Here is a 144,179-nt window from a genome sequence, read left to right on the forward strand (position 1 = left end):
CCCAGGGAGTAGGGTAAGACCCTCTCATGGGAGAGTCTTAAGACCCGCAATTGATGGCAGGGCATGTTGGCTCACTCCTGTAATCCCAGCACTTTCGGAGGCCGAGGTGGGCGGATCACAAGGTCAGGAGATCGAGACCATCCTGGCCAACATGGTGAAACCCCATATTTACTAAAAATACAAAAATTAGCCGGGCGTGGTGGCACATGCTTATAGTCCCAGCTACTTGGGAGACTGAGGCAGGAGAATTGCTTGAACCCGCGAGGCGGAGAGGTTACAGTGAGCCAAGGTCACACCACTGCACTCCAGCCTGGGCAACAGAGTGAGACTCCATCTAAAAATTAAAAAAAAAGACCCACAATCAGAAAGCCAGGAGAAGGTCAGGGGCCTACCCCTGAGGCCCAACACAACATTATAACAAAGGACTATAACAAAGGACAAGGGCTATGGGAGTCATGTGCCAGTAACTGTGGATGAAAATCAATGGATATCCTAACACCACAATTGTTCAGGAAAGAACCTTTGAATAAATCTTGACTCTCTCTCTTATACCCTACAGTGACATCATCACATCCTGATCGCTCTTTTTAAAAACTTTTTCTTGGCCAGGCGCAGGAGAGGCCGAGGTGGGGGTGAGTCACCTGAGGTCAGGAGTTCATGACCAGCCTGACTAACATGGTGAAACCCCATCTTTACTAAATACAAAAGGAAAACAGCCGGGCGTGGTGGTGCATGCCTGTAATCTGAGCTACTTGGGAGGCTGAGACAGGAGAATCGCTTGTACCTGGGAGGCAGAGGTTGCAGTGAGCAGAGATAGTGCCATTGCACTCAAGCCTGGGCAACAAGAGTGAAACTCTGTCTCACAAAAAAAGAAACAACAACAACAAAAAAAACTGTTTCTTTTGAATTAATGTTATCTTTACATAAAACTTGGAAACGTAGAAAAGAGAGGTTCCATATACTTCTCACTCAGGTCCTGTAAATATCAGCATCTTACATAGCCATGTTTTTTTTTTTTTTTTTTTAAGTAAAAACAAATACTTTTAAATAAAGTATACTTTATTAAGTATAACGTAGACAAGAAAAGTGCACATATCATAAGTGTACAGTTTGATAAATTTTCACACCGATGTAACCAGCAAAAGAACATTACCAGTGCCCCTGAAACCCTTCTTCCCTCCCATTCCAACACTACTGCCCCAAAGGGATTATCTTTTTTTTTTTTTTTTTTTGAGAGGGAGTCTCGCGCTGTCGCCCAGGCTGGAGTGCAGTGGCTATCTTTTCATTTTAATGGAATATTTAGATATATTTCTTTCAATGTCTAGAACTAATCATTATCTATATTAATCTTCAAAACTGGACAAAGGGCAGAATGCTTTTAATTCTCTATCTCTTCTTCATCTCCCATAAAATACTATCGGAGAATTCAATTCTCTATTGTTACTACTTTTAAGAACAGCTTATTTAGATTAACCACTTTCCTGGCTCATCTGCTTCCTATATCTCCTGTCTTTTTGTAGGGGTCTATAGCCATGTTTGATATTCTTTTCAGTTGTCCTCTTTCTCATCCCCCTTTCTATAGTTTGGAAATTTTCTACCTCATAATCTAAACCTTGCTTACCACGAGAGGATTTGGAAGTAGCAGAGATTTGTTTTCCCTGGCTGCCTTGAGCTGGCAGCTGCTTCTGGTCTCCAGAGGCAACAGGGGTGGTTGTTCTAGTGGGAGTAGCCACTCAATATGTTTCTGAAATATTTCCATGGTTATGTGTTCAGAACCTGCATCTATAGTCCATTTTACTGCTGTAGAAAATTTCCATTGTATAAATGTTACTGGGGGGTTCCTGCTCACAGAGCTCCCAGGATGGTGGCGGCCCCTTCCAAGATGGTGGCAAGCCTCGTGTTCTCTGACCTAGGATTCTTGGCCTCACGGATTCCAACGAATGGAATCTTGGGCCATGGGTGAGTGTTATAGCTCTATTAGAAGCCGTGGGTCATGGAAGAGAACAGTGGAACCCAGTGACTAGTGTTGAGCTCGATTAGGATGAACCCAGGCACTTAGCCATGCAGGAACAATGGCAAGCCTTTAGCCCAATCGGGAGCGGCAATGGGCGCCTTGCTGGATCAGGAGCACAGCGGACACCCTGCTGGATCCGGAAGGATGGAAGTCAGCCGCAGGTCTGGCGGCAAACAGCAGTGGTGGACCCTGAGGGAAAGCTCAGCTCCAGCGGTAACAAACACGGACCAGAGGAGTGCAGTTGCAAGATTCAATAGAGTGAAAACAGAGCTCCCATACAAAGGGAGGGGACCCAAAGGGGGTTGCCCAGCCATGTTTTTTTATAATGGTGTAGTTATCGAAACCAGGAATTTAACATCAGTACATTACTATTAACTAAAGACTTTATTCAGGTTTTACCAGTTTTCCCACTAATGTCCCTCCCCTTTTCTTGTCAGTGCCGGAACCTTCCAGCATCCCATCACGGCCATTCCAACCCACTTACTCCCACCTTTAGTCCGTGTAATAGTCTCCTGGGCCTCCTCTTGCTTCTACTTTTGCCTCTCAACTTTCCATTTAAGCATTGCTGTTTTTAATTACCGACTCCTCTTGTAATAATCCAGCTTTCGTCTTCAGTTTCTTTCCTCAGGTCCGCAGCTTTCCTTTCATCCCACGCTGTTGTTTTGTCTGTTCTGGAGCTCCTGTTCACGAACTATATTATATTCTTAAGATATTGTAGGCCGGGTACGGTGGCTTACGCCTATAATCCCAGCACTTTAGGAGGCTGAGGCTGGAGGATCGCTTGAGCCCAAGAGTCTGAGGCTACAGTGAGCTATGATTGTGCCACTACCCTCCAGCCTGGGCGACAGAACAAGACCCTGTCTCAAAAAAAGGAAAAAAAAAAAAAAAAAGAATGCTCTGTCTTTGTTGATTGTGGTATCTGATCTTAACTAGATAGGCTGAAGGCACATGGTTCCCTCCAGAAAGCACTATTGGTACCACTGCAAAAACAAGCCAGCAAAAAGACAGTGTAGAGAGGTTGGCTTGCTTCCCTCTCTTCCTAACTGCATGTTGAAAAATAAGCCTTTATTGATCTTAAACATCTGTCAGATGAGTCATACATTGGGTTATTTTTTATATACATGTATACACAAAATATTTCAAATTTAAAGCAGCATCTTAATGGATTCAAAACTATTACAAGCTGTTGTCTAAGACAGATGCGAAAATTTATAACTATAAAAGCAAATGCACATGTTGATATTTAAAATGCATAATTAAGAAAAAAAAGAATACTCTGTCTCTTATTTTATTTTAAGCCTTACAGTAATAAATGCCTTTTCCTCAGGTGGTTTAAAGCAGGTTTCCAAGGAGGCCCGTCTTGCTCCTTGCCTGCTGCTGTCCTGGGGGAACTGCACAGTTCTAACTGCCTGTAAAACTCAGCCTCCTTCCCGAATGTGAGAACCAGCACTGTTCACTTTTGAGATGTGGGGCATTGTTCTAAACCCTTCAGAAGGTCTTAGAGGCCGGAGAGAAGTGGGAGCTGTGTGGCTGGGGCCAGACACATCAGATAATGAAGACAGAGAAGGCAATGGCAGGTTAAGATGCCTGCAGGAAACTCAGCTGGAAAAACAGGCAGGAAGGGACCAGAGCTAGTGGGAAAAGTGGCCCATGGAGCAGATACAGCTGACATGTAAAAGGAAGCAGTAGAATTTAGCTACAAACTAAACGGTGAAGTAAGAGGCAAAGAGAAATGAACATTAGAAATGCCTCCCGCCGGGCACGGTGGCTCACACCTGTAATCCCAGTACTTTGGGAGGTCAAGGTAGGTGCATCACCTGAGGTCGGGATTTCGAGACCAGCCTGACCAACGTGGAGAAACCCCGTCTCTACTAAAAATACAAAACTAGTTGGGCATGGTGGTGTATGCCTGTAATCCCAGCTACTGGGGAAGCAGGAGAATCGCTTGAACCTGGGACGTGGAGGTTGTGGTGAGCCGGGATTGTGCCACTGCACTCTAGCCTGGGCAACAAGAGTGAAACTCCATTGCAAGAAAAAAAAAAGAAAGAAAGAAAGAAATGCCTCCCAAGGGCTGGGCACAGTGGCACATGCCTGTAATTCCAGCACTTTGGGAGCCTGAGGTGGGCAAATCACTTGAAGCCAGGAGTTTGAGTCCAGCCTGTGTAACGTGGCAAAACCCTGTTTCTACGAAAAATACAAAAATTAGCTGGGCATGGTGGTGACCACCTGTAGTCCCAACTACTTGGGAGGCTGAGGAGGGAGGATCACTTGAGCATGGGAAGTCCAGGCTTCAGTGAGCTGAGATTGCACCACTGCACTCCCAGCCTGGGCAACAGGAGTGCTGTGCCTTACCAGGTTAGAGCCTTGCTGCCTCCCCAATGTTTCTCCTCTAGTCTCTCTATCTGCTGTGATAAAATGAGCTTCATCTTCCTGAAAACCTGCTTTAATCACTCCTCCTTTCTCCAAGGCCTTTGGTGACTCCACACTAACTAGACAGAGAAATCCAGATTCACAAACCCTCATCCAGCCTCCTTCACAGAAATCCCAGACCCTGTTTCCAACTTCTCCCATCACATCCCATGAGCCCTGCCTCCAGGAAAACCAGTACTTGCTGACTCTGGGGAGTGCCCCTGGCACTCTTGCCTTGTGTTTTAAGCACACCATGCCTCCTTTCCATCAACTTGAATCTGTCCATTCATCAGGTTGTGCTCAAATCTGTCTTTTTCTGAGAAGACCTCCAAAGCAACTGCAGTCCTCCACCCCATCCATTGAATAAGGAGTCCTGTTCTGCCTTGGACCATTCATTCTGGTGTCCTGGTCTGTTAAGTCCTATGACACTAAGGTTCTACTGGTAGGTCCTACTTGTTTGAGTCCCAACAAGATTGTAAACTGCCACAGTCAGGAATGATGAGTTTTTTATCTTTACATCCCCAACAACACCTAGTATTATAGAAAGCCTGATAAACAGTAAGGGTTCCTTATTTTATTGAACTCTAGTGTTGATTTTATGTTTCTGGCAATGGTTTCAATTAGTGGGGGTATAGCTTTTTTTTTTTTTTTTTTTTTTTTTTTTTTTTTTTTTTTGAGATAAAGTTTCGCTCTTGTTGCCCAAGCTGGAGTGCAATGGCGTGATCTCGGCTCACCGCAACCTCCACCTCCAGGGTTCAAGCGATTTTCCTGCCTCAGCCTCCCAAGTAGCTGGGATTACAGGCACGTGCCACCACGCCTGGCTAATTTTGTATTTTTAGTAGAGACAGGGTTTCTCTATGTTGGTCAGGCTGGTCTTGAACTCCTGACTTCAGGTGATCCACCTACCTCGGCCTCCCAAAGTGCTGGGATTACAGGCGTGAGCCACCGCGCCCAGCCCACATAGCTTTTACTCTATGATATAGACATCTTAATTTTTCTTAAATAACCCATCATGAAATTGCCATCAGTGAATTCCAATGTGATGCTGGAAGTTGAGAAATGCCAGCAGCCCTCAGACGGCTGTGTTTTGACAAGTGGCCACAAGATCCTGCATTTGTTTTACAGTGTTGTTAGTTCACATTGATCTCCCACAGTTCAATCAAAATAACAACAATCAGGTGACTTAACAGAGAACATTAGCCTTTAGAGGAAAGATTTGCCACATTCAAGTTCTTGTAACTTCCTTAGGAGTCATTGCTAAGTGCTCATTTCAGAACATTTCGAAAATATATTCATTTGTGGATATTGTTGCTTCATTAGCCTTTAAAAAGCTTTGATAACTCAGATATACCCAGTTTAACTCAGTCTGAGTATATCTGATTCTTCTTTTTCTGAAACAGAGTCTCACTCTGTTTCCCAGGCTGGAGTGCAGTGGCGCAATCTCGGCTCACTGCAACCTTTGCCTCCCGGGTTCAAGTGATTCTTCTGCCTCAGCCTCCTGAGTAGCTGGGACTACAGGCACGTGCCACCATGCCTGTCTAATTTTTGTATTTTCAGAAGAGATGGTGTTTTGTCATGTTGGCCAGGCCGGTCTCAAACTCTTGACCTCAGGTGATCCACCCGCCTTGGCCTCCCAAAGTGCTGGGATTACAGGCGTGAGCCACCGTGCCCAGTTGAGCATATCTGATTCTTTCAGTAAATTCCATGTTCTTTTCTTCATAATAAGTTTTATTTGAACATTTTTAGATGCATAGAGTAGGTGTCAACATAGTATAGAAAGCTCCATGTACCCCCCTTGCCCACTCTCCCTTAATGCTAAAATCCTACGTAACAATGGTACAATGACCAGAACCAGGGATTTAACCACTAATGACACAACCTATCAGCTAAGCTCCAGACATTGGCTGGATTTCACCAGTGTTCCTGGATCCCATGTGGCATTTACTCACTGTGTCTCCTTAGTTTCCTCTGGCCTGTGACAGTTTCAACTTTTCCTGTTTTTCATGACCTTCACAACTAGGCATTTCATAGGATGTCCCTTACTTTGGGTTTGTCTGATGTTTTCTCATGATTAGACTGGTGTTGGGGGCTTTTAGGAAGAACACACAGAAGTGAAGTGCCCTTGTCATCCCATCACATAAGGGGTGCCTGACATCCACATAGCATGTTAATCTTGATCACTTGGTTCACGTGTTGTCTGCCAGGCTTCCTCACTGCAGTTTCAAATTTTTGTCTTCATATTCTGTTTTGTTTGTGTTAGACAGGGTCTCCTCTATCACCCAGGCTGGAGTGCAGTGGCGCAATCTTGGCTCGCTGAAGCCTCGACTTCGCGAGCTCAGGTGATCCTCCCACCTTAGTCTCCCAAGTAGCTGAGATTACAGGGGGTCAGCACCATGCCTGGCTAACATTTCTATTTTTTGTAGAGATGGGGTTTTGCCGTGTTACCCAGGCTGGACTCAAACTCCTGGCCTCTTTATCTGTCTATTCTCTATCATCTATGTATCTGCCATCTACCATCTATCTACCAACCTACCTATCTACCAATTAAATTAAACTTGAGTTCATGCTGATGTCTCCAAAATAAGTCCAGTGCTCTAGGCTTCATGCTAGCATTCCCCCCTTACTTCTTTATAACGCTTTCAGATTTTTTTTTCTTTTTTTGAGACAGAGCCTCACTCTATCACCCAGGCTGGAGTGCAGTTGCACAGTCCTGGCTCACTGCAGCCTCAACCTCCCCAGGCTCAAGTGATCCTTCCACCTTAGCCTCCCAAGTAGCTGGGACCACATGCATTTGCCACCACACCCAGCTAATTTTCATATTTTTTGTAGAGATGGGATTCCACATGTTGCCCAAGCTGGTCTCAAACTCCTGGGGTCAATCGATCCACCCACCTCAGCCTCCCAAAGTGCTGGGATTACAGGCGTGAGCCACTGTGCCCAGTCTACTTTCAGAATTTTTAACCCATAGCCTGTGAGAAACAAATTTATAAACTAGAGTACAGTGCTTAATATAGTTCTTTAGCCTTACAGTTTCTGGTTAAAATACAAGCTTTCAAAATTACTTAGGTCAGCTCCTTTTCCCTCAGCCCCTTCAGTGAGGTTATACCATACATTTAGAACAAGGTTAGATTCATTTATCACAGTCTGTTTTCCATATTAGGACTTTAATATGCTGTTTGATTATTTTTTAATCTGCATGCAATAAAGTTCATGCAGTATGAAAACATAAAGTATGAAATTGACAATTGTGTAGACCACCATATATCCACTATCCTGGTACCATAGGTAAAGTTTCATTACTGTGAAAGTCACTGGTATGGTTTGGCTCTATGTCCCCATCCAAATCTCACCTTGAATTGTATTACCATAATTCCCATGTGTTGTGGGAGGGACCAGGTGGGAGATAATTTGAATCACAGGGGTGGTTTCCCCTATACTGTTCTCGTGGTAGTGAATAAGTCTCATGAGATCTGATGATTTTATCAGGGGTTTGTGCTTTTGCATCTTCCTCATTTTTTCTTGCTGCCGCCATGTAAGAAGTACATTGCACCTCCTGCCATGATTCTCAGGCCTCCGCAGCCATGTGGATCTGTAAGTCCAATTAAACCTCTTTTTCTTCCCAATCTGGGGTATGTCTTTATCAGCAGTGTGAAAATGGACTAATACAGTCGCCCTATGTGTCCCTGTGCAATTAATTGCTCCCCTCCCCCAAGTCCCTGGCAACCACTGATGTGTCTTCTGTCCTTGTAGTTTTCCCTTTTCTAAAATGTCATATGAATGGAATTACACATGTAGACTTCAGAGTGACTTCTTTTTCTTTCTTTTTTTTTTTTTTGAGAAGGAGTCACGCTCTGTTGCGAGGCTGGAGTGCAGTGGTGCAGTCTTGGCTCACTGCAACCTCTGCCTCTTGGTTCAAGTGATTCTCCTGCCTCAGCCTCCCGAGTAGCTGGGACTACAGGTGCGTGCTGCCATGCCTAACTAATTTTTGTACTTTTAGTAGAGGTGGGGTTTCACTATGTTGGCCAGGATGGTCTGGATCTCCCGACCTCGTGATCCGCCTGCCTCGGCCTCCCAAAATGCTGGGATTACAGGCGTGAGCAACCGTGCCCAGCCTGGCGTTTGGCTTCTTTCACTTAGCAAAATGAGTCTAAGATTCATCCATGTTGTCATGCGTATCAGTAGTAGCTCATTCCTTTTGGTAATTATGAATAGAACTTCTAGGCTGGGCATGGTGGCTCACACCTATAATCCCAGCACTTTGGGAGGCTGAGATGGGAGGATTGCTTGAGCCAAGGTGTTTGAGACCAGCCTGGGCAACACAGCAAGACCTTATCTCTACAATAAAAGTTTAAAAATTAGCCAGGCATGGTGTCATGTACTTGAGGTGCCAGCTACTCTACTCAAGAGGTTGAAGCAGGAGGATGGCTTGAGCCCGGGAGGTCGAGGCTGCAGTGAGCTGTGATCGTACCATTGCACTCCAGCCTGGGCAACAGAGTGAGACCTTGTCACTAAAAAAAAAAAAAAAAAAAAAAAAAAAGAGAGAGAAAAAAAATGAATAGAGTTCCTAGAAACATTTCCATACAGGTTTTTGTTTGTTTGAACATAAGTTTTCTATTCACTTTGGTAAATACCTATGATTGGGTCACTGGCATCTCTGGGTTATAGGGAAAGTATCTGTGTAACCAGAGAAGACAGTGCCAAATGGTTTTCCAAAGTGGCTACACCATTTTGCATTCCCCACCAGCAACCAGTGAATTTCTGTCCTCTGCATCCTTGTCAGCATTTGATGGTGTCACTTTATTTAATGATTTATTTTACAGTAGAGTCTATTTTCTTTTTGAGGGCAGTCTTGTTTTGGTGAAAATATTAGGTATTAAAATTCAGCTAGCTAACAGAAGTTAGCTGAGGGTTTTTACTGTAAGCCAAAGTAGAGGTCATCCTTACCATCTTCAGTCAAAATGCTGTTGACAGAAGAAAGTTCATTTTGAAAATTACTCTAATCTAAGGGTCTTTCATTTCTAGAGAAAATGGTAGAAGAGTTAATTGAGAAAGGGAAATATGATGTTCTTGCTACGGGATTTATTTCCTTCTACACTGGAATTTTCTGACTCAGAATAAAATTCCCCTTTAAAAGCAGGTATGGGGCTGGGCACAGTGGCTTGCACCTGTAATCCCAGCACTTTGGGAGGCCAAGGCAGGTGAATCACTTGAGGTCAGGAGTTTGAGACTAGCCTGGGCAACATGGTGAAACTCTGTCTCTTCTAAAAATACAAAAATTAGCCGGGTGTGGTGGCACACGCCTGTAGTCCCAGCTACTCGGGAAGCTGAGGCATGAGAATTGCTAGAACCTAGGAGGTGGAGGTTGCAGCGAGCCAAGATGGTGCCACTGCACTCCAGCTTGGGTGATAGAGCGAGACTCTGTCTCAAAAAAAAAAAAAAAAAGAGGTATGATTGCTTGTGGTCAAGGCTCTTTAGGGCCCAGAACCCTCATTTGGTTCTGGCATCTGAAGAGGGTTTATATTGCCCCCCAGTGGGTGAAAGACCCGCCCCCAAGGGCCTGCTATACAGAACACCCAGAGGTCCAGGGCCTCTGTGCTGTTGTCTTGGCCAGGAATTGTGGGAGCCTGAATCCCATTCACACACGGGAGCTTTAACAGCACAGGGGACCCCACTGAAAGGTCCCATGATACGGCTACATCCTTTGAGCCTGTGAGCTCCAAGAGAGCAGGTCTGGGCCCCTTTGTTTCCCTGCGGTAGACTCAGAGCCTAGGACACCCTACAACACTCAATACTGCTCAAATGTTTGACTGAATGGTACCAGGGCCTGCAAAGACATCACAACCATTACTTCTTGTTTGAGTCTATTTGGGCTGCCAGGACAAAATATACAGCCTGGGTGGCTTAAATAACAGAAATATATTTCTCACAGTGCTGGAGGCTGGGAGTTCAAGATCGAGGTGTGGGCACTCAAAATCAAGGTTTCTCTGACCCTCTCCCCTTGGCTTGCGGACAGCTGACTTCTCACCCTTTCCCCACTTGGTCTTTCTCTGTGCACGCCCATTCCTGGCATCCCTTCCTCTTCCTATAAGGACACCATTCCTATCGGATTGGGGCTCCACCCTTAGGCCCTCGTTTATCCTTATTTACCTTCTTAAAGACCCCATGTCCAGATACAGTGACATTAGGGGTTGGGGCTTCAGCGCATGAGTTTTGTAGGGACACAGTTCAGTCCACTGTACCTATCCTGACCCACCCTCCCTCCCTCCCGTTGCCTTGCAGACCCACTTATCTGTCTCCACAGACTCCCTTTCTCTGTGACCATGGCTTTACCTCACTTGCCCTTTCAAGGGTTCACGCAACAGAAGAGGAATGGGCTGAGTGCACAGACCAGGAGCCCCACGGTATTGCCTGCAGACCTGATTGGCTTGGCCTGGTGCCCAGGCATCCTTTGGGTCATCCCCTCGTGGGTCTGCCACAGCCCACACCACTTCTGTGTGCTCCTCCAGCCTATGTGGCTCACCTACAGGCTGCCCTGGCCCCTCTGGACATTCGTGAATGGCACTCCCAAAGCAGAGCCTGTGAGTCCCGAATTCCCAGAAGAACCTGCCCTGCACAGTTGGGCTCAGTTGGAGGCGGCCGCCCACTCACTGGAGAAGTTCAGTCCGAGAAGAGACCAAGGATAGGTTCTCTAAGAAGGAGGCTGGGGCTTTAGAAGAATTGACTGCAGGAGAAACAACAGGCACCCCTGGCCGGCATCACACAGGAAATTCTAGGTCTCTCTCTGTCTCTCTTCATCTCTCTCTGCTTCTCTGTCTCTGCCTCTGTCTGCCTCTCTGCCACTGTCTCTGTCTTTCCCTGTCTCTCTCTCTCTGCCTATGTCTCTGTCTCCACCTCTGTCTCTGTCTCCCTGTCTGTCTCTGCCTCTGTCTCTCTGCTGCTCTGTCTCTCTCACCCAGGCATGTTTTAATTCAATAAAGCAAGCATCTGTCCTTCACATAGTTCTTATTCAGTAACCACGACACACACACACATACACACACACACCCCTAACACAACACGCTACACATACCACTCTCACACACACAGTGTACACAAACACAACTATATAACTCACATTCACCACATCACTGCTTACACCCACTAGGCACACACACACAACCCTTCTAGACACACTCAATGTGACATGCACACCCCCTACACACAATCCCACTATACAGACACCCCACTCAGCACACTTACCCACCACTCACACACTCCCCACTTCTTACAAATGCGTGTGATTAAAAAATACTACTATACACCCCTACACATATACAACCCACTACTACATACTCCACCACTCACACATAGTTCCACTAAATGCCTGCCACTACATACACAACTCTCACAGCACTCATGAATCACACACACCCCACTAATAAGCACCCACTGTACACACTTCACACATATACTGCATCACTCAACACAGACCACTCACACACACACACAGTCCCACACAACCACAGTCCCCCATATGTTCATACAACTCTACTACACACGGCTGTGCTATACAAACACGGCATGATATACACACACCCACTCAATGCTGCTAAACACCCCACCACATACACACGCCCCACTACCCACATACACACATGCACACACCTGCACTCCCCACACACACACCCACACTCTAAACTTGCCACCCACTCACACCCCACACATAGGGCCTCCCGATGTACATATATATGCACCACTTCTACATACACGCACACAACCATGTCACACACACACCTCTCCACACTTCTACATACACACACACAACCATCTCACACACCTTCCCACACACCTACACAACCATCTCACACACACACTTCACGCACCTACATACACACAACCATCTCACACACCTCTCCACGCACCTACATACACGCACACAGCCATTTCACACACACCGCTCCACACACCTACACGCACACCTCTCCATCTCACACACACCTCTCCACACACCTACATTCACGCACACAACCATCTCACACACACTTCACACACCTACATACACACATGATCATCTCACACACCTCTCCACACACACACACAATCTCACACACATCTCTCCATGCACCTACATACATGCACACAGCCATCTCACACACCTCTCCACACACCTACATACACACACACAACCATCTCACACACACACCTCTCCACGCACCTACATACACGCACACAACCATCTCACACACACAGCTCTCCACACACCTATGTACACACACAATCTCATACCTCTCCACACACCTACATACATGCACACAACTATCTCACACACACCTCTCCACATACCCTCCTTTGCCTTCACTATTCACACACCTCCACACTGCACATCCCGTTCCACACAGACTCACAGACACAGGCACACAGGTTTCCCCACCTTCCTAAAATGCAGAGGACAGTGCTCTCTGACTCCAGGCCTACGTCCACAGCCCACTTTTGACGGTCCATCCTACCTGTCCAAATTTCACTTCTCATCCCCCTACTCAGATCCCTCTCTGTGGAGATCGTAAACTCTTGGTTGCTTGGTACTCAGCGCCTGGCACTGAGGAGCAGCTCTCTATGCTTGTGTCGAACTGAATGAATTCTCTCCCTTCTTTGCCCCAATTAAATGTTTCACTTCCCTCAATCCTCAGCTTAGATTCACATCCCCAGTCAAGCCACTGCATAGTAGCTCCCTTATGAGACTTTCTTTCAGGAGGTGTTCATCTATATTGGACTGTATTCCTTCTTGCTTATGTACCAGGGTATCAAAATTGTAACTTTTTCTCCTCCGAAACAACGGGTTGACTGAGGAATGGCAAGGAATTGCAATTCAGGACACATGTGCTCTGGTGGATCACAGGCACGGCCTCAGAATGCAAACTTTGACTTAAGCCAGTAGACATCAGGCACCAAAGTTAGTGTGACACTTGCTGGAGGAGTTTTCAAATTAATCAGTCAAGAACTTGTTTCCTGACTTTTGAAGTCCCTTACCCATTTCAAGAATATTGCAGTGGAGAAAGTGCAGATGGAAGAGAAAGGGAATTTACAGGATTTTTTTGGAGAGCGAGCTACTGCAGCCTGCGGCTGCTGTTCCCTCAGGGGGTGACAGAGGATCTTCTTCCTTCACCCAAACCCAGAAAATGGGACGACCCAGTGGAATGGGATGACCCAGTGGTGAAATCCAGAGAGAGGTTGGCATGCCTTTCCTGCAGAAAGCATGAAAGTTCCGGGGACAAAGGGGAGTCCACTGGTGAGAACCAGTGGGGGAGGGTCCTGCCTGAGACCTAGGGCCAGAAGACAGCCCAAGGAGAAGAGGCACAAGCTAAGCTGCAGCTGGAGGGGGTCTGCCAGAGGTCTTTAAAGAGCCCCTGAAGCCAAGCCTAATGGCTCATGCACAGACTTCCAGCTCCTTGGGAGGCCAATACAGGAGGATCACTTGAGGCCAGGAGCTCAAGACCAGCTTGGGCAACATAGTGAGACCCTATTTCCAAAGGAAAAAAAAAAAAAAAAAAAAAAAGGAAATCAAGGTTTCAGCTGGACAAAGAAAAAAACAGAAGAGCCCCTGAAAGTGCCCACTGGGTAGGCAGGTTGGGCCTGGAGGATATGGAGCCAACTCAGGACAAAACCAGGCTTTGGTAAGGAAGTCCCAAGCGAGAACTTACTTTCCTGCCCAGCCTCCCACCTCACCCCCAACTTGCAAAGAGGAGATGAGTGGGGAAGAAAGACTCCAACCATCCCACACCCCACAGGGTGGCTGCGTCAGGCAGGCCTTGAGGGAGCAGACAGGTGCAGCCAGTTCTCCTTGGAGCAAAGCCTGAAGTGTGGCCGCCTCCACTGGGCTGAACCCTTCATGGGTCTACAACAGGATTGTGCTTGTGATGTCAAGTCATCACAGGACGATTTCCTAGGACTGAGCAGAAAAGGCTGGCGTCCACATCTCCCTTCAGTCCACTGCCAGGAGAAAACTTCCCACTCTGAGTAGATGTGAAAGGGACAGCAGGTGACCGAAAAGTTCACTTCCACTAAATTCCAGTGGCTTATTTATTTAGAGACAGAGCCTTGCTCTGTCGCCCAGGCTGGACTGCAGTGGCAAGTTCTCAGCTCACTACAACCTCCGCCTCCCGGGTTCAAGTGATTCTCCTGCCCCAGCCTCTCGTGTAGCTAGGATTATAGGCATGTGCCACCACACCCATAATTTTGTATTTTTAGTAGAGATGAGGTTTCACCATGTTGGCCAAGCTGGTCTCAAACTCCTGACGTCAGGTGATGCGCCTGCCAAAGTGCCTCCCAAAGTGCTGGGATTACAGGCGTGAGCCACTGCACCTCATGGCATCCTTGTTCAGCACACTGGTTACACTCGTGTTTCTAGTACATTGTTCTCTAGTTTTTGTATCTGGTGTTCCAAATGTGACCCTCAAAATTTAAATACCTACCACACTATCTAATGCTGCCTAGGGAGTTCCCATGGGCAGGAGCAAGCATAGCATTTGGCAGACCAGGAGGGAGCAGGGCCGGCAGCGCTGATCCACCATGGCAGGAACGTGTGCCAGTTGTTTCACCAGTCTGGGCTTCACTTTCCTCATTGCAGTGAAGGTTTTAGAAAACTGTTAAAAACACTGTGGACACTAACACTTTTAGTCAAAAACACTCAGCCAGGGGAAGTGGCTCGCGCCTGTAATCCCAGCACTTTGGGAGGCTGAGGTGGGCAGATCACTTGAGGTCAGGAGTTCGAGACCAGCCTGGCAAACATAGTGAAACCCCGTCTCTACTAAAAATACAAAATTACCTGGGCGTGGTGGCAGGCACTTATAATCCCAGCTACTCTACTCAGGAGGCTGAGGCAGGAGGATCGCTGGAACCCAGGAGGCGGAGGTTGCAGTGAGCAGAGATCACACCATTGCACTCCAGCCTAGGTGACAGAGCAACACTCTGTCTCAAAAAAATAAATAAACAAAAAACCTACACACATTAAAAAAACCCTGGACGGATGCTGGCCTCAGTATGCACTGAGCATCTGAGCTGGGTTCATCCTTCCCAGAGGGAGGGGCTTGCCCAGGAATTCCCAGAAACAAAAGAGCTGTTTCTGGAGGAGCAGCATCAGTATCTTATTTTAGTGGCATCTGTTGCACACTCAGTGAAGCACTGTCTGTGTGGTTTTCAAAGTGTATTTTATTATTTAATTTATTACATTTTTAAGCACATATTTCAAGCTTGGGAGATGTACAAAAAAATGACAGAGACATCCCTAATTATTAAGAACTTGGCAGGTATAACAAGGTGGTAGACACTAAGGAATAAACTAGGGTTGTATTTCATAGAGGTGTCTATGGATGGACTTGTGTGGGGTTAAGGGGGATTCGGTGGACCCCTAAAATAATATGTAAATGTTTAATGTTATCTGAATAATTTTGGGGAGAAGAAGGTCCATAACTTTTCCTAGATTTCTTGATTTAGCAGCGACTGAAAAAAAAAAAATCACGAGTATAAAACGAAGCAATGAGGGCTGGGCATGGTGGCTCACTCCTGTAATCCCAGCACTTTGGGAGGCTGAGGTGGGCAGATCATGAGGTCAAGAGATTGAGACCCATCCTGGCCAATATGATGAAAGCCTATCTCTACTAAAAATACAAAAATTTGCTGGGCGTGGTGGCTGGGTGCCTGTAGTCCCAGCTACTCGGGAGGCTGAGGCAGGAGAATCGCTTGAACCTGGGAGGCAGAGGTTGCAGTGAATCAAGATCGCGCCATTGCACTCCAGCCTGGCAACAGAGTGAAACTCCGTCTCAAAAAAAAAAATAAATAAATAAAAATAAAAGAAGTAATGAGGCCAGGTTCAGTGGCTCACACTCTCACCTATAATCCCAGAACTTTGGGAGGGAGGCAGGAGGATCGTTTGAAGCCCAGGAGTTTGAGATCAGCCTGGGCAACATGGCAAAGCCCTGTCTCTACAAAAAATGCAAAAATCAGTGAGAAGCAGTGGTGCACACCTGTAGTGCCAGCTTCTTGGGGGGTTGAGGTAGGAGGACACTTGAGCTAGGGAGGTCTAGGCTGCCTGGACCCATGTTCATACCACTGCACTCCACCCTGGGTTACAGGGTGAGATTCCATCTCAAAAAAAAAAAAGTAACTGAACTGTAGAGCTAGTGGTTGAGTACATCAAATGTAGCAGCTGTTCTTTTAGACAAGAAAATGAGCTCAGTGGTTTATTTCGTTATCATAAATATCAGTGGAAACATAAATAAATAATAAAGGGATAGCTCAGGATGTGCCAGAATGCCTCTTGCTTGTTCACTTTGAGGGAACATTTCCCTTCTTATCTTCACCTTACCTCCTGTCTCTCTTGGGACTGTTCCCTGCCCAGTTATGTAACCAAAACAGTACTTACCTCATTCACAAGTGTAATAGTTTGAGTAGCTCTTGCTAAGATATTAGAAAGCATGATGCAAACTGAGGCTTCAAAGTATTTATACGCTGGGGGTTGCCCACTTGGAATGCTCCTTATTGGAGGCCAGCCACCATGTAGAGGCCAGTCCCATGGAGAGGCTCTGGGACCACATGGAGAGTGGTCCAGTTGTTATAGCCATCCTGTGCAAGCATCCACATTGACCCATGTCAACAGCCGCAATGAACTGCCAGCCATGTGAGTGAGGCCATTTTGGATAGTTCAGACAAGCCAGTACTCCAGGTGATGCCACAATAAGTGATTTTTTGTTTTAATCCACTAAATTTTGGGGTGTATTTTTTTCAGCAATAGATTACTGAAACAATAAGTAATGGATTTTTTCTTTCTTTTCTTTTCCTTCCTTTCCTTCCTTCCTTCCCTCCCTCCCTCTCTCTCTTTTTAAAGAGATGGGGGTCTCACTATGTTGACCAGGTTGGTCTCGAACTCCTATACTCAAGTGATCCTCCCATCTCAGCCTCCCAAAGTGCTGGGATTACAGGCATGAGCCACTGTGCCCGACCCAATAAGTAATTGATTTTCTATTGCTGTCTTCTAGCCCCTCTTCTACTGACTCCAGCTACTTTTGTCATTTTTTCTGTTGTGTGATAGAAGCTTTCAGCACTGTATTCAGTAAATAGCCTGTAGCATCCTTTTTTAAAAAAGCCCTTCCAAGTAAAGGCATATTTCAAACTGTATTAAGAATATTTTCTGGCTGGGCATGGTGGCTCATGCCTGTAATCCCAGAACCTTTGGGAGGCCAAGGTGGGCAGATCCCTTGAGCTCAGGAGTTTGAGACCAGCCTGGTCAACATGGCAAAACCTCGTCTCTACAAAAAATACAAAAATTAGCCAGGCGTAGTGGCGCTCACCTGTAGTCCCAGCTACTCGGAAAGCTGCAGTGGAAGGATCGCTTGAGCCTGGGAGGCGAGGCTGCAGTGAGCCATGTTCATACCACTGCACCCCAGGGTGACAAAGTGAGACCTTGTCTCAAAAACAAAAACAAACAAACAAAAACAGGAACAGAACATGAATATTATGAATATTTTCCATCATAATGACAGTTGCTGCTGGAGTATACGTACTTCAGAAAGATTTTCTTCATTAAATACATATGTCAAATAAATGGAGATTTGTGACCATTCCGACAACTGTCATTTCCGTATCAGCTCAACAGTGTGGTACAGGTTATTAGCTGCTGCTTGGAAAAAGGCACATTACAGGAAGTGAACTAGCATCATCACTGCAGTCCTCAACACAGAATTCCCATTCTGCTTTATCATGGTGCAAAGGACAATTCTGCATGTGAAAGGAAGGAAAAGTAAAATTTGAACAAAAACGAGTTGATGAGTTATCCTTTGTTGCTAAAATGTGTTTAATTTCAATTAATTTTCACAGAAATAGCCAATAACTGCTTCATTTAACAGATATTCACTGAGTGCTTACCATGGGTCAGGAATATTCCTAAGTGCAAGATAAAGCCATATCCTGAAAAAAAAGTGGCATTGCCATTACTGAGATGTGGAAGACAGCAGGAAGAGCAGATTTGTGAGAGAAATCCAGGAGTTTGATTGGAGGGGAGTTATTTTGGTAATGTCCATTAGACATCTACGCAGAGATGCCAAGTGGGTTGAGGACACATATCTGAGAATCCAAATTGGCTGATCTGCTTAACCTCTAAGCTTCAATAAAATAGTCAATATAACTCCTTTAAGAATTAAAAAAATGTAATTTTAAAAAGGAACTATTTGAGTATTATTTCTTTAGTTGTCTGGTGGTTAAAACCACTTTATCTTCTGTGACTTTTTAAAAAATTTTACTTTTTATTAATTTTGTTTAAAAAATAGAGACGTGGTCAAGACCAGGTTGGTCTTCAACTCCTGGGTTTCAGTGATCCTCCTGTCTTGGCCTCCCAAAGTGCTGAGATTACAGGTGTGAGCCACCATGCCTGGTTATCTTCCATGACTTCTAAAATTTGAGTATTGGCCAGGCGCAGTGGCTCACACCTGTAATCCCAGCATTTTGGGAGGCCAAGGCAGACGGATCACTTGAGGTCAGGAATTCAAGACCAGCCTGGCCAACATGGGGAAACCCTGTCTTTACTAAAAATAGAAAAATTAGCCAGGCGTGGTAGCAGGCACCTGTAATCCCAGCTACTTTGGAGACTGAGGTAGGAGACTTGCTTGAACCAGAGAGGCAGAGGTTGCAGTGAGCCAAGACTGCACCACTGTACTCCCACTTGGGTGACAGAGCATGACTCTGTCTGGAAAAAAAAAAAAAAAATTGAGTATTGGAAATTTTTTTTTTTTTTTTTTAAAAGACAGAATCTTGCTCTGTCACCCAGGCAGACAGTGACAAAAACACAGTATACAGTAGTGGAAACACAGCTCACTGCAGCCTCGACCTCCTGGGCTCAAGCAATCTTCCTGCCTCAAGCTCCTGTATAGCTGGGACCACAGGCACATGTCACCATGTCTGGCTAATTTTTTTAAATTTTGTGTAGACACATTATCTCTCCTTGTTGCCTAGGCTGGTCTTGAACTCCTGGGCTCAAGCAATACTCCCACCATGGCGTCCCAAAGTGCTGAGATTATAGGCATGAGCCACCGCACCCAGCCTGAAGATCTTATCTGAAGGTCAGGTTGATCACAATGACATCTTCTAAGAAATCCATTGGAAATAACTGTATTATCATACATGAATGAAGACTGGTTTAAAAAATTTATGGTTTTATCTGGCTAAATTTTAGTCCTATTGCTAGGAGTAAGTTAATTTTTTAAAAGTCTAAATCTAAGAAAAAAACAAAGTACAAATCTAATGTATCCCAGTAAAAATGATTTTAATTTTAAAGAAATCTAAGAGAGTGTAACTGTTTTAGAAGTGATTTGGGAATAGGGTTGCTGATGTTGGCCAAAGACCCAGTCAGACTGTGCAAGCATGTCAATAAACATCTATGTCTAAGCAATGGCAAAAGTTCACAAACACAGGACAACAAGGAGACTCCCATCACGATAAGAGTTGTGTCAAAGAGTGTCACATACAAGGACATAGAGAAAAAGGAAACTAGGTAATTCAAAACAATAAATTAAAAGAAGAAAAAAGCTGCAGGCATGCTGTAAATCTCCACCTCAAATGAGCATTTCTGGCCTGTGAGTAGTGACTATCGGGCATGGGGTCAGTTTCATGGGTCTTGACCAACATTGAACACAAAGTGGAAAAAGAACTTCCACGTCAAGATGGTGGATGGGAATACACATCTGATAGCTTGTACCCCAAACTCAGTTAAAACTACAGTAAAGGAATTCACACACACAAGCACACACACACAAACCCACAAGGACCAGGAAGACAGGCATCAACCACAACACAACTTTGGAAGCTGCAAAGCATATGGACAAGTGGCAAAGGATCTGGTAGACTAAAGAAAGCGAGTCCTGACCAGCAATGGGGAAGGTTGAGAAATAATGAGGTACGCAGCAGACTCCTCCAAAGACGTGGGCACTGACATCCCCAGATGCTGCGGTCCTGAAGGAGAGGAAAGGAGCAGCTGAATTAAGGAGGCTGGGGTAAAAAGGTGCTCAGGGTACAAACGAACCCCTAGATCCCTGTCCTCACTCCAACTTGTTCTCTCTCAGCAGACATTGGGATGCTTCTCTGTGGAGGGTAAGACAGAGGGGTCTCTAACCTGGGGAATACCAAGCACAGCTGGACTCAGGTGCAACCAGAAACAGAGAGCAGCTGACTATATGCACACACACCCTTCCCACTCAGCTCCTAATACTGACATCAGACCTCTAATCTCCAGTCTGAAGATTCATCTCTAGGAAAGCAGACCAACCAAGTGAAAAGACTTTAACACTCTGACCTCAGGGATCCCTCAACTAACAGCCCATCCAGATACCCCACAATAAAAGAACCTCTGATTTGAGAAGGCCCATGCATTTGTGTGGAACTTCCAATCAGCATTTCCATCTCTCTTCTCTTTATCATAAATAACCAAGGGTGAATGGGCACTTGAGGAAAGCCTCTAGTATGAATAAACAAACCCAAATAAACAGATTAGGGAAACTTAGAATGGTATATATGCTGTGGATTCTTTTAAAACTTAATTTTTTTTTCAGAGATGATACTCCACTCAAAAACAAAACAAAAAACAAACAAACAAAAAAATTCCAGAATGTTTAGAAAATTTTTTAAAAAAGCTCTTGGGGCCAGGAATGGTGGCTCACGCCTGTAATCCCAGCACTTTGGGAGGCTGAGGCAGGTGGATCATGAGGTCAAGAGATCGAGATCATCCTGGCCAACATGGTGAAACCCCGTCTCTATTAAAAACACAAAAATTAGCTGGGCGTGGTGGTGCGCGCCTGTAGTCCCAGCTACTCGGGAGGCTGAGGCAGGAGAATCGTTTGAACCTGGGAGGTGGAGGCTGCAGTGAGCCAAGATGGCGCCACTGCACTCCACCCCGGTGACAGAGCAAGACTCCATCTCAAAAAAAAAAAAAAAAAAAAAAAAAAAAAAAAAAAGAAGATCTCAGGAGGCCCTTGCGCCTCACAACACACATATGGTTAAGGCCCTGCCACCTACTTCATGGCAGCTAATTATTATATACTATATATATATATTTTTCTTGTTTTTTTCCTTAAAATAAAACTAAAGCCTTTTTTTTTTTTTTTTAAGACTGAGTCTCACTATGTTGCCTAGACTGGAGTGCAGTGGCGTGATCTCAGCCCACTGCAACCTCTGCCTCCTGTCTTCAGTGATTCTCCTGCCTCAGCCTCCCAAGTAGCTGGGACTTAAGGTGTGTGCCACCATGCTCAGCTAATTTTTGTATTTTCAGTAGATGGGGTTTCACCATGTTGGCCAGGCTGGTCAGGAACACCTGAACTCAAGTGATTAAAAAATGCACTGGGGCTGGGCATGGTGGCTCATGCCTGTAATTTTAGCACTTTTGGGAGGCCCAGGTGAGTGAATTGCTTGAGGCCAGGAATTTGAGACCAGCCTGGGGAACATGGTGAAACCCTTTCTCTACAAAAAATACAAAAAAATTAGTTGGGTATCATAGCATGTGCCTGTAGTCTCAGCTACTCTGGAGGCTGAGGTCAGAGAATCGCTTGAGCCCAGGAATTAAAGGCTGCAGTGAGCCATGACTGTGCTACCACACTCCTCACTGGGTGACCAAGTAAGGACCCTGTCTAAAAAAAGAAAAAAAAGAAAATCAAGCTCTTGGAAATCTTTAAAAGGTATGATAATAGAGGAAAAAAATAATAGAAGGATTGGAAGGTAAAGTTGAAGAAGCAGAGTAACAGAGATGGAAAAACGGGAGTGAAAAGATAAAACAAAGTGGAAGGTCGGTAAAGGAGTTCTAACATCTGAATAACAGTAAGAGAAACCAAAAAAAAAAAAAAAAAAAAAAAAAAAAAAAAAAGGGAGGCAATTATCAATGAAGTCATTAAATTCCCCAGGACTAAGAAAATATGATTTTGATTGAAAGGGTTCAGCATGCCAAGCACAGAGGATGGAAACACCCTCTTCAAGGCATGTCATCATGGACCACTGGAAGAAAATAAGGTTCTAAGAGTTACAAGAGAGAAAGAAAGTGGTCACATACAAATGGCTGTTAGACCACAGACCAATGCCTTCAAAATTTCAAGTAAAAATGTTATCTAAATACAGGCTGTTAAAACTATCAATGACGGGAGAAGAGAATAAAGACATTTTCAGACATTTCAGATCTCAAAAGTTTTACCTCCTACACATGTTACTGGGAATCTATTCAAGGATGCATGCCACCAAAAAGAGGGAATAAGTCAAAATAGGAATACACAGGACACAGAAAATAGGAAATTTAACATAAGAGGCAAAGGGAATCACCAGGGTGGTGGTATGCGAAAGTCAATGGAACTACAGAGATCTTGCTCATGGCTGAGACCATGAAGGTATTATGTTTCTAACACAAATGGCTTAAACACAAGCTGCATGACTCTTAGATTATCTGAGCAAGAGCACTGTTTCCCAAATTGAAATACAGAAATTAAAAATCTGCCTGAATTCAAATGATTCTATATAGTCTTATATACTTCTATATGCAAGTCTACATGAAGTTGGTAACAGCAGTGGCCTTGGCTGGGTGACATGGCTCACACCTATAATCCTAGCATTTTTGGAGGCCAAGGCAGGTGGACTGCTTGAGCTCAGGAGTTTGAGACCAGCCTGGCCAACATAGTGAGACCCTGTCTCTATTTTTAAAAATAAAACAAAAACTAAACAGTAGTGGCCTTTAGGGCAAGTGGGTTGTGGGCCCCTAGCAAAGAGATGAGGAGAATGACTTTTCACCATTCACCCTTTTATTTTTTTTGACTTGTGTCAAAAAAACAAGTAGTACTTGTTCAACAATGAATATATTTCCTAATTCAAAAAAGAATGGAATGAAAAATATCTGATCACCATACTTAACAAGAATGTTTTATGAAAATTAAACATATAAAACTAGATTCCATATAAATATTGTGCTATACTATAAATATAAATGTATTATATTTAAATATTTTTATATAAATGTTATATTTATATTTATTTATATATATTTATAATGTTATCTAACACTATAAATGTGTTAAAGAGGTTATGATAGAAACTGTTTCTTACTGAAGGTTGCAAAGAACTTTGAAAACAATAAACCAAGTACTCTGGTAGAGACCTGCTTTCCTACAATACTGAGCATCCACTAGGTCCTGGGCAATCCCAGATCTGAGATGTTTGTGCCCTTGTATGTGGAGGTGCACATGGAACCAAACATCCCCACCTGGTGCTGGAATTCCAGGTGCAGTGTCCATTCATGTCTGTTCTAGGCCCACCTCTGTAAACAGTGTTAGGGAGGGCCTCTGGCTATGTGTGAGAAGGTCACTACAGGGAAACTTTGAAAAAAAATAAAGATGACAAAACATCACTGTTACAATTTTAAGGAATATTATTCTAAAACAAAAAATATTATTAATAAAATCATAGGTTTATTCCAATATTTTAAAATATTTTCTGTAACATTCCACTCAGAAGGTAGATAACCACAAAGCTCTTCCCTAAGGAAGGGTGCAAATGGAATGTAAGATATTACTGTACTCTGTAGAATACAAACTGTGAAGACAAGGAAATTCAATTATTCAATTTTTTCTTCCTACACCATTTCTGCTGGAGAACTGCTCACTCAACATCCCAGAAGCTATCTTGTTGAGATTTGCTACCACGATATAGGAGTGATGAACCTTCACTCTCAGCACAATGAATGTGACACTGCCTACATCCATCCTGTGTGAGAGTTAAAAGGACAACCCCCCTGCAGCACACGCCAACCAATCTATCAGAGCAATCATGCACATGACTTCTGCCAAAATCCTCCAACTTAATTTTTAAATAGCTAAAATATGATCAAGGTCATATGGGTACTGCACTTGAAACTACAAACATCCTCTGTTCACAAATGTTCACTGTTATAGCAACAGCACTTTGGGACAATCAAGGGCACAATCACATTTTAAAAAATCAAGAGCAAAAAGTAAACACAAAAGGGCATTTGCATGAGGCAGAGAATCCTGTTTCTTGGCAGTAGACAGAAAACTGGCTAAACAAATAGGCTCACAGATACGTACAATCTACAATTTGATTCTGAGTATTAGTCTTGAAGACATAGCTATACACATCCCAACATACAGCCTACTATTTTACATTAGTAGTTTCTTATATAACAGTTGGAAGAAAAACGTATCAAAAACCAACCTAAATCATATTAACCACTTTAATAAACCCCTTTATACTTTCTTTTTTTCAACCACTTTACTCCAGGTTTGGTTAGTATAATTACAAGACTGTCTAGCCTAATAGTCTAGAGAAAATTCTCCGGTTCCAAGATGATGCCTTGCTATGTAGCCATTAATTATTAAGCTCCTAGTAAACCCTGAATTAGATATAGAAATTTGCAAAACAATATTTCCAAGAATGTGAAAAACAGAGGAAATTTAAGGCAGATGGTAACTCTAAGAAGAGTCACACAAGTATTAAATTGGCACGCTGGAAATGGCTCATAGCAAAATCTAATTTTCTATCAGATGAGGGGGCCGGACACAGTGGCTCATGCCTGTAATCCCAGCACTTTAAGAGGCTGAGGTGGAAGGATCACTTGAGTCCAGGAATTTGAGATCAGCCTGGGTAACATAGCAAAATCCCATCTCTACAAAAAAACAAAACAAAACAAAACAAAACATTAGCTGGTGTGGTAGTGTGTGCCTGTAGTCCCAGCTACTTGGGAGGCTGAGGTGGGAGGATCACTTGAGCTCAGGAGGCAGAAGTTGCAGTCAGCCGAGACGGCGCCACGGCACTCCAACCTGGGTGACAGAGATCCCATTTCAAAAAAAAAAAAAAAAAGGAACAGATTGGGGCTGCATGGTTAGGCTATACTGAGGAAATGTTCCTCTTATGGATTCACAAAAGAAAAATGACTTTTAGTGCCATGTGCCTTGCAATTATCTATAGCAAAACAGTCTAGCTCCCTCAACCCCACTGTGTGTCCGGGAAAAGATAGTGAAAACATTTCCTGGAGAGGTGAAGACTACAAGGAAGCTACCAGCTCACTGTGCACAGGTGAGAAAATGTCATGGTAAGGGAGCACCACGTGTTGATTTTAATAGCTTTTTCTAACTGGAGGAATCTGTCACATGCCATAGAAAAATTGCTCCCTGCCTTCTGAAAAAAAAAATGTCATACAGAAAAATCAGATTCATAAAAGAAAGTATACATCCAAAGTAGGCAAAAACTATGGTTTATGCTTTCAAAATATGCAAAATAATTTCACTATAAAATACCTTGATTTGCATGTGACTTAGTACTTATTTCATATTAACCAGATTCAGTTGCTTTGATAAATCTGTTTTAGAATATCTATTTTTAAGCCAAAAGATAAACCTTACATTTGTGCATCCATATGTAAAGCAATCCTGCTTGGCGTTATGCAGCCAAGATACTAAAAGATTAATAACATAATTTTAAATGCTCCAGTTACAGACTAACAAATAATATATTTCCTCAAATTTTCTGGGCTACACTACTGACTTGTATTAATGCAATCTGAATTTTCAGATAGAAGTACTACTCAATGGTTGGTTGTTACAACTTAGAAGCAATAGGGTTGGGAAGACCTTAAAAATATTGGCCATTAAATCGTAAGTAAAATTATTCTTAGAGCTGGATTATCGTAAATGGAGTGCCCTAACTTTTCTTATTTCCTACTCTGCAAATTGACTCTAACATTCATAATCATGCCCCTTTATGTGCTTTAAGTGGACATACTGACTTTGCGGTCTATACTTTGTAAGAGAGCAGGTAACTCTAGCACAGAAGAAACTATGTAATGCGGAACTGGGGAGGACTTCAGTGGCACTATTCCATTTTTATTGATCCAGACTGTTGCTTTCAATCCTGCATTGAGGCCTCCTTGGATGTCGGTTTCTAATGTGTCACCGACCATCACACAGTCCCCAGGTTGTACTCCAAGAAGATTGCAGCAGTAATAAAATATGGACGGTGCTGGTTTCTCCTCTCTCTGCTCTCCACCTACAACAACAGCATCAAAATAGGACTGACAGGCACAAGCCTCAATCTTCTCCCTCTGGGTCTGTCTGTCCCCATTCGTTAAGAGAAGTAGGCGGACCTCCTTTCGAAGTTCAGTAAGCATGGCTTTGACATCTTCTGCTAGTGTCATATGCTGTAAACGTGTAGATTTCCAAAGGAAATAACATTCTTCAGCCAATTTTCTATTGGCTGCACCACCTTTTGTTTCCTGGATTGCTTCTTCCCAATGTGAAGTCCTTAAATCAGTAATGCATATATTGTAAGGATGAAAACATTCCTTGCTGAGTTTAACTTGAACTTTATCACAGATGATTTCAGCCTCTTCTTTATAATGGTATTTTGATTGTAAGAGTTTTATCACCTAAATAATGGAAAATAACTCCATTAACACATTGCATGTCTTTAATAGTCATGCCCTAGGAAGCTGTGATCCTACAAGTGGCTGAGAGATTCCAACTCCACTCCTCTGCTTTAAAGCAGCTATTTCTGGTGGGAATTGGCCTTATTTTTAGAGACAACAAAGTGAGGCTCTCCCAACCTCTCTAGAACTCACTCATTTTTTAAAACCAACTTCTTCATATATAGCTAATAACAATCCTTTGTTTGGTAGTTTAGAGTCCAACATCTTTCATTCTGGTCACGAAGACATGAAAATAAAACTTGTGCTTATTGGGCCGGGTGTGGTGGCTCATGCCTGTAATCCCAGCACTTTGGAAGGCCGAGGTGGCAGGATCACTTGAGCCTAGGAGTTCAGGACCAGTGTCGGCAACATAGCGAGACCCCATCTCAAAAACAAAACAAAAAATCCTTGTACTTATTTTTGGTAAAACATTTAAAATTTCTGACAACCACTATTTAGACTATTATCAGAAAAAAATAACACCTAGTTCATCTAATTTTTTCTCATCTATATCCATTTCATATTTTGAAGACCTAAATTGACTATCACCTATAATGGGATTGAATTCTACACTTTTATTTTTTTTGAGACAGAGTCTCATTCTGTAGCTTAGGCTCAAGTGCAATGGCACCAGCTCAGCTCACTGCAACCTCCACCTCCAGGCTCAAGGGATTCTCCTGCTTTAGCCTCCTGTGTAGCTGGGATTACAGGTGCCCGCCACGACGCCTGGTTAATTTTTGTATTTTTAGTAGAGACAGGGTTTCACCATGTTGGCCAGGCTGGTCTCGAACTCCTGACCTCAAGTGATCTGCCCGCCTCGGCCTCCAAATTACTGGGATTACAGGTGTGAGCCACTTTGTATGGCCCAATTCTGTACTTTTTTGCTTTTTGATACAGAGGCTCGCTCTGTTGCCCAGGCTGGAGTGCATTGGCACAATCTCACCTCTGCCTCCTGGGTTCAAGTGATTCTCCTTCAAGATCTCCAGCTGCTCACAGCAGTAACCTGCTCATTAAGCTGCTCTAACCTGTGCTGGACTCCTTCCCCTTCTTGTCTCCTTGACCCCTTAACGTGTATCCTGGGATCACCTCATAAACTGCCTCTCGAATAGCTGGGACTATAGGTGCCCGCCACCATGCCTGGCTAATTTTTGAATTTTTAGTAGAGGCGGGGTTTCACCATGTTGGCCAGGCTAGCCTTGAATTCTTGACCCCAAGTGATCTTCCTGCTACTGCCTGTCAAAGTATTGGGATTACAGGCACGAGCCACTGTGCCGGGCCCCAATTCTGTACTTTTGAGTTAAATACTCCCTCTCCTGTCTTCCCAAGGCTCTTTATGTGTGCTTTTATAACACTAATCCATTTGGCCTGTCTTCTAACTTTTCCCAAAAACCCCTAATGTGGCAACCACTGTACTACATACTTACATACATTATTTCTAATCTTTTCTACAATCCTGCAAGACAGTTCCATGTTCCAAATGAGGCAGGGAAGTGCAGAACTCTTAATAACTTGCCCATCTGGGATCTGCATCCATACCTGCTTACTTCCAAAGCCCACATGCTTGCCTTTGCACTATGTCTTAAGCGCTGGAGAATGGCCTTTGTCCTTGGGGCATTATCTGCTGGGGAATATACAGCCACTACAAATGATGGGGCGGGGGGGGCATGCCATGACAGTTTGAACAAGCTGTGGGAATAATACGGAAGTCATTCCACAGGGTAGCTGGCATAGGAAGTCACATTGAGACCAAGGAGTAAACAAGCAGAAAAAGTGGGTATGGGAAGAGAAGAAAATCATTCCAGACAGAGGAACAGCATGAACAAAGGCCAAGAGTTCAAAATTTTGTGGAAAAAGCAAGAAGCTGAGTTGAGCCCAAATGGAGGCACGTGAGGGAGGATGCCAAGAGATGCAATTGGGGAACCTGTTTGCAGATAGTTTGTGAAGCGCCTTGAACCCCATGCTATAGCAGGTGCTGCTTAAATCCCCTTGGCACACACTATATTCACTCGCCAGTGGCTTCCCACTCAAGTGTGGGCCTCTCTGCTTGTGGGCTTTACTTGGCCACATACAGGGTATCTATACACACAGGAAGGGGCTAAAAAGTATTGCCCTGGGAGCAGCCCTCAACAAATGTAGGTTAGAAACTGGCGAATAAATATCACAGCTTCCTTGCCCCTTGGGGAGCGCAACTGAACCCTGTTCTGTGTACTGTCTCCCAGAGATCTCCAGCTGCTCACAGCAGTAACCCTGCTCTAACCTGTGCTGGACTCCTTCCCCTTCTTGTCTCCCTGACCCCTTAACGTGTATCCTGGGATCACCTCATAAACTGCCTGCACTGGAAGTCCTGTGTTCAGGTGAGCACCTGAGGAAAGTCAAACAGGCTGGGCAATGCTGGCTCTTTGAAATGCACCCAGCTACAGCTAAAATATATCTGTTGTAACAGGATTAGAGAATATGCAGTATGCTACTCACACCAAAAACTCAACTCACCTACTGAGAGAAAAACGCACGTCTTTTTCTTCCCTCAGAGTAAAAGAATCACAACAAAGGAAAAGGGTCTTTTTTTTTTTTTTTTTTTTTTTCCCCAAACAGGATCTCGCTCTGTTACGCAGGCTGGATGGAGTGCAGTAGAGGAATGATTATAGTTCACTGTGGCCTCAAACTCCTGGGCTCATCTCCCTTCAGTACCCCGAGGAGCTAGGACTACAAGTGCACACCACCATACCTAGCTAACAAGTTTTTTTGTAGAGACGGGTCTGGCTGTATTGCCCAGGATTGTCTTTAACTCCTGGCCTCAAGCAATCCTCCTGCCTTGGCCTTCCAAAGTGCTGGGAATTACAGGTGTGAGCCACTGTGCCTGGCTGAAAGGAAAACATTTTTTGAGGTATTTGTGCTAATCAGAAAATGTATCAGAAGACTCGGCCATATCAGAAAAAAAAATTTTTTTAAGAAAAAAGAAAAGAAAATGTAATCATTAAGAAAAATCTTATCTGCCCAAGAAAAATATAACAGCCCTAGGAATTTTAGGTAGAGGCAAAACACTGTAAAATTTTGCTTTATAAATTTCTATTAATAAAACATTTTCAATCTCCATGTTTATCTCACCATTTTTGCTAGCAACATCAATTGAAGGACTCTTAAGCTATTACTGACAGGAGCTCCAAAGTTTCAGCAACCCTACAGCAGTGCAAGGACACATGCCTCTAGGACTCCACAGAGTTTGAGCTCAAATAGGGGCTGGCTCATAACAAGTAAACAAAGAGCTCCCAATACAGACTCAATTTCCTGTTACTTCCACTGGTGCTTCATTAAGCACATTCTTGGGGCTCTGAAAAAGTAGGATTTGCTCACCTTAAAAGGGGGATGTTTGTAAAGGCATGGTATGCCACTCCCAAGTTTCAAAATCTCTTCCTATTCTATCCCTTCAATTAACTTCATTTTGTCACACAGCAAGTAATTACAGGTTGGTGTGGGACAGTAAGTAGCATTTTAACAATATTAACATCTTTAGGAAAAAAGCTTATCAGCATTCATTTATTAGTTCAAACAGAAATTAACACCTACCCTGAATTAGTATGCGTTATTACAAACTCTTCTAACAGCTGCACTGAAAATGGGAGTATTGATTGAACTGGAGGTGAAGGAAAAAGTTCTCTAACTTGCAGGTGCGAGGATACTTTGTGTGTGACTGGTAAGGCAGGGCTGAAAAAGATTTTGGTATGAAGAGCCCACCAGGTGCTCGCTGGCCTGAAGAAAGGGGCCCTGCTCTGATAGATGGGCTATCAGTTAGTAGACTAATATGAACTCAAACTTCACTTACTTCAAAACTCTATCTTAAGGCTCTGAACATATACAAAAAAGGAAACTCTATTCTTCTACTGTCCGCTCCCTAGATCCAGAACTAACGTTAGTATCATCAATACTTTAGTTAACCGATTTTAAAAGACTTTTTGAGGGCTTAGTTTGGGAACTATCTAATACTTTACAACACTTTAAGAAAAGTGTATTCTGAATACTAATCATTTGGATATGAAGTGTATGGCAGGTGCACCTGACAGCACTAACTTACGCACAACCTTAGAATGACTCTGTGGTCTATGAGGAATGTGTATTTGGGTTCCAAGATAAGGAGTTCAGGAGTGTCCAATCCGGAGATTCATCTCTTATTTAGGAGGAAGATCTGGACCATGGCCCATCCCATCCTGTGGAACTCAGGTTGCAGAGGGGATAGAGGCCCTTTTTTTTTCCTTTCCATTAAACGAACGTGGCCAGGAGGAGAATGCTGCAGGGAGGGTGCTAAGTGAAAATGCTATATAAACTGCATTCTTTTTACAAGCGGCTGCAGTTCTGTCCAGCCCACTGCCAATGGACCATCTTGTATATAAGTTCCCGCAAAAACCCGTTCTCATTTGCTGGCTTCGAGTCTCAACTTCAGCCTCTTGAACATGGTGCTATCCCTACTTCCCTACTAAAATCAACAGGGATCCAGCACGACAGAAGGGGATGAATCCCAAATAAAACTATTCATACTTTAAAAACACACTCACAAAATGAGACCTGCACTCAGCCTAGCAATTCAAGCAGCCCTTCTGTTATTTCTATTTCAAGTCTGTGCTCAAACATCACCTATTCGATGAGGCCAAATCTGAACAGTCTATTTAAAATGTTGATTTGTTACCCTCTCTGCTTTTTCTACCACACCTGTAAATATTTATTATGTTCATTGCCATGCCCACTAAGAAGTAAATTCACAAATGCAAAAATCTCTTCTGCTTTGTTCACTGAGAAACTCCAGGTTTCTGTAGAAAAGTTCCTGAGTAATTACCATGAAAAAAACAGGTCTAAAGAGGGAGGAAAAAAATAACTTACCTAGGTGATTAAAAAAATTAAAGTTCATACATACAGTCAGTATCTGACCTCTTGTCCCCAAGCCCAAGGCAATAAATAGCTGGACCTTTCCCTCTTCCTCCATTCATAAATTATTTTCAATGATTTATGAAAGCTGGCATGTTACTTTTGAACAGGTCAACATCTATGAATGTTATTGTTTCCTTACGTGATAAAGTATTCCCTGTATAGCCAAGAGCACACAGTTCGATTCTGCTCATTTATTAGGCTAATTTCTTATCCTGCTAATTTATTATTACAGGCTAATTACAAAGGAGGCAGTAATAGAACCATGTCTCGAAGTAAAAATTTGTATCCATCCATCCAGCATTTATTCAACATTTGCCATGTGTCAAACGAGGAGAATTAAGACAGTTTGTTCCCTCCCAAGCTCACTATTTAGTTGTAGGCACCTGACTTTCAAAATTAATTGTAATATCCTTTGACAGATGCATTAAGAAATATCTGAACAAAATTGAGCACTAGTATAAGTGAGGGTGTAAAGACCAGGGAGACATACGATTTAGTCTTTGTTTTAAAAATATTGCTGTGGCAAGAATGTGGAGGACACACTGGATGTGGTAAACCTGGAGACAAGCCCACAGCAACAGTCTAGGTGAGAGATGAGTTCAGCTGTAACTGAGACATGCACGGGGAATGTGCAGTGGTGGACAGGCAGCATACGAGGGTGGAAGGTGCTGTAATTCGCTGAGTGGACACTGCACCCATGGGCTTCCCAAGCATTACAGGGTTATTGAGGACTAATATAATTCACATTTTATGAAGATATAAGGCTCCGACTGGTTAATTCCTGGAGGCACTTTCAGCTAGGTTTTCGGAGAGCTGTGATTCATATTCAAATGTCTGATTTTTAAAGCCCAAACTCTGGAACTACAGCAAGAATTGGCCTAAAGCAGTAATTTAATTGGAATGCACAGGGCTCAGCTTACTAATAACACACAGGTAAATATGCAACGTCCGCAGCCAGAGATACTGGAGGCAATATGGCACAGGGTGGTACCCCTGAGGTGGAGGCCAACGTTATATAGAAGGGACAGTTAAAAGTGGGGAATGCTGGCCGGGCGCGGTGGCTCAAGCCTGTAATCCCAGCACTTTGGGAGGCCGAGGCGGGCAGATCACAAGGTCAGGAGATCGAGACCACAGTGAAACCCCGTCTCTACTAAAAATACAAAAAATTAGCCGGGCGCGGTGGCGGGCGCCTGTAGTCCCAGCTACTCAGGAGGCTGAGGCAGGAGAATGGCGTAAACCTGGGAGGCGGAGCTTGCAGTGAGCCGAGATCGCGCCACTGCACTCCAGCCTGGGCAACAGCGTGAGACTCCGTCTCAAAAAAAAAAAAAAAAAAAAAAAAAAAAAAAAAAAAAAGTGGGGAATGCCTCAGTAAAGTCATGAAGACAGACTTTAAAAATGTCCACGGATTCTGGCAATTTGGGATTGCCTAGTGACCCACCAAGTCTATTCAGTCTAGTGGTGAAGATAAAGCAACATTACCATGGATTTAGTAATAAATAGGAGGTAGAGATAAGGAGATAATGGGTATGGATTTCTCCGGGAAAACATGGCTGTCAAGAGAGACAGGTAACATCTAGAGCAGGAAGAACAGCCCAAAGGGAGGCATTCTTTTTACAGCTTTTTTAAAACTATAGGGCAAACATGAATATACGGCAGGAGTGGAATGCAGCTAAAAAGAAAACGGATGAGGTAGTGGAAGATCCAGGGACACAAAAACTGATGAAGCATGAAGAGGACGGGGAGCTCAGGTTTGGACGAATTAGCTTTTGAAAGTGGGTTTTCCACATCTGATAAGTCCTTTGCTTTCCCCTTGAAGCTGAAGAAAGAGAAAGAGAAGCCGGGGTGGACTCGGGCTGGAACACGGGAAGGTCTGAAACTGCCTCCGCGCGTGTAGAGGAGCGGTGCCGCGAAGCAGCGCCTCGGGAAAGGCATGCCCTCGCAGCACGGGCTTTTGCTGTGTCACCTCAGAAAGCCACGGGGACCACCACCCCGCCACGGAGGCCAGAAGGAGTTCTGTGGGGACAATTCTCTAAAGCAGGGCTTATGTCCAGGCTCGGTACTGACAGCCGTGTCCCTTCTTGGGGCAACACTGGGGCTAAGTCTACCAAGTCTCCTCCCGGCACCCCCCACACCGACACCCTGACTGGGGGCGGGCCCAGCGCCTGGTCTCGCGGCTTTGCTGTCGCCTCCCACGCCCACGGGCACCTCCGCCACCGTGGCAGCCTTCATGGAGCCCTTCCGCGTCCCGAGCGCCCAGGCACCCGCCAGCGGCCGCCCCGGGGCTCGAGGTTGGGTGGCGAGCGGTGGCCAGGTCAGGGAAAGCAGACCCGCAGGGCCCGCGCACCTCCAGCCACCTCCGCACCCGGACGCTCCCGAGATCTCAACCAGCAAGAGCGGCCCACGGCGCCAGGGTGGAAGTGGGGTCACGGGGAGGTGAGCGCGCAGGACGCTGCCGGGCGCACTGACCCCGCCCAGAGGAGCGCCACTGGAGGGGACGTTACCTCCAACATGCCTCTCCTGCTCGCCCCGGCAGTGTCGATGAGAGTGTTATCCAAGTCAAAGAAAACGGCCCGCACACGGCTCAGCCCCATAGCGCCGGCCGCTCGCGCGACCCGTAGCCTCGCCGCCGCCGCCTGCACATGCGCAAGGCGGGCTGCCCCGCGAAACGTGGGAGGAGCCGCGAGGTCACCAGACCCTCTCCAGGCGGCGGGGGAATTCCCGCGATCGGTTCATTCCCTGCGCCGCCGAGAAAAGTGAGATCCCGCGAGATTCCCGGGGTCCGGTCTCTCAAGAGTGCTGGAAGCGTGCGTGGGCGCGGCGGCGTGGCGCGACTTCTCAGTGGCTGTGGCTGGTCCGAAGCGTGGTCCTCTTCCTGGTGTCTTTCTGCTTTTTGCTTACCTCCCTGGGCCCTCCGGCGCGAGGGACCGTCATCGCTGCCTCTAGGGAGGTTGTCTGCGCTGCCAGGCGCTGGGCAGCGGGCTCTCCGGGTGGCCGGACGGGCGGCGTGGAGTCGTCTGCGGGCCCGGTGTCGGCCGTGAGCGCCCGCGGTCCTAGCCTGGCTGTGCGTGCAGGTCACTGTCGGCGATCCGGGGATGGCAGAAGGTGGAGCCTGCGCCTTCCCACCTCGCGCCGTTTGCGGCCTTCACCGGGGTGGAATCCCTGTCAGCTTGGGCCCGCGCCAGCCTGTTTTTGAAAGAAAGATGTGACTTGGGTCTCTTACAACCCGTTGAGTACCTGTGCCCGAAGACGAAGGGACTGTGTAGTGGCTGCCCCATGTTTTGCCCTTCCTGATTGCTTTCCTGAAACCTTGAGTTGTCAGGTTTTTGGATGCCTTTTACTCGGTTGTTTTCAGGCTCAGCAAGAGGTTGAGGGGCGTCGACCGCTTGTTAAACCCGCGGAAGGGCTGTAGCAGCTCTTGCCTCCTAATGCTGGCAGAACGGGGATCGTGACCCTAATCTCTAATCTTTGTCTCTCTTGGGTAACTTTACTGTAATTTGGATATGTGGTCATCTTTAATGACCAGAAATTGACTGTCAGGTATTACAGAGCTACAGGCCAATTACCTGATTTTGTTTAGCCAGTTAGCTAAGTGGTTTATTTTTAAATTTATTTTTATTTTCGAGATGGAGTCTTGCTCTGTCACCCAGGCTGGAGTGCAGTGGCGTGATCTCCGCTCACTGCAACCTCTGCTTCCCGGGTTCAAGCAATTCTCCTGTTTCAGCCTCTTGAGTAGCTGGGATTACCGGCGCATGTCACCACCCCCGGCTAATTTTTGTATTTTTAGTGGAGACGGAGTTTCACCATGTTGACCAGGCTAGTCTCGAACTCCTGACCTTGTAATCCACCAGTCTTGGCCTTCCAAAGAGCTGGGATTACAGGCGTGAGCCACCGAGCCTGGCTAAGGGTGATTTTTACATTTGTAAATGGATTTTAAAAATGGATAAAAAAATCAAAATAACAGTATTTTGTTGCACATGAAAATCAGTAAATTTTAGTGCCCATAGTTGCATTAGAACACAGCACACTCATTCATTTCTGTATCGTCTGCAGCTGCTTTTGCCATACGGAAGCAGAGTAATTGCAAGTGAGATCACATGGCTGGAAATCCTAAAGTATTCATTATTTAGCTCTTTAGAGAAAAAAATTGCCACTCTCTCGCCTCGCTGGTGGAACTCCTTAACAGATCACTGATGTTCAGTAGGTTAGATTAATTGGTTTATCTTTATATTAATAGGAATTTCTTCTGCAGCATTAGACTACCTACAGTTTCTGTATTTTATGGAGCGCAATCACAGTTGACATCTCATTGCTGGGGTGAAGAATAAACCCATATGCATTCTTCAAAACCATGACTCCTTTCTGTGCTTACCTCGTTGATGTATAGGGCTAGCCTATCAATTGTGGACATTTAGATTAGCAATCAGCCAAAATTATGAATGCATTAATTGGAGTTAGACTTTTAATTGCCTGAAATGTCAGAATCAATTTAACATAAAACTATAGGCACACGAAGCTGTTAGGATTGGAGCAGCTTTTTTTTTTTTTTTTTTTTTTTTTTTTTTTCTGACTGGCATGCAGAGTTTGTTGATTTAGGCACAAATCTAAGGTTAGATGAGACATAGCAGTCTGTATAATCCTTTTAAGGGGATGAATTGTTTGACAGATTTCTTTTTGTGGCAAGTTGTCTAATGGTATTCCATGACCTATCCAACTTTGTGTAGAGCACCCTATTCTGTTGCTGTTCATAAAAATCTGAATCTGTTGTCCCACCCGCAGCACCTATTGAAAATAAAAAACAGGAGAGGGAGGATAAAAATTGGCCTATACCGCCTCCTCCAATTGCAGAAACATCTGTACCGCCTCCTTCGGTGGTAGAAAAAAAATCCCAATACAAAGAATTTTACGCTCTGCTGTCATAGCTGGAGAGCCCTTAGGATCTTGCGCTTTTCCTCTTTCGGTAAGGCCTGATCCAAATAATCCACAGTAGGTTATTCATAAACACACTCCACAAGAATTTAAGTTTTTGAAGGAATTAAAAACTAGTGTGGTCAATAATGGAGTACAAAGCCCATGGTTCCCAGAGGAAGGAATGCTAGACGTAGAACTCTGGAAACAAGTGGGGAGAAACCTTAAACAACATCAGGCGCAAAGGCATCAGGTCCTGATGAAGTCTTTAATGTTATGTGCTTTAATTTGAGCAGCCCTGGCACAGTTACACACAGAAGATCCTAAAAAGAGGAAGGAGAAGAAAGCGTCACCTGCCTTATCACCTCCTCTTCCCTCAGCCCCAATATCACTGGGCCAAAATAACAAAGAGGAAACAGGTCTTACCTAAGCCTCCTCCCCAATAGATAGGAAAAGGGACAGAGGATACGCTACAGCTATCAGTCCCTGTCCAGGCTCTACTATAACCAGCACGGACCTAGGGGGACTGAACAAAAGAGGGGAACACGGGAATGAAAGACAAGAGATAAAAGTATATTTGGAAGAAGGGGTCAGAGGGCACCTTGCCTCCAGTGGACAAGGGGCCTGAGCTTTACATAGCCCTCCGTATTAGTCAAAAGAGATAGCGAGAAAGGGCTTGGTTGTCAGGTAATAGTCGGCCATTTGGTTCATAGCAGGATTGCGAGACTGCATCCTTTGGACAATAGGCACTAGATTTCTCAATAGATAACTTCAAGGAGCCTGGCACCAGGAGGTGATGTCCTTCAGCAAACCTTTTGGTGGCAGGGCAGTGTGAATTTGCCCACATCCTGCATTCATGATGAACAGTTTGCTGTTTGATCATATAGCCTCCAGAGGAATGCTGAGTTGGTCGTGTCCCATGGGTCTTCAGCTCCTTGCAACTTTGCTACTTGAATAATGGCTAGATGCAGTAAAACCTGACAGCTTTATTATTTTATTATTAACTGTTTTTTTGAGATGGATTTTTGCTCTTGTCGCCCAGGCTGGAGGGCAATGGCGTGATCTCAGCTCACTGCAACCTCCACCTCCTGGGTTCAGACAATTCTCCTGCCTCAACCTCCCAAGTAGCTGGGACTACAGACATGCACCACTATGCCTGGCTAATTTTGTATTTTTAATAGAGACGGGGTTTCACTCTATTGGCCAGGCTGGTCTCAAACTCCTGACCTCAGGTGATCCACCCACCTCCGCCTCCCAAAGTTCTGGGATTACGGGCGTGAGCTTCTGTGCCTGGCCAACATCTTGATTGATTGATCGATTGATTGAGACAGAGTCTCACTCTGTTGCCCAGACTGGAGTGCAGTGGCATGATCTCGGTTCCCAGCTTCAAGCGATTCTCCTGCCCCGGTCTCTAGTAGCTGGGATTAAAGGTACATGCCACCATGCCTGGCTAATTTTCATATTTTTAGTAGAGATGGGGTTTCGCCATGTTGGCCAGGCTGGTCTTGAACCCCTGACCTCAGTTGATCCGCCTGCCTTGGCCTCCCAAAGTGTTGGGATTACAGGCGTGAGCCACTGCACCCAGCCAGCTTTATTTTTTAAATTAATATTATTTGAGACAGGATCTTGTTCTGTTGCCCAGGCTGGAGGGCAGTGGCTCAATCTCAGCTCACTGCAACCTCTGTCTCCTGGGCTCAAGTGGTCCTCCCACCAGCGTGTGGCAGCACACTTGGCTAATTTTTTTTTTTTTTTTTTGAGACGGAGTCTCTCGCTGTCGCCCAGGCTGGAGTACAGTGGCCGGATCTCAGCTCACTGCAAGCTCCGCCTCCCAGGTTTGCACCATTCTCCTGCCTCAGCCTCCCGAGTAGCTGGGACTACAGGTGCCCGCCACCTCGCCCGGCTATTTTTTTGTATTTTTTAGTAGAGACGGGGTTTCACTGGGTTAGCCAGGATGGTCTCGATCTCCTGACCTCATGATCCACCCGTCTCGGCCTCCCAAAGTGCTGGGATTACATTTTTTTTTTTTTAATTTACAAAGAAAAAAGGTTTAATTGGCTCATGGTTCTTTGACCTATACAGGCTTCTGCTTTTGGGGAGGCCTCAGGAAACTTATTGCAATCATGGTGGAAGGTGAAGGGAAAGCAAGCACATCTTCATATGGCCGGCAGGAGAGAGGAGGAGGGGAGGTGCTACACACTTTCAAACAACCAGATCTTATGAGAACTCTATCTTGAGAACATCAAGGGGGATGTCTGCCCCCATGATTCAATCATCTCCCACCAGGCCCCTCCTCCAACACTGGAGATTACAATTCGACATGAAATTTGAGTGGGGACACAGAGCCAAACCATGTCAACTAGGAAACATAACACTAACTGTTGTAACACACTGCAAATTTTAGTTGGCTGGGCAGTGAAATACAAGTTCACTTCTCATTTATATAAAGTGCGATGTGGGTTGGTCCTGGGTTGGTGGTGTCATTTCTCCATGGGGTGATGCAGGGCCCAGGGTTTTTCTTGTCATAGCTTTACCATCTCCTAGAGCCTGGGAATCCTCTTCCTCCCGGGCACTGGAAACCTGGAGAGATCATCGGGGAAGCACACGTGATTTTGAAAAACCCTGGCTTGGACATGACCACCTCTCCTCTGCTTGTAGCCTATGGTTTGGCCATAACAAAGGCAAGGGTGGCGGGGAGATATCATTTGTGGCTGGACAGCTGTTCCCAGCAGCCCCTCTATCTTCTGGAAGGTGAGGCATGAATTTTTTGTTGGATCACTTGTGAATCTGTCACACCAATGAGTGCTGTAAAATTCGGAGTGGGATTTTACATAGAGAAAGCTAGAAAAACAACTGTGTGTTCAAGAGGCCAAGGCATCAGGGTTGAGCACAAACATAATTTGAATGCAGATTTGTGTCTGCTAGTTAATCTCACTTTACAGTTCCCCCAGTGTCATGGGTTATCCGGAAGGTTATTTCATGTACCGCCTTTGTGTGGAAGCACATTTCCATAGATAGCAGATAAAGATCTCTTAACCTTGTATTTTTCCTCATATCATTATAAATAGCTTATGCAATGCCATTTCAGTGAGGCTGACAGCTTCTACAATGAGGTCTGGATGCAGCAGCATATCTTCTTGTTATATATAAAAAAGAGTGACAGCATTCATCGTTTACGGTGACATCAATGAAGTCTGCTTGTAGACTTTGCTGAAGTTGCCTATCAGCTTAAGGAGATTTTGGGCTGAGACGATGGGATTTTCTAAATACACAATCATGTCATCTGCAAACAGGGACAATTTGACTTCCTTTTTTCCTGATTGAATACCCTTTATTTCTTTCTCTTGCCCGATTGCCTTGGCCAGAACTTCCAACACTATGTTGAATAGGAGTGGTGAGAGAGGGCATCCTTGTCTTGTGCTGGTTTTCAAAGGGAATGTTTCCAGTTTTTGCCCATTCAGTATATTGGCTGTGGGTTTGTATAAAATAATAAGAACGTCATAAATAGCTCTTATTATTTTGAGATACGTTCCATGAATCCCTAGTTTTTTTAGTGTTTTTAGCATGAAGGACTATTGAATTTTGTTGAAGGCCTTTTCTGCATCTATTGAGATTATCATGTGTTTTTTGTCGTTGTTTCTGTTTATGTGATGGATTGCGTTTATTGATTTGCGATTGTTCAACCAGACTTGCATCCCAGGGATGAAGCCAACTTGATTGTGGTGGATAAGCTTTTTGATATGCTGGCGGATTCAGTTTGCCAGTATTTTACAGTGAGGATTTTTGCATTGATGTTCATCAGGGGTATTGTTCTAAAATTCTCTTTTTTTGTTGTGTTTCTGCCAGGCTTTGGTATCAGGATTATGCTGGCCTCATAAAATGAGTTAGGGAGGATTCCCTCTTTTTCTATTGATTGGAATAGTTTCAGAAGGAATGGTAACAGCTCCTCTTTTTACCTCTGGTAGAATTTGGCTGTAAATCCATCTGATCCTGGACTTTTTTTGGTTGGTAGGCCATTATTTATTGCCTCAATTTCAGAGCCTGTTATTGGTCTATTCAGGGATTCAACTTCTTCCTGGTTTAGTCTTTGGAGGGTGTATGTGTCCAGGAATTTATCCATTTCTTGTAGATTTTCTAGTTTATTTGCATAGAGGTGCTTATAGCATTCTCTGATGGTAGTTTGTATTTCTGTGGGATCGGTGGTGATATCCCCTTTATCATTTTTTATTGCATCTATTTGATTCTTCTCTTCTTTATTAGTCTTGCTAGTGGTCTATCAATTTTGTTGATCTTTTCAAAAAACCAGCTCCTGGATTCATTGATTTTTTTGAAGTTTTTTTTGTGTCTCTGTCTCCTTCAGTTTTGCTCTGATCTTGGTTATTTCTTGCCTTCTTTTTTTGTAGACAGGAGGTCTCCCTATATTGCCCAGGGTGGTCTCAAACTTACAGGCTCAAACAATCCTCTTGCCTCAGCCTCCCAAAGTGCTTGGATTACAAGCATGAGCCACCACACCCTGCCTGACAGCTTTAATTCCTTCTAAATTAAATGTCTGGAAACTTTAGAATGTTACAGTTAATATTTGTGGATGAATGATTCTTCCTGTAGCATTTTAAGGAGGTGAGATGTACAGACTCATTCCAAATGGAGCTCAGTTTGCTAAGTACAGTACTTAAACTGCCATTTTGATAGATTAACACTAGTAGTTAGAGGACATCTTCAAATTTGCAGGAAACAAGGTCCAAATAGAAGATTTGTAAGTCACTGTTTTCAATGGCTCATGCCTATAACCTCAGCACTTTGGGAGGCTGAGGCAGTCGGATTGCTTTAGGCTAGCAGTTTGAGACCAGGCTGGGCAACATGGTGAGACCCCATATCTACAAAAAATTTGAAAATTAGCTGAGTGTAGTGGTGTGTGCCTGTGGTCCCATCTGCTCGGGAGGCTGAGGTGGGAGAATAGCTTGAGCTGAGGAGGTTGAGGCTACAGTGAGCTGTGGTCCTGCCTCTGCACTTTAGCCTTGGCGACAATGAGACCCTGCCTAAAAAAAAAAAAAAAAAAAAAAAAAGAAAAAAGAAAAAAGATTTGTGACTGTGAGACTTAATCTAGGAAGGAATGGAAATGAAACTGTAGTGATGTTTCTCCTGCATTCTTCCGTCTGCAGAATGGCACCATTGTCGTGCAGATGCTGATGCCCAGCATTGAGCCTGTCTCCTACCTTAGGGGAAGTTCCCTGGCCCTTCCCACCTACCTCTCCTGTGTAAGTTTATTACAACTGAATGGCCTCAAGAGCAAGTGTGCCTTCTGGTTTAAAGTTTTCTCAGATTAGGGCATTGCCAGGTTGATAGGGATGAAACAGAAGCAACCAGAAGAGAATCTTAGGCTCCCACATCTACCCAGCTACCACCAGCCCTTTCTGTTGTTCGCTGGATCCCATCCTCACTGAGGGACATCTTTCAGCAATTCTTTCCTCCTTGGATTTGCATCTTCAAAGTTCTCCCACCCTTTGAATCCACTCCACTTAGCATTTCACTGACACCGCTCCACTGAAACTACTCTTGTCAGGCCACCAATGACCTTCACCTTGCTCTTCAATTGCCATTTCCTGGCCTCTTCTTATTTGTCCTATCGGTAGCATTTGAACTAGCCAGTCACTGCTTTCTCCTAGATAAACTGTTTTTTTTCTCTTTCTGTTTTTCTTTTTGAGACGGAGCCTCACTCTGTTGCCTGTTGCCCAGACTGCAATGCGGTGGTCCAATCCTGGCTCACTGCAACCTCTGCCTCCTGGGTCCAAGCGATTTTCCTGCCTCAGCCTCCTGAGAAGCTGGGGTTACAGGCGAGTGCCACCATGCCCAGCTAATTTTTGTATTTTTAGTAGAGACGGGGTTTCACTATGTTTCCTAGGCTGGTCTCGAACTCCTGACCTCTAGTGATCCACCCACCTTGACCTCTCAAAGTGCTGGGATTACAGGCATGAGCCACTGTGCCCAGCTGATAAACTTTCTTTACTTGGCTTTTGGGACATCACACTTCCTTCATTTTCTCCCCAGCTCACTGACTACTCTTCATAGTCTCTTTTCTGGTTCCTCCCATTTCCCTGACTTTCTGATATAGGAGTTCCCTCAGGGCTGCTTAATTATACTCACTCCTTTGGGGATCTCATTCACTTTTATGACTTTAAATACCATCTGTATGCATATGCTGATGACTCAAAATTATATCTTCCCTGGATTCTTAACACTTAGCTTGGCCAGAGGATAGAAAAGTAAATACAGCCAATTAGTCCCGGAAAGGTGGTCAGTCATACTCACATTTTAAGAAATGCAAATCCAAACTATAAGAAGATACCACCTACATATATGAGATAAGCAAAAGTTTAACGTTTGACAGTCAGAGCTGGTGACCAGGTAGGAAAACAGGCCATTGTGTACTGGTGGAGGGAATATAAATTGGTGCAGCCTCCTTTGAGAATAATTTGGCATAATCTATCCCTTGAACAATCATTCCCACTGCTAGAAATTTACCCTTGGAAATACTTTCACAACTTTTACAGGATACAGATACTAGAGCATTTCCTGCAGCACTGTAAATTCAAAAGGGTGGAAATGGAAACCACCCTTGGGTGCTCCAGGGACCACAAAATAAAATTTGGTGTATCTGCAAGATGGAATACTATGAGACTTAAAAATGTAAACAGAGGAGTTTCTTTTGCATGTTATGGATCATGAGATTCACAATGATTTATAGAAGCTGCTGACCAAAGTTTTCTTGGGGCAGTTTCCCTAGAAGTAGGATAAAAAAAGACTTCCTTTCATGCCCCTCCTTTTCTGTCCCCTTATTACTGAAGAGTGAGTGCAGGAGGATAAAATGTGGAGGCCCCTGCTTCCTTAATTACTGGTCTAGTCACAGCCATTCTTGAGGCCCACTTTCTCCATGAAGTATTTTTTATATCCTATGATCCCAAGCACTTTATTTCTTTAGTTCTCAACAGTATCCCCAAATTACCAGCCTGCATCTATCATCCTGCATTTATTGCAGGTTTTTTTCTTTTAGATGGTGTCTGGCTCTGTTGCCCAAGCTGAAGTGTGTTGGCGCCATCTTGGTTCACTGCAACTTCCACCTCCCAGTCACAAGTGATTCTTCTGCCTCAGCCTCAAGGTTAGTTGAGATTACAAGCACCCACCACCACACCTGGCTAATTTTTGTATTTTTAGTAGAGATGGGGTTTCACCATGTAGGCCAGGGTGGTCTCAACTCCTGATCTCAAGTTATCCGCCTGCCTTGGCCTCCCAAAGTGCTAGTATTACAGGCATGAACCACTGCACCTGGCCCATTTATTGCAAGTTTTTGAGAGCACTACTATATTTATTGTTCTTCCACAGCATAGATCTGTGCCAAATACAGAATAAGTTTCCAGGTATTTGTTGAAGTCAGAAGTGAAAATAAGAAGACACCAATTGAATAATAACTAAACAAGAACACATTCAAGTTAATACCAGCTGACAAACAAGGTCGTCAAAGTATTATCAGAATACCTAATAACTGCTACCTGGGCTTTATATACTTGGCCACAGTTTCCATTATTCAGAATTGCAGAATCCTGCCTTCCCTATACTCCAAAATATGTGAATAAATCATGCAGTGGACAATGGCAGAAGTATAAGAAAGTATATGTCTTTCCCATACTGAAACTGCTATTTGTCATATTCTTTTTTTTTCTCTCTCTCTCTCTCACCCAGGCTGGAGTGCAGTGGCATAATGGCACCTCACTGAGAACCTCCACCTCCAGAGTTCAAGTGATTCTGGTACCTCAGCCTCCCAAATAGCTGGGACTACAGGTGTGTGTCACCTTGCCCCACTCATTTTTGTATTTTTAGTAGAGATGGGATTTTACCATGTTAGCTTGGCTGGTCTCGAACTCCTGACCTCAGGTGATCCACCCACCTCAACCTTCCAAAGTGCTAGGTTTACAGGCATGAGCCTGAGTTTCTTATATACTTTGGATGTTAACCTCTTATCAGATATGTGGTTTACAAATATTTTCTCCCATTCTTTTGGTTGTGTCTTCACTCTGTTGATTTTTTTTTTTTTTTTTCTTTCCTGTGCAGAAGCTATTTAGTTTGATGTAATTCCATTTATATATTTTTGTAACCTGTGCTTTTGGAGTCATATCCAAAAAATCCTTGCCAATATCATGGAGCATTTCCCCTAAGTTTTCTTTTAGTAGTTTTTTAGTTTCAGGTCTTACATTTAAGTTTGCAATACATTTTGAGTTGATGTTTGGATATGGTGTGAGACAAAGTTCTGATTTCATTCTACCGTATGTAGTTATTCAGTTTTCTCAGCAACATGTATTGAAGAGACTGCCCTTTCCCCGTTGTGTATTCTTGGCACTTTTGTCAAAAATCAATTGACCATAAATGTATTGGTTTAGTTCTGGGCTCTATTTTGTTCTGCTGGTATGTCTGATTTCATGTGTCAACCACAAAAATCTGAGACAGGTCTCAGTGAATTCAGAAAGTTTATTTTGCAAAGGTTGAAAATGTGCGCCTGTGATACAGCCTCAGGAGGTCCTGATGACATGTGCCCAAGGTGGTGGGGGCATAGCTGTTTTTTTTTTTTTTTTTTTGAGACAGAGTCTCGCTCTGTTGCCTAGGCTGGAGTGCAGTGGTGCAATCTTGGTTCACCACAACCTCTGCCTCCCAGGTTCAAGCAGTTCTCTGCCTCAGCCTCCCAAGTAGCTTGGATTACAGGCTCCCGCCACTTGCCCGGCTAATTTTTGTAACTTTAGTAGAGACAGGGTTTCACTATCTTTACCAGGCTGATCTTGAACTCCTGACCTTGTGATCCACCCGCCTCAACCTCCCAAAGTCTGGGATTACAGGCATAAGCCACCACACCTGGCCAGTTTTATACATTTTAGGGAGACATAAGACATTAATCAATATACGTAAGACATACATTGATTGATTCCATCAGGAAAGGTGGGACCACTCAAGCACAGAGGGTGCTTTCAGGTCACAGGTAGGTGAGAGACAAATGGTTGCATTTTTTTTGAGTTTCTGATTAGCCTTTCCAAAGGAGGCAATCAGATATGCATTTATCTCAGTGAGCAGAGGGATGACTTTGAATCGAATGGGAGGCAAGCTTGCCCTAAACAGTTTTCAGCTTGACTTTTCCCTTTAGTTTAGTGATTTTTGGGTCTCTAAGATTTATTTTCCTTTCACATTTCCCCCCTTTTCTTTTTTTAAAATATTTTGGAGAAAGCATTTTAGAAGAAAGTGAGTCTCTGGTCTCAGGTTTTCTCTGATAATTCATGACTAGGATGGTTTACTCCTAGATGTGCAGGTCCTGAGTTAAGAAAACTCATTTTTAGCAGGTTGAGAATTCTCATGTTCTATGAAGAGAAAACCAGGAGAAAAAGGGAGAAAAACAACAACAAACAAAAGAACAATCCTGGAAAATCAATATAGACCACATTACTCTGAAGTCTGTACATCAGTAGGCAGGTATGAAAGTGGCTTATGTATGTAAATAGGTTGCTGTTACTTTCTTCTGACATTAAGTTGTCCAGATTCATTTTGCAGGGCTTTAAGAAATCACATCTTAGTTTTCAGTGATTTCAAATTAGGAAAAATGTGGCAAAAAAGGAAAAGAAAGAAGAAAAGTATTGAAAACATTATTTTGGAGACCAGTAACCAGGAAAAATTAGAATTCAGTTCAAACTGTTGAAAATAATAAAAATTGAAAACAAGCAAGACTAGAATCTAAGAACAGGTGTACTATAGTTTTTGAAACATAATTTTTCTCTCCTAGTTTCCCATTTTTACTAAAGACAAATCATGATAGGACCAATTTGGCTTATTATATTTGGCCAGACTATTTGTATAAAGTGCAGCAAGAATAATGATTTTTTCAATAGGTTTTTAAAATTGGCTTTGATGGAACTTTTTTCATAGAAGGAATCTCAGATAAGACTTTTTAAAGCCAAGCACAGCCATGGATTTGTACCATCAAATACTCATGAATTGTGTGAATTCTCCTCTTGAGGCTTTAAAATAACTTGGGGCCCTGAGCCTGTCAGAAAATGACAGTCTCTACTTACTACAGGTCAGGAGCCCTGTGCAGGGACTGTGTAGATGAGGTGTGGGCCAGTTTTCTCAAGGAGCTTTTATTGGCTCTGTATGTCAAGTTTGATTCCTTAAAGGAAAGTATACCATTCAAGTCAAAGCCTTGGTAAAATAACCAGATTCTCAAATTGTGTCCTGTTACAAATGAAAACAGATTCTTACTCTGCGTATGCAATAGCTATATTGCCAATAAGTTAAGAATATTCACAAATAACTTCCAAATTCTGGAGAAATCAGGTAGAGAGAAACAAATATGTTCCAGATTTTGTTCATAGGTGTATACTTAATTGTTAAAAGCTGTCAATAGCTCAAAAGAAAGGTTTCTTTGACTGAAAAAACAGAACAAAGGATCAGCAACATTTTAAGTAAAAAGTCAAAAAGATTACTTCAGTCTTCTATTAGTTCAGTCCATGCAGTTAATTTTTGTTTTGCTTGATATTCATGAGCATTACAGCTCTCTGAGTCCTGAAAGTTTTTCCTCTATTCCGATGTCACAGCCTCCAAAGTTATCAGAAACTTGCATTGAGGAGCACCTATTCAGAGTTTTATAGCTGATTATAAAACCACCTTCTAAAGAGGACCAAAACAACAATTGTCCATGGATGACAAAAAATTTTAGAGCAGTCGTAGTCAAAGACGCAATTGACAAGAAAACTTGTTACCTCTGTGACACACTAACATAATTATAATTATTACTGATAACGTACACTAAGTCCTATCAGAATTATAGGATTTTTTCATAATTTTGGAACACATCAATAATATATTTATACAATGCAGCCCAAAGAAAACCAAATAGCATTTCATATTTGACAATGTTTCCTGTATAATTTTTGTACCAAAAAAACCCCATATATGTCATTTTTGGACTTTAGGGAACTTTATACCTTAAAGGATTCATTAGGTCAGAAAAAGACATAATTTATAATTTCACTTTGGAAAGTTTGTCAAATATCAAAGGTTTAAACACTCAATATTACAAAATGAGATTACAGGTCATTGTAAAATATGTTATTCATTTAACTGAAGTGATAACATAAAGATTTCAAAAAAGGGTGAAAACCTTCATTCTTTCAGAGAGGAGACTTAATTTTCCAAATAAGCCCTAATAAAAACAGGATGAAGCCAATTAGATTTGTTTTTCAAAATTTTATAAACAAACTATAAAATTTTAATGTTAACCATAAGATATAACTTCCATAAGCTTTTTATACCATTTATAACCTTTATTAGGGAGTCAGTTAATGCTTTAAGAAAACCTTGTTAATCTGACACAGGGGCCTATATGCTGGTCTTGCATTTGTGTGTCTTTGACATTAAAGAAACTGAACTATTTTATCTCTCAAAATCAGCCCATACAATCTCACATGCCCACCTCTTCCTTGATAGTCTCTTGGTCTTGAGGAGTTGAATAGCTTTCATTTCTGTAGTTTGAAATGTAGTTTATTTTGATTGGCATCTTTTACCAGGCCTGAAGATGAGGCTTTAATTGCTGTCAGTTTTTAAGATTTAGTGGGACTTGGTGTCCTTTTTAGACCCAGGAGTCAAGGCCTTATAAATCAATGTCACAAGGACTGTAAAAGCACATACAGAAAGATATATGGATGTAATAAATTTAATTTAAAAAGTTGTTTTAATCTCAGTTTTTTCCTAAGCAAAGCAAAACTTAGTAATAATGGCATAGGAATTGTTTCAATAAATTGTAAAATCTGTTAGGCCAGTTACCAAAAGGCAAAAGAAAACACCTTCCTCACTGCACTGAATATTACGTTGGAAGAAAACATTTTGTTTAGACCTTAAGAAAATATTGTTAGCATCAGACCTCAACAAAGAGAACTTGAAAAAAACATATATGAGCTGAAAATGAGTTGAAGGAGGGCATTACTATTTCAGAAGGGAGAGAAAACAAAAAAATGGTGAGGTGCAATAAAAGTTGAACTTTGGGTTAAAAAAATTAAAATATATTATAATCTATTAAGAGTAAATCAATCCCTTAGGAAAATTTCATTGTTCGAAGCAATTATTTAATATATAAGTGTTGTTTTTTGCATCAAGCCCAATCTCTAGAAAGATCACTATAATTTCCTTTTAATTATAGACAACTTGATCATATAAAAGTTTTTTTTTTTTTTTTTTTTGACAGAGTCTCATTCTGTCGCCCAGGCTGAAGTGCAGTGATGTGATCTCAGCTCACTGCAACTGCAACATCTGCCTCCCAGGTTCAAGTGATTCTCCTGCCTCAGCCTCCCGAAAAGGTGGGATGACAGGTGTGCACCACCATGCCTGGCTAATTTTTGTATTTTTATTAGAGACAGGGTTTTGCCATGTTGGCCAGACTGGTCTCCAACTCCTGACCTCAGGTGATCTGCCCACCTTGGCCTCCCGAAGTGCTGGGATTACAGACATGAGCCACTTGCCTGGCCTCTTTCTTTTTTTCTTTTTTTGGGAAATAAATCTTCTTATTGTGACTTACACAGACTGTTCATGACTTGGACTTTCTGGTGTGTTCTAAACATCCCTCTTTCTTTAAATTTTTTTTTTTGAGACAGAGTCTCGCTCTGTCGCCCAGGCTGGAGTGCAATGGTGTAATCTTGGCTTCCTGCAACCTCCACCTCCCAAGTTCAAGCGATTCTCCTGCCTCAGCCTCCTGAGCAGCTGGGACTACAGGCACGCACCACCACACCCAGCTAATTTTTGTATTTTTAGTAGAGACGGGGTTTCACCATGTTGACCAGGATGGTCTTGATCTCTTGACCTTGTGATCCGCCTACCTCGGCCTCCCAAAGTGCTGGGATTATAGGCTTGAGCCACCACACCCCGCCTGATTTCCTTTCCTTTGAATAGATACCAAGTTGTAGGATTGCTTCATTGTATGGCAGTTCGATTTGTAGTTTTAAAAAGAACCTCCGTATCATTTTCCATAATGGCTGTACTAATTTACATTCCCAGCAGCAGTGTATAAGAATTGCTTTTTCACCACATCTTGCCCTTTTTTTTTTTTTTTTTTGTCACTTTATTGAATTTGTTTATTCTAAGTTTTTTGGTGAAGGCTTTAGAATGATCATCTTGTCTGTAAAAAGGTATAATTTGCCTTTCTGTTTTCCAATTTGGATGCCTATTTCTTTATCTTGCTTGATTCTAAGACTTCCACTACTATGTTAATAAGAGAGGTGAAAGTAGGCATTTGATTCATGTTTCAGTTCTTAGAGGAAAGACTTTCAGCTTTCCCCTATTCATTATGATGTTAGCTGTGGGTTTGTAATATGTGGCCTCTATTATGTTGAGGTATGTTTTTTCTATGCCTAATTTGTTGACAGTTTTTATCAGGACGGAATGTTAACTTATATCAAATGCTTTTCCTGCATCTATTGAGAAGATCATAGTTTTTGTCTTTCAATCTGTTGATGTGATATATCACATTTATTGATTTGCATATGTTCAACCTCTTTTGCATCCCTGAGGTAGAGCCCATTGATCATGGTATCTTTTTGATGTGTTGCTAGGTTCAGTTTGCTAGTACTCTTGAAGATTTTTACTGTATGTTCATAAGGGACTTTTTGGCTGTTGTTTCCTTGGTATCAGAGTAATGCTGGTCTCATAGATTAAGTTTGAAATAATTTCTGCCTCTTCATGTTTTTGGAATAATTTGAGAATTAATGTTAGTTGTTCTTTTGAAGTTAAATGTAGCAGCAATGCCATCTGGTCCTAGATTTTTCACTCTTGGGAGACTTTTTATTATGGATTCAATCTCGTTACTTATTAGTCTGTTCAGGTTTTGTATGCCTTTTTTTTTTCCAAGATTGAAAAATTGCTATTTATTTAAAAAAACTTCTGAATTAAATAGGGAAATGGCAATAACTGGTATATACATTAATTCAAAATATTTTCACTGAGCACTAAATAGAATAGTTTCCAATCTTTTCACTAAAAACCCCTTTTAAAGAATGCCTAAAACTGGCCAGGCGCGATGGCTCAGGCCTGTAATCCCAACACTTTGGGAGGCTGAGATGGGCAGATCACGGTCAGGAGTTTGAGACCAGCCTGGCCAACACAGTGAAACCCCATCTCTACTAAAAAATACAAAAAAAAAAAAAAAAAAAAAAAAAAAAATTAGCTGGGCATAGTGGCAGGCACCTGTAATCCCAGATACTCAGGAGGTTGAGGCAGAATTGCTTGAACCTGGGAGGCTGAGATTGCAATGAGCCGAGATGGCATCATTGCACTCCAGCCCTGGCAACCGTGTGAGACTCTGTCTCAAAAAAAAAAAATAAAAAATAAAATAAAGAAAGGCCGAGTGCGTTGGCTCATGCCTGTAATCCCAGCACTTTGGGAGGCCAAGTTGGGTGGATCACAAGGTCAGGATTTCAAGATCAGCCTGGCCAAGATGGTGAAACCCTGTCTCTACTGAAAATACAAAAAATTAGCCAGGCGTGGTGGCACGTGCCTGTCATCCCAGCTACTCTGGAGGCTGAGGCAGAGAATTGCTTAAACCTGGAGGGACGGAGGTTGCAATGAGCCAAGATCGCGCCATCGCACTCCAGCCTGGGCAACAGAGTGAGACTCCAGTCTCAAAAAAAAAAAAAAAAAAAAAAGCCTAAAACTTAGTTTATTTAGGTCTTTAATCAAGAAATCTAAAGCTGCTAATCAGAGTTTTGAATCACCATTAGATGACTAGGCTAACAACCTTGAGGTAATATAATGTGGGTTTTAAAAGCTTTGTTTAAACTATACATTCTAACAGAGGGGATTCATTGGTCTCAGGCAATTAATCACAGGTTCAATGCCAGATACTGTATATACACAGACAAAACAGAGTAATAGCTATCATTTATAAGGATAAATAACATATGGTCCTGGTATATTCAAAGGGAATAATGTCTAATATTTATGGGTGTACAATTAGTGATGGGCAGGGAGACAGATACAAATGACTAACCCACAAGGGAGAACCTAAAAAGGACGATAGAAGAGATAAAAGTCCTGTGCCCTAGGGATGCAGCAGAAAAGGTGCTGGGAGGCTTTAGGGACCAGGTGGCATCTAGATCAGATCAAGAGATGAATGGATGTCAGTGTGTGTGGGAGGGACCTTCAAGGCTGGAGAAAACAAAGTGAGCTAAACACTGAGCCACAGGAGTACTCCCTGCTCAGATGACAGTGAAGCATTTGTTCTGAGTAAAAAGATGTAATCTAATAAAAGACTGCATAAAACACTGGAAGACCTCACGCAATGAGAGCCTGAAACAATGCTTGTATTTCTTAACAGCAATTCAACAGAGTATCTGAGGTGGCCTGTGGAACGAACGAGAGAGCAAAATATCTTCCCAAAGGCAGAGGCGCCGCATGCTCTTGGTGGAGGTTAAGTAGCCAAGGATCGCACCCGCAAGCCCACCTCCACCCTGAGACCCCAGTCCCTTGGAATCAAATCCACAGCAAAAATCTTCCTTAATGGAAAATCTCTCTCTTCCCAAAATGTAAAATAAAAACAATATAAGCAAACAAAACTGAAAACAAAAAAAGATAATCAGAGCAAGCTTTAGCCTCTCATACTTCACCTATGCCCCAACTGCCATGTTACTGAGAACAGGGTCTGCCCCATTACTTAAATGGATTCCTTATTGCAGGACATGACAAAATTTAGCATATCACTGATCCTACTATGTCCCTCCCTATTAAAAAAAAAAAAAAAGTAAACCAACACCACACAAAATATAACCTTACCCTGAATAAAAGTCAGCCTCAACCTAAGGATCCTACTGTAATGTGACTACCCTAACCCAGGAAACCTTAATCCTATTCTGACCTATTCACACAAAAAATCCCCATTCTAAGAGCTTTGGAAGCATTACAAACATGGTTGCATTAGATTCCTCTTCTGAAGTATTCTGAAGTCTTGAAACAGCAAATTTACATATTTTTCTATACTACCACTGAAGGGTAATTATCATAAAAGGCCTACAACCAAAATCCTAATCCCCTGATTCTCAGGCTATTGCAATTTTTTTTTTCCCTCAGATCAAATAATAGGAAATACACACAAAAAAATGAAAAGTCATACAAACATAAAAACACAGAATCTATAAGTGTCACCACACTGACAGTCTTAACTATGCTAAAGAGAAAAAGAATTTGGTTTACTCAAGCTCTGGGCATTTTGTAAAGTACTTAAGACATTAACAGCTTATAAAAATAGTGAAAAAAATTTAGGTGGGAGCATAAAACTAACTCCTTCATTCAAAATCCCAAGTTCACGAGAAGGGATTTGTGGCTAAACTGTCCGCACAGGGCGGCCTCAGACACCAGCCCAATCTTGGGCTGATGGCCTTGACCTTTGTGCTCAGGTCAGCTTCTGGGGTGCAGGGATGTTGGCAGATGCCTGCTTGAGGTACACGGAGGAGCCCTGAGGGCTGCTGGCTGGTGTTCTGTGCTGCACATTTGATGCCCTTCAGCCCCTGTTGCCAATGCCTCAGCTTTGTCAAGTGCTTCTGGACAGTGTGTGTTTCTGTTGTAATTCATTCCTTAGTTCTGAGACATCCTCTTTGGTAACTTGCTCTGGTGTCTGGACAAATAATTGCAATCGTTTTCTGTAGGAAAACATTCTGCCTGTGTTGCAATATCCAGAAACTCCTAGATATACTGATCAACACCAGTTTAAATGTTTTCCTGATCAATGCCATTGACATAGTCCTCACTCACCAGAGAAGCTAAACAAGCCTTGAAAGATGACTCCAACTCATTCACCCGGTACTGTTAGAAGGTCTCAGAGTATCTGGTGCTGCCTGAAGAAGTGAAGCCTGGCCCCGGAGCTCCAGTGTGGGTGGTGGGATCCCTGGTAGCTGCTAAGAGAACATATCACCTAGTGGAGCCACCATGTCTTGAATAGCCTGTATTTCTTTATGATTCAATCTTGTTATATAAAATGCATCTAGGAATTTATTCGTTTCCTCTAGGTTTTCCACTTTGTTAGTGTGTAGTTGCTTATAAGAGTCTCTAATGATCCTTTGCATTTTTGTGGAATCAGTTGTAATGTTTTCTTTTTCATTTCTAATTTTATTTATTTGAGCTTCCTCTTTGTATTGTTGGTTAGTCTGGCTACTGGTTTATTGATTTTATCTTAAAAAAAAATAAAACAAACAAAAAAAACCACACAACTTTCCCTGTGATTATTTCCTTGTAGATTTTGTCTCTATTTTGTTTTATTCTGCTCTGATCTTTATTCTGTCTTCCTTTTACTAATTTGGGGTTTGGTTTTTCTTTCCTTGAGGTGTCTCATTAGGTTATTTGAAGTCTTTCTGCTTTTTGACTCTAGTTATTAATTGTTACAAATTTCCCTCATGGCAATGCTTTTGTTGTATCCCATAGGTTTTGAGATGTGTGTTTCCAACATTTTTTACTTGAAGAAATGTCTTTATTTCCTTCTTAATTTCTTCATTGACCATCATTCAGGAATATGTTAATTTCTATGTATTTGTAGTTTCTAAAGTTCCTCTTGTTATTGATACGTAGTTTTATTTCATTGTTGTCTGAGAAGATACTAGATGTGATTTATTTTTTTTTTTTTTTTTTTGAGATGGAGTCTCGCTCTATTGCCCACACTGGAGTGCAGTGGCGGATCTTGGCTCACTGCAAGCTCCACCTTGTGGGTTCATGCCATTCTCCTGCCTCAGCCTCCTGAGTAGCTGGGACTACAGGTGCCCGCCACCACGCCCAGCTAATTTTTTGTATTTTTACTAGAGACGGGGTTTCACCATATTAGCCAGGACGGTCTTGAACTCCTGACCTTGTGATCTGCCCGGCTCAGCGTCCCAAAGTTCTGGGATTACAGGCCTCAATTTTTAAAAATTTGTTGAGGCCAGGCTTGGTGGCTCACGCCTGTAATCCTGGTGTTTTGGGAATCTGAAGCTCCTCAAGTGGGAGGATTGTTTGAGGCCCAGAGTTTGAGACAAGACTGGGCAACATAGTGAGACACTGTCTCTACAAAACGTTGAAAATTAACTAGGCATTGTGGTGTGCATCTGTAGTCCTTATTACTTGGGAGGCTGAAGAGGGGATCATTTGAGCTCAAGAGTTCAAGGCTGCAGTGAGCTATGATAACAGCACTGCACTCCTGCCTGGATGACAGAGCAAGACCCTGTCTTAAAAAAAAAAAAAAAATGTTGAGACTTGTTTTGTGGCCTAATGTATTAGGTTTACCCTGGAGAATGTTCCATGTGCTGATTAGAAGAATGTGTGTTCTACAGCTGTTGGATAAAAGATTCTGAAATATCTGTTAGGTCCATTTGGTCTAAAGTGCAGTTTAAATCCAATGTTTGTTGATTTTTCTGTTTAGATGATCCAATGCTGACAGTGGAGTGAAGTTCTCAATAGTTATTGTCTTGGAATCTTTATTTTTTATAGTATTTGCTTTATGTATCTGAGTGCTCTGTTGTTGGATACATATATATTTAGAGTTGTTATCTACTCTTACACTCCGATAGCATTTTTGCTATGAAGTGAATCTCCTGGGTTGGATGTTATATTACTTGGTATTTCATGTCTTTGGATCAGGCATGAGTAATAGTGCTGGCTGAGCCTTACAGGACTAGAAAGGCAAATCCATGTTTGGAATAAATCCAGGTATTTATCCCTGTGAGGCTGAATCACTGTTTTTTAGAGGCTGGCAGGTGGCTGATGTAGTCAGTTTGTCCCCAGGTAAATAGTTTATTTTCTTGAGGAATACTGTCATATTAGGGACTCAACTTTCTGCTGATACATGCTGGGTAGTTCTTGGCAATTTTTTTTTTTTTTTTAGACGGAGTCTCGCTCTGTCACCCAGGCTGGAGTGCAGTGGCGCGATCTTGGCTCACTGCAAGCTCTGCCTCCCGGGTTCACACCATTCTCCTGCCTCAGCTTCCCGAGTAGCTGGGACTACAGGCACCCGCCACCACACCCGGCTAATTTTTTGTATTTTTAGTAGAGACTAGGTTTCACCGTGTTAGCCAGGATGGTCTTGATCTCCTGACCTCGTGATCCACTTGCCTCGGCCTCCCAAAGTGCTGGGGTTACAAGTGTAATCCCAAATATAATTATGTATTTATATAATTATATTATATATATATGTGTGTGTGTGTGCATATGTATTTGTCGAGCTTTCCTGTTCATCATTATATTGTGCATTGCCCATTTAATCAGCACAATCAGTGAAATGACAGTTTCTACTTTGTTGCTCCTATTAGGATGTGTGGTTTTTTTTTTTTAAGAATGTTAGAAATGTTGCAGAAACTAATTCAACCTTTTTTTTTTTTTTTTTTTTTTTTTTTTTTTTGCTTTTTTTAGACAAGGTCTCACTCTGTTGCCCAGACTTGAGTGCAGTGGTGTGGTCACAGCTCACTGCAGCCTCAACTTCCCAGCCTCAGGTGATCCTCCCATCTAAGCCTCCCAAGTAGCTTGGACTACAGGCATGTGCCACCACACCTGGCTAGTTTTTTGTAGAGATGGGATTTTGCCACTTTAGCCAGGCTGGTCTTGAACTCCTGCACTCAAGCGATCCACTCAACTTGGCATCAGAAAGTGTTGGGATTATAGGCATGAACCACTGTGTCTAATCTCTAATTCAACTGTTTTACTTCACTTCTCCATATGCACATTCTACCAGTGCACTAACTTCATGTTGAGTAAGAAACAGGGAAAAAGTAGCTATGAGTTGTCTTATGTTTCCAATCCCATCTGTGTGATCATTTTCCTGCTCAAAAGGAACTTGAGCAGGAAATGCGTTGACCAGGTTCCTTGGCTGTTTATGCTAAGATGTTGTCTTCTGAATTCAAATCAAATTCTGGGTCCAAATGGACAGTGGTGTCTCTTGGGGCTGTCAGTGTCCCTGATTACTCAGATGTAAATGTGTTTAATATGGAAGAGAAGCACAGAATTCTGGTGAACCCACAATGTATAGTGAAACTCAAAATGAGTATGAGGAAAGTTATGGAAGTTGAAGGGCAAGCATCACAAATACCGTTTACAAAAGGATAGGCATATTGCATGTATCTTCCCTGTGCTGGACAGGGGTTGTGTACAGCTATGTAGGGCACATGTGCATTAAGCTGGCCTTAATTGTGAAGGTTCTGTGGTAATGAATGGTGGAAATGCTATTCATAAGGAAGGACGGGCCATTTCTACACACTCAGATGGTCTGTGGCTGGGAGCATGGCAGAGGCAATCTTGGGCATCCATGGAGATGTTCCTGTATCATTTTTCAGGATCCCAGATTTTCCTCACAAAGGGTCTGACCTCTACAAAACAGACATGCATTGGCTAAGCATTCCAACATCTGTAGAGCTCTGCCACTGTAACTACAAGGCCTTCAGCCCACACATTTGGGCAATGATTCTGCCTTCTATCCAAGAAGATAAAGGCCTCGTAAGCACTCACCAAGGAGTCCTGGTTTACTTAACCACTGTTTGCTAATGGCTGAATGACGTCTTCAATTTCTCAAGGTCCTTCTGCAGGTGGTAATGCAGATCAGCGATAATCAGTCTACTCCGCTCTTTGTAGGCACTTTCCCTACATTTTCCAAGGCCTGCATCATCACACATGCCACAGCATTCTCTATCATTGAAGCATTTTCTCAGAAAATCACCTGTGAAATATTTTGCAGCTAACCACCTACCTGTGCCCCACTAGCCAACCTGCTTTACTCCTGCCAGGCAGGTGAGTGGTCCCCAGATCCCTATTTTACCACCTGTTTTGTCAGACTGTTCTTGGTATCACTGTGTTGGAGGGAGTTCTCTGCAAAGACCAAGATGGGACTGCATGTACAGAGATTTTATTTCAAGATATGATTGTGAGAGAATGATGAGGGGAGCAGTTACTTAGTCTATTTGAGCTGTTATAACAAAATACCACTGGCTAGGAAATGTATAAAGAGGACTTTATTTTCCCAGAGTTCTGGAGGCGAAGTTCATCATCAAAATATCAGTAGGTTCAATTGTCTGTTGAGGGCTCATGTCTGTTTCTAAGATGATGCCTTCATGCTGCATCTTTTGGAAGGGAGGAGCATTGTGTCCTCACAGAGCAGAAAATAGAAGGGCCACAGGACAAACTCCCTCTATCAAGCCTTTTCATAAGGGCACCTGATCCCATTCACAAAAACTCTATCTTCATGACTTGACTTAATCACTTCCCAAAGGTCCCACTTCCTAATACTGTCACACTGTTTCAACAGTAAACAGTTTATGTAGCGTTTCAACATAAATTAAGGACATTCAAACCAAGGAAGGCTGGGAGGGCAGCCAGAGGGAAGGAAAGTGCAAGAAGAGGTTTGGTGGAGGTGTCCTAGATTGCCTGCAGTCCAAGGAGGTTGGGGAGATTGTCAGTAACAGACCTCCCTTGGTATCCCTGCTCTGCAGTCACTGGCTAAGAGCAGTCCTTAGAAAAAACAGCCTGGCACAAATACAAGAACATGTGCTCAGTAGGAAAGAGACCATATTTCCCCAATAGCCCAGATAATGCCCTCCCCTCAACTGGCATCTCTGTTCCTTAAACATTGACCTCTTTTCTCCGAATCTCTTGGGGACACATGGGTTGAAATCAGGTTCTCTGTGGCCCTCTGGATTCTGTCTGCCTTTATTATATCTTCACAAACAAGTTATACAGCCTCAACTGAAGCTTGTAACAAAGCAAAGTTACTCTCCTGTGTGTGTCCTCTGATGGCTGGTGAGATATGGCTTCAAGATGAAGCCTCACCCACACTCCCTGTACAAAAACCCTTCTCACGTAAGTGTCTCTTTAAGTGCTTACTGTAGTATGACTTATTGCTAAACTTTCGTCCACACTCTTGGCATTCATAAGGCCTCTCTCCTGTGTGTATTCTTTCATGCACAGTGAGGTCTGACTTACTGGTATAGCCTCGCTTACACTCCTGGCACACAAAAGGCTTCTCCTTTGAGTGTATCCGCCAGTGGTGTCTGGTGAGACTTCTCTTCCAGCTGAAGCCTTGTCCACACACATTACACACGAAGGGCTTCTCCCCTGAGTGTGTCCTCTGGTGTGTGAGGAGATTTCCCTTCCAGTTGAAGCCTCGCCCACACTCCTTGCATACAAAAGGCTGCTTGCCAGAATGTGCAAGCTGGTGTTTCACAAGGTTTGACTTCCAGATAAATCCTTGCCCACATTCACTACAGATGAAAGGCTTCTCCCCCGAGTGTGTCTTCTGGTGGAAGAGGAGAGTTGACTTTAGGATGAAGCCTCGCCCACAATCCTTGCAATTAAATGGCCTTTCCCCTGAGTGTGTCCACTGATGTCTAAGAAGATTTGCCTTCAAACTAAAACTTTTCTCACACTGCTTGCACATGAAGGGTTTCTCTCCTGAGTGTGTCCTCTGATGTATGGTGAGATTTGGCTTCAAGGTAAAGCCTCGCCCACAATCCCTGCAGAAAAAACGTTTCTCTCCCAAGTGTGCCCTCAGGTGCTTGTTATACGAGGACTTATCCCGAAACCTTCGCCCACACTCCCGACATCCATAAGGCTTCTCCTCTGAGTGTGTCCTCTGGTGTAATGTGAAGGTTGACTTTTGGATAAAGCCTCGTCCACAGTCCTTGCACACAAAAGGCTTCTCCTCTGAGTGTGTGATCTGATGTTTCACGAGAGTTGACTTCTGAATAAACCCTTGCCCACATTCTCTACAAACGAAAGGTTTCTCCCCTGAGTGTGTTCTCTGGTGGTAGATGAGAGTTGACTTTTGGCTAAAGCTTCGCTCACAATCCTTGCACACAAAAGGCTTCTCCCCTGAGTGTGTTCTCTGGTGTCTGAGGAGACTTCCTTTCACGCTAAAACTTTGCTCACACTGCCTGCACGCGAAGGGCTTCTCCCCTGAGTGTGTCCTCTGGTGTGTGATGAGGTGTGACTTATTGCTAAAGCCTCGGCCACACTCCTGGCATCTGTAAGGCTTCTCTCCTGAGTGTATTCTCTTGTGCACAACGAAGTATGACTTATTAGTATAGCCTCGCCCACACTCCTTGCACACAAAAGGCTTCTCCCCTGAATGTGCCTTCAAGTGCTTGTTGTATGAGGACTTATCATTAAACCTTCGCCCACACTCCTGGCATTCATAAGGCTTCTCTCCTGTGTGTGTTCTCTCATGCACAGTGAGGTATGACTTACTGGTGTAGCCTCGTCCACACACCTTGCACAGAAAAGGCTTCTCTCCTGAGTGTGTCCTCTGGTGTCTGAGGAGATTTGCCTTGAGGCTGAAGCCTCGCCCACACTCACTGCATACATAAGACTTCTCTCCTGTGTGTGTCTTCTGGTGCAAGAGCAATGCTGACTCATTTCTAAAGCCCTGGTGACACTCCCTGCATGTAAAAAGTTTCTGCCTGGAATGTGCTTTTTTGTGTATGATTACTATCGTCTTCTGGCTTAAGTCTTGCCCACGCTCTGCACACCTGAATGCTCCCCATCTTGAATTTTCTATTCCTTTCAATGCTTTGTCTATTTCTGTAGGATTTTCCCTCTGGCCTTGACTAGACTCTATTTCCACTACGCTGTTCCTCCTCCTTGAGCTTACTGCATGTCTTAGGGGTGGGCTGGAAAATGCCATGGGCTTAGAGCTTTTTTCTTTCTCTTGACCTTCAGCTGTGTCACTCTGGAAGCTTTGATCAGAAAATTGTAGTTGCTGTTGCCTCTGATGTGCAAGTCCAAGATTCTTGGGCCGCAGGACATGTTCTGCATATATTCCTGGAGAACAGACCAACAATGAGACTGAATCAGTAATGAAAAGTCTTCCATCAAAGAAAAACCTAGGACCCAATTGCTTTACTGCTTAATTCTAGTAAACTCATAAAGAACAACAAACATCAATTCTTCTCAAACTATTCCAAAAACCTGAAGCGGGGCGGGGAGGAATTCTTCCTAACTCATTCTACAAGACCAGCATTATCCTGATACCAAAAACAGACAAGAACACAACAAAAACAGAGAACTACAGGCCAATATCCCTGATGACGCTAAATGGAAAAATCCTCAACAAAATATTAGCAAACCCAATCCAGTAACACAGAAAAGATAATACACCATGACCAAATGAGATTTATCCCAGGTATGCAATCATGATTCAACATACACAAATCAATACTTGTGATACATCACATCAACAGAGTGAAGGACCAAAAGACATATGATCATCTCAACAGATACAGAAAAGGATTTGATATAATTCAAAATCCCATTATGATAAATACTTTTGTTTTTTTGAGACAGGGTCTCACTCTGTTGCCCAGGCTGGAGTACAGTGGCATGATCATGGTTCACTGCAGCCTCGACCTCCCAGGCTTACACGATCCTCTCACCTTAACTTCCCGAATAGCTGAACTCCAGGTGCCTGCCTGTAGTCAAGCCATAGGTGCCACTGCCTGGCTAATTTTTGTATTTTTTGTAGAGAGGGGATTTCGCCATGTTGTCCAGGAAAAGTACTCCAAAACTTGTCGGATATATGATTACATGAGCTTTCCTACATCATCTGTATAATTTCTAATTTTTCTGATCACTCAGATAATGAGAGTTAAGTTTGCTGATTCTGTAAAGTTACAGGGTAACTTACAATGGTGTTATTTTGGCACTACCCACATACACCCCATCTTCTCATACCTGCACTGAACCAGCTTTGTCATTCTGCCAGTAACCTCACTTATGAGTTAAATAAAATCCTAACATGTACTCCCATTACATTAAACATTCACACTTTCAGAAGTCAGTGGTAGACAAGAAGCCTTTTATTTTAATTAACTGACAGACAAATCAGCAAGCAATTAATATGGGGGCGAGAGAAGGGAGTTGATAATGGACTGAACGTTAGCATCCCCCCTAAATTCATATGTTGATGCCTTAACCTCCAATGTGATGGTATTTGGAGGTGGAGTTGTTGGGAGATAAACAGGTTTAGTTGAGATCATGGGGTGACCATGAGAGGACACAGCAAGAAGGTGGCAGCCTGCGAGCCAGGATGGGGACCCTCACAATGAAGCAAAGGTGCCAGCACCTTCATCTTGGAATTCCCAGATTCTAGAACTGTAAGAAATAAATGTCTGTTGTTTAAGCCTCCCAGTCTATGATATTTTGTCATGTCTATGATATTTGAGATGACTAAGAAAGGAGTCTCTTCCCACCTATGCAAACTGAGGGAGTGGCACCGATCATAAATCCAAAAGCAGAGACCTCATACCCATGAAAACTCACACCGGCTCCAAATTTCTCAGTGGATGCCCCCACATTTTTTATGGGGTGGTGGGAAGCAAGGAATGGGAAAGAACTCCACAGTCTGTATGAACCTGCTTTTTTGGGAAACAACAGGACAAAGTCAACAACAATAACCATAAAAAAAAAATCAACCTGCTAATTTTCTGACAGAGAGTATACTGTGTAATTCCACTTACAAGAAGTTCTAAGATAGGTGAAATTAAGGCATATTGAACAAAATCCAAACAGTGATTTTCTCTGGTGGATGTGGGGGCAGGAAATGACTGGAAAAAGGCATAAGAGTACTTCTGGGGTGAAAGTAATTGTTATGTGTTGTCATAGGGGTCCAGATTACATAAAGTTATGCATATGTCAAAGCTCACTGAATGTTACACTTAAGATTTATGCATCTTACATAAGTCCTAAGAAGAACCACAAAGAAACATTATAATATTACTTATTGATATGCATGCTGAAGTGTTTATCAGTAAAGGATAATGATGTCTCCAATATTAAAGAGAATCAAAAGGAAGATGGACTTATGGATGGAGAGAGCAATGTAGAGCTGGATAAGTAAGTGATAAAGAATATGGAGCACAGAGCTAAATGCTGACTGTAGGTGGTAGACTGACAGGTGTTCATTCTATAAGCCTTTCAACTTTTTAGTATCCACCAAAATATAATTGTTTAACATTTGCTTCACAAAAAAATGCTGGAAGAAAGAAAGTATTATAGGATGTAAACTCAAAATATACATGCCATGAAATAAGGAAAGTTAAATGAGCATTACAGTCACCAAAAATATCTTAAGAACCAATATTAACATTAAATGAAATAGATAATAATATAGTAACTATTATTATGTTTTACAGATGAAATATGATGACTAGGATTTGCTTCAAAATAATCCAGGAATGGGAGATGAGGGTGAAAGTACAGAGGACACAAGATTCCCTGTAAGCCAATAAAATTATAATAATTCTAACCTTGCATGTATTTAATAGTAGGCTAAAATATATAAAGTAAGTCCTACAAAACTTAGTAGATATAGAACAATGCACTATGAATATAGAATATGTAAAAACCATCTTATCAAGTATTGGATAGTTCAAACTGCCCTCCCTAAAAAAAATCTGTAAAGACACAGAATAAGCAACAACAACAAAAATCTTTATATATAATTGGCCAAGCATGGTGGCTCATGTCTGTAATCCCAGCACTTTGGGAGGCCGAGGCGGGTGGATCACCTGAGGTCGGGAGTTCAAAACCAGCCTGGCCAACATGATGAAACCCATCTCTAGTAAAAATACAAAAAAAATTAACCAGGGGTGGTGGTGAGCACATGTAATCCCAGCTACTCAGAAAGCTAAGACAAGAGAATTGCTTGAACCTGGGAGGCGGAGGTTCCAGGGAGCCAAGATCGCGTCACTGCACTCCAGTCTGGGTTACAAGAGTGAAACTCCGTCTCAAAACAAAACAAAACTTTATATCTTTAAATCTTTGTATCTTTATAAACTTGATCTACGAAGGGTTTCTTAAACAAGACATAAAAGAGACTTCTAAGTACTCGAGGAGAACTGCAGCTAAGTAAGGCTAAATCTGTCCACACATTCACTAAATAGGATATAAAGGTCAATAGAAACAGATGACCCTGAAACTGACACATAACAAGACAGAGAAAACTAAATTTATCATTGTCATAAGAAGAAAACTTAACATCACTTTTTAGCAGTCTCCTGTGGTCCCACTGTGAGGAGTGAGGGAAGCCAGTAAAATACCATGAAAAGAGAAGAGAGGAACACAGGGCCTAACTGTGAACTAAAACTGCTCCAAGAGAACAAGTCCACCCTAGAGGCAAGAATCATCATCATCATCGTCGTCAAGGCAAGAATCATCATCATCATCATCATCATCATCATCATGAGTCCTGATAATCATCATCATCATCATGAGTCCTGATCATCATCATCATCATCATGAGTCGTGATCATCATCATCGAGTCCTGATCATCATCATCATGAGTCCCGATCATCATCATCATCATCATCATGAGTCCTGATGATCATCATCATCATCATCATCATGAGTCCTGATCATCATCATCATCATCATCATCATGAATCCTGATCATCATCATCATCATGAGTCCTGATCATCATCATCATCATCATGAGTCCTGATCATCATCATCATCATCAACATCATGAGTCCTCATCATCATCATCATCATCATCATGAGTCCTGATCATCATCATCATCATGAGTCCTGATCATCATCATCATCATGAGTCCTGATCATCATCATCATCATCGTGAGTCCTGATCATCATCATCATCATCATGAGTCCTGATCATCATCATCATCATCATCATGAGTCCTGATCATCATCATCATCATCATCATGAGTCCTGATCATCATCATCATGAGTCCTGATCATCATCATCATCATCATCATGAGTCCTGATCATCATCATCATCATCATCATGAGTCCTGATCATCATCATGAGTCCTGATCATCATCATCATCATGAGTCCTGATCATCATCATCATCATCATGAGTCATGATCATCATCATCACCATGAGTCCTCATCATCAGCATCATCATCATCATGAGTCCTGATCATCATCATCATCATCATGAGTCCTGATCATCATCATCATGAGTCCTGATCATCACCATCATCATCAGTCCTGATCATCATCATCATTAGTCCTGATCATCATCATCATCTTCATGATAAGGACTCATGAGTCCTGATCATCATCATCATGAGTCCTGATCATCATCATCATCATCATGAGTCCTGATCATCATCATCATCACCCTGAGTCCTGATCATTATCATCATGAGTCGTGATCATCATCATCATGAGTCCTGATCATCATCATCATCATCATGAGTCCTGATCATCATCATCCTCATGATCAGGACTCATGAGTCCTGATCATCATCATCATCATGAGTCCTGATCATCATCATCATCATCATCATCATGAGTCCTGATCATCATCATCATCATCAGTCCTGATCATCATCATCCTCATGATCAGGATGAGTCCTGATCATCATCATCATCATGAGTCCTGATCATCATCATCATCATGAGTCCTGATCATCATCATCATCATCATGAGTCCTGATCATCATCATCATCATCATCATGAGTCCCGATCATCATCATCATGAATCCTGATCATCATCATCATCATCGAGTCCTGATCATCATCATCATCATGAGTCCCGATCATCACCATCATCATCATCATCATCATCATCATGAGTCCTGATCATCATCATCATCATCATGAGTCCTGATCATCATCATCATGAGTCCTGATCATCATCATCATCATGAGTCCTGATCATCATCATCATCATCATCATGAGTCCTGATCATCATCATCATCATGAGTCCCGATCATCATCATCATCATCATCATCATGAGTCCCAATCATCATCATCATCATCGAGTCCTGATCATCATCATCATCGAGTCCTGATCATCATCATCATCATGAGTCCCGATCATCATCATCATCATGAGTCCTGATCATCATCATCATCATGAGTCCTGATCATCATCATCATCATCATCGAGTCCTGATCATCATCATCATCATCATGAGTCCTGATCATCATCATCATGAGTCCTGATCATCATCATCATCATCATCAGAGTCCTGATCATCATCATCATCATGATGAGTCCTGATCATCATCATCATCATGAGTCCTGATCATCATCATCATCATCATGAGTCCTGATCATCATCATCATCATGAGTCCTGATCATCATCATCATCATGAGTCCTGATCATCATCATCATCATCATCATGAGTCCTGATCATCATCATCATCCTCATGATCAGGACTCATGAGTCCTTATCATCATCATCATCATGAGTCCTGATCATCATCATCATCATCATGAGTCCTGATCATCATCATCATGAGTCCTGATCATTATCATCATTATCATCATGAGTCCTGATCATCATAATCATCATCATCATCATGAGTCCTGATCATCATCATCATCATCAGTCCTGATCATCATCATCATCAGTCCTGATCATCATCATCATCCTCATGAGTCCTGATCATCATCATCATCATCATCATGAGTCCTGATCATCATCATCATCATGAGTCCTGATCATCATCATCATGAGTCCTGATCATCATCATCATCATCATCATGAGTCCTGATCATCATCATCATCATCATGAGTCCTGATCATCAGCATCATCATCAGTCCTGATCATCATCATCATCCTCATGATTAGGACTCATGAGTCCTGATCATCATCATCATCATGAGTCCTGATCATCATCATCATCATCATGAGTCGTGATCATCATCATCATCATCATGAGTCCTGATCATCATCATCATCATCATCATGAGTCCTGATCATCATCATCATCAGTCCGGATCATCATCATCATCCTCATGATCAGGACTCATGAGTCCTGATCATCATCATCATCATGAGTCCTGATCATCATCATCATCATCATGAGTCCTGATCATCATCATCATCATCATCATGAGTCCTGATCATCATCATCATCATCATGAGTCCCGATCATCATCATCATCATCATCATGTCCCGATCATCATCATCATCGAGTCCTGATCATCATCATCATCATCGAGTCCTGAACATCATCATCATCATCATGAGTCCTGATCATCATCATCATCATGAATCCTGATCATCATCATCGAGTCCTGAACATCATCATCATCATCATGAGTCCTGATCATCATCATCATCATCATGAGTCCTGATCATCATCATCATGAGTCCTGCTCATCATCATCATCATCATCGAGTCCTGATCATCATCATCATCATCATGAGTCCTGATCATCATCATCATCATGAATCCTGATCATCATCATCATCATCATGAGTCCTGATCATCATCATCATCATCGAGTCCTGATCATCATCATCATCATCAGTCCTGATCATCATCATCATCCTCATGATCAGGACTCATGAGTCCTTATCATCATCATCATCATGAGTCCTGATCATCATCATCATCATGAGTCCTGATCATCAATCATCATCATCATCATGAGTACTGACCATCATCATCATCAAGAGTCCTGATCATCATCATCATGAGTCCTGATCATCATCATCATCCATCATCATCATGAGTCCTGATCATCATCATCATCGTGAGTCCCGATCATCATCATCATCATGAGTCCCGATCATCATCATCATGAGTCCTGATCATCATCATCATCATCGAGTCCTGATCATCACCATCATCATCATCATGAGTCCTGATCATCATCATCATCATCATGAGTCCCGATCATCATCATCATCATGAGTCCGATCATCATCATCATCATGAGTCCCGATCATCATCATCATCATCATCATGAGTCACGATCATCATCATCATCATCATCATGAGTCCCGATCATCATCATCATCATCATCATGAGTCCTGATCATCATCATCGAGTCCTGATCATCATCATCATCATGAGTCCCGATCATCATCATCATCATCATCATGAGTCCTGATCATCATCATCATCATGAGTCCTGATCATCATCATCATCATCATGAGTCCTGATCATCATCATCATCATCATCATGAGTCCTGATCATCATCATCATCATGAGTCCTGATCATCATCATCATCATCATGAGTCCTGATCATCATCATCATGAGTCCTGATCATCATCATCATCATGATGAGTCCTGATCATCATCATCATCATGAATCCTGATCATCATCATCATCATCATGAGTCCTGATCATCATCATCATCATGAGTCCTGATCATCATCATCATCATGAGTCCTGATCATCATCATCATCATCATCATGAGTCCTGATCATCATCATCATCCTCATGATCAGGACTCATGAGTCCTTATCATCATCATCATCATGAGTCCTGATCATCATCATCATCATGAGTCCTGATCATTATCATCATCATCATGAGTCCTGATCATCATCATCATCAAGAGTCCTGATCATCATCATCACGAGTCCTGATCATCATCATCATCATGAGTCCCGATCATCATCATCATCATCATCATGAGTCCTGATCATCATCATCATCATGAGTCCTGATCATCGTCATCCTCATCATCATGAGTCCTGATCATCATCATCCTCATCATCGAGTCCTGATCATCATCATCATCATGAGTCCTGATCATCATCATCATCATCATGAGTCCTGATCATCATCATCATCATCATCATGAGTCCTGATCATCATCATCATCATCATGAGTCCTGATCATCATCATCATCATCGAGTCCTGATCATCATCATCATCATCATCATGAGTCCTGATCATCATCATCATGAGTCCTTATCATCATCATCATGAGTCTTGATCATCATCATCATCATCGTGAGTCCTGATCATCATCATCATCATCATCATGAGTCCTGATCATCATCATCATCATCATGAGTCCTGATCATCATCATCATCATGAGTCCTGATCATCATCATCATCAGGAGTCCTGATCATCATCATCATCATCAAGAGTCCTGATCATCGTCATCATGAGTCCTGATCATCATCATCATCATGAGTCCTGATCATCATCATCATGATGAGTCCTCATCATCATCATCATCATCATCATCATGAGTCCTGATCATCATCATCATCATGCGTCCTGATCATCAACGTCATCATCATCATGAGTCGTGATCATCATCATCATCATCATGAGTCCTGATCATCATCATCATCATCATGAGTCCTGATCATCATCATCATCATCATCATGAGTCCTGATCATCATCATCATCATGAGTCCTGATCATCATCATCATCAGTCCGGATCATCATCATCATCCTCATGATCAGGACTCATGAGTCCTGATCATCATCATCATCATGAGTCCTGATCATCATCATCATAATCATGAGTCCTGATCATCATCATCATCATCATCGAGTCCTGATCATCATCATCATCATCATCATGAGTCCCGATCATCATCATCATCATCATCATGTCCCGATCATCATCATCATCATCGAGTCCTGAACATCATCATCATCATCATGAGTCCTGATCATCATCATCATCATGAATCCTGATCATCATCATCATGAGTCCTGAACATCATCATCATCATCATGAGTCCTGATCATCATCATCATCATCATCGAGTCCTGATCATCATCATCATCATGAGTCCTGATCATCATCATCATCATGAATCCTGATCATCATCATCATCATCATGAGTCCTGATCATCATCATCATCATCGAGTCCTGATCATCATCATCATCATCAGTCCTGATCATCATCATCATCCTCATGATCAGGACTCATGAGTCCTTATCATCATCATCATCATGAGTCCTGATCATCATCATCATCATGAGTCCTGATCATCATCATCATCATCATCATGAGTACTGATCATCATCATCATCAAGAGTCCTGATCATCATCATCATGAGTCCTGATCATCATCATCTTCATCATCATCATGAGTCCTGATCATCATCATCATCATCGTGAGTCCCGATCATCATCATCATCATGAGTCCCGATCATCATCATCATGAGTCCTGATCATCATCATCATCATCGAGTCCTGATCATCATCATCATCATGAGTCCAGCGATCATCACCATCATCATCATCATCATCATCATCATGAGTCCTGATCATCATCATCATCATGAGTCCTGATCATCATCATCATCATGAGTCCCGATCATCATCATCATCATCATGAGTCCCGATCATCATCATCATCATCATCATGAGTCCCGATCATCATCATCATCATCATCATGAGTCCCGATCATCATCATCATCATCATCATGAGTCCTGATCATCATCATCATCATGAGTCCTGATCATCATCATCATCATGAGTCCCGATCATCATCATCATCATCATCATCATGAGTCCTGATCATCATCATCATCATGAGTCCTGATCATCATCATCATCATCATCATGAGTCCTGATCATCATCATCATCATCATGAGTCCTGATCATCATCATCATCATCATGAGTCCTGATCATCATCATCATCATCATGAGTCCTGATCATCATCATCATCATCATCATCATGAGTCCTGATCATCATCATCATCATGAATCCTGATCATCATCATCATCATGAGTCCTGATCATCATCATCATCATCATGAGTCCTGATCATCATCATCATCATCATCATGAGTCCTGATCATCATCATCATCATCATCAGTCCTGATCATCATCATCATCCTCATGATCAGGACTCATGAGTCCTTATCATCATCATCATCATGAGTCCTGATCATCATCATCATGAGTCCTGATCATTATCATCATCATCATGAGTCCTGATCATCATCATCATCAAGAGTCCTGATCATCATCATCACGAGTCCTGATCATCATCATCATCATAATCATGAGTTCTGATCATCGTCATCATCATCATCATGAGTCCTGATCATCATCATCCTCATCATCGAGTCCTGATCATCATCATCATCATGAGTCCTGATCATCATCATCATCATCATCATGAGTCCTGATCATCGTCATCATCATCATGAGTCCTGATCATCATCATCATCATCATGAGTCCTGATCATCATCATCATCATCATCATGAGTCCTGATCATCATCATCATCATGAGTCCTGATCATCATCATCATGAGTCTTGATCATCATCATCATCATCGTGAGTCCTGATCATCATCATCATCATCATCATGAGTCCTGATCATCATCATCATCATCAGCATCATGAGTCCTGATCATCATCATCATCATGAGTCCTGATCATCATCATCATCATGAGTCCTGATCATCATCATCATCATGAGTCCTGATCATCGTCATCAAGAGTCCTGATCATCGTCATCATGAGTCCTGATCATCATCATCATCATGAGTCCTGATCATCATCATCATGATGAGTCCTCATCATCATCATCATCATCGAGTCCTGATCATCATCATCATCATGCGTCCTGATCATCAACGTCATCATCATCATGAGTCGTGATCATCATCATCATCATCATGAGTCCTGATCATCATCATCATCGAGTCCTGATCATCATCATCATCATCATCATCATGAGTCCTGATCATCATCATCATCATGAGTCCTGATCATCATCATCAGTCCGGATCATCATCATCATCCTCATGATCAGGACTCATGAGTCCTGATCATCATCATCATCATGAGTCCTGATCATCATCATCATAATCATGAGTCCTGATCATCATCATCATCATCATTGAGTCCTGATCATCATCATCATCATCATCGAGTCCTGATCATCATCATCATCATGAGTCCCGATCTTCATCATCATCATCATCATCATGAGTCCCGATCATCATCATCATCATCATCATGAGTCCTGATCATCATCATCATCATTCAGTCCTGAACATCATCATCATCATCATGAGTCCTGATCATCATCATCATCATGAGAACTGATCATCATTATCATCATCATCATGAGTCCTGATCATCATTATCATCATCATCATCATGAGTCCTGATCATCATCATCATCATGAGTCCTGATCATAATCATCATGAGTCCTGATCATCATCATCATCATCATGAGTCCTGATCATCATCATCATCATGAGTCCTGATCATCATCATCATCATCATCATCATGAGTCCTGATCATCATCATCATCATGAGTCCTGATCATCATCATCATCAGTCCGGATCATCATCATCATCCTCATGATCAGGACTCATGAGTCCTGATCATCATCATCATCATGAGTCCTGATCATCATCATCATAATCATGAGTCCTGATCATCATCATCATCATCATCGAGTCCTGATCATCATCATCATCATGAGTCCTGATCATCATCATCATCATCATGAGTCCTGATCATCATCATCATCATGAGTCCTGATCATCATCATCAAGAGTCCTGATCATAATCATCATGAGTCTTGATCATCATCATCATCATCATGAGTCCTGATCATCATCATCATCATGAGTCCTGATCATCATCATCATCATCATGAGTCCTGATCATCATCATCATCGAGTCCTGATCATAATCATCATCATCATGAGTCCTGATAAGTATCATCACCATTATCATCATGAGTCCTGATCATCATCATCAAGAGTCCTGATCATCGTCATCATGAGTCCTGATCATCATCAGTCCTGATCATCATCATCGAGTCCTGATCATCATCATCATCATCATCAGTCCTGATCATCATCATCATCATCATGAGTCCTGATCATCATCATCATCATCATGAGTCCTGATCATCATCATCATGAGTCCTGATCATCATCATCATCATGAGTCCTGATCATCATCATCATGAGTCCTGATCATCATCATCATCATGAGTCCTGATCATCATCATCATCATGATGAGTCCTGATCATCGTCATCATCATCATCATGATGAGTCCTGATCATCATCATCATCATCATCATGATGAGTCCTGATCATCATCATCATGAGTCCCGATCATCATCATCATCGAGTCCTGATCATCATCATCATCATGAGTCCTGATCATCATCATCATCATGAGTCGTGATCATCATCATCATCATCATGAGTCGTGATCATCATCATCATCATCATGAGTCCTGATCATCATCATCATCATCATCATGAGTCCTGATCATCATCATCATCAGTCCGGATCATCATCATCATCCTCATGATCAGGACTCATGAGTCCTGATCATCATCATCATGATGAGTCCTGATCATCATCATCATCATGATGAGTCCTGATCATCATCATCATCATCATCATCATGATGAGTCCTGATCATCATCATCATCATCATCAGTCCTGATCATCATCATCATCAGTCCGGATCATCATCATCATCCTCATGATCAGGACTCATGAGTCCTGATCATCATCATCATCATGAGTCCTGATCATCATCATCATCATCATGAGTCCTGATCATCATCATCATCATGAGTCCTGATCATCATCATCATCATCATGAGTCCTGATCATCATCATCATGAGTCCTGATGATCATCATCATCATGAGTCCTGATCATATCATGAATCCTGATGATCATCATCATCATCATCATGAGTCCTGATCATAATAATAATAATCATCATCATCATCATTAGTCCTGATGATCATCATCATCCTCATGATCAGGACTCATGAGTCCTTATCATCATCATCACCATGAGTCCTGATCATCATCATCATCATCATCATCATGAGTCCTGATCTTCATCATCATCATGAGTCCTGATCATCATCATCATCATGAGTCCTGATCATCAGCATCATCATGAGTCCTGATCATCATCATCATCATCATGATCAGGACTCATGAGTCCTCATCATCATCATCATCATCATCATCATGAGTCCTGATCATCATCATCATCATGATCATCATCATCATGAGTCCTGATCATCATCATCATCATCAGTCCTGATCATCATCATCATCATCATGATCATCATCATGAGTCCTGATCATCATCATCATCCTCATGATCAGGACTCATGAGTCCTTATCATCATCATCATCATGAGTCCTGATCATCATCATCATCATCGAGTCCTGATCATCATCATCATGAGTCCTGATCATCATCATCATCATCATCATGAGTCCTGATCATCATCATCATCATCATCATCATGAGTCCTGATCATCAGCATCATCATGAGTCCTGATCATCATCATCATCCTCATGATCAGGACTCATGAGTCCTGATCATCATCATCATCATCATCATCATGAGTCCTGATCATCATCATCATCATCATGAGTCCTGATCATCATCATCATCATGAGTCCTGATCATCATCATCATCATCATGAGTCCTGATCATCATCATCATCATCATCATCATCATGAGTCCTGATCATTATCATCATCATCATCAGTCCTGATCATCATCATCATCCTCATGATCAGGAGTCATGAGTCCTTATTATCATCATCACCATGAGTGCTGATCATCATCATCATCATCATCATCATGAGTCCTGATCATCATCATCATCATGAGTCCTGATCATCATCATCATCATCATGAGTCCTCATCATCATCATCATCATCGTCATGAGTCCTGATCATCATCATCATCATCATCATCATGAGTCCTGATCATCATCATCATCATCAGTCCTGATCATCATCATCATCCTCATCAGGACTCATGAGTCCTTATCATCATCATCATCATGAGTCCTGATCATCATCATCGAATCCTGATCATCATCATCATCATCATGAGTCCTGATCATCATCAAGAGTCCTGATCATCCTCATCATGAGTCCTGATCATCATCAGTCCTGATCATCATCATCATCATGAGTCCTGATCATCATCATCATCATGAGTCCTGATCATCATCATCATCATGAGTCCTGTTCATCATCATCATCATCGAGTCCTGATCATCATCATCATCATGAGTCCTAATCATCATCATCATCATCATCATGAGTCCTGATCATCATCATCATCATGAGTCCTGATCATCATCATCATCATGAGTCCTGATCATCATCATCATCATCAGTCCTGATCATCATCATCATCAGTCCTGATCATCATCATTATCCTCATGAGTCCTGATCATCATCATCATCATCATCATGAGTCCTGATCATCATCATCATCATCATGAGTCCTGATCATCATCATCATGAGTCCTGATCATCATCATCATCATCATCATGAGTCCTGATCATCATCATCATCATCATCATCATGAGTCCTGATCATCAGCATCATCATCAGTCCTGATCATCATCATCATCCTCATGATTAGGACTCATGAGTCCTGATCATCAGCATCATCATCATCATGAGTCCTGATCATCATCATCATCATCATCATGAGTCCTGATCATCATCATCATCATCATGAGTCGTGATCATCATCATCATCATGAGTCCTGATCATCATCATCATCATCATCATGAGTCCTGATCATCATCATGAGTCCTGATCATCATCATCATCGAGTCCTGATCATCATCATCATCATGAGTCCTGATCATCATCATCATCATCATGAGTCCTGATCATCGTGATCATCATCATCATGAGTCCTGATCATCATCATCATCATCATCATGAGTCCTGATCATCATCGAGTCCTGATCATCATCATCATCATCATGAGTCCTGATCATCATCATCATCATCATCATCATCATCATCATCATCATGAGTCCTGATCATCATCATCATCATCATCATCATGAGTCCTGATGAACCACTGCAGTGACTACGGGGACTTAAGATGGTGCACAATTCTAGACCACAGCCCCACTCATGCAGTACTTCTGGGGGAAATGGGGGAAGGAGGAAGGTGAAGTGACCTCTGGCAACAGTAGTACTGCTTAAAACATTAAAAGATAAGGAAAAAAGCTATGGGAATTGAAGAAGCATAATGGACAGAGGTTTTAAAAAGCTAAAATAGAACTTAAACAAATAAAAAAAAAAAAAAAACAAACTCCATCAAAAAATGGGCAAAGGATATGAACAGACACTTCTCAAAAGAAGACATTTATGCAGCCAACAAACTTAGAAAAAATGCTCATCATCACTGGTCATTAGAGAAATGCAAATCAAAACCATAATGAGATACCATCTCATGGCAGTTAGAATGGCAATCATTAAAAAGTCAGGAAACAACAGGTGCTGGAGAGGATGTGGAGAAATAGGAATGCTTTTACACTGTCAGTGGGAGTGTAAATTAGTTCAACCATTGTGGAAGACAGTGTGGCGATTCCTCAAGGATCTAGAACTAGAAATATCATTTGACCCAGCAATCCCGTTACTGGGTATATACCCAAAGGATTATAAATCATTCTAGTATAAAGACACAGGCACATGTATGTTTACTGCAGCACTGTTCACAATAGCAAAGTCTTGGAACTAACCCAAATGCCTATCAATGATAGACCAGATAAAGAAAATGTGGCACATATATACCATGGAATACTATGTGGCTATAAAAAAGGATGATTTCATGTTCTTTGCAGGAACATGGATGAAACTGGAAACCATCTTTCTCAGCAGAGTCACACAAGAAGAGAAAAATCAAACACTGTATGTTCCCACTCATAAGTGGGAGATGAACCAGGAGAACACATGGACACAGGCATGGGAACATTATACACTGGGGAATGTTGGGGGTTGGGGGGCAGGGGGGAGGGATAGCATTAGGAGAAATACCTAATGTAAATGATGAGTTGATGGGTGTAGCAAACCAGTATGGCACATGTATACCTATGTAAGAAACCTGCATGTTGTGCACATGTACCCCAGAACTTAAATTAAAAAAAAAAAGAAAATCAGTATATAGAAGAATGAGATCCAAATTATGTCAAAAAATGTATATTTACTTATACGGAAAAATAAATAAAAAACAAAACAAAACAAAAAGAAGCTAACATAGGAATACCCTGACAGTATCAGGAAGGGGCGACAGACTTAGGCTTGCAGTCGGGCAGTCACGAGGAAAGTCACAAATGAGGAGACTGAGTGGGAGAAAGAAGCCTAGCAAGTAGGGGGAAAGGAGGCTTCCCGGGAGAAGGAGTCCAGGGGCCCCAAGAGAACCCCTCACTCAGCAAGGACTGAAAGGAAGGCAGGGCCAGGTGGTCTGAAGAGCAGCCAAGGAGGCCGGAACAGCTTCCAGGTCCCCTGGCCTCAGAGAAGCCTTCTCCCTCCTGAAAGGCTGAGTGCCTTGTGCTCTGTCTGCCCTGTCTATCCCCTCACCTGCACGGGGGCCTGGCCGGCATCTTCTCTCTTCTCCCCAGGGCGCTTCCCCTTGCTCTAGCCGCCTGATGAGTTCTGGTTTAGAATGGAGAATTCCTGCTCACAGGGAAAAAAACCATAAGGTGACTCCTGGTTGTAGGCTCCAGGGGCCATTTGCTGGAACCACCCAGGGCAGGAAGGGAGGGAGACTCAGAGGGGGAAGGCTCAGGAGGACCCTGTCTACCATGCTCAGAGTACAAACCCCCAGGGGGAGCCGCAGGGTGGGGAAAGAGGCCTGCAGGTGCCCAGTGGCAGTCAGTATGAAACTTTACCAAAGGTAGACCTTCCTCAGGGGAATAGAGAAAACAACATTCTTGTCTCTGAACCTAACCCTATGGCAACATCAGAGGCGCCACAGGTCAAATGTTAGGCTCGAGGGAAGCCACGCTTACCTAGTGAGACCAGGTGGCTGTAGTTCTCCAGTGTCACCTCCCTGTACAGGGCTCTCTGAGCAGGATTCAGCAGCCTCCATTCCTTCTGGGTGAAATCCACAGTGACATCCCCAAATGCCAAGAAAGCCTGTAACACAAAACCCAGGCATGCTCACCAGGGACAGTGTTGCACTCAGGCAGTTGGTGGATTCCAGGTTCTGCCACCTGTGCCTGGAGTTCCAAGACCTCCGTCTCTGCCTGGCCCCAGTATTTATGGTGCTAGGTAGTCTTAATGGGGCTTCCTAGAAGCACAGAGAGTTTCAACTGCGTGGAGCTTTAAACCTAGGCAGGGAGAAGAGGAAAACTCAAAAAATTAAGTAACAGTGTTTCCTACAAACATATGAACAGTAAATAACACATTACTAAAGTTTTACGGTACCCTGAGCCATGTTCTGAGTTAGATACTCCATGAATTTCTAAATGAGCAAGACACAGCTCTCATGGATCTTCTGATAAAATGACAACCGACCATTTGGGACCTGCGCTGGAAAATGTAAATCTCCACTGCAGGATCCCAGAATTCAGATCCAGGTTAGATCTGATTTCTACCAAAAATCCAGTGCTGTATAGGGCAGTCTGAGCACATCTGAATTAGTGGATGGAGCACTTTTGAAAGAGCCCTTCTCACAGTACATCTGTTCTGCAACTACTCACGTGACCAGTTTGGCATCTCTGTAGGTGCCTGATGAATTTAAATTCCATTTGTGGCCAGGCACAGTGGCTTGTGCCTGTAATCCCAGCACTCTGAGAGGCTGAGGCGGGCGGATGACTTGAGGTCAGGAGTTTGAGACCAGCCTGGCCAACACGGTGAAACCCTGTCTCTACTAAAAATATAAAAATTAGCCAGGTGTGGTGGTGCATGGCTGTAATCTCAGGAGCTTGGGAGGCTGAGGCAGGAGAATCGCTTGAACCTGGGAGGAGGTTACAGTGAGCTGAGATTGTGCCACAGCACTCCAGCCCAGGCGACAGAGCAAGACTCTGTCTCATAAATAAATAATCAATTCATGAAGCTCATCAGACTACTAGATTCATGAGTCAGAAAGCCTCTCCTTTGACCCTTAACTGTCAATCCCTATTTCCCCCAGCACTGATCTATCATGTCACACCTACTGTAAAGATCCTCAAAATCCAGGCAGGCTGGGCATGCTGGCTCATGCCTATAATCCTAGCACTTTGGGAGGCTGATGCAGGATTGCTTGCATCCAGGAGTTTGAGACCAACCTGGGCAAAATAGTGAGACCCCAACTCCACATACACAAAAATAAAAAATTAGTTGAGCATGGTGGCAAGTGCCTGTAGTCCCAGCTAGTTGGGAGGCTGAGGTGTGAGCACTGTTTGAGCCTGGGAGGTCAAGGCTGCAGTGAGCTATTATTGTGCCACTGCACTTAGCCTGGGCAACAGTGAGACCCTGACCGCCATCCCCCCCAAAAAACCCAAAAGAAAAACCAAGAAAACCCCAGACAGCTTAAAGACCAAGTTGGGCTCCTCAGGCTGGCATCCAGGCCTCTGTCCTCAGGAGGGTCAGAGGTAGCCAGCAGTCTTTAGGAATAATCAGATGACAGGGGCCAATGAGGGAGGTAGGTGGGAGCTATCTCAGCAGTTTAGGCCACGCTGTGAGGAGTCTGCAGGAAGTGGCAGAGCTATGGGAGGTGGCAATCCTACACTGTCAAACCGTGAGGACCCTGGTGAGCTTGGGCATCTGTGGCCAACTGACAATGCAGGCTCGGCACAGGGCAGTGACTGCTCCTCAGAGACGTGGCCGATCCAGGGCTGTAGGTGCAATCTCCCAGTTTGGTAATGCTGAAAGCCCATCTAACCATCCAACATGCTGTCTGCCAAACCAGAGATATTCAGGTGCCCTGTGTGACTCTGCACCTCCACTAGAACACACAGAAAATCAGCTGTGGCCACCCCAAGCCAGCACCTGGCAGACTTCTGAGTTGGGAGCCTAAGGGACCACAGTCCACTCCTGCACCCACATCTAGGCCATGCTTCTCGCAGCTGTTCCAGGCAGTGGCCATGCATTTTAAGGACATCAAGGCAAGCCCCTTCCGATCCAGGCGCTCCTCTGATGGCCCACTATGGCTTGAAGACCTGCTGGCCTGGCTGAGCCTCCCAAGGCTGTACTTGGTCTCCGACACTTCCACGCAATTTTATCCCTCTCTCCTCACTGGAGTCTGATGAGGCTCCAGTCATCCCCTTTTCTCTCTTGCAGGCCTTTCCTCTAACATGAGCCCAGCCCATCTCATTGCATCTTGGGATCTGCTTCTCCTAGGACCTGGATTCATCCACCAGCCGTCTGTGAGAACGCTGACTGCTAAAACCCTTCGTCCCTGCAGTTGAGCGGTCTGCCCAGTGGCGGCCTGAGATTGAGCACACTTCTGCCTCTTCCCCATCCCCTGTACTTGCCACATCTCTCGCAACTGCCCAGGGAGCCCCTCCCACTGGAGGCCTTTGTGACCTCCCTCTCTGCCCTACCCTTCATTGACACCAACCCAACATCATCACTGGACACCTGAGTGTGGAGATTCCTGTCTTTGGCTGTAAATGCTCCCTGGGTGTTGTACACAGATCACTACTTGATAAGTGACACCCACAGGCCAGTCACCTGCTGGAGGACGCCAGGAAAGACAGATCACTCCCCAGGAGCGGTGCTGGCCTTGGTCCTGTGCTAACAATGTGACTGCTAGGGCCAGTGAAGGAAACGGGCTCATCCTGTGACAGCAAGAAGGACAGTTCTGGGAAGTCTCACCTGTCTCCTGGCTCCCTGGGGTCCCATGACTGTCTTCCTGCTCTCCATGGAGAAGGGAAGCTTGCAGATGGCTGATCTGTGGGAGGAGAGAAGTCAGAGGGTGGCTGGGTGCAGCTGCCCTCCCCACATGTGACACAGGCCTGATTCCAATACCAACTGGGGATCTGGGGAGAGCACATCTGCACAATCCCCCTGTGGGGGTCTGGCCAAAATGTCTAGGGAGCCAGGCTCCCTGCAAATCCAGGACAAGCTCATCTGGGAGTGAAGACCCTGTGTCCCAGAAGCTGGGTGAGGTTTGTTGCTTACATCACTGAGGGGCTAAAAGGATGTGCAACACCTGCAGATGAGGTCTTGAGTTTAAGGTTAGGGCTCAGAGTTGCAGGTGTTCTTTGCATTGGACAGAACACACAAAAGCTGTCTGCCTCTTCTAGCCTCCGTCTACCTGGGTTTAAAGTCAGGATAATCACAGGGGCAGACAAACTTAAGAAGGCCACAGGCAGATGGCATTGGCAGTTATTAAGTACTGTACAACACCAAAGCCTGTAACAAATTAATAGCATGGGGAGTGTGAGCCTTCAAGAATAAAAGTCCTCAGACATGTGGTCAATCTAAGGCAGTGAGTGATCCAATGCAATTCGGATCCTGATTGCAACAAAGAATACGTGAGGAGTTTTAGCAGCCAGTGAAATCTGAACACTAATTGGATATTAGATTATCAAACATTGATTTTGTTGTTATAAAAATATTTTGGGTTTTAAAAGCATGAGCCCTTCCTTGTATACAAACTTTCAGAACATTCATGAGTGAAAATGATGTCTGGATGTGCTTAAACACCCCTTCTCACCCTCAAAAGTCAATTGAGCATTATTGGCCACACTTGATAATTTTTAGAACTGAATAATGTGTACTGGGTTCATTGTACTATTTTCTCTGAATTTTTGGAAAATAATTCCAGTAGAAATACAGGAAAAGAATTGTAAATTAAAGTGGTGGGTACAATGATTTCATTAGAGTACTCACTATACTTTTAAGTGAATGTTTTGATAAAAAAAAAGAAGTAAAAGTAAAAACAGACATACAGGGGTGAAAAGACGGAAATGTGAAGGAACAAAGATGCTATCGTGGTGATTATGATGAACACAGCATACATCCACTGGCCAGCAACTTTGAGACAGAAGAAGTGAACAAATACTACGGTGTTACGAAAGGAAAATAAAACTAGGGACCCCAGTCCACTATGCCAAAAGGAAAACATGTAAGAAGCTGCCTTTTCTTTTGTTCCAAAGGAGATAGCTACAGATAAAAGGTTAAGTATCTCCATAGTAGCTGCTCTATGCACACCTTATCTTACATAAAGTGCTGATTTACTGAGTGTAAGATGAATACATAACTGACTATTCTTCTACCTGCTCCTTTTCTCTTGCCACAGGTGGATTACCACACCCTCCCTCTTTCCCCTCCAGCCTACTTTTCCCTTTTAAACAATGAAGCTCTCAAACTCATCTTTGGGGAAAGCTACTGACCTCTCTCTGGGGCATGTGCTCAACCTTGGCAAAATAAACATCTATTAGCACATCAAAAAGCTTATCCACCATAATCAAGTGGGCTTCATCCCTAAGATGCAAGGCTGGTTCAACATATGCAAATCAATACATGTAATCCAACATATAAACAGAACCAAAGACAAAAACCACATGATTATCTCAATAGATGCAGAAAAGGCCTTTGACAAAATTCAACAGCCCCTCATGCTAAAAACTCTCAATAAATTCGGTATTGATGGAATGTATCTCAAAATAATAAGAGCTATTTATGACAAACCCACAGCCAATATCATACTGAATGGGCAAAAACTAGAAGCATTCCCTTTGAAAACTGGCACAAGACAGGGATGCCCTCTCTCACCACTCCTATTCAACATAGTGTTGGAAGTTCTGGCTAGGGCAATCAGGCAAGAGAAAGAAATCAAGGGTATTCAGTTAGGAAAAGAAGAAGTCAAATTGTCCCTGTTTGCAGATGACATGATTGCATATTTAGAAAACCCCATCGTCTCAGCCCAAAATCTCCTTAAGCTGATAAGCAGCTTCAGCAAAGTCTCAGGATACAAAATCAACGTGCAAAAATCACAAGCATTCTTATATACCAGTAACAGACAAACAGAGAGTCAAATCATGAATGAACTTCCATTCACAATTGCTTCGAAGAGAATAAAATACCTAGGAATCCAACTTACAAGGGATGTAAAGGACCTCTTCAAGGAGAACTACAAACCGCTGCTCAGTGAAATAAACGAGGACACAAACAAATGGAAGAACATACCATGCTCATGGATAGGAAGAATCAATATCGTGAAAATGGCCATACTGCCCAAGGTAATTTGTAGATTCAATGCCATCCCCATTAAGCTACCAATGACTTTCTTCACAGAATTGGAAAAAACTGCTTTAAAGTTCATATGGAACCAAAAAAGAGCCCACATTGCCAAGACAATCCTAAGTCAAAAGAACAAAGCTGGAGGCATCACGCTACCTGACTTCAAACTATACTACAAGGCTACAGTAACCAAAACAGCATGGTACTGGTACCAAAGCAGAGATATAGACCAATAGAACAGAACAGAGTCCTCAGAAATAATACCACACATCTACAGCCATCTGATCTTTGACAAACCCGAGAAAAACAAGAAATGGGGAAAGGATTCCCTATTTAATAAACAGTGCTGGGAAAATTGGCTAGCCATAAGTAGAAAGCTGAAACTGGATCCTTTCCTTACTCCTTATATGAAATTAATTCAAAATGGATTAGAGACTTAAATGTTAGACCTAATACCATAAAAACCCTAGAAGAAAACCTACGTAGTACCATTCAGGACATAGGCATGGGCAAGGACTTCATGTCTAAAACACCAAAAGCAACGGCAACAAAAGCCAAAATTGACAAATGGGATCTATATTAAACTAAAGAGCTTCTGCACAGCAAAAGAAGCTACCATCAGAGTGAACAGGCAACCTACAGAATGGGAGAAAATTTTTGCAATCTACTCATCTGTCAAAGGGCTAATATCTAGAACCTACAAAGAACTCAAACAAATTTACAAGAAAAAAACAACCCCATCAAAAAGTGGGCAAGGGATATGAACAGACATTTCTCAAAAGAAGACATGCATACAGCCAACAGACACATGAAAAAATGCTCATCATCACTGGTCATCAGAGAAATGCAAATCAAAACCACAATGAGATACCATCTCACACCAGTTAGAATGGCAATCATTAAAAAGTCAGGAAACAACAGGTGCTGGAGAGGATGTGGAAAAATAGGAACACTTTTACACTGTTGGTGGGATTGTAAACTAGTTCAACCATTATGGAAAACAGTATGGTGATTCCTCAAGGATCTAGAACTAGAAGTACCATATGACCCAGCCATCCCATTACTGGGTATATACCCAAAGGATTATAAATCATGCTGCTATAAAGACACATGCACACGTAGTTCATTGTGGCACTATTCACAATAGCAAAGACTTGGAATCAACCCAAATGTCCATCAGTGACAGACTGGATGAAGAAAATGTGGCACATATACACCATGGAATACTATGCAGCCATAAAAAAGGATGAGTTCGTGTCCTTTGTAGGGACATGGATGCAGCTGGAAACCATCATTCTTAGCAAACTATTGCAAGAACAGAAAAGCAAACACCGCATGTTCTCACTCATAGGTGGGAACTGAACAATGAGATCACTTGGACTCGGGAAGGGGAACATCACACACAGGGGCCTATTATGGGGAGGGGGGAGGGATTGCATTGGGAGTTATACCTGATGTAAATGACGAGTTGATGGGTACAGCACACCAACATGGCACAAGTATACATATGTAACAAAACTGCACATTATGCACATGTACCCTAGAACTTAAAGTATAATAATAATAAAAAAAAAAACATCTAAATTGGTACTTGATTCTGATACTTTTTGGTTTACACGCAGTTAGAGAAGAAAAGCAGTGAAATTTCTTCTTCTGACGGCAGTTGAAAGGTGATTTATAACATTTATTTTTGTTATTTCTGTACACTTAAATAGTTTACATCCTTGCATGTCTCATCTGTGCTATCTTTACCTATTCCAAAGTCACAAAGATATTCTCCTACATTCAGTCTTAGAAGTTTAAACATTTTGTTTTTGGTGGTAGTATAAATATGTATTTCATTTTTTAACTGTTTGCTGCTAGGTTACAGAAATACAAGTGCTCTTTAAAAATACTGACCTTATTTTCTCAAGTTCCTAAACTGTGTGTTACTAGTATGTAGTTGTTTAACTACAGATTCTTCCATGTACACACTCACATCTTCTGTGAATAAAAAGTTTTTCTTGTTCTATTTCAACGTTTATGCCTTTTATTCCTTTTTAATACCTTAACAAATTACCTTGATATTCTAGGATAATGCTAAAGAGTGATGAAAATCAACATTAATGCTTGTTCCTGATCTTAGTATGAACACACTTCACCATTAAATATGATGATTGCAGCCAGGCTGTCACACATAACCTTGTTTTATTAAGGGAAATTCTTTCTATTCCTCATCTGCTGAGAATTTTTACCCTGAATAGGTGTGAAATGTTATCAAATATTTTTCTGCATTAAGATAGTCGTGTAGGTTTTTCTCTTTTGCTCCCTGAAAGCAGTGAAAGGAAAATAAAAACGTGGGAACTGGACATATATATGGGTGTCTAGGAGAAGATGCTGATAGATTACTGAAGAAATAATGGCCAACACTTCAAAATTTGAAGACAGACATGAATCTACAAGGCCAGCACACTCAACAAACTCCAAGAATAAATTCAAGGAGGTCCCTACCCACACTTCTCAACTACGCTTACATGAAACCAGCTTCAGGAACACAGGACTGGCGGGGGGAGAGAAGTTAAGAATAGTGGCATCATGCCTCTCTCAGGGAAAAACTGTCACAATAGACTGAGAACTGGAGAGGGAGAGGGTTCCATCTTGTCATTTTCACAGCCCATAGTGGAGTTTCTCTCAGAGCGGACCAAAATGGGGGTGGGGAGGGTAGCAGTTTGTGTGTCAAATGTTACAGACTCTCACTGTTCTCAGAAAGGCTCGGTTGATTTTTCTGAATAAATGTTTCTCTAAATTCCTGAGTGGTCTTAAGACAAATTCTGTGTAGTTTAAATGGTTGTTTTTGGTTTTCTAAATTACAAGTTATGGTGTTTACTGGAGATACAGTCCACATAGCTCCTCACTGCCATTCCAGAATCCACATTTCTGATTATAGTTGGGACCAGAACTAGGGCCAGGCAATTAGGTAAGTGGCTGTGATCATTATTTGTCCTCATGGGCAGAGAGGCAAAAGACAGTGGAGAAGTAGAATTAGGAGATGAGCCTGGCAGGCAGAAGGAGGAAGCGGAGGAAAAAGCCATGACAAGGAAAGCATGAACAAGCCTCAGCACCTAAGCAAGCAGATGGGAAGTTTGCCAAGGTAGGGAAACTTCCTTTACCTAGATCACAAAGAGAGAAGTAAAACAGACAGGGGGCACTACTGAGCTGGTTTCTAGATGTTTCTTCTCTCATGCTTCCCATCTTAATGAACCTGAGTGTGAAATCTGAATTGTGAGGAGAAATTTTTGACACCTGGACAATTTCCGCATAAACTGGGTAATGGGTGAAATTAATAAATTGCTAATTTTGTTGAGTGTGATTCTGGTACTCTAGTTATGTTAAAAAGCAAAACAATAACAACAAAAATAGTCCTCAGAGAAGCAGCTGCAGTAAATTTACAGATAAAATGGTGTCTTGGATTGGCTTCAAGATGCTCTATCCTGAAAACAGAAAGCGTGGGGTGGGGAGGGGGTTGGATGAAATAAGAAGAGCAAAGTGTTAAGGTGCAAGTAGGGAACAGAGAGATTTGTTATATATTCTCTCTACTTTAGTTCCTTCTTCAATATTTTTCATTGTAAATTTGAAAAAAAAATTGAATATCCCTTCCAAGATAATTTGGAGAGGAAAAACAGAGAAAACTTTCATTTCCAGAGTGTGAGTGGAGAACACTGCAAACTGTTTGGTTTCACTCCTGCCATCTGTTGACATCTGTGGGACTTAATATCCTGTAGGAACAGAAACTGAGAGCCAGAAGAAAGTGGTTTAAATTAGTTACCGGCCGGGCGCGGTGGCTCAAGCCTGTAATCCCAGCACTTTGGGAGGCCGAGACGGGCGGATCACGAGGTCAGGAGATCGAGACCATCCTGGCTGACACTGTGAAACCCCGTCTCTACTAAAAACTACAAAAAACTAGCCGGGCGAGGTGGCAGGCGCCTGTAGTCCCAGCTACTCGGGAGGCTGAGGCAGGAGAATGGCGTGAACCCGGGAGACGGAGCTTGCAGTGAGCTGAGATCCGGCCACTGCACTCCAGCCTGGGTGGCAGAGCGAGACTCTGTCTCAAAAAAAAAAAAAAAAAAAAAAAAAAAAAAAAAAAAAAAAAAAAATTAGTTACCAATAAATTAGATATGAACATAAGGCAAACTTGAAACATTTAGCTCCTCCACGTACATTTCATTAAAATTTTCCTAAGATAAAAAAACAGCTCCTACATTTTTGGGGATGAAAAATGTTCATATGTTGATTTGATGATCAAGACTTCACTATATACATTTCTTAAAACTCATTAACTAGAACTTAAAATGTGAGAAATTTTGTCTCAATTATACCTCAGTGAAGCTAATTCTTAACAGAAACCCCCAAAATCCCAGCTTGCTCCACAACCCAGTCCACTTGATCCCAGATATGTTACATAAAGTAAAAATTATTATTTTTTGAGACAGAGTCTCAGTGTCCCCCAGGCTGTAGTGCAGTGGCATGTTCTCTGCTCACTGCAACCTCCATCTCCTGGATTCAAGCAATTCTCTTGCTTCAGGCTCCAGAGTAGTTGGGATTACTGGCGTGAGCCACCATGCCTGGCTAATTTCTGTATTTTTAGTAGAGACGAGGTTTCACCATGTTGGCCAGGCAGGTCTCGAACTCCTGAGCTCAGGTGACCTGCCAACCTTAGCCTCCCAAAGTGCTGGGATTACAGGTGTGAGCCACCATGCTCAGTCGTGAAAATTATTTCAACTGATTAACACACTACTTCTTAGTCTGGGAAATGGGGATTCCAACTCTTAACTTCCACACTGGTTGAAGAGATGAATATGGCAATGACTATAAAGCCCTGTCCCTGGGACAGGACAATGGCTCAGCACATGCTGACAGAATAATTTTTTACAAGACCTGGTCTGCACCATGAATGCAGCAGCCTGAATAAAGCACTGAGAGAAGAAATGTAGGGACAATGATGGAAGTGCTCTGAATGAAGGCATCAGATCTGGGGAACGTTCCCCACGAGGAGAACCAGCTGAGAGGTTCTGAGCCTCAGACGGGACAGTGTAGGGCACAAGATGTCAGACATTAGCAAAGGAAACCCACGATGGTTTAGGGCAGAGAAGGAAGAAGTCCCCACCTGGGGTTGGGCTGTCCTCCCTTACCCTGCAGGCAGTCCTCTCATGGGTAACATGGGAGTGGAGGAAGAGGAGCTGGGGACTAAAATAGTTCTAAAATTAGCTCTGCGATCCTCAAAGGTGGCCTTGGAAATCCTCAGTACCAGGGTAGAGCCTCTTCTTGTTAAAAAAAAAAGGATCCAAAGTCTTCCAGAGAAGAAAACCATTGTAGGCAGGTTCCTGGGAACAGATCCCGAGTGTGGGCATCACAACAGAGCCTGTCCTGAAACGATGCTTACACTAAACACACCTTATCCTGTCGGTGCTTCCAGAATAAGGAAGTGTTGATATTCATTATAATATTTAACACATTGAGAATTTAATATATGCCAGGGACGGTTCCAGGCATGGCACAAATTTTTCTGCATTCAATCTTCACAAATGTCCTATGAAGTGACTATTACCCACCAATTTCAGATGATGAAACAGGCACAAAACATTTAAACACCTTTCTCAAAGCAACACAGCCAAGAAAGTGATAGAGCCTGGGTTTCAGTTCTCACTGTAAAGGGTTATGTCTTAACCAGTAGGCAGGGCTCTGACATTTCTCAATGAATCTGCACAGGTTAGGAGGGGATCTGGGTCAAGCTAGATTAGCTTGCAAGGTCATGAGGTATATCTTGACTGATGGGTCTCTCTACCTTGGGGTTCTGCTTACAATTTTTCCATAATGAAATGATTAAAATCAGTTATTTGGCCAGTCCACAGCCCCAGAGGCATTTAAAAAAACTGCTGGGCCCAATGGTTGCTGTTACTCCCACTCCAATAACCAAGGAAGCCCTACCAACCTGGTGAGGATGAAACACCTTTTTTCCCTTGCCCAAATGCGTATATATGGGGCTTGGGGAGTCCTGCCCTAGAAACCATAAAATCTAATCAGACGAGTTTTATTACTCTTATATAATGTGGCTCACTTTCCAACCTGACTCTGGTACAGCATGACATGACAGCAGATGCTGAAGGAAGTTATTTTAGCCCAAAATATACTTCTTTGACAAGTTTTGAAGTGGCTGCCACAGGCGCAACATACTGAAATGGATAGCCCCGCAAAGCTGCCTTTAGTGGGAAAATTTGCATCTGTAGCAAATCTCCACTAATGTAGCCAGATCTCCTTCGTTCTAAGCCTTTCCTAAGTCCGGAAGAGACAGCCAGTTTGACGCATGGTGGCTCACACCTGCAATCCCAGCACTCTGGGAGGCCGAGGCAGGTGGATCACCTGAGGTCACGAGGTCAAGACCAGCCTGAGCAACATGGTGAAACCCCATCTCTACTAAAAATACAAAAATCAGCCAGGCGTGGTGGTGGGCACCTGTAGTCCCAGCTACTCAAGAGGCTGAGGCAGAAGAACTGCTCAAACCGGGGAGGTGGTAGTGGCAGTGAGCTGAGATCACGCCACTGCACTCTAGCCTGGGCGACAGAGCAAGACTCTCTCTCAAAAAAAACAAAAACAAACAAAGAAACAAAAATAACTGAAAACATACATTTACCATCTATTCTGTGGGCTGCCAACTAAGAGGCTTCATCTACATAACAAGAACTTTGATCTATGCAATCCCCTTAACTCTGGCATACTTCTGATTCCAGTCTTTAGGCAACAGCTTAAGTCTCTCAACCAATTGTCCACTAAAGAATACCTAAGTGCCCCCATGAGGTGTAAACCCGTTTGGAGATACTGGATTTTTGGAAGGAACCCATGTGTATCTTTCTCATATTGATTTATGATTTTCTGAGGCAGGATCTCGCTGTGTTGCCCAGGCTGGCATGCAGTGCAGCCAACATAGCTCGTTACAGCCTCCACCTCCCGGACTCAACTGACTGGGCCACCGAAGTAGCTGAGACCACAGGCATGGGACACCACGCTCTGCTAATTTTTTATTTTTCTAATTTCACGTAGAGACAGGGTGTCTCGCTGTGCCGCCCAGGCTGCTCTGGAACTCCTGACCTCCCACAGTGCTCAGCCTGATTTATGATTTTACCTGAAATTCCTGTCTCCCTGGATTGTATAAAATTAACCTGCAAGCCGACCATCTCGGACACTTTCTCAGGACCTCTTGAGACTAAATAACCTGGGCCACAGTCACTCACACTGACTCAGAATAAACCTCTTTAAATATATTTTGCCATCATTAGCAGGGCTCCAGGGAAGAGGCCACCTGGGTCCCCACAGCTACCTCACCTCCCGCGGACGCTGCCCCACGCACAGCCCCCCACACACGTCTAGAAGTGCCCGTGCCAGGACATCTGGTCCCGGCCTACCCTCCCACCCAAGGAAGATAGTCCCAAGGCGGGCTGCCCCCAACCCAAAGCAGCGACCCTTCCCCAAAACACGCGGGCGAAGTCCTCCCCGGTCCCGCCTCCCACAACAAAGTCTGGAGCATCAAGAGTCGGAGGGAACCCGAGTCGGACCTAGTCCATCAGTCTCTGGGCTGTAATCTCCACCCAACCGGTGGACCCAGTCTGTGGCCGAGTCCCCCAACACCTCCAGCCAAACGACCCCCGTGGCAGCTACCTAGGCCGCTGGCCCGTCCCCACTCGAGGAGCGGCGACCCTGGCACACGGAGACCTGGGTTGCTCGGCGCCCCTGTGAAATCCTGGCTGCCTAACCGCCACTACACGCAACCGGGGACGGAGACGGAGTAGCGGCCCAGACCCGGGGCGCTCGGCGAGCCGCAGCACCACAGCCCACTCCAAGGCGCGGCCTGGGTCTCCGCCCCTCCCCAGAACATGGAGACGCCGGGCCTGAGGGAGGGCGCGCTACGGCCCCAGCAGCGCCCTGGCGTCCCAGGCCTTCCCGGCCCTTCTTCCTGCGCAGGAAGGGCGCGCTGGAGAGAGGGACCCGCAGGAGCGCGACTCACCAAGGCGGCTGACAGCGAACCGAGGAGATGAGGTCACCGACGGTGGACTACCCACCTCACGGCTCGGTGACGCCCAGGGATCTGGACCGCTCGGCGCCGCCCGGGCTACGCTATGCAGAAGCCTCTGCGCGGCCGGGACTACGCTACCCAGAATCCTCGGCGCGACCCGTGGCTCTGCGACCCTCCGCTTCGCATCCCCGCAGTGGACTACGCTCCCCAGAGTCCTCGGCGAGTCGTCCAGGTACACGCCCCAGAATGTTGGTCAAAGCCGTCCACAGGGGACTGCGCGACCCGGAATCCTTGGAAGGACTCCCCTGACAGGCGCCGCGACCCTGTGGTCTTTTGGACGCGGAGGGATCCTTTCAGAACCGGCGATTTCTTTTATTTATGTAGCCCTGTACATACAATAAGAATATTTGTCCATTTCTATGATATAGGTAAATAATTTTCCCACTGTCTTTTGATTATGGTTATATCTTTTTTTCTTTTCTTTTTTTCTTTTTTTTTTTTTTTTTTTTTTGCTATGTAGTCCTTTTGATCTCTGAGAGATTTTCCTACGGATTTTGTGGTTTTATCATTCGCATTTAGATCTCTCAATGGTTTTTCTCCAGGTATACACTGTGAATATATACTTATTTTTAAAATTTTCCAATATTTTATTTTCCCATTAAATTTATTAAAAATATAGTCTTTTACCACATAATTTAAGGTTTCAGCTACATCACTGAGTATACTCACAATTTACATTTGCATTTCAATTTCTAATTTTCCCCCATATATCTAATTATGCATCAGTGCCACAATTCTTTCATTATGTGGTGTGTATAATATGCTGATATCTTTTGTGGCTTGCCAAACCACCTAGACTTTATATTTCAGGCCTTTACTAGGTATACTTTCTGTTTGCTTTTTCTCTTTTGGTTTTTAAATTTTTAATCAGGATAAATATTAGTTGTACATATTTATAGGTTACATGTTATATTTTGATACAGGCATACAGTGTTTAATGGTCAAATTAGGGTGATTGGGGTATCCATCCCCTCAAGCATTTAGCATTTCTTTGTTTTAGGAACTTTCCAGTTCTCTCTTTTATTTTTAAATATATAATAAAATTGTTCTTAACTATAGTCACTGTATAGTGCTACCAACTACTAGAACTTATTCATTCTAACTGTATTTTTGTACCCATTAACGAGTCCCTATTTATCCCCTCTACCCACCATCCTTCCCAACCTCTATTAACCATCTCATTCTACTTTCCGTCTCCATGAGTTCATGTTTTTAGCTCCCACAAGTGAGTGAGCACATGTGATATTTGTCATGCTGTGCCTTATTTCACTTAACATAATGTCCTCCATTTTCATACATGCTATTGAAAATGACAGAATTTCATTCTTTTAATGACTGGCTAATATCCCATTGTGTTTTTGTACCACACTTTCCTTTTCCCTTCATCTGTTGATAGACACTTTGATTCTATATCTTTACTATTTTGAATAGTGCTGTAGTAAACATGAGAGTGCAGATATATTCTTGAAATACTGATTTCCTTTCTTTTGGATATATACTCAGCAGTGGGATAGCAGTGGGATTGTGGGATCATATATATTTGTTAATTCTTTTGAGGAACCTCCATACTGCTCTCCATAGTGGTAATACTAATTTACATTCCTAACAACAGTGCATGCTGGTTCCCCTTTATCCACACCCTCACCAGTATTAATTATTGCCTGTCTCTTGAATAAAAGCCATCTTGACTGGGGTGACATGATATCTCATTGCGGTTTTGATGTACATTTCTCTGCTGATTAGTGATATTGAGCATTTTTTTCATACACTTGGCTGTTCGTATGTCTTATTTTGAGAGATATCTGTTCAGATCTTTTGACCATTTAAAATACCAGGTTATTTGTCTTTTTCCTATTGAATTGTTTTAGCTCCTTATATATTCTGGCAATTACTTTCTTTTCAGATGGATAGTTTGCAAATATTTTCTCCCATTCTGTGGATTGTCACTTCACTTTGTTGATTGTTTCCTTTGCTGTGCAGAAGATTTTTAGTTTGATGTGGTCTCATTTGTCCACTTTTGCTTTGGGTGCTTGTGCTTTTGCAGTCTTACCAAGAAACCTTTGTCCACCCCAATGTCCTGGAGTGTTTCCCCAATGTTTTCTTCTAGTAGTTTTATAGTTTCAGGTCTTAGATTTACCTTTAATGCATTTTGATTTGATTTTTATATGTGGTTAGGGGTTTACTTTAGATAGGGATTTAGTTTCATTCTTCAGCAAATGGATATCCAGTTTCACAGTGCCATTTATTGAAATGACTGTCTTTCCCCAATGTAAGCTCTTTGCACCTTTGTGGGATATGAGTTGAACTATAAATGCGTGGACTTATTTCTGGGCTCTCCACTCTGTTCCATTGGTCTGTGTGCCTATTTTTAATGCCAGTTTTGCTGTGTGGATTACTATAGTTTGCGTAATTTGAAGCCAGATAATGTGATTCCTCCAGCTTTATTACTTTTGTTCAGGATGGCTTTGGCTATTTTGGATCTTCCATGGTCCCATATAAATTTTAGGATTAATTTATCTATTTCTGTGAAGAATGTCATTGATATTTTGATTGGGATTGCACTGAATCTGTAGACTGGGTGGAATGGACATTTTAGTAAGGTTAGTTCTTCTAGTCCATAAACATGGACTGTCTTTCCATTTTTTCTATCCTTTTCAACTTCTTTCATCAATGTTTTATAGTTTCTGTTGTAGGGATCGTTCACATCTTTGGTTGATTTTATTCCTAGGTATTTTATTTGCAACTGTTATAAATAGGTTACTTTCTTGATTTCTTTTTCAGATTGTTTATTGTTGGCATATAGAAATGCCACCAATTTTTGTATGTTGATTTTGTATCCTGAAACTTTACTGAATTTCTTAATCAATTCTAATGTTTTTTGGCTGAAGTCTTTAGGTTTAACTAAATATAGGATCATATCATCTGCAAACAAGGATAACTTCACTTCTTCCTTTCCAATTTGAATACCTTTTCTTTGTCTTCAGTAATTCCTCTAGCTAAGATTTCCTAGTACTACATTGAATAAAAGTGGGGAATGTGGGAATCCTTGTCTTCTTCTAGATCTTAGAGAAAAGACTTTCAATTTTTCAGTTGTGGGTTTGTCATATATGGTTTTTATCATATTGAGGTATATTCCTTTTACACCGAGGTTTTTTTTTTTTGGTTTATTATGAAGGGATGTTGAATGTTACTAAATGCTTTTTTGGAGTCCATTGAGATGATCATATGGTTTTTGTCTTTTATTTTTCTGATGTGACAACATTTACTGAATTACATATGTTGAGCCATCCTTGCATTCCTGGGATGAATTCCACTTGGTCATGATGAGTAATCTCTTTAATGTGTTGTTGAATTTGGTTTGCAAGCATTTTGTTAAAGATTTTTGTGTCTCTGTTTATTGGAGATATTGCTTTATAATTTTCTTTTTTTGTTACATCTTTGTATGGTTTTGGTGTTAGGATAATACTGACATTATAGGATGAGTTTGGAAGTATCCTTCTTTTTTTTTTTGAAATAGTTTGAATAGATGTTAGTTCTTTTTAAAATGTTTGGTAGAATTCAGCAATGAAACCATCAGGTCCTGGGCTGTTCTTTGATGGGAGACTTTTTGTTACTGCTTCTATCTCATTTGTTATTAGTCTACTCATGTTTTGGATATTTTCATGGTTCAATCTTAAGTTTTATGTATCTAGGAATGTATCAGTTTCTCCTAGATTTTCCAGATTAATAACATATAGTAGCTCATAATCATTTCTAATGATCCTTCAAATTTCTATGGTATCAATTGTAATGTCTCTTTTTTTCATTTTTGATTTCATTTGTTTTGGTCTTCTCTTTTTTCTTAGTCTGGCTAAAGGTTTGTGAATTTTATCTTTTTAAAATTATACTATAAGTTCTGGGGTACATGTGCAGAATGTACAGGTTTGTTACATAAGTATACACGTGCCATGCTGGTTTGCTGCAGCCATAAACCCATCATATACATTAGGTATTTCTCCTAATGCTATCCCTCCCCCAGACCCCCACCCTCCAACAGGCCCCAGTGTGTGATGTTCCTCTCCCTGTGTCCATGTGTTCTCATTGTTCAACTCCCACTTATGAGTGAGAACATGTGGTGTTTGGTTTTCTGTTCTTGTGTTAGTTGGCTGAGAATGATGGTTTCCAGCTTCATCCATGTCCCTGCAAAGGACATGAACTCATCCTTTTTTATTGCTGCATAGTATTCCATGGTGAATATGTGCCACATTTTCTTTATCCAGTCCAACATTGATGGGCATTTGGTTTGGTTGAAGTCTTTGCTATTGTGAACATTGCCGCAATAAACATACAAGTGCATGTATCTTTATAGTAGAATGATTTATAATCCTTTGGGTATATAGCCAGTAATGGGATTGCTGAGTCAAATGGTATTTCTAGTTCTAGATCCTTGAGGAATCACCATGCTATCTTCCACAATGGTTGAACTAATTTACACTCCCACCATCAGTGTGAAAGTGTTCCTATTTCTCCACATCCTCTCCAGCATCTGTTGTTTCCTGACTTTTTAATGATCATCATTCTAAGTGGCATGAGATGATATCTCATGGTGGTTTTGATTTGCATTTCTGTAATAACCAGTGATGATGAGCTTTTTTTCATAAGTTTGTTGGCTGCATAAATGTCTTCTTTTGAGAAGTTTCTGTTCATATCCTTCACCCAATTTTTGGTTTTTTAAAAAATTTGTTTACCTTCTTTGTAGATTCTGGATATTGGTCCTTTGTCAATAGATAGATTGCAAAAATTTTCTCCCATTTAGTAGGTTGCCTGTTCACTCTAATGATAGTTTCTTTTGCGTGCAGAAGCTCTTATGTTTAATTAGATCCTATTTGTCAATTTTGGCTTTTGTTGCCATTGCTTTTGGGATTTTTGTCATGAAGTCTTTGCCCATGCCTGTGTCCTGAATGGTATTACTTAGGTTTTCTTCTAGGGTTTTTATGGTTTTACATCTTATGTTTAAGTCTTTAATCCAACTTGAGTTAATTTTTGTATCAGGTTTAAGGAAGGGATTTAGTTTCAGCTTTCTGCATATGGATAGCCAGTTTTCCCAATACCATTTATTAAATACGGATTCCTTTCCGCATTGCTTGTTTTTGTCAGGATTATCAAAGATCAGATGGTTGTATATTGGGGGAAACCCCACCCCCGATATTTACTGTGGGTTCTTTTCTATTTCCCTAAGCATCTCGGCTGGTTTGAGAAATAAAGGGAAAGAGTACAAGAGAGAGAAATTTTAAAGTTGGTTGTCCGGGGGAGACATCACACATCGGCAGGTTCTGTGATGCTCCCGGAGCTTTAAAATCAGCAAGTTTTTATTAGTGATTTTCAAAAGGGGAGGGAGTGAACGAATAGGGTGTGGTCACAGAGATCACATACTTCACAAGGTAATAGAATATCACAAAGCAAGTGGAGGCAGGGTGAGATCACAGGACCACAGGATGGGGCGAAATTAAAATTGCTAATGAAGTTTCGAGCATGCATTGTCATTGATAACATCTTATCAGGAAACAGGGTGTGAGAGCAGACAACCTGTCTGACCAAAATTTATTAGGCGGGAATTTCCTCATCCTAATAAGCCTGGGAGCGCTACAGGAGACCGGGGCTTATTTCATCCCTTCGGCTTCAACGTAAAAGGCGGCCATCTCAAGGGGGCCATCTATAGACCTACCCTCAGGGCACATTCTCTCAGGGATGTTCCTTGCTGAGAAAAATAATTCAGCGATATTTCTCCTATTTGCTTTTGAAAGAGGAGAAATATGACTCTGTTCCACGTAGCTCACCAGCAGTCAGAGTTCAAGGCCATCTTCCTTGTTCCCTGAACATTGCTGTTACCCTGTTCCTTTTTTCAAGGTTCCCAGATTTCATATTGTTCAAGCACACATGATCTACAAACAATTTGTGCAGTTAACACAATCATCACAGGGTCCTGAGGTGACATTCATCCTTCTCAGCTTACGAAGATGATGGGATTAAGAGATTAAAGACAGGCATAGGAAATCGCAAGGGTATTGATTGGAAGTGATAAGTGTCCATGAAATCTTCACAATTTATGTTCAGAGATTGCAGTAAAGATAGGCGTAAGAAATTATAAAAGTATTAATGTGGGGAACTAATAAATGTCCATGAAATCTTCACAATTTATGTTCTTCTGCTGCAGCTTTAGCCAGTCCCACTGTTTGGGGTCCCTGACTTCCCGCAACAGTTGTAGATGTGTGATGTTATTTCTGAGGCCTCTGTTCTGTTCCATTGGTCTATCTCTCTGTTTTGGTACCAGTACCATGCTGTTTTTGTTACTGTAGCATTGTAGTATACTTTGAAGTCAGCATGATACCTTTGTCCTTTTTTCTTAGGATTGTCTTGGCTCTGCGGGCCCTTTTTTGGTTCCATATGAAATTTAAAGTAGTTTTTTCCAATTCCGTGAAGAAATCAATGGTAGCTTGATGGGGATAGCATTGAATCTATAAATTACTTTGGGCAGTATGGCCATTTTCACGATACTGATCCTTCCTATCCATGAGCACGGAGTGTTCTTCCATTTGTTTGTGTCCTCTCTTATTTCCCTGAGCAGTGATTTGTAGCTCTCCTTGAAGAGATCCTTTACGTCCCTTGTAAGTTGTATTCCTAGGTATTTAATTCTCTTTGTAGCAATTGTGAATGGTAGTTCACTCATGATTTGGCTATCTGTCTGTTATTGGTGTATAGGAATGCTTATGATTTTTGCACATTGATTTTGTATCCTGAGACTTTGCTGAAGTTGCTTATCAGCTTAAGGACATTTTGGGCTGAGATGATGGGGTTTTCCAAATATTCAATCATGTCATCTGCAAACAGAGACAATTTGACTTCCTTTTTTCCTAATTGAATACCCTTTATTTCTTTCTCTTAACTGATTGCCCTGACCAGAAATTCAAATCCTATGTTTAATAGGAGAGGTGAGAGAGGGCATCCTTGTCTTATGCCAGTTTTCAAAGGGAATGCTTCCAGCTTTTGCCCATTCAGTATGATATTGGCTGTGGGTTTGTGATAAATAGTTCTTATTATTTTGAGGTATATTCAATCAATACCTAGTTTATTGAGAATTTTTAGCATGAAGGGCTGTTGAATTTTGTTGAAAGTCTTTTGAGATCATCATGTGGTTTTTGTCATTTGTTCTGTTTATGTGATGGATTATGTTTATTGATTTGCATGTATTGAACCAGCCTTGCATCCTAGGGATGAAGCTGACTTGAGTGTGGTAGATAAGTTTTTTAATGTCCTGCTGGATTTGGTTTGCCAGTATTTTATTGAGGATTTTCACATTGATGTTCATCAGGGATATTGGCCTGCAATTTTCTTTTTTTGTTGTATCTCTGCCAGGTTTTAGTATCAGGATGATGCTGGCCTCATAAAATGAGGTAGGGAGGATTCCCTCTTTTTCTATTGTTTGCAATAGTTTCAGAAGGAATGGTACCAAGTCCTCTTTGTACTTTTGGTAGAATTTGGCTGTGAATCCTTCTGGTCCTGGACTTTTTTATGTTGGTAGGCTATTGATTACTGCCTCAATTTCAGAAGTTGTTACTGGTTTATTCAGGGATTTGACTTCTTCCTGATTTAGTCTTGGGAGGGTGTGTATGTCCAGGAATTTATCCATTTTTTGTAGATTTTCTAGTTTATTTGCATAGAGGTGTTTATAGTATTCTCTGATGATAGTTTGTATTTCTGTGGGATCAGTAGTGATATCCCCTTTATCATTTTTTATTGTGTCTATTTGATTCTTTTCTCTTTTCTTCTTTATTAGTCTGGCTAGTGGTCTATCTATCTTCTTGATCTTTTCAAAAAACTAGCTCCTGGATTCATTGATTTTTTGAAGGTTTTTTTATGTCTCTGTTTCCTTCAGTTCTGCTCTGATCTTTGTTATTTTTTGCCTTCTGCTAGCTTTTGAATTTGTTTGCTCTTGCTGCTCTAGTTCTTTTAGTTTTGATGTTAGGGTGTCAATTTTAGATCTTTCTTGCTTTCTCTTTGGGCATTTAGTGCTGTAAATTTCCCTCTATACACTGCTTTAAATGTGTCCCACGGCTTCTGGTATGTTGTGTCTTTGTTCTTATTGGTTTCAAAAAACATCTTTATTTCTGCCTTTATTTCGTTATGTACCCAGTCGTCATTCAGGAGCAGGTTGTTCAGTTTCCATGTAGTTGAGCGGTTTTGAGTGAGTTTCTTAATCCTGAGTTCTAGTTTGATTGCACTGTGGTCTGAGAGACGGTTTGTTATAATTTCTGTTCTTTTACATTTGCTGAGGAGTGCTTTACTTCCAACTATGTGGTCAGTTTTGGAATAAGTGCGATGTGGTGCTGAGAAGAATGTATATTCTGTTGATTTGAGGTGGAGAGTTCTGTAGATGTCTATTAGTTCCACTTGTTCCAGGGCTGAGTTCAAGTCCTGGATATCCTTGTTAATTTTCTGTTTTGTTGATCTGTCTAATATTGACGATGGTGTGTTAAAGTCTCCCATATTATTGTGTGGGAGTCTAAGTCTCTTTGTAGGTCTCTAAGAACTTACTTTATGAATCTGGGTGCTCCTGTATTGGGTGCGTATATATTTAGGATAGTTAGCTCTTCTTGATGCATTGATCCCGTTACCATTATGTAATGCCCTTCTTTGTCTCTTTTGATCTTTGTTGGTTTAAAGTCTGTTTTGTGAGACACTAGGATTGCAACCCCTGCTTTTTTTTTTCTTTCTTTCCATTTGCTTGGTAAATATTCCTCCATCCCTTTATTTTGAGCCTATATGTGTCTTTGCACATGAGATGGGTCTCCTGAATACAGCACACTGATGGGTCTTGACTCTTTATACAGTTTGCCAGTCTGTGTCTCTTAATTGGGGCATTTAGCCCATTTATAAGAGGTTAATATTGTCATGTGTGAATTTCATCCTGTCATTATGATGTTAGCTGGTTATTTTGCTTGTTAGTTGATGCAGTTTCTTCTTAGCATCAGTGGTCTTTACAGTTTGGCATGTTTTTGCAGTGGTTGGTACCGGTTGTTCCTTTCCATGTTTAGTGCTTCCTTCAGGAGCCCTTGTAAGGCAGGCCTGGTAGTAACAAAATCTCTAAGCATTTGCTTGTCTGTAAAGGATTTTATTTCTCCTTCGCTCTCCTCTGCTCATGAAGCTTAGTTTGGCTGGATGTGAAATTCTGGATTGAAAATTATTTTCTTTAAGAATGTTGAATATTGGCCCCCACTCTCTTCTGGCTTGTAGGGTTTCTGCTGGTAGATCTGCTCTTAGTCTGGTGGGCTTCCCTTTGTGGGTAACCCAACCTTTCTCTCTGGCTGCCCTTAACATTTTTTCCTTCATTTCAACCTTGGTGAGTCTGACGATTTTGTGTCTTGGGATTGCTCTTCGCAAGGAGTATCTTTGTGGTGTTGTCTATATTTCCTGAATTTGAGTGTTGGCCTGCCTTGTTAGGTTGTGGAAGTTCTCCTGGATAATATCCTGAAGAATATTTTCCTACTTGGTTCCACTTTTCCCATCACTTTCATGCACACCAGTCAAACACAGATTTATTTGGTCTTTTCACATAGTCCCATATTTCTTTGAGGCTTTATTCATTTCTTTTCACTCTTTTTTCCCTCTAATCTTGTCTTCTCACTTTATTTCACTGAGTTGATATTCAATCTCTGATATCCTTTCTTCCACTTGATCAATTCAGCTATTGATACTTGTGTATGCTTCCTGAAGTTCTCATGCTATGTTTTTCAGCTCCATCAGGTCATTTATGTTCTTCTCTAAACTGGTTATTCTAATTAGTAACTCATCTAAGCTTTTTTCAAGGTTCTTAGCTCCCTTGCATTGGATTAGAACATGCTCCTTTAGCTCAGAGACGTTTGTTATTACCCACCTTCTGAAGCCTCCTTTTGTCAATTGGTCAAACTCATTCTCCACCCAGTTTTGTTCCCTTGCTGGTGAGGAGTTGTGATGCTTTGGAGGAAAAGAGGCATTCTGTTTTTTGGAATTTTCAGCCTTTTTGCACTGGTTTCTCCCCATCTTCGTGGATTTATCTACCTTTGGTCTTTGCCGCTGGTGACCTTTGGATGGAGTTTTTGCATGGTTGTCCTTTTTGTTGATGTTGATGGTATTGCCTTCTGTTTGTTAGTTTTCCTTCTAACAGTCAGGCTCCTCTGCTGCAGGTTCCCTGGAGTTTGCTGGCGGTTCACTCAAGACCCTGTTTGTCTGGGTATCACCAGTGGAGTCTGCAGAACAGCAAAGATTGCTGCTTGTTTATTCCTCTGGAAGCTTTGTCCTAGAGGGCCACCTACCAGATGCCAGCCAGAGGTCTCCTGTATGAGATGTCTGTTGGTCCCTACTGGGAGATGTCTCACATTCAGGATACACAGGGGTCAGGTACCTATTTGAGGAGGCAGTCTCTCCCTTATCCGAGCTTGAATGCTGTGCTGGGAGATCCGCTGCCTCTTCTGAGCTGTCAGGCAGGGATGTTTAAGTCTGCTGGAGCTGTGCCCACAGTCACCCTTTCTCCCAAGTGCTGTGTCCCAGGGAGATGGGAGTTTTATCTCTAAGTCCCTGACTGAGGCTGCTGCCTTTTTGTCAGAGATGCCCTGCCAAGAGAGGAGGAATCTAGAGGGACAGTCTGGTCACAGGGACCTTGCTGAGCTGTAGTGGGCTCCCTCCAGTTTGAACTTCCCCGTGACTTTGTTTACACTGTGAGGGTAAAGCCACCTACTCAAGCCTCAGCAATGGCAGACGCCCCAATCCCCACCAAGCTCAAGCATCCCAGGTTGACCTCAGACTGCTGTGCTGGCAGTGGGAATTTCAAGTCAGTGGATCTTAGCTTCCTGGGCTCCGTGTGTGTGGGACTGCCAAGCCAGACCACTTGACTCCCTGGCTTCAGCCCCCTTTCCAGGGGAGTGAATGGTTCTGTCTCACTGGCATTCCAGGTGCCACTGGGGTATGAAAAAAAAAAAAAAGCTCATGCAGCTAGCTCGGTGTCTGCCCAAACGGCTTCCCAGTTTTATGCTTGAAACCCAGGGTCCTGGTGGTGTAGGTACCAGAGGGAATCTCTGGTCTGCTGGTTGTGAAGACCATGGAAAAATCACAGTATCTGGGATGGAGTGCACTATTCATCCCGGTGCAGTCTCTCATAGCTTCCCTTGGCTAGGGGTGGGCAATGCCCTGAATGCTTGCACTTCCTGGGTGAGGTGATGTCCCACCCTGCTTCAGCTCACCCTCCGTGGCCTGCACCCATTGTTCAACCAGTCCCAGTGAGATGAACTGGGTACCTCAGTTGGAGATGCAGAAATCACCCCGTCTTCTGTGTCTATCTCGCTGGGACCTACAGACTGGAGCTGTTCCTATTCGGCCGTCTTGCCAGCGACCTGTTTCTCTTTTCAAAAAACCATTTTTGTTGTTTCACTGGTCTTTTTTTTTTTTGTCTCAGTCATTGATTTCTGCTCTTGTCTATAGTATTTCTTTTCTTCTACTAATTTTAGGCTTCATTCGCATTTGCTTTTCTAGTTCTTTTTAAGGTGCATCATTAGGTTATTTAAAGTTTTTAATAGCTTTTTTGATGGAGGCATCTATTGCTATAAACTTCTTTCTTAGTACTGTTTTTGCTTTATCTCATAGGTTTTGGGATGTTGTGTTTCCATTTTCATTATTTCAAAATTTTAAAATGTTCTTAGTTTTTAATTGACCAAGTCGTTTTATAGGTGCATATGATGTATTTTCCACAAGTTTGTATAGTTTCCAAAGTTCCTCTTGTTACTGATTTTCAGTTTTCCATTGTGGTCAGAAAAGATACTTGATACCATTCAATTTTTTACTTTTTTGAGACATGTTTTGTGGCCTAACACATGGTCTTTCCTGGAGAATATTCCATGTACTGAGAAGAATGTGTATTTTGAAGCCGTTTGATGAAATTCTCTTTAAAAACGTTTGTTTTTACCTTTCAGGTCTGTTGGGCTTAAAGATGAGATGTTCTTTAAATGTCTATTAGATTAATTTGTTCTATAGTGCCAATAAAGTCTGATGTTCTTCGTTGATTTTCTGTTAAATAGTCTGTCCAATACTGAAAGTGGGGTGTTAAAGTCCCCAGCTATTATTGTTAGGGTTTCACTCTCTTTTTAGCTCTAATAACATTTGCTTTATATATCTCAGTCCACTGGTATGGATTGTACATGTATTTATAATTTTTATATCCTTTTGCTGAATTGACCTCTTTATCATTATACAACACATTCTTTGCCTCTTTTTTTTTTTTTGCCATTTTTGTCTTGAAATTTATTTCTCTGATATAAATATAGCTACTCCTGTTCTTTTTTTGCTTGCCTTTGCATGGATTATCTTTTTCCATCCCTTTATTTCCAGTCTTTGCATGCCTTTATAGATGAAGCGAGTTTCTTGTAGGAGCATATAGTTGGGTCTTGTTTTATTACCACTCAAGGACTCTATGTCTTTTGATTGCAGAAGTTAGTCCATTTACATTCAATGTTGGCATTTATAGGTAAGAACTCAATACTGCCATTTTGTTATTTATTTACTAGTTGCTTTATCAATCCTGTCTTCTTTTCTTCCTTACTTCCTGTCTTACTTTGTGTAAAAGTGGTTTTCTCTGGTGGTATGTTTTAATTTCCTTGTGATTTATTTTTTTGTTTTTATGTTTTGAGGTTTTTATTGCCTTGACTTTTTTCAATTTCTTATTTATTTATTTATTTATTTATTTATTTTTATTTTACTTTAAGTTCTGGGATACATGTGCAGAACGTGCAGGTTTGTTACATAAGTATACACGTGCCATGCTGGTTTGCTGCACCCATCAACTCATCATCTACATTAGGTATTCCTCCTAATGACATCCCTCCCCTTGCCCCCCAACCTCTGATAGGCCCCAGTGTGTGATGTTCCTCTCCCTGTGCCCATATGTTCTCATTGTTCAGCTTCCACTTATGAGTGAGAACATGTGGTATTTGGTTTTCTGTTCCTGTGTTAGTTTGCTGAGAATAATGGTTTCCAGCTTCATCCTTGTTTCTGGAAAGGACATGAACTCATCCTTTTTTATTGCTGCATAATATTCCATGGTGTGTATGTGTCACATTTTCTTTATCCAGTCTAACATTGATGGGCATTTGGATTGTTTTCAAGTCTTTGCTATTGTGAATAGTGCTGCAATAAACATAGGTGTGCAGGTGTCTTTATAGTAGAATGATTTATACTCCTTTGAGTATATACTCAGTAATAGGATTGCTGGATCAAATGGTATTTCTAGTTCTAGATCCTTGAGGAATTGCCACACTGTCTTCCACAATGGTTGAACTAATTTACACTCCTACCAAGTGTAAAAGTGTTTCTGTTTATTCACATCCTCTCCCACATCTGTTGCTTCCTGACTTATTAATGATCACCATTCTAAATGGCATGAGATGGTATCTCATTGTGGTTTTGATTTACATTTCTCTAATTACCAGTGATGATGAGCTTTTTTTCGTATGTTTGCTGGCCACATAACTGTCTTCTTTTGTAAACTGTCTGTTCATATCTTCACCCACATTTTGATGGGTTTTCTTTTTCTCGTAAATTTGTTTAAGTTCCTTGTAGATTCTGGATATTAGCCTTGTGTGTGGATAAATGGATACATTGCAAAAATTTTCTCCCATTCTGTAGGTTGCCTCTTCACTCGGATGATAGTTTCCTTTTCTGTGCAGAAGCTCTTTAATTAGATCCCATTTGTCAATTTTGGCTTTTTGTAATTACTTTTGGTGTTTTAGTCATGAAGTCTTTGCCCATGCTTATGTCCTGAATGGTATTGCCTAGGTTTTCTCCTAGGGTTTTTATGGTTTTGGTTGTATGTTTAAATCTTTAATCCATCTTGAGTTAATTTTCATATAAGGTATAAGGAAGGGGTTCAGTCTCAGTTTTCTGCCTGTGGCTAGCCAGTTTTCACAACATCATTTATTAAATATGGAATCCTTTCCCCACTGCTTGTTTTTGTCAAGTTTGTCAAAGATCAGATGTTTGTACATATGTAGTGTTATTTCTGAGGCCTCTGTTCTGTTCTATTGGTCTATATATCTGTTTTGTTACCAGTACCATGCTGTTTTTGTTACTGTAGCCATGTAGTATTGCTTGAAGTCAGGTAGTGTAATGCCTGCAGCTTTGTTCTTTTTGCTTAGGATTGTCTTGTCTATATGAGCTCTGTTTTGGTTCCATGTGAAGTTTAAAGTAGTTTTTTCCAATTTCCTGAAGAAAGTCAATTGTAGCTTGATGGGAATACCATTGAATCTATAAATTACTTTGGGCAGTATGGCCATTTTCACGATACTGAGTCTTCCTATCCATGGGCATGGAATGTTTTTCCGTTTGTTTGTGTCCTCTCTTTTTTCCTTGAGCAATGGTTTGTAGTTCTCTTTGAACAGATCCTTCACATCCCTTTTAAGTTGTATTTCTAGGTATTTTATTCTCTTTGTAGCAATTGTGAATGGGAGTTCGCTCATGATTTAGCTCTCTGTTTGTCTATTACTGATGTATAGGAATGCTTGTGATTTTTGCACATTGATTTTGTATTCTGAGACTTTGCTGAAGTTGCTTATCAGCTTAAGGAGTTTTGGGGCTGAGACGATAGAGTTTTCTAAATATACAATGAGGTCATCTGCAAATAGACAGTTTGACTTCCTGTCTTCCTATTTGAGTACCCTTTATTTCTTTCTCTTGCCTGATTGCCCTGGCCAGAAATTCAAATACTATGTTTAAAAGGAATGGTGAGAGAGGGCATTTTTGTCTTGTGCTGGTTTTCATAGGGAATGCTTCTAGCTTTTGCCCATTCAGTATGATAGTGGTGGTGAGTTTGTCATAAACAGCTGTTATTATTTTGAGATGTAGTCCATCAATACCTAGTTTATGAGTGTTTATAGCATGAAGGGGTGTTGAACTTTATCAAAGGCATATTCTGCATCTACTGAGATAATCATTTGGTTTTTGTCATTGGTTCTGTTTATGTGATGGATTACGTTTATTGATTTGTGTAGATTGAACCAGTCTTGCATCCCAGGGATGAAGCTGACTTGATCATGGTGGATAAGCTTTTTAATGTGCTGCTGGATTCGATTTGCCAGTATTTTATTGAGGATTTTTGCATTGATGTTCATCAGGGATATTGGCCTGAAATTTTCTTTTTGTTGTTGTGTCTCTGCCAGGTTTTGGTATCAGGATGATGCTGGCCTTATAAAATGAGTTAGGGAGGATTCCCTCTTTTTCTATTGTTTGCAATAGTTTCAGAAGGAATGGTACCAGGTCCTCTTTGTACCTCTGGTAGATTTTGGCTGTGAATCCGTCTGGTCCTGAGCTTTTTTTGGTTGGTAGGCTATTAATTAGTGCCTCAATTTCAGAACTTCTTGTTGGTTTATTCATGAATTTGACTTCTTCCTGGTTTAGTCTTAGGAGGGTGTGTGTGTCCAGGAATTTATCAATTTCTTCTAGGTTTTCTAGGTTATTTGTGTAGAAGTGTTTATAGTATTCTCTGATGGTAGTTTGTATTTCTGTGGGATCAGAGGTGATCTCCCATTTATCATTTTTTCTTGTGTCTATTTGATTCTTCTCTCTTCTCTTTTTTAATTAGTCTGGCTAGCTATTTGTTTTGTTAATATTTACAAAAAAAATAGCTCCTCGATTCATTGATTTTTTGAAGGAGTTTTTGTGTCTCTATCTCCAGTTCTGCTCTCATCTTAGTTATTTTTTGTCTTCTGCTAGCTTGTAAATTTGTTTGCTCCTGCTTCTCTAGTTCTTTTAATTGTGGTGTTAGAGTTTCAATTGTAGATCTTTCCCAATCTCTTTTGAAGGCATTTAATGCTATAAATTTCCCTCTAAACGCTGCTTTAGCTGAGATTCTGGTACGTTGTGTCTTTGTTCTCATTGGTTTCAAAGAAGTTATTTATTTCTGCCTTAGTCTCGTTACTTACCCAGCAGTCATTCAGGAGCAGGTTGTTCAGTCTCCATGTAATTGTGCAACTTTGGGTGAGTTTCTTATTTCTGAGTTCTAATTTGATTGCACTGTGGTCTGAGAGAATGTTTGTTATGATTTCTATTCTTTTGCATTTGCTGAAGAGTGTTTTATTTCCAATTATGTGGTCAATTATAGAATAAGTGCTATGTGGTGCTGAAAAGAATGTATATTCTGTTGATTTGGGTTGGAGAGTTCTGTAGATGTCTATTAGTTCCACTTGGTCCAGAGCTGTGTTCAAGTCCTGAATATTCTTCTTAAGTTTTTGTCTCATCGATCTGTCTAATATTGACAGGAGAGTGTTAAAGTCTCCCACTATTATCATGTGGGAGTCTTAAGTCTCTTTGTAGGTCTCTAAGAACTTATTTTATGAATCTGGATTCTCCTGTATTGGGTGCATATATATTTACAATAGTTAGCTCTTCTTGTTGCCTTGATCTTTTTACCAGTATGTAATGCCCTTCTTTGTCTTTTTTGATGTTTGTTGGTTTAAAGTCTGTTCTAACAGAGACTAAGATTGCAACCCCTACTTTTTGTTTGTTTGTTTGTTTGTTTTGCTTTCCATTTGCTTGGTAAATCTTCCTCTATCCCTTTATTTTGAGCCTATGTTTGTCTTTGCACATGAGATGGGTCTCCTGAATACAGCACACTGATGGGTTTTGACTCTTTATCAAATTTGCCATTCTCTGTTTTTCACTTGGGGTATTTAGCTCATTTACATTTAAGGTTAATATTGTTATGTGTGAATTTGATTCTGTCATTATGATGCTAGCTGGTTATTTATTTATTTTTGAGATGGAGTCTTGCTCTGTTGACCAGGCTAGAGTGCAGTGGCGTGATCTTGGCTCACTGCAAACTCCGCCTTCTGGGTTCACGCCATTCTCCTGCCTCAGCCTCCTGTGTAGCTGGGACTACAGGTGCCCACCACCACACCTGGCTAATTTTTTGTATTTTTTTTAGTAGAGATGGAGTTTCACCATGTTAGCCGGGATGGTCTCAATCTCCTGACCTTGTGATCTGCCCACCTCAGCCTCCCAAAGTGCTGGGATTATAGGCGTAAGCCACCATGCCCAGCTGCTAGCTGGTTATTTTGCCCATTAGTTGATGCAGTTTCTTCATAGTGTCTATGGTTTTACATTTTATTTTGTTTCTGCAGTGGGTAGTACTGGTTGTTCCTTTCCATGTTTAGTGCTTCCTTCAGGAGCTCTTGTAAGGCAGGCCTGGTAGTGACAAAATCTCTCAGCATTTGCTTGTCTTGAAAGGATTTTATTTCTCCTTCATTTATGAAGCTTAGTTTGGTGGGATATGATATTCTGGGTTGAAAAAAATTTTTTTTAGGGATGTTGAATATTGTCCCCCACTCTCTTCTGGCTTCCAGGCTTTCTGCAGAGAGATCTGCTATTAGTCTAATGGACTTCCCTTTGTGAGTAGCCCAAGCTGTCTTTCTAGCTGCCATTAACATTTTTTCCTTCATTTCAACCTTGGTGAATCTGACGATTATGTGTTTTGGGGTTGCTCTTCTTGAAGAGTATCTTTATGGTGTTCTCTGTATTTTCTGAATTTGAATGTTGGCCTGTCTTGGTAGATTGGGGATGTTCTCCTGGATAATATCCTGAAGTGTGTTTTGCAACTTGGTTCCATTCTCCCCGTTACTTTCAAGTACAACAATCAAACATGAGTTTGGTCTTTTCACATATTCCCAATTTCTTGGAGGCTTTGTTCATTCATTTTCATTCTTTTTTCTCTAATCTTGTCTTCATGCTTTATTTCATTGAGTTGATCTTCAACCTCTGACCTCCTTTCTTCTGCTTGATCAATTTGGCCACTGATACTTGTGTATGCTTCATGAAGTTCTCATACTATGTTTTTCAGCTCCATCAGATCTTTTATGTTTTTCTCCAAACTGGTTATTCTTGTTAGCAATTCCTTTAACCTTTTATCAAGGTTCTTAGCTTCCTTGCATTGGGTTACAACATGCTTCTGTAGCTCAGAGGAGTTTGTTGTTACCCATCTTCTGAAGCCTACTTCTGTCAATTTGTCAAACTCATTTTCCATTCATTTTTGTTCCCTTGATGGTGAGGAGCTGTGATCCTTTGGAGGAAGAGAGGCATTATGGTTTTTGGAATTTTCAGCCTTTTTGCACTGATTTTTTTCTCATCTTCGTGGATTTATCTACGTTTGGTCTTTGCTGTTGGTGACCTTGGATGGAGTTTTTGCATGGTCGTCCTTTTTGTTGATGTTAATGGTATTGCTTTCTGTTTGTTAGTTTTCTTCTAACAGTCAGGCCTCTCTTCTGCAGGTCTGCTGGAGTTTGCTGGGGGTCCACTCCAGACCCTGTTTGCCTGGGTATCACAGCGGAGGCTGCAGAACAGCAAAGATTATTGCCTACTGCTTCCTCTGGAAGCTTCGTCCCAGAGGGTCACCTGCCAGATGCCAACCAGAGCTCTCCTGTGTGATGTGTCTGTCGACCCCTGCTGGGAGATGTCTTCCTGTCAGGAGGCATGGTGGGAGTCAGGGACCTACTTGAGGAGGCTGTATTTCCCCTACCAGTGCTTGAGCACTGTGCTGAGATATCTGCTGTTGTCTTCAGAGCTGGCGGGCAGGAACTTTTAAGTCTGCTGAAGCTGCACCCACAGCTGCCTCTTACCCCAGGTGCTATGTCCCAGGGAGATGGGAGTTTTATCTGTAAGCCCCTACTGAGGTTCCTTCCTTTCTTTCAGAGATGCTCTCCCCAGAGGGGAGGAATCTAGAGAGGCAGTCTGACTATAACGGCTTTGTGGTGCTTCGGTGGGCTTCACCCACTTCGAACTTCCCGGGGAGTTTGTTTACACTGTGAGGGGAAAACCGCCTACTCAAGCCTCAGTAATGGCAGATGCCCCTCCCGCCACCAAGCTCAAGCGTCCCCATTTTGAATTCAGACTGCTGTGCTGGCAGCAAGAATTTCAAGCCACTGGATTTTAGCTTGCTGGGCTCTGTGGGGGTGGGATCTGCTGAGCAAGACCACTTAGCTCCCTGGCTTCAGCCCCCTTTCCAGGGGAGTGATTGGTTCTGTCTTGCTGGCATTCCAGGGGCTACTGAGGTATGAAAAAAACAAAAAAACAAAACAAAAAAAAACCCAAAAAACTCTTGCAGCTGGCTCAGTGTCTGCCTAAATAGCTGCCCAGTTTTGTGCTTGAAACCCAGGGCCCTGTGCTGTAGGGAACCAAGGGAATCTCCTGGTCTGCAGGTTGTGAATACCATGGGAAAAGTGTAGTATCTGGGCCAGATAGCACCATCCCTCATGGCATGGTCCCTCACAGCTTCCCTTGGCTATGGGAGGCAGTTCCCAACCCCTTGCATTTCCCGGGTGAGGCAATGCCCCACCCTGCTTCTGCTCACCCTCTTGGGCGGCACCTACTGTCTAACCAGTCCCAGTGAGAAGAACCAGGTATCTCATTTTGAAATGCAGAAATCACCCGCCTTCTGCATTGGTCTTGCTGGGGGCTGCAGACCGGAGCTGTTCCTATTTGGCCATCTTGCCTGGGAATCATGATTTATTTTTAATGTATCCTTTTTTTTTTTTGAGACGGAGTCTCGCTCTGTCACCCAGGCTGGAGTGCAGTGTTGCGATCTCCACTCACTGCAAGCTCCACTTCCTGGGTTCATGCCATTCTCCTGCCTCAGCCTCCCGTGTAGCTGGTACTACAGGCGCCTGCCACCGCGCCCGGCTAATTTTTGTATTTTTAGTAGTGACGGGGTTTCACCGTGTTAGCCAGGATGGTCTCGATCTCTGGACCTCGTGATCCGCCGGTCTCGGCCTCCCAGAGTGCTGGGATTACAGGCGTGAGCCACCGCAACAGGCCTTTAATGTATCTTTTATAGGTTGATTGTTTTGTGGTTACCATGAGGCTTGCAAATATAACCAATTATTTTAAACTGACGACCACTTAACTCTAATTACAAAGAAAATTAAATGACAAACAAGTAAAAACAATTTAAAAATTTACACTTTAACTCCATCCCCTTGCATTTTCACTTTTTGATGTGTCTACCTTTATCTTTGTATGCCTATCTCTTAAAAAGATGTTGTAGTTATTATTTTTTGTATTATAAATTTGTATCTTAGTCTTCCTACTAAATATGTGAGTGGTTTACACATTGCAATAACAGTGTTAGAGTATTCTGTATTTGTCTGTCTAGTTACTATTGCTAGTGAGTTTTATATATTCAGATGATTTTTGATGTTTGTTAACATCTTTTTATTTTAGAATGAAGAACTATCTTTAGTATTTTTTGTAAGACAAGTCTGATGTTGACAAAATCCTTCAACTTTTGTTTGTGAAAGTCTTTATTTGTCCTTCAGGTTTGAAGGATATTTTTGTAGGATATAATATTCTAGATTGAATATTTTTTTCTTCAGGTTTTTGAATATGTCATCCCACTCTTTCCTGGGCTGTAAGATTTCCACTGAGAAGTCTGCTGCCAGTTGTATGGGAACTGCTTTATATGTTATTTGCTTCTTTTCCCATGCTGCTTTTAAAATCCCTTCTTTATCTTTGAAGTTTGAGAGTTTATTTTATGCCTTGAGATAGTCTAATTTGGGTTGAGTCATTTGCTGTTTCTCATGACCTTCTTATACCTGGATATTCATCTTTCTGTCTACATTTGGTAAGCCGTCTGTTATTATTTCTTTGAATAACCTTTCTATCTTGCTATCTCTTTCTCTGCATCCTCTTTAAGGCTAATAACTTTCAGATTTGCCCTTTTGAGGCTATTGTCTGGTTCTTATAGGCATGCTGTTTTTAATCCTTTTTTTCTTCTCTGTGTATTTTTATATAACCTGTCTTCATGCTCACTAAGTTTTCTGCTTGATCAGTTTTGCTCTTGAGAGACTGGTGTATTTTTCAGCCGATTAATGTATATTTGGCAATTGAATTTTTCAGCTCCAGAATTTCTGTTTTTTAAAAGTATTTCAATCTCCTTTTAAAATTTATCTGATAGAATTCTGAATTCCTTCTCTGTGTTATCTTGAAGTTTGCTGAGCTTCCTCAAGACAGCTATTTTGAATTCCCTGTCTGAGAGGTCACATATCTCCATCACTTCTGGATCTCTGTCATTCCTGGATTGCCTTATTTGGTTTGTTTGATGGGGTCTTGTTTTCTGGATGCTTGTGGATTTCTGCATATCAATAGATGAAGAGTTAGGTATTTATTCCAACCTTCACAGTGTAGGTTTGTTTGTATCCATCCTTTTTGAGAAGTCTTTCCACATATTCAAAGGGCATTGAGTGCTGTGACCTAAGCCTGTGGTCACTGCAGTCATATCAGCACTGTGGGGTTCCCTAAGCCCATGAACACTGTGACTCTTGCTGACTCTTAGATGCACTGCCTTTGTGGGTTTAGGTAAGATAAGAGAAAATTCCTTGGGTTACCAGGCAAAGTCTCTAGGTCTGTTCCCTCCTTTTCTTTGAATCAGGAGTCTTTCTACATGCTAGCCTTCCTGGAGTTGGGGGAAGGGTGATATGAGCACTTCTGTGACCACCACAGCTGGCACTGTGCTGGGTTGCATCTGAAGCCTTACAAACTAGTACAGTACTGGGTCTTGCCCAAGGCCTGTGCTGACCAATGCTTGGCTACCACTGATGTTTAAGGCTCAAAAGCACTGTAGTCAGCAGAGTTAGGTCTGTTCCACCAAGGCAGTGGATTCTCTTCTTGCCCTGAGTGTATCTGGAAATGCCGTCCAGGAGCAAAGGCATGGAATCAGTAGCTTCAGGACTCTACCTGTTGCTATGTTTTCCTATGACTGAGTTAATACCTAAGTTATAAGACAAAGTTCTCTGTACACTTTCCTCTCCTTTCCCCAAGTGGAAAGTATCTTTATCCCAGAGCTGCATTGCCTGAAATTAGAGAGATAAGGCAGCATTCTTTTATCTGTGACAGCTGGTGTTGCACTAAGTCACATGCACCCTAAATCCACTCCTCTGAGACCAGTGCAGCCCCAAGTCTTGCCCAAGGACTATAGTCCTTGTAATCTGACTGCTACGCAAATGTATGGGGCCCAAGGCTACTTTAGTCAACTGGACATGGATCCAGCCGGACTCATGTTCCTCCCACTGGAGCTGAGGATTTTCTTCTGTCCAGGACTGGTCAAAATGCTTCCTCCATGGGTACCAGCAGAATTCCTCCCTGAATTGTGTTCCATTGTGACAGAGCAGTACTGAGTTCCAATGCAAAGTCTCACACTCACTTTGCTTTTTCTCCTGCAAGCACACAGATTTTTCTGTCTGCACTGCTCTGCCACAGGATAAGGGAGGGGTGGTGCAGACAGTGAAAGAATATTTTTCCTATGACCCATAAATGCCATTTTTCTTGATATTATGTTAAAACCAGGTACGGTGATTAGTGACCTGAATTTTTTTTTTGTTTTTATGAAGGTGTTTTCTTGCATGGATAGTTCAATTTTGTGTTTCTGAGAGGAGATGGTTGCTGGAGGGTTCTATTTGGCTACCTTGCTCTGCCCTTTTGATGTTTCGTTTTTCTATATGGACGTTATAATTAACTTGTATGGTTTCAAAACAAGAGAAAGAAATTTATTGGAATTTTTGTTGGACTCTAAAATTATAAATTTATGAAAATTGACATTTCAAGTAATATTGAGATTTCCAATGCAAAAACATTGTGTGCCTTTTTGTCTGATTCAATCTAATTTTGTTACTATCAGGAGTAAAGAACAAGACAGTATCCTTAGAAAGATTTTAAATACTAACTGAAAGAGTAAGGATGTCAACATACCATGTCAAATAACTGAGAAAAAATTTTAAATTGTGAACTCCAGATGTTCCCAAATATTAGGGATGATGTTATAGAAATAACATGGAGATCGTAACTGATTTTTTAAACTCTGTGTATAAAATGGAACATAACTTATAAAGAATTTCAATAAATAGGTATTGAATGAATGTCTATAAATTATTATCCAAGCACAGGCTATAATTGAAATCACTGGAGTAAACATTTGTAACAGATGCAAGTTAGGATTGTCCAACCTAATCTCACACCAGAATTCTATGCAAAAGATTCAAAGAAAATTATGGAGGATACAGCAAAGAGCTGGTCTGATTTTTAGATTGACATGAAAGGAAGCATTTTATGTAATACTATAATTGGATCAACTGTGATTCATTAACATGTGGAATAACTTGGGACAACTGCATTAATTTTACCCTTTCCACTACCTGAGCCTCCACCTCTCCACAGTCAGTATACACATCACCTTATACCCAGTGTGATTTGTACCCCATCTCTATGCCATCCTCTATTTCAACAACATGACCCATTTCATGCAAATTATTGATCCACATGAAAAATTATTTTTTGTATACATATATATGTGTGTGTATACACACACATTCACATAGAAAAGTAAGCTTCATGAAGTCAGGGATGGATGTGGGGGTCAGAGAGTGCTCACTGCTTGTCTGCTGAATGGGGACTGTGGTTGCCCTTGCATGACTCCTTTAGGGTTTTTTGAGTGTTTCATTCAATAAACACCTGTTTGTTGTATTTGGTAGGTGACCATTCCTTTACTTGTAAGATGGAGCCCTACCCTGTCTACCCATCTTTCCTGCAGAGCCATTTACTGTCTTGTTCATTGGGCTCATATTTTTCCTCTCATTCACTCCTTACTAGTCCACTGAGCACTATTGTCTACCAGGAATGTGCAAGGCCCAGTGACACAGACAGCATAGTTTGAGTCTTGCCTTTGAAGGACTCCAAGAGCAGTGTGAAGGGTGGAGAGGGGAAGAGAGATGTGAACTTGAGCATATAACTTCATGCAGGTTATAGGTACAGATCACACAGGTGTTCGGACAGGCTGAAGAGGGAGGAGGGCAGTCTTTGCTAACTTATCACCTGGCCTGCTGGCCTGTGAGTTGGAGATGGTTAGAAAGAAGACAGCCGCATCCATGTCCCTACAAAGGACACAAACTCATCCTTTTTTATGGCTGCATAGTATTCCATGGTGTATATGTGCCACATTTTCTTAATCCAATCTGTCACTGATGGAATAAATAAATAAATAAATAAATAAATAAATAAATAAAAAAGAAGACAGCCACCCTTTTGGGACTGACAGAAGGATAGTCACACCTACAGCTGTTGCAATATATTTGTTCTCCCCTGTATGTCTGCAGTGATGGAGCTTTGGCCAGATTTCCACAAGCTGCTCAGGTCTCTCACACCATGTAAGTGCCACACTGACTCAGGGACCTCACACTGTATAAGTGCTATACTGGCTTGGGCACCTCACACATCTTTGTCTTGGCATCTGCTTACTTTGTTGAGGGCCCAAAGACTGTCGGAGAAACACAGGACAGTGAAGACCACTTAGGAGTATCCAGGTCTCTCATTTTGCTGGAGAAAATGCTGAGATCAGAGAGAGAATGAGGATAGTGTTGCATGGCATGTGTCAGAGACAGTACTGCAGCCCAGGTGTCCTGAATCCCACACCAGGCATCTTTCTGGGGCACAACCTTTTTTCCCAGGTGTCAGAAGGAGAACATGTGGATCAATGCTGGGCCATGCAGAGACCACATGTCTGCAATTAGAAGCATCCTGGATGGATCCTGGAGACATGGACAGTGCACATAGTCACAGAAGCTGTGAGTTAGAAGGAGCTCATCTTACTCAACCCCTGTCTGGCATGTACATTCCTTCCAAATCCTTGCTTTCTTTTCCCAGGAACAGATAATTTACAGCTTCCCAAGCCAGCCCATTTCATTTTCAAACAATGCTATTACAGTTCTTCCTTATGCTATCTAATAACTCCTACCTGCCACCAGTCTTGAAAGAATGATGGAGAATTCAATCAAGCACTCATGGAACATGTAACTGTAGACACTTCTTGGAAGGGTTCCTGATGAATCTTCTAGAATTAATTAAATATAAAACAAGCTTCCAGTACATCCAATGAGGGAATAATACCTGAAATATATAAGAATCTCAAGTGACTCAACAGTAAAAAAAATTCAATTTAAAAATCTGTAAAGACTCTGAATAACATTTCTCAAAAGAAGACATGAAAATAGCCAACAGGTATCTGAAAAAATGTTCAACATCACTAATCATCAGGGAGATGCAAATCAAAACCACAATGACATATCTCACCCCAATAAAAGTGACACTTATAAAAAGGACAAAACAAAACATACTCTGACAATGATACACAGAAATAGTAACTTACACAGTCTCTTTGGTAAGGTAAATTAATATAGCTGTTATGGGAAACAGTATGGAGTCTTCTCAAAAACTAAAATTAGAACTGCCATGTGGTCCAGCCATACCACTACTGGGTATTTCGCCAAGGGGAGTGGAAATTAGTAAGTATACCAAAGATATATCTGCACTCCCACTTTATTACAGCACTATTCACAATAACCAAGCTATAGAATCAACCAACAGATGAACAGATAAAGAAAATGTGGTCTATAGGTTGGGCTTGATGGTTCATGCCTGCAATTCCAGTACTTTGGGAGGCTGAGGTGGGAGGATCACTTGAGCCCAGGGGTTTAAGTACAGCCTGGGCAACATGGTGAGACCCTGTCTCTACATAAAAGGAAAAAAAAGAACATGCGATATACATACACAATTGCTTATTAGGCATAAAGAAGAATGAAATCCTGTCATTTATTGCAATGTGGATGAACCTAGAAGACACTGTATCAAGTGAAATAAGCCAGGTACAGAAAGACAAATACTGCATATTCTCATATGTGGAAGTTTAAAAAGTTAATCTCATAAATTAGAGAGTAGAAGAGTAGTTACCAGAGCCTGGGGATAAGGGGGAGGGTGAGGGAGAGAAAGGTTGTTTAATGTGCACAAAATTATAGTTAGAAAGAACCAAATAAATAAAAACAGCATTGAAAAAAGTAGACTTTACAACTGGTACCACAGAATGTAAAGGATCATTAAGACTATTATGAACAACTTTATGCTAAGAAATTGGAAAACCTAGAGGAAAGGGATAAATTCCTGGAAACATACAACCTACAAATATTGAACCAGGAAGAAATAGAAAACTTCAACAGACCAACAAGTAATAAGATTGAAGGAGTAATAAAAACATCTCCCAACAATGAAAAGCCAAGGACCAGATGACTACTGTTGAATTCTACCAAATATTTCTAACACCATTTCTTCTCAAATTATTCCAAAAAGTTGAAGGGGAGGGAACTCCTCCAAACATTCTATGAGGCCAACGTTACTCTCATTCCAAAACCTGACAAGGACACAACAACAAAAAAAGAAAACTGCAGGTCAATACCCCTGATAAACACAGATACAAAAATATTCAACAAAATACTTGGAAACCAAATTCAAAAGCACATAAAAGGTAATACACCATGATCAAGTGGAATGAAAGGATGGTTCCACATATACAAATCAATAAATATGATATATCACATGAACAGAATTAAGGACAAAACCATATGATTGTCTCAAATGATGCAGAAAAAGCATTTAATAAAATTCAACATCCCAGCCTGGGTAACATAGTGAGACCCTGTCTTTTTAAAAAAAATTAGGCATGTGGCATGCACTTGTAGTCCCAGCTATTCAAGAAGCTGAGGTGAGAGGATTGCTTGAGCCCAGGAGTTTGAGGTTGTGGTGAGCTATCATCATGCCATTGAACTACAGCCTGGGTGAAAAAAAAAGAAAAGAAAGGAAAATGAAAATTAACTTGTTAGCTTGCAAGTAGGAAAAAATATTCAACATCCTCTCACAATAAAAACTTTAACCAAATAAATATAGAAGGAATATATTCCAATAGAATAAAAGCCGTATGTGAAAAACCTGCAACTAATGTCTTACTGAATGGGGAAAAGTTGAGAGTTTACTTGAGAAAAAAAAAAAAAAAAAGATCCCCACCTTCACCATTCTTATTCAGCATATTACTGGAAATCCTCACCATAGCAATCACACAAGGGAAGAAATAAAGTGCAACTAAACTGGAAAGGAGGCATTAAATTGTCCCTCTTTGCAGGAGACATAATCTTGTATGTAGGAAGACCTGCAGAGTCCACCAAAAAACCTTAGAATGGATCAGTGAATTCAATAAAGTCTCAGGATACAAAATAAACCCACAAAAATCAGTATAGTTTCTATATGCCAATAATGAACTGTCTGAAAAAGAAATCCAGAAAGCAATCTTATTTACTATAGCCACACAAAAACAGACGTAGGAATAAATTGAACCAAGGTTGTGAACAATCTGTAAAATAAAAATTGTAAAACTGTGATGAAAATAGTTGAAGAGGACACACAAAAAATGGCAAGACATTTCATGTTTATAGATTGAAAAAATTAATATTGTTAAAGCGACCATACTGCCCAAACGAAGCTATAGATTCAGTGCCATCCCTTTCAAAATATTAATGAAATTCTTCATAGAAATATAGAAAAAATTCTAAAATTCATAGGGAACCCAAAAAGACTCTGAATAGCTAAACCAGTTATGAACAAAAGGAACAATGGTATAGGCATCACATTCCATGACTTCAGAATATACTAGAAAGTTATAGTAGTCAAAACAGAATAATACTAACATAAAATCAGATGCATAGACTAATGGAAGAGAATAGAGAATCCAGAAATAAATCCAAATACAGCCATACTTTGATTAATGATGGGCATACGTTCTGTCAAATTTGTCGTTAGGTAATTTTGTCATTGTGCAAACATCGTAGAGTGTACTTACAGAAACCAAGATAGTATAGCTTACTATACACCTAGGCTATAGGGTATAGCCTATTCCTGCTAGGCTGAAAACCTATATAACATGTTACTCTACTGAATAGGCAATTGTAACACAATAGTGAGTATTTGCATATGTAAACATAGAAGAGGTACAGTAAAAACATGGTATAACATTTAAAAACGATATACCCATACAGGTCACTTACAATGAATAGAACTGGCAAGACTGAAAGTGAGTCATGCAGCTTTGAGTAGGTTGGTGAGTGGTGAGGGAATGGGAAGGCCTAGGACACTACTATAGAATTCATAAACATTCTTCACTTATGTAACACTGTAATTACTTTAATTTTTTCTTTTTTAAATAATGTTAGCTTACTGTAACTTTTTAACTCTATAAGCATTTTAATTATTTTAAACTTTTTTGACTTTCATAATAATATTTAGCTTAAAATACAAACATACTATACAACTGTTAAAAATATTTTCTTTATATTCTTAAAGGTTTTTTCTATTTAAAACATTTCATATTTATATTTCGTACATTCTAAACTTTTTTCTTAAAAACTGAGGCACACAAGACAAACATTAGCCTAGGCCTACCCAGGGTCAGGATCATCAACATCATTGTCTTCTACCTCCACATCTTGTCCCACTGGAAGTTCTTCAAGGGCAATAACATGAATGGGGCTGTCATCGTCTATGATAACAATGTCTTATTCAAGAATACCTTCTGGGGGACCTGAGGCTGTTTTAGAGTTAACTTGTTTTTATAAGTAAGAGGGGCACACTTTATTATAGCAAAGTAAAGACACCAACCAGTAACATAGTAACTTACTTATTTTATTTTATTTTTTTATCTCTTCTAAAAAAAGTCGGGGGGATACCTGTGGAGAACGTGCAGGTTTGTTCCATAGGTATACACTTGCCATGGTAGTTTGCTGCACCTATTGATCTGTCTTCTAAGTTCCCTCCCCTCACTCCTCGCCACCCAACAGGCCCTGTTGTGTGTTGTTCCCCTCTCTGTGTCTGTGTGTTCTCAATGTTCAACTCCCACTTATGAGTGAGAACATGCAGTATTTGGTTTTCTATTCCTGTATTTGTTTGATGATGATGATGGCTCCCAGTTTCATCCATGTTCCTACAAAAGACATGATCTCATTCCTTTTTATGTCTGCATAGTATTCCTTGGTGTATATGTACCACATTCTCTTTATCTAGTCTATCATTGATGGGCATTTGGGTTGGTTCTATGTCTTTGCTATTGTATATAGTGCTGCAGTAAACATATGTGTGCATGTGTCTTTATAGCAGAATGATTTTTATTCTTCTGGTATATACCCAGTAATGGGATTACTGGGTCAAATGGTATTTCTGGTTGTAGATCCTTGAGGAATCACCACACTGTCTTCCACAATTGTTGAACTAATTTAAATTCCCACCAACAGTGTAAAAGCGTTCCTATTTCTCCACAGCCTCGTCAGCACCTATTGTTTCCTGACTTTTTAATAATTGCCATTCTGACTGGCATGAGATGGTATCTCATTATGGTTTTGATTTGTGTTTCTCTGATGATCAGTGATGTTGAGCTTTCTTTCATATCTTTGTTGGCCACATAAATGTCTTCTTTTGAGAAGTGTCTGTTTATATCCTTTGTCCACCTTTTGATAGGTTTGTTTGTTTTTTTCTTGTAAATATGTTTAAGTTCCATGTAAATTCTGGATATTAGACCTTTGTCAGATGGGTAGATTGCAAAAATTTTCTCCCATTCTGTGTGTTACCTGTTCAGTCTGATGCTAGTTTCTTTTGCTCTGCAGAAGGTCTTTAGTTTAATTAGATCCCATTTGTCAATTTTGGCCTCTGTTGCAATTGCTTTTGGGGTTTTTGTCATGAAGTCTTTGCCCATGCCTATGTCCTAAATGGTATTGCCTAGATTTTCTTTTAGGGTTTTCATGGTTTTGGAATTTACATTTAAGTATTTGATCCATCTTGAGTTAATTTTTGTGTAAGGTATAAAAAAAAGGGGTCCAGTTTCAGTTTTCTGCATATGGCTAGCCAGTTTGCCCAGCACCGTGTATTGAATAGGAGATCCATTCTTTATTGCTTGTTTTTGTCAGGTTTGTTGAAGATCAGATGGCTGTAGATGTGTGGTGTTACTTCTGAGGTCTCTGTTCTGCTCTATTAGTCTATATGTCTGTTTTGGTACCAGTATCATGTTGTTTTGGTTACTGTAACCTTGTAGTATAGTTTGAAGTCAGGTAGTGTGATGCCTCCAGCTTTGTTCTTTTTGCTTAGGATTGTCTTGGCTATATGGATCTTCTTTGATTCCATATGAAACTTAAACTAATTTTTTCTAATTGTGTGAGGAATGTCAATGGTAGTTTGATGGAAATAGCATTGAATGTATAAATTACTTTAGGCAGTGTGGTCATTTTCACAATATTGATTCTTCCTATCCATGAGTATGGAATGTTTCTCCATTTGTTTGTGTCCTCTCTTATTTCCATGAGCAATGGTTTATAGTTTTCCTTGAAGAGGTCCTTTACATCCCTTGGTAGCGGTATTCCTAGGTATTTTATTCTGTTTGTAATGATTGTGAATGGGAGTTCATTCGTGATTTGGCTCTCTGATTGTCTGTGGTTGGTGTAAAGGAATGCTTGTGATTTTTGCACACTGATTCTGTATCCTGAGACTTTGCCGAAGTTGCTTATCAGTTCAAGAAGTTTTTGGGCCTTTATTTCTTTCTCTTGCCTGATTGCCCTGGCCAGAACTTCCAATACCATGTTGGATAGGAATGGTGAGAGAGGGCATCCTTGTCTTGTACTGGTTTTCAGAGGGAGTGCTTTTCATTCAATACGATATTGGCTGTGGGTTTGTCGTAAATAACTCTTATTACTGTGAGATATGTTCCATCAATACCTAGTTTAGTGAGAGTTTTTAACATGAAGAAGGGATGTTGAATTTTATCAAAGACCTTTTCCTCATTTATTCAGATAACCATGTGGTTTTTGTCTTCGGTTCTGTTTATGTGATGGATTACGTTTATTATTGGCATATGTTGAACCAGCCTCGCATCCCAGGGATGTAACCAACTTGATCATGGTGGATAAATTTTTTGATGAGCTGCTGGATTTGGTTTGCCAGTATTTTATTGAAGATTTTTGCATTGATGTTCATCAGGGATATCGGCCTAAAATTTTCTTTTTTCTGTTATGTCTCTTCCAGGTTTTGGTATAAGGATGATGCTGGCTTCATAAAATGAGTTATGAGAGAGTCCCTCCTTTTTAAATGTTTGGAATAGTTTCAGAAGGAATGGTACCAGCTTTGTATTTCTGGTAGAATTCAGCTGTGAATTCATCTGGTTTTGGGCTTTTCTTTGTTCATAGGCTATTAATTACTGCCTAAATGTCAGAGCTTGTTAATGGTCTATTCATGGATTCAACTTCGTCCTGGTTTAGTCTTGGTTGGGTATATGCATCTAAGAATTTATCCATTTCTTCTAGATTTTCTAGTTTATTTGCATAAAGAGCATTTATAGTATTCTCTAATGGTAGTTTGCATTTCTGTGGGGCCTTTGGTGATATCCTCTTTATCATTTTTTATTGTGTCTATTTGATTCTTCTTTCTCTTCTTCTTTATTAGTTCATCTAGCTGTCTGTCTATTTTGTTATTTTTTTCAAAAAATTAGCTCCTGGGGTCATTGATTTTTTGGAGGGTTTTTTGTGTTTCTATCTTCTTCAATTCTTTTCTGATCTTAATTATTTCTTGTCTTCTGCTAGCTTTTGGATTAGTTTGTTCTTGTCTCTCTACCTCTTTTAACTGTTACGTTAGGGTGTCAGTTTCAGATCTTTCTAGCTTTCTGATGTGGGCATTTAGTGCTATAAAATTTCCTTCTTAGCACTGCTTTAGCTGTGTCCCAGAGATCCTGGTACACTGTCTCTTTGTTCTCATTGGTTTCAAAGAACTTCTTGATTTCTGCCTTAATTCATTATTTACCCAGTAGTCATTCAGGAGCAAGTTGTTTAATTTCCATGAACTTATGTGGTTTTGAGTGAGTTTCTTAATCCTGGTTCTAATTTGATTGCTCTGTGGTCTGAGAGACTGCTTGTTATAATTTCAGTTATTTTGCATTTGCTGAGGAGCATTTTACTTCCAGTTACAATATGTGCCATGTGGCACTGAGAAGAATGTATATTCTGTTGATATGGGGTGGTGAGTTCTGTAGATGTCTACTGGATGCACTTGATACAGAGCTGAGTTCAAATTCTGAATATCCTTGTTAATTTTCTGTCTCATTGATCTGTCTAACACTGACAGTGGAGTGTTAATGTCTCCCACTATTATTGTGAGGGAGTCTAAGTCTCTTTGTAAGTCCCTAAGAACTTATTTTGTGAATCTGGGTTCTCCTATATTGGGTGCACATGTATTTAGAATAGTTAGCTCCTCTTGTTGAATTGTTCCCTTGGCCATTATGTAATGCCCTTCTTTGTCTTTTTTGATGTTTGTTGTTTTAAAGTCTGTTTTATCAGAGACTAGGACTATAACCCCTGCTTTATTTTTGCTTTCCATTTGCTTGGTAAATTTTCCTCCATCTCTTTATTTTGAGCTTGTGTGTATCTTTGCACGTAAGATGGGTCTCCTGAATACAGTACACCAATAGGTCTTGACTATCCAATTTGCCTGTCTGTGTCTTTTAATTGGGGCATTTATTCCATTTACATTTAAGGTTAGCATTGGTATGTGTGAATTTGATCCTTTCATCATGATGCTGTTTGGTTATTTTGCACCCTAGTTGATGCCGTTTCTTCATAGTGTCATGGTCTTTATATTTCGGTGTGTTTTTGCAGTGGCTGGTACCTTTTTTTTCACCTCCATATTTAGTGTTTCTTTCAGCAACTCTTGCAGGGCAGGCCTGGTGGTAATGAAATCCCTCAGCATTTGCTTTTCTGGAAAGAATTATTTCTTTTTCGTTTATGAAGCTTAATTTGGGTGGATATGAAATTCTGGGTTGAAAATTCTTTTCTTCAAAAATGTTGAATATTCGTCCCCAGTCTCTTCTGGCTTGTAGAATTTCTGCTGAGAGGTCTGCTGTTAGTCTGATGGCCTTCCCTTTGTAGGTGACCTGGCCTTTCTATCTGCCCTTAACATTTTTTCCTTCATTTCAACCTTGGAGAATTTGATGATTATGTGTCTTGGAGGTGATCTAGTGGAGTATCTTAATGGTGTTCTCTGTATTTCCTGAATTTGCTTGTTGTTCTGTCTTTGTTAGGTTGGGGAAGTTCTCCTGGATAATATCCTGAAGTGTGTTTTCCAGCTTGTTTCTGTTCTCCTTATCTCCTTCTGGTACTCTAATCAATTGCTGGTTCAGTCTTTTTATAAAGTCTCATATTTCTTGGAGACTTTGTTCATTCCTTTTCATCCTTTTTTTTCTCTATTCTTGTCTGCATGTCTTATTTCAGTAAGGTGGTCTTCAAACTCTGATATCCTTTCTTCCACTTGGTCGATTTGGCTGTTGATACTTGTATATGCTTCATGAAGTTCTTGTGCTGTATTTCTCAGCTCTATCAGGTCATTTCTGTTCCTCTCTAAACTGGTTATTCTAGTTAGCAATTCCTCTAACCTTTTATCAAAGTTCTTAGCTTCTTTGCATCTGGTTAGAACATGCTCCTTTAGCTCAGTGTAGTTTTTTATTTCCCATCTTCTGAATCCTACATCTGTCAATTTGTCTATCTGATCCTCTGTCTAGTTCTACACCCTTGATGGAGAGACGTTGCAATCATTGGACAAGAAGAGGCAGTCTGGCCATTTGGGTTTTCAGCATTTTTTTGTTGATTCTTTCTCATCTTCATGAGTTTATCTAGTTTCAGTCTTTGTGGGTGGTGACCCTTGGATGGGGTTTTTGTGGGGGCCTTTTTTGTTGCTGTTGATGCTGTTGTTGTCACTCTCTACTTCTTTGTTTTTCTTTCAGTAGTTAGGTCCCTCTTCTGTAGGGCTGCTGCAGTTTGCTGGGGGGTCACTTCAGGCCCTATTCATCTGATTTGCTTCTGTGCCTGGAGATGTCACTCAAGGAGGCTGGAGAACAGCAAAGATGGATGCCTGCTCCTGCTTCCAGGACCTCTGACCTTGAGGGGCACCAACCTGATGCCAGTAGGATTGCTCCTGTATAGGGTGTCTGACAACTCTAACCTTTTATCAAAGTTCTTAGCTTGTTTGCATCGGGTTAGAACATGCTCCTTTAGCTCAGTGCAGTTTTTTATTTCCCATCTTCTGAATGGGTCTCACCCAGTTCTGAGTGATCTCACCCAGGGTTTCTGCAGCTCACCCTGGGAAGCAGAAACCATTTAGTAAAGCACTTTGTCCCTTGGTGGAGAGGGTGTGCTTCACTGGGGGAAACCCACTCATCTGGGCTACCTGCATTCCTCAGAACTACCAGGAGGAGAGGGTAAGTCTGCTGATCTGCCGAGACTACGGCCACTCCTGCCCCTAGAGGCTCAGGCCCAGGGAGATCTGAATTCTGTCTCTGAGCCTCTGGCTGGAGTTATTGGAGATCCTGCAGGGAAGGCCCACCCGATGAGGAAGGATTGGTCAGGGTTAGGCCTGAAGAGGCATTCTGGCTGCAGATTGCCACACAGGTGTGTTGGGCTGTGAGGACAACTCTTGGGATCAAGCCATCCAGCCTCCCTGGCTCCAGCATGGGAAAAGTGCAGCCTGGAGCTATAGAAATGTTTGCAGGCCTTCCCACACCCAGGGAACTTAGCCTGTTAGGCCTTTGTGAGTCCCAGTGCTGCCGCTCCCCCAAGGAGCTCAAATGGCTTAGACAGCAGGAAGCTGCAGTCAGTGCTGGTTGCCCCTCCCGCCGGGAGTTTGGTGGGCTTAAGCAGATTCCAGCTAAGAGGCTGTAAGAGTCTGTACTTTTCAGGGTTGAGATGCTAGGCACCAATGGCATGGGTTTGTGAGTGGGATATTCCAATCTGTGAGTTGCACAGTTCTGTGGAAACAGTACAGTTTCCCCTGCTGGTAGCAAGCTCACTCACTACCTCCCTTGGCTGGGTGGAGGGGGTTCCCCTTCACTGTGTGGCTGGCTCTCAGGTTGGAACACTGCCTGTTCTTTCTCTCCCTGAGTCGCGCCAGCCTTCTAGTCAACTTTGAAGAGAGAACCTGGGTACCTTGGTTGCTGGTGAAGGATTCACAGGCTTATGGTTTTTCTCTTTTCTTTTTTTATTTTTATTATACTTTAAGTTCTAGGGTACAATGTGCAGGTACATGTGCCATGTTGGTTTGCTGCACCCATTAACTCATCATTTACATTAGGTATTTCTCCTAATGCTATCCCTCCCCCCACCCCCACCCCATGACAAGCCCCTGTGTGTGATGTTTCCCACCCTGTGTCCAAGTGTTCTTATTGTTCAATTCTCACCTATGAGTGAGAACATGCGGTGTTTAGTTTTCTGTACTTGTGATAGTTTGCTCAGTATGATGGTTTCCCACTTCATACATGTCCCTGCAAAGGACATGAACTCATCCTCTTTTATGGCTGCATAGTATTCCATGGTGTGTATGTGCCACATTTTCTTAATCCAGTCTATCATTGATGGACATTTGGGTTGGTTCCAAGTTTTTGCTATTGTGAATAGTGCCACAATAAACATACATGTGCATGTGTCTTTATAGTAGCATGATTTATAATCCTTTGGGTATATACCCAGTAATGTGATCACTGGGTCAAATAGTGTTTCTAGTTCTAGATCCTTGAGGGATCGCCACACCGTCTTCCACAATGGTTGAACTAGTTTACACTCCCGCCAGCAGTGTAAAAGCATTCCTGTTTCTCCACAGCCTCTCCAGCATCTGTTGTTTCCTGACTTTTTAATAATTACCATTCTAACTGGTGTGAGATGGTATCTCATTGTGGTTTTGATTTGCATTTCTCTAATGACCAGTGATGGTGAGCTTTTTTTTTTTCATGTTTGTTGGCTGCATAAATATATTCTTTTGAGAAGTGTCTGTTCATATCCTTTGCCCACTTTTTGATGGGGTTGTTTTTTTCTTGTAAATTTGTTTGAGTTATTTGTAGATTCTGGATATTAGCCCTTTGTCAGATGGGTAGATTGCAATAATTTTCTCCCATTCTGTAGGCCGCCTGTTTACTCTGATGGTAGTTTCTTTTGCTGTGCAGAAGCTCTTAAGTTTAATTAGATCCCATTTGTCTATTTTGGCTTTTGTTGCCATTGCTTTTGGTGTTTTAGTCATGAAGTCCTTGCCCATGCCTATGTCCTGAATGGTATTGCCTAGGTTTTCTTCTAGAGTTTTTATGGTTTTAGGTCTAACATTTAAGTCTCCAATCCATCTTGAATTAATTTTTGTATAAGGTGTAAGGAAGGGATCCAGTTTCAGCTTTCTACATTTGGCTAGTCAGCTTTCCCAGCACCATTTATTAAATAGGGAATTCTTTTCCCATTTATTGTTTTTGTCAGGATTATCAAAGATCAGATGGCTGTAGATGTGTGGTTTTATTTCTGAGGGCTCTGTTCTGTTCCATTGGTCTATCTCTCTGTTTTGGTACCAGTACCATGCTGTTTTGATTACTGTAGCCTTGTAGTATAGTTTGAGGTCAGGTAGCATTATACCTCCAGGTTTGTTCTTTTTGCTTAGGATTGTCTTGGCAATGAGGATTCTTTTTTGGTTCCATATGAACTTTAAAGTAGATTTTTCCAATTCTGTGAAGAAAGTCATTGGTAGCTTGATGGGGATGACATTGAATCTATAAATTACCTTGGGCAGTATGGTTATTTTCATGATACTGATTCTTCCTATCCATAAGCATGGAATGTTCTTCCATTTGTGTCCTCTCTTATTTCCTTGAGCAGTGGTTTGTAGTTCTCCTTGAAGAGGTCCTTCACATTCCTTGTAAGTTGGATTCCCAGTTATTTTATTCTCTTTGTAGCAACTGTGAATGGGAGTTCACTCATGATTTGGCTCTCTGTTTGTCTGCTATTGGTGTATAGGAATGCTTGTGATTTTTGCACCTTGATTTTGTATCCTGAGATTTTGCTGAAGTTGCTTGTCAGCTTAAGGAGATTTTGGGCTGAGATGATGGGGTTTTCTAAATATACAATCATGTCATCTGCAAACAGGGACAATTTGACTTCCTCTTTTCCTAACTGAATACCCTTTATTTCTTTCTGTTGCCTGATTGCCCTGACCAGAACTTCCAACACTATGTTGAATAGGAGTGGTGAGAGAGGGCATCCCTGTCTTGTGCCAGTTTTCAAAGCGAATGCTTCCAGTTTTTGCCCATTCAGTATGATATTGCCTGTGGGTTTGTGATAAATAATTCTTATTGTTTTGAGATACGTTCCATCAATACCTAGTTTATTGAGAGTTTTTAGCATGAAGGGCTGTTGAGTTTTGTCAAAGGCTTTTTCTGCATCTATTGAGATAATCATGTGGTTTTTGTCGTTGGTTCTGTTTATGTGATGGATTATGTTTATTGATTTGTGTATGTTGAATCAACTTTGCATCCCAGGAATGAAGCGGACTTGATTGTGGTGGATAAGCTTTTTGATGTGCTGCTGGATTCGGTTTGTCAGTATTTTATTGAGAATTTTTACGTTGATGTTCATCAGGGATATTGGTATAAAATTCTCTTTTTTTGTTGTGTCTCTGGCAGGCTTTAGTATCAGGATGATACTGGCTTCATATAACGAGTTAGGGAGGATTCCCTCTTTTTTTATTGGTTGAAGTAGTTTCAGAAGGAATAGTACCAGCTTCATTTTGTACCTGTGGTAGAATTCGGCTGTGAATCCCTCTGGTCCTGGAGTGTTTTTGGTTGGTAGGTTATTAATTATTGCCTCAATTTTAGAGCCTGTTATTGGTCTATTTAGAGATTCAACTTCTTCCTGATTTAGTCTTGGGAGGATGTATGTGTTCAGGAATTTATCCATTTCTTGTAGATTTTCTAGTTTATTTGCATAGAGATGTTTATAGTATTCTCTGATGGTAGTTTGTGTTTCTGTGGGATCAGTGGTGATATCCCCTTTATCATTTTTTATTGCGTCTATTTGATTCTTCTCCCTTTTCTTCTTTATTAGTCTTGCTAGTGGTCTTTCAATTCTGTTAATCTTTTCAAAAAACTGGCTCCTGGATTCATTGATTTTTTAAAGGATTTTTTTGTGTGTGTGTCTGTCTCTTTCAGTTCTGTTCTGATCTTAGTTATTTCTTCCCTTCTGCTAACTTTTGAATTTGTTTGGTCTTTCTTCTCTAGTTCTTTTAATTGTGATGTTAAGGTGTTGATTTTAGTTCTTTCCTGCTTTCTCTTCTGGACATTTAATGCTATAAATTTCCCTCTACACACTCCTTTAAAGTATCCCAGGGAGTCTGGTACGTTCTGTCTTTGTTCTTGTTGGTTTCAAAGAACATCTTTATTTCTGACTTCATTTCACTATTTACCCAGTAGTCATTCAGGAGCAGGTTGTTCAGATTCTATGTAGTTGTGCAGTTTTAAGTGAGTTTCTTAATCCTGAGTTCTAATTTGATTGCTCTGTGGTCTTAGAGACAGTTTGTTGTGATTTGTATTCTTTTATATTTGCTGAGAATTGCTTTACTTTCAACTATATGGTCAATTTTGGAATAAGTGTGATGTGGTGCTGAGAAGAATGTATATTCTGTTGATTTGGGGTGGAGAATTCTGTAGATGTCTATTAGGTTGGCTTGGTGCAGAGCTGAGTTGAAGTCCTGGATATCCTTGTTAACCTACTGTCTTGTTGATCTAATATTGACAGTGGTGTGTTAAAGTCTCCCATTACTATTGTGTGGGAGTCTAAGTCTCTTTGTAGGTCTCTAAGGACTTGCCTTATGAATCTGGGTGCTCCTGTATTGGGTACATATATGTTTAGGATACTTAGCTCTTCTTGTTGAATTGATCCCTTTACCATTATGTAATGGCCGCCTTTGTCTCTTTTGATCTTATTGGTTTAAAGTCTGTTTCATCAGAGACTAGGATTGCAACCCCTGATTTGTCTGTTTCTGTTTATTTTTGATTTCCATTTGCTTGGTAGATCTTCCTCCTTCTCCTTATTTTGAGCCTGTGTGTCTCTGCCCATGAGACGGATCTCCTGAATACAGCACACTGATGGTTCTTAACTCTATCCAATTTGCCAGTCTGTGTCTTTTAGTCGGGGCATTTAGCCCATTTACATTTAAGGTTAATATTGTTATGTGTGAATTTGATCCTGTCATTATGATGTTAGCTGGTTATTTTGCTTGTTAGTTGATGCAGTTTCTTCTTAGCATCAATGGTCTTTACAATTTGGCATGTTTTTGCAGTGGTTGGTACTGATTGTTCCTTTCCATGTTTAGTGCTTCCTTCAGGAGCCCTTGTAAGGCAGGCCTGGTGGTGATGAAATCTCTCAGCATTTGCTTGTTTGTAAAGGATTGTATTTCTCCTTCACTTATGAAGCTTTGGTTGGCAGGATATGAAATTCTGGGTTGAAAATTCTTTTCTTTAAGAATGTTGAATATTGGCCCCCACTCTCTTCTGGCTTGTAGAGTTTCTGCTGATGGATCCACTGTTAGTCTGATGGGTTTCCCTTTGTGGGAACCCTACATTTGTCTGTGGCTGCCCTTAACATTTTTTCCTTCATTTCAACTTTGGTGAATCTGATAATTATGTGTCTTGGGGTTGCTTTTCTCGAAGAGTATCTGTGGTGTTCTCTGTATTTTCTGAATTCGAATGTTGGCCTGCCTTGCTAGGTTGGGTAAGTTCTCCTGAATAATATCCTGAAGAGTGTTTTCCAACTTGGTTCCATTCTCTCCGTCACTTTCAGGTACACCAATCTAATATAGATTTGGTCTTTTCATATAGTCCCATATTTCTTGGAGGCTTTGTTCGTTTCTTTTTACTTTTTTCTCTAAACTTCTCCTCTTGCTTTATTTCATTCATTTGATCTTCAATCACTGATACCCTTTCTTCCACTTGATCCAATTGGCTATTGAAGTTTGTGCATGCATCATGTAGTTCTTCTGCCATGGTGTTCAGCTCCATCAGGTCATTTAATGTCTTCTCTACACTGTTTATTGTAGTTAGCCATTCATCTAATCTTTTTTTCAAGGTTTTTAGCTTCCTTGTGATGGGTTCAAACATCTTCCTTTAGCTTGGAGAAGTTATTACCAACCTTGTGAAGCCTACTTCTGTCAGCTCGTCGAAGTCATTATCCATCCAGTTTTGTTCCATTGCTGGCAAGGAGCTACAATCCTTTGGAGGAGAAGAGGTGCTCTGGTTTTTAGAATTTTCAGCTTTTCTGCTCTGGTTTCTCCCCATCTTTGTGGTTTTATCTACCTTTGGTCTTTGATGCTGGTGACTGACAGATGGGGTTTTGGTGTGAATGTCCTTTTTGTTGATGTTGATGCTATTCCTTTCTGTTTGTCAGTTTTCCTTCTCAGAGTTAGGTCCCTCAGCTGCAGGTCTGTTGGAGTTTGCTGGAGGTCCACCCCAGACCCTGTTTGCCTGGGTATCACCAGCAGAACAGCAAATATTGCTACCTGATCTTTCCTCTGGAAGCTTCATCCCAGAGGGGCATCTGCCTGTAGGAGGTGTCAGTCGGCCCCTACTGGGAGGTGTCTCCAAGTTAGGCTACATGCGTGTCAGGGACCCACTTGAGGAGGCAGTCTATCTATCCATCCTCAGAGCTAAAACACTGTGCTGGGAGAACGACTGCTCTCTCCAGAGCTGTCAGACAGGGACATTTAAGTCTGTAGAAGTTTCTGCTGTCTTTTGTTTAGCTAAGCCCTGCCCCCAGAGGTGGAGTCTACAGAGGCAGCAGGCATTGCAGAGCTGTGATGGGCTCTGCCCGTTCAAGCTTCCCAGGCCGCTTTGTTTACCTACTCATGCCTCAGCAATGGTGGACACCTCTCCCCCTGCCAGGCTGCTGCCTCACAGGTCGATTGCAGACTGCTGCGCTAGCAGTGAGCAAGGCTCCATAGGCGTGGGACCTGCCAAGCGGGATATAATCTCCTGGTGTGCCATTTGCTAAGACTGTAGGAAAAGCACAGTATTTGGGTGGGAGTGTCCCGATTTTCCAGGTTCAGTCTGTCTTGGCTTCCCTTGGCTGGGAAAGGGAAATCCCCTGACCCCTTATGCTTCCCAGGTGAGGTGATGCCCCACCCTGCTTTGGCTCACCCTCCATGGGCTGCACCCATTGTCTCTCCAGTCCCAATGAGATGAACCAGGTACGTCTGTTGGAAATGCAGAAATCGCCATCTTCTGTGTTGCTCATGCTGGGAGCTGCAGACCTGAGCATGTTCCTATTTGGCCATCTTGCAAGAGAATCCTGGCGTATGGTTTTTTTCAATGGGAGCCTCCAATCGCCATAAAAGATTATGTACCTTACATAATTGTACGTGTTATATGTTTTAATTTTTATTTTTCATTTCTGTAGTACAAGTGCAGATTTCTTACATGCATATATTATGTACTGTTGGGTAGACTGGGCTTTTAGTGTACCCATCACCTTAATAGTGAACACCGTACCCAATAGGTAAATTTTCAACTATCACCTCTCTCCAACCCTCCTATCTTTTGTAGTCTCCAATGTATATTATTTCACTCTGTTTGTCCATATGTATCCATTGTTTAGCTCTCATTTACAAGTGAGAGCATGTAGTATTTGACTTTCTGTTTCTGAGTTTTTCACTTACAATAATGGCCTTCAATACCACCAGTATTGCTGCAAAAGACGTGATTTTATGGCTGAGTAGTATTTCCTATATCCAGTTCTCCAATGATGGACATTTAGGTTTATTTCTTTTTTTGCAATTGTGAATAGTGCTGTGATGAACATGAGTGCAGGTATATTTTTGATATACAGATTTCTTTTCCTTTGGGTATATACCCAGTGATGGAATTGGGTCAAATGGTAGTTCTGTTTTTAGTTCTTTGAGAAATCTCCATATTGTCTTCCCTTGAGGTTGTACTTATTTACATTTTTACCAACAGTATATAAGCATTCCCTTTTCTTCACATCCTCACCAACATCTGGTTTTTTTTTTGACTTTTTAATAATAGCCATTCTGACTGGTATAAGATTATGTTGTACTATTTTAATTTTTATTTCTCTGATTAGAAATATTGAGCATTTTTCATGTTTGTTGACTGCTTGTAGGTACTCTTTTGGAAAAATGTCTGTTTTATCCTTTGCCCACTTTTTAATGGGGTTGTTTGTTGTTGTTTTGTTGTTGTTGTGTTGTTAGAGTTCCTTGTAGTTCTGGATGTAAGCCTTTTATTGGATGCATAGTTTGCAAATATATTTTCCCACTTTGTAGGTTGTCTGTTTACTTTGTTAATTATTTATTTATTTTTTTTTTGCTGTGCAGAAACTTTTTAGTTTAATTGTCTCATTTGTTTATTTTTGTTACATTTGCTTTTGAGGACTTGGTCATAAATTCTTTGCTTAGACCAATGTCTGGAAGACTTTTTCCTAAGTTTTCTTCTAGGATTTCTGTGGTTTCAGGTCTTACACTTTGTCTTTGATCCATATTGAGTTTATTTTTGTATATGTTGAGAGGTATGGGTCCAGTTTTATTATCCCACATGTGGTTATCCAGTTTTACTGGCACCACTTATTTATAGGGTGTCATTTTCCAAGAATATTTTTTTGTTAACTTTTTAAAAGATAAGTTGGTTGTAGGTATGGGGCTTTATTTCTGAGTTATCTATTCTGCTCCATTGATCTATGTGTCTATGTTATGCCAGTACCATGCTGTTTTGGTTTCTATAGTTTTGTAATATAATTTGAAGACAGGTAATGTGATGCCTCCAGCTTTGTTCTTCTTGCTTAGAATTGCTTTGGCTATTCAGGCCCTTTTTTGGTTCCATATTAATTTTAGGATTTTTTTTTCTAATTCTGTGACAAATGACATTGGTAATTTGATAGGGATTGTGTTGAATCTGTAGTTTGCCTTGAACAGTATGGTCATTTTAATGATATTGCATATTCTAATTTATAAGCGTGGGGTTTTTCATTTGTTTACGTCATCTAGGATTTTTTTCATCAGTGTTTCATAGTTCTCCTTCTAGAAGTCTTTCCTAGGTTAAAGATACTCCTCGGTATTTTTTTGTAGCTATTGTAAATGGAATTTTTTTTCTTGATTTGGTCTTTGGCTGGGTCATTATTGGTGTCTATAAACACTACTGATATTTGTACATTAATTTTTGTATCCTGAAGCTTTACTGCTTCCTTTGTCAAATTTAAGAATTTTTGGCGGTGTCTTTAGAGCTCTTCAGGAATAATATTATATCATCATCAAACAGGGATAACTTGACTTCTTGTTTTCCAATTTGGATGCATTTTATTTCTTTTTTCTGCCTGATTGCTCTGGCAAGAAATTCCAGTACTGTGTTGAATAAGAGTAGTGAAAGTTGGCATTCTTGTCTTGTTTTAGTTCTTACAGGAAATGCTTTCAACTTTCCCATATTAAATATGATGTTGTTGGGTACACATGGACACAAAATGGGAAGAGTAGATGTGGGACACTCTAAATTAGGGGAGGGAGGATAGGGAGCAAGCGTTGGGAGATTACCTGTGGGGTACTATGTTTGCTACTTGGGCAACAGGATCATTAGAAGCCCAAACCTCAGCATCACAAAATATACCCACATAAAAAACCTGCACAGTTACCCCCTGAATATAAAATTTTAAAAAATGAGATAGAATTATTAAAAAATGAGATAGAATTTAGGTAATGCATATTTTAGCCTTACGATTGAGGTCTTTGCAAAAAGTGGGAAAAGGTCTTCTTACTCATTTCCTTATGCACAAAACATGTCCTCAGAAATATTTCTACCAGCATCATTAAATATATTTTCAAATTTCTCTATTTAGGGCCCTGTGCTAGTTGCTAAGGATGTAGGTAAAACAAGTGAACAAGAAAATCCTGTTCTGAAAGGTCTTCTGATTCTAGTGGGAGAAAGTAAAAGATTGATATTAATCAGCTGCCCTCTTGTAATAAGCAGAAATACTACAACATTCTTATAGGTGAATGATACACAGGAGGATCTGAAAGGTTTCTATTTTTTAAAAAGTATGATGTTGGCTGTGGGTTTGTTATATATACTCTTTATTATGTTGAGGTATATTTCTTTTATGCCTAGTTTGTTGAGGATTTTTATCATGAAGAGATGCTGAGTTTTATTGGATGCCTTTTCTGCATCTGTTGAGATGATCATATGGTTTTTGTTTCTAATTCTGTTGATGTGATATATCACACTTACTGATTTCTATATGTTGAACTGTCCTTCTACCCTTGGGATAAATTCCACCTGATCGTGGTGCAGTATCTTTTTAATGTGCTGTTGGAGTCCATTTTTTAGTGTTTTGTTGAGGATTCCCTCTTTATCTGTGTTTTAGAATAGTTTCAAAAGAATGGGTATTAATTTTTTTGTATGTTTGGTATAATTTGGCTGTGAATCCTCCTGATCCTGGTATTTTTTTGTTGAGAGATTTTTTATTACTGATTTCAATCTCATTACCAATTATTTGTTCAGGAATTCTCTTTTTTCCTGGTTTAATCTTGGGAAACTGTGTGTTTTCAGGAATTTATCCATTTACCCTAGGTTATCTAAGTTGTGAATACTTTTTTGCAATAGTCTTTAGTGACCTTTTGTACTTCTGTGGTATCAGTTGTAATGTCTCCTTTGTCATTTCTGATTGTGTTTATTTGGGTCTTCTTTTTTTTTTTTTTATTAGTCTAGCTAGTGGTTTGTCAGTTTTGTATACCTTCAAAGAACTAATTTTTTTGTTTCATTGATCCTTTGTATTTTTGGGGGGTTCTATTTATTTATTTTTGTTCTATTCCTTGTTATTTATTTTTTTCTGCTAACTTTGGGTTTGGTTTGTTCTTTTCCTAGTTCCTTAAGGTGTGACGTTAGCTTGTAAATTTGTGGTCCTTTTACTTTTTTGATATAGGCATTTAATCTTAAGACTTCCCTCTTGGCACTGCTATTGCTGTATACCATAGGTTTTGGTATGTTGTGTTTTTATTTTCACTTGTTTCAAAAAATGTTTAATTTCCATCTTAATTTCTTTATTGACCTAGTGACTGTTCAGGAGCATGCTATTTAATTTCCATGTATTTATATAGTTTCCAAAGTTCCTCTTGCTGTTGATTTCTAGCTTTTCTCCACTGTAGCCTGAGAAGATACTAGATATGATTTTGATTTTTAAAAATTTACGACTTGTTTTGTGACCTTACTTGTAGTCTGTCTTAGAGAATGTTCCATGTGCTGATGAAAAGAATATATATTGGGTAGAATGCTTTGTAAATGTCTGTTATGTCCATTTGGTCTCAAGTCTAATTTAAGACCAACGTTTGTTAATTTTTGTCTTGATGATCTGTCTGGTGCTGTGAACAGGATGTTGAATTCCTCCACTATTATTGTGTGCTGTCTATCTCTTTTTTCAGGTCTAGGAGTATCGGATTTCTGAGCTTGGGTGCTTGATGTTGGATGTATATGTATTTGGGATTGTTATATCCTCTTGCTAAGTTGATCTCTTTATCATTGTATAATGACCTTTTTTGTCTTTTTATAAAACTAGTTTTGTTGTACAGTGTTTATCTAAGTATAGCTAGTCTTGCTTACTATTGATTTTCATTTGTGTGGAATATCTTTATCCACCTCTTTATTTTTAGTTTATATGTGTCTTTATGGGTAAGATGAGTATCTTACAGGCAGCATATAGCTATGTTATGGTTTTTAAAAATTCATTCCGCCAGTCTTTATATTTTAAGTAGAGCATTTATTCTATTTACATTCAAGGTTAACAGTGATATATGAGATTTTATTCCTGTTATATTGTTTTCAAGTTATTTTATAACTTCTTTTTTTCTATTTATTTATTTATTTATTTATTATACTTTAAGTTCTAGGGTACATGTGTATAACGTGCAGGTTTGTTACATATGTATACTTGTGCCATGTTGGTGTGCTGCATCCATCAACTCGTCATTTACATCAGGTATAACTCCTAATGCAATCCCTCCCCCATCCCCCTCCCCATAATAGGCCCTGGTGTGTGATGTTCCCCTTCCCGAGACCAAGTGATCTCATTGTTCAGTTCCCACCTATGAGTGAGAACATGTGGTGTTTGGTTTTCTGTTCTTGTGATAGTTTGCTAAGAATGATGGTTTCCAGCTGCATCCATGTCCCTACAAAGGACACAAACTCATCCTTTTTTATGGCTGCATAGTATTCCATGGTGTATATTGTGCCACATTTTCTTAGTCCAGTCTGTCACTGATGAACATTTGGGTTGATTCCAAGTCTTTGCTATTGTGAATAGTGCCACAATGAACATACATGTGCATGTGTCTTTATAGCAGCATGATTTATAATCCTTTGGGTATATACCCAGTAATGGGATGGCTGGGTCATATGGTATTTCTAGTTCTAGATCCTTGAGGAACCACCATACTGTTTTCCATAATGGTTGAATTAGTTTACAATCCCACCAACAGTGTAAAAGTGTTCCTGTTTCTCCACATCCTCTCCAGCACCTGTTGTTTCCTGACTTTTTAATGATTGCCATTCTAACTGGTGTGAGATGGTATCTCATTGTGGTTTTGATTTGCATTTCTCTGATGGCCAGTGATGATGAGCATTTCTTCATGTGTCTGTTGGCTGTATGCATGTCTTCTTTTGAGAAATGTCTATTCATCTCCTTTGCCCACTTTTTGATGGGGTTGTTTGTTTTTTTCTTGTAAATTTGTTTGAGTTCTTTGTAGGTTCTGGATATTAGCCCTTTGACAGATGAGTAGATTGCACAAATTTTCTCCCATTCTGTAGGTTGCCTGTTCACTCTGATGGTAGTTTCTTTTGCTGTGCAGAAGCTCTTTAGTTTAATTAGATCCCATTTGTCAATTTTGGCTTTTGTTGCCATTGCTTTTGGTGTTTTAGACATGAAGTCCATGCCTATGTCCTGAATGGTATTACCTAGGTTTTCTTCTAGGGTTTTTATGGTATTAGGTCTAACATTTAAGTCTCTAATCCATCTTGAATTAATTTTTGTATAAGGAGTAAGGAAAGGATCCAGTTTCAGCTTTCTACTTATGGCTAGCCAATTTTCCCAGCACCATTTATTAAATAGGGAATCCTTTCCCCATTTCTTGTTTCTCTCAGGTTTATCAAAGATCGGATGGCTGTAGATGTGTGGTATTATTTCTGAGGACTCTGTTCTGTTCCATTGGTCTATATCTCTGTTTTGGTACCAGTACCATGCTGTTTTGGTTACTGTAGACTTGTAGTATAGTTTGAAGTAGGTAGCGTGATGCCTCCAGCTTTGTTCTTTTGACTTAGGATAATCTTGGCAATGTGGGCTCTTTTGGTTCCATATGAACTTTAAAGCAGTTTTTTCCAATTCTGTGAAGAAAGTCATTGGTAGCTTGATGGGGATGGCATTGAATCTATAAATCACCTTTGGCAGTATGGCCATTTTCTATTGATTCTTCCTATCCATGAGCATGGTATGTTCTTCCATTTGTTTGTGTCCTCTTTTATTTCACTGAGCAGTGGTTTGTAGTTCTCCTTAAAGAGTTCCTTTACATCCCTTGTAAGTTGGATTCCTAGGTATTTTATTATCTTTGAAGCAATTGTCAATAGAAGTTCATTCATGATTTGGCTCTCTGTCTGTTACTGGTGTATAAGAATGCTTGTGATTTTTGCACATTGATTTTGTATCCTGAGACTTTGCTGAAGTTGCCTATCAGCTTAAGGAGATTTTGGGCTGAGATGATGGGGTTCTCTAAATATACAATCATGTCATCTGCGAACAGGGACAATTTGACTTCTTCTTTTCCTAACTGAATACCTTTATTTCTTTCTCTTGCCTCATTGCCCTAGCGAGAACCTCCAACACTATGTTGAATAGGAGTGGTGAGAGAGGGCATCCCTGTCTTGTGCCAGTTTTCAAAGGGAATGCTTCCAGTTTTTGCCCATTCAGTATGATATTGGCTGTGGGTTTGTCATAAATAGCTCTTATTATTTTGAGATATGTTCCATCAATACCTAACTTCTTTTTTTCTTTATTTTTTCTCTGACTTTGTGGTTTGATGAAATTCTGTCATGTTGCCATTTTATATTTTTCCCTTGCTCCTTGTGTGATTGTTTTATACAAACTGTGAATTTTATATATTTTGTGTATTTTTGTGAATATCAACCTTTTGTTTCCATGTTTAAGACCCTTATGAGCATTTCCTGTAGGACTAGATTAGTGGTGACAAAGTCTCTTAGCATTTGCTTGTCTAAGGAAAACTTTAATTCTCCTTCATTTATGAAGCTTGTCAAAAGGATACAAACTTCTGGCTGACAGTGTTTTTCTTTAAGCACTTTGTGAAGATACCATCTCGTTCACTTCTGGCCTGCAAGGTTTCTGTTGGAAAGTCTGCTGTTAGTTTGATGCAGTTTCGTTTATAGGTGACTAGATACTTTACTCTCGCTAATTTTAAAATACTTTCACTTTTACTTTAGATCTTCTGAATATAATATGCCGTGGTTAAGTCCTTTGTGCAATGTATTTTCCTGGGGATCACTGGGCCTCCTGTATCTGGATGTCTGACTCTCTTGATAAACGGGAAGTTTTCATTGATTATTTCATTATATATATTTTCTAAAGTTTTGGTCTATCTACATCTGAGGGTGATATGGTTTGGATCTGTGTCCCCACTCAAATCTTATGTTGAACGTGGGGCCCCAATGTTGGAGGTGGGGCCTACTGGAAAATGATTGGATCATTGGGGCAGTTTCTCATAAATGGCTTAGTATCATTTCCTTGGTGCTGTTCTTGTAATAGTGAGTGAGTGAGTTATTGTAAGATGTGGTTGATTGAAACCGTGTAGTGTGCACCTTCCTTGCCTCTTTCTCCTACTCCAGCCATGTGATGTGCCTCACTCCCCCTTTGCCTTCTGCTATGATTGGAGGCTTTCTAAAGCCTCCTTAGAAGCAGAAGCCACTGTGCTTTCTGTATATCCTGCAGAACTGTGAGTCAATTAAACATCTTCTCTTTATAAATTATCCAGTCTCAGGCATTTCTTTACAGCAGTGCAAAAATGGACTAATAGAGGGTGATCTCAGGAATACCGATAATTCATAAGTTCCATCACTCTGTGTAGTCCCAGACATCTTGAAGATGTTCATTCTTATTCTTTTTTTTTTTTTTTTTTTTTGTCTGACTGGATAATTTCAAAAGACCTGTCTTCAATTTCTGAGATTTGTTATTCTGATTATTTTATTATTAATGATTTCGATGTATTTTGTATTTCTTTCAATGACTTTTTCAGTTCCAGATTTTCTGCTTGCTTTTTCTTTAAAATATTGATCTCTGGTAAATTTCTCGGTTCTTATCCTGAATTGATTTTCTGATTTCTTTGTATTTGTTTCTAGATTTCTGTTGTGAAGGGGTGACCTGCCCCTCTACACCTGTGGGTATATCTCATCAGGTGGGACGAGAGACTGAGAAAAGAAATAAGACAGAGATAAAATATAGAGAAACAACAGTGGGCCCAGGAGACTCAGCATACCAAGGATGTGCACTGGCACCGGTCTCTGAGTTCCCTCAGTTTTTATTGATTATTATTTTCATTATCTCAGCAAGAGGAATGCGGTAGGAGAGCAGGGTGATAACAGGGAGAAGGTCAGCAAGAAAACATGTGAACAAAAGAATCTATGTCATAATTAAGTTCAAGGGGAGGTACTATGCCTGGATGTGCACGTAGGCCAGATTTATGTTTCTCTCCACCCAAACATCTCAGTGGAGTAAAGAATAACAAAGCAGCATTGCTGCCAACATGTCTCGCCTCCTGCCATAGGGCATTTTTTTCTCCTATCTCAGAACTGAACAAATGTACAATCGGGTTTTATACCGAGACTTTCAGTTCCCAGGGGCAGGCAGGAGACAGTGGCCCTCCTCTATCTCAACTGCAAGAGGCTTTCCTCTTTTACTAATCCACCTCAGCACAGACCCTTTACAGGCGTCGGGCTGGGGGATGGTCAGGTCTTTCTAATTCCATGAGACCATATTTCAGACTATCACATGGGGATAAACCTTGGACAATACCCAGCTTTTCAAGGCAGAGGTCCCTGCAGCTTTTTGCAGTGCATTGTGCCGCTGGTTTATTGAGACTAGAGAATGGCGATGACTTTTATCAAGCGTACTGCTTGTAAACATTTTGTTAACAAGGCATGTCCTGTACAGCCCTAGATCTCTTAAACCTTGAATTCATACAACACATATTTCTGTGAGCACAAAGTTGGGGCAAAGTGGCTGGGGCAAAGTTACAAATTAACAGCATTTAAGCTAAGCAATTTTTCAAGGTACAGGTCAAAGTGGAATTTCTTATGTCTTCCCTTTCTGCATAGACACAGTAACAGTCTGACCTTTTTTTCTTTTCCCTACACTCTTGTATCTCATTGAGCTTCTTTCAAATCAATATTTTGTATTCCTCATGTGGCATTTTGAGCAATTCTTTTTATATTAGGGTCTGTTGCTGAATGTATTAGCATATTCTCGCATTGCTATAAAGAAATGTCTGAAACTGGGTAATTTATAAGGAAAAGAGTTTAATTGGCTCACAGTTTCGCAAACATTACAAGAATAGTGACACCTGCTTCTGGAGGAGCCTCAGGAAGCTTCCAATCATGGCAGAAGGCCAAGGGGGAGCACACACATCACATGGTGAAAGCAGGAGAAAGAGAACAAAGGGGAGGTGTTACACACTTTTAAATGAACAGAACACATGAGAACTCACTCACTATTATGAGGACAGTACCAAGAGGGATGGTGCTAAATTATTCGTGAGAAATCCACTCCCATGATCCAGTTACCTCCCACCAGTCCCCACTTCCAACCTTGGGAATTACATTTCAATATGAAATTTGGGCAGGGACACACATCCAAACTATATCACTGGGCAATTGTTGTGGTCCTTTGGTGATGTCATATTTCCCTGCTTTTTTATGTCTCCTGTGTCATTCTATTGATATGTACACATCTGGTGTTCCAATTTTTAAAAATTGCATTTGTAGAAAAATATGTTTTCCTAAGGATGTATATATGTTGTTGACTGCAGAAATTACTCTGGCTTTGATTTTGTGTGCCCGTGGTAGTGTGATCTTTTTATGACTTCTTTGGCAGTACATAGGGTCAGTGGTTTCTGTGATTTCCTCAGTGGCTTAGGGTGCAGATATTAGTTGAAATTGTGCTGAAGTTTAGCTGGGGACTTGGACACCAGTGAACCAGTTTTTGGGCCCTGGCAGTGGCAGTAGTGGGGCAAGTGTGCCTGTTTTTAGGCCAACAGCCTAAACTCAGGTCAAAAATTTGTGATCAATGAAGGCATAGAATTCTCCAGAAAAGTTAAAAGCACAAAATCATTATGTCCGTGAATATTAAATAAATTAATTAAAGCATTTTAAATATTCTGTCTACATTTTGTGCACTGAGGGAAGATAATATCAGAAAGAAGTTCAATTGCTTTTAATTAGTGTACACAGAAAAGAATGCATTCCTTCACATTTCAATTTCCCACTTGGAAATATCCCTCCAAATTTAATATTTGACACAGTTAATAGCTATGACTTGCAATCTCTTCACTGTAATATATATGGACATAATGAGTAAAAATAAAACTTTCAAGCCGTTAGTAAAGACGGGTGTCTACTAATTGATGTCTTCTTGGTTGGGATGGTCAGAAAAAAGTAAACAAAATAGAAAGGAAAAATTTTCCTGTAGTATTATTAGGGTTTTTCAAAATTGATAGCACACAATTTGTGATCAAGTCTCTCCAGCGATTTTTCTGCCTCCTAATTCAGCAGTGACACTTTCCCTGCCTTTGCTTTCCTCCAGGGCAGCTGAGAATTAAATGTTTCAGAATTAGCAATATGCTTGTCAGCAAGAGTTGTACTTTCAGCTGCACCCCACACTAAGTTTAATTTCTAGAGAATTGTTGATGCACTGCAGTAAATCACTAACATTTGATGCTTATCTAGTTATTCTTCTGGCATTTGTGTATCTTAAAAAGATATGTTTATGAAATTAATTTTAGTGAAAAATGAGTTTTTATTTTCTGAATTTGTCATCTGACTTTTTGAGGTTGCCACTTATTGCTATTTGCCAATCAACCCCTCAAGTTGACACCCAAAATGCTCATAATTACTTTTGTTATTATGACCCATTATAGGTTTTACAAGGTTCCTCAATTAATATGGAAAAAATGTATGTTTAAAATGACACTTTTGATTAATATAACAAAACAGTTTTTAAAAATAGATTTTATTCTTAAATCTACAGAAGGCAAAGTGAAAATATTATTCACTATTCAAATATTATTTATAAAATAAAGCCACTTTGAAAGTTAAATCTTGTGATGAAGGTAAAAAAATAAATTTTACCAAACTACTTTTTTCCCCTCAATGGAACATATTCATTCTATACAAATAGTTCTTGGGTTCTTGTAAATGATTTCTTTTTTTCATTATATGCCTTATCTTTTCTTCAGATGTCTGAGCTAACCCCACATATGTTATGATCAGTCTTTTTTTGCCTAGTACATTTAATGGTGTTATTTTTCCCATCATTATCCATGATTATGTCTACACTTTGAGACTTATGATATTCAGAACAGCCTAAAATTAAAGTCAGTAAAATGAGAGTGAACTTAATTTGCATTGTGTGTTCTCTGAGAATAGCTTTACCCTTAGCCCTAGGAATCTCTAGTTGTCACTTATCATATTGAGAGCTAAAATGTGTTCAGATTTTATTTTTTTAGTGTATTAAATAAAACTCAATTATTTTTTGTACTCTGACCAAAGTGTAAGTAACTTCTATGGATTTTTTATTTTATTTCTCCCAGTTTGTCATCCTGTTATTGCAAATTCCATGATTTTTTCATAATAAATTTGCCAGAATCATTAGAAGAAATTAACAATGCACAGTTTAAAATTTGCATAAAAATAAAACACTTTTGATATATTGAAGACAACAATCAGTTCAGTTGTGTCAATGGAGATATATTTTTAAAATATACAATAAAAATAATTTATTATTAAAAGTAATTATTTGTACACCTGTTCCATGGGGACCATGGTTCTTTCCTGTCCAGGCTCAGTAGCAATGCCCTTCAGGTTCTCATGGAGAAATACACCATTTGATAATTCAGAAAGTTGAGTCCTTTTCAGTGTGTGATGGCCACCTAACAGAGGGAAGGGCATGAATTAGAGAGGGTGAGCTCAATATCTATTGGTAGTGAGAGAAGAAAATACTAACATTATCAATGTTATTTTATGTAACTATTTACATCATCTCTTTTTGATGTATGGTTTATAACATGGAGTATACTAATAAAATTACATATAGTTAATAAATCATTGTACACATATTATTAATCCATGCCCAACTATTCTGTTACTGGTAATGGAGTGTAATCCTAATATTTAGAGAACATTAAGTCATTCATTTAATATGATCCTACTATTTCTGGTTCCAAATTGCTAGTAGAACAAAACTGTGCCAAGGGCGCCACTGTATGCTGGTAGGAGCTCTCTGTCGTTTGGTTCTTGCAGCTAAAATAAACGTGTTCTCTTACTAGATTAAGCCTTTAAAAAAGTAACAATTATTTAATTAACTATACAATGTATGTCTTATTTTATATATGTGTCAGTTGGCTTTAAGGCAATTTTCTACCTCAGTCATCAATCAGCCTAGCCTGATTATTAGCCAAGAATGCTAACTGTCAACATTTCTGCTTTGCCTTACGTGTTTATATTTATGGGACAGTATAGTAATAAGTGTCCTTGAATATAGAGATGGACACACCTTCATCTCGTAA

General features: G+C 41.3%; 2 protein-coding genes, 2 long non-coding RNA genes and 1 pseudogene across 10 annotated transcripts; 2 read left to right on the forward strand and 3 right to left on the reverse strand.

Moving 5' to 3' along the window:
* Nucleotides 1-23,199: 23,199 nt before the first annotated feature.
* Nucleotides 23,200-34,465, reverse strand: NANP (N-acetylneuraminic acid phosphatase). Its single transcript, XM_050746552.1, has 2 exons — nt 34,310-34,465; nt 23,200-26,852 (listed from the first exon to the last, which is right to left on the reverse strand). Exons 1-2 carry the CDS (start codon nt 34,397-34,399, stop codon nt 26,196-26,198), a joined length of 747 nt encoding a protein of 248 aa, XP_050602509.1. The 5' UTR covers nt 34,400-34,465; the 3' UTR covers nt 23,200-26,195.
* An 8,858-nt stretch (nt 34,466-43,323) lies between these two features.
* On the forward strand, nt 43,324-66,324 carry LOC126929870 (uncharacterized). Its single transcript, XR_007717311.1, has 4 exons — nt 43,324-43,863; nt 44,445-44,543; nt 62,909-64,571; nt 65,917-66,324. It is a non-coding gene; the product is annotated as an uncharacterized LOC126929870 (long non-coding RNA).
* On the reverse strand, nt 51,427-57,615 carry LOC126929867 (mediator of RNA polymerase II transcription subunit 28-like; annotated as a pseudogene). The gene has a single exon (XR_007717307.1). The product of XR_007717307.1 is annotated as a mediator of RNA polymerase II transcription subunit 28-like (transcript).
* Nucleotides 57,722-90,634, reverse strand: ZNF337 (zinc finger protein 337). Of its 4 annotated transcripts, XM_050746548.1 has the most exons (5): nt 90,495-90,634; nt 80,087-80,162; nt 77,296-77,422; nt 76,865-76,960; nt 57,722-60,539 (listed from the first exon to the last, which is right to left on the reverse strand). In XM_050746548.1, the coding sequence occupies exons 2-5, from the start codon at nt 80,132-80,134 to the stop codon at nt 58,534-58,536; spliced, it is 2,277 nt and encodes a 758-aa protein (XP_050602505.1). In that variant the 5' UTR covers nt 80,135-80,162; nt 90,495-90,634; the 3' UTR covers nt 57,722-58,533. The 4 variants fall into 4 exon arrangements, with proteins under 4 accessions (XP_050602505.1, XP_050602508.1, XP_050602506.1 ...); XM_050746551.1 differs by lacking the exon at nt 80,087-80,162 and having other exon boundaries at nt 90,495-90,632; XM_050746549.1 differs by lacking the exon at nt 76,865-76,960 and having other exon boundaries at nt 90,495-90,625.
* On the forward strand, nt 66,822-76,251 carry LOC126929869 (uncharacterized). Of its 3 annotated transcripts, none has more exons than XR_007717308.1 (4): nt 66,822-66,888; nt 72,253-72,606; nt 74,422-74,521; nt 75,062-76,251. It is a non-coding gene; the product is annotated as an uncharacterized LOC126929869 (long non-coding RNA). The 3 variants fall into 3 exon arrangements; XR_007717310.1 differs by lacking the exon at nt 66,822-66,888 and adding an exon at nt 70,831-71,044 and having other exon boundaries at nt 72,317-72,606; XR_007717309.1 differs by lacking the exons at nt 66,822-66,888; nt 75,062-76,251 and adding an exon at nt 74,763-74,860 and having other exon boundaries at nt 72,224-72,606.
* Nucleotides 90,635-144,179: the final 53,545 nt, after the last annotated feature.

The sequence above is a fragment of the Macaca thibetana genome, chromosome 10 (genome assembly GCF_024542745.1).
Source record: "Macaca thibetana thibetana isolate TM-01 chromosome 10, ASM2454274v1, whole genome shotgun sequence".
NCBI classification, from domain to species: Eukaryota; Metazoa; Chordata; class Mammalia; order Primates; family Cercopithecidae; genus Macaca; species Macaca thibetana.

Coding starts and splice junctions, on each gene's coding strand:
- NANP (XM_050746552.1), bottom strand. CDS start 34,399: ATGGGGCTGAGCCGTGTGCGGGCCGTTTTCTTTGACTTGGATAACACT. Junction 26,853..34,309: donor GCAGGAGAGGCATGTTGGAG/GTAACGTCCCCT, acceptor TCCATTATTTAG/GTGATAAAACTCTTACAATC.
- ZNF337 (XM_050746548.1), bottom strand. CDS start 80,134: ATGGAGAGCAGGAAGACAGTCATGGGACCCCAGGGAGCCAGGAGACAG. Junction 76,961..77,295: donor CAGCCACCTGGTCTCACTAG/GTAAGCGTGGCT, acceptor CCCTGTGAGCAG/GAATTCTCCATTCTAAACCA. Junction 60,540..76,864: donor CCGGCCAGGCCCCCGTGCAG/GTGAGGGGATAG, acceptor TCTGTTCTCCAG/GAATATATGCAGAACATGTC.